Source organism: Coregonus lavaretus, assembly GCF_964263955.1.
Source record: "Coregonus lavaretus genome assembly, contig: HAP1_SCAFFOLD_607, whole genome shotgun sequence".
Taxonomy (NCBI): Eukaryota; Metazoa; Chordata; class Actinopteri; order Salmoniformes; family Salmonidae; genus Coregonus; species Coregonus lavaretus.
In genome coordinates, this window is record NW_028157821.1 from 167,261 (window position 1) to 300,652 (window position 133,392).

General features: G+C 45.2%; 4 protein-coding genes across 4 annotated transcripts; 2 read left to right on the forward strand and 2 right to left on the reverse strand.

The window, feature by feature from the left end:
- The first annotated feature begins 24,178 nt into the window (after nucleotides 1–24,178).
- LOC311124875 (endophilin-A3-like) lies at nucleotides 24,179–78,491 on the forward strand. Its single transcript, XM_084198970.1, has 11 exons — nucleotides 24,179–24,463; nucleotides 64,789–64,857; nucleotides 65,908–65,980; nucleotides 66,268–66,411; nucleotides 70,259–70,392; nucleotides 70,704–70,862; nucleotides 74,590–74,693; nucleotides 75,086–75,210; nucleotides 75,367–75,405; nucleotides 76,112–76,171; nucleotides 77,647–78,491. Exons 1-11 carry the CDS (start codon nucleotides 24,419–24,421, stop codon nucleotides 77,847–77,849), a joined length of 1,155 nt encoding a protein of 384 aa, XP_084055096.1. The 5' UTR covers nucleotides 24,179–24,418; the 3' UTR covers nucleotides 77,850–78,491.
- Nucleotides 78,492–81,836: 3,345 nt separating this feature from the next.
- LOC311124874 (gap junction delta-2 protein-like) lies at nucleotides 81,837–83,090 on the reverse strand (the record flags this gene model as incomplete). Its single annotated transcript, XM_084198969.1, has 1 exon — nucleotides 81,837–83,090. The coding sequence occupies one exon, from the start codon at nucleotides 83,088–83,090 to the stop codon at nucleotides 81,837–81,839; it is 1,254 nt and encodes a 417-aa protein (XP_084055095.1).
- A 9,552-nt stretch (nucleotides 83,091–92,642) lies between these two features.
- LOC311124876 (E3 ubiquitin-protein ligase MARCHF3) lies at nucleotides 92,643–97,888 on the forward strand (the record flags this gene model as incomplete). Its single annotated transcript, XM_084198971.1, has 4 exons — nucleotides 92,643–92,827; nucleotides 93,921–94,125; nucleotides 96,148–96,354; nucleotides 97,730–97,888. The coding sequence occupies 4 exons, from the start codon at nucleotides 92,643–92,645 to the stop codon at nucleotides 97,886–97,888; spliced, it is 756 nt and encodes a 251-aa protein (XP_084055097.1).
- A 2,798-nt stretch (nucleotides 97,889–100,686) lies between these two features.
- Nucleotides 100,687–121,269, reverse strand: lmnl3 (lamin L3; the record flags this gene model as incomplete). The annotated part of the gene is made up of 11 exons (XM_084198968.1): nucleotides 100,687–100,725; nucleotides 103,446–103,550; nucleotides 104,197–104,313; nucleotides 104,514–104,621; nucleotides 105,477–105,699; nucleotides 108,216–108,436; nucleotides 108,857–108,982; nucleotides 111,895–112,065; nucleotides 112,537–112,662; nucleotides 113,119–113,275; nucleotides 120,905–121,269. The coding sequence occupies 11 exons, from the start codon at nucleotides 121,267–121,269 to the stop codon at nucleotides 100,687–100,689; spliced, it is 1,758 nt and encodes a 585-aa protein (XP_084055094.1).
- Between the last annotated feature and the right edge of the window lie 12,123 nt (nucleotides 121,270–133,392).

Consider the following 133,392-nt stretch of genomic DNA (forward strand, 5'->3'; position numbering starts at 1 on the left):
AAGATTTCCACTTCACCTCCTTGTCTTTTAATCGACACACTGCACGTCTCAACCTTTAACCTGCGCTGGATAAATAAGCGTCGGATCTGCCCACTACAGTCAGTCACACAGTCTTGTATATGGAGAACATAGACTGGATTAATTGAATTTCCAGTGTCCTCCAGTCAGAGCCACCAGAGTATAGATAATTCCCTTATGCACATCAATGCGGGGCCCTCTGCTGGGCTCAGTCAAGGGCCCCGGACCTGCTGTTCGCTGGCAGGGATCTGCCACAATCAATTACACCAGGCCTGGTTAATGGGCCTCCCTGATTCCCTGCCCCCTCGCTCTCTCTGGACTATTAGGAGGAAACGTTCAAGATGGAAGACGGGAGACAATGACCATTCAAATGTCTGACTGTCCCTGGTCGCTTTCCAAAGTAAAAATTATATACACTACCAGTCAAAAGTTTTAGAACACCTACTCATTCAAGGGTTTTTCTTTATTTTTACTATTTTCTACATTGTACAATAACAGTGAAGACATGAAAACTATGAAATAACACATATGGAATCATGTAGTAACCAAAAAAGTGTTAAATATAATATTATAATATTTTATATTTGAGATTCTTCAAATAGTCACCCTTTGCCTTGATGACAGCTTTGCACACTCTTGGCATTCTCTCAACCAGCTTTCATGAGGTAGTCACCTGGAATGCATTTCAAATAACAGGTGTGCCTTCTTAAAAGTTACTTTGTGGAATTTCTTAACTTCTTAATGTGTTAGCACCAATTAGTTGTGTTGTGACAAGGTAGGGGGGGTATACAGAAGATAGCCCTATTTGGTAAAAGACCAAGTCCATATTATGGCAAGAATAGCTAAAATTAAGCAAAGAGAAATGACAGTCCATCATTAATTTAAGACATGAAGGTCAGTCAATACGGAAAACCTCAAGAACATTAAAAGTTTCTTCAAGTGCAGTCGCAAAAACCATCAAGCGCTATGATGAAACTGGCTCTCATGAGGAGCGCCACAGGAATGGAAGACCCAGAGTTACCTCTGCTGCAGATGATAAGTTCATTAGAGTTACCAGCCTCAGAAATTGCAGCCCAAATAAATGCTTCACAGAGTTCAAGTAACAGACACATCTCAACATCAACTGTTCAGAGGAGACTGTGTGAATCAGGCCTTCATGGTCGAATTGCTGCAAAGAAACCACTAGCAAAGGACACCAATAAGAAGAAGAGACCTGCTTGGGCCAAGAAACATGAGGAATGGACATTAGACCGGTGGAAATTTGTCCTTTGGTCTGGAGTCCAAATTTGAGATTTTTGGTGTCTTTGTGAGACGTAATGTGGGTGAACGGGTGATCTCCGCATGTGTATTTCCCACCGTAGAGCATGGAGGAGGAGGTGTTATGGTGTGGGGGTGCTTTGCTGGTGACACTGTCTGTGATTTATTTAGAATTCAAGGCACACTTAACTAGCATGGCTATCACAGCATTCTGCAGCGATACGCCATCCCATCTGGTTTGGGCTTAGTGGGACTATCATTTGTTTTTCAACAGGACAATGACCCAACACACCTCCAGGCTGTGTAAGGGCTATTTTACCAAGAAGGAGAGTGATGGAGTGCTACTTCAGATGACCTGGCCTCCGCAATCCCCCGACCTCAACCAAATTGAGATGGTTTGGGATGAGTCAGACCTCAGAGTGAAGGAAAAGCAGCCAACAAGTGCTCAGCATATGTGGGAACTCCTTCAAGACTGTTGGAAAAGCATTCCAGGTGAAGCTGGTTGAGAGAATGCCAAGAGTGTGCAAAGCTGTCATCAAGGCAAAGGGTGACTATTTGAAGAATCTCAAATATTACATATATTTTTATTTGTTTAACACTTTTTTGGTTACTACATCATTCCATATGTGTTATTTCATAGTTTTGATGTCTTCACCATTATTCTACAATGTAGAAAATAATAAAAATAAAGAAATACCCTTGGATGAGTAGGTGTTCTAAGACTTTTGACCGGTAGTGTATATATATGGATGTTTCTTCTGTTGATGTGTTGAAGTCATATGCTGTGGCTTTGTGTTGGTCAAAGTTGTTTATGTGGGTTATTTGAGCCCCTGTGTGTGTGTGTGTGTGTGTGTGTGTGTGTGTGTGTGTGTCAGGGGGGCTAGGGTTGATTCGGCTGATTAGGGGTATGTGTATAATGCCTGAGTGCGTTCCTTCACAGCAACCACATAGCTGTACAGCCGACTCAGTAGGAGGCTTCCTTTCATCCTGTCTGCTCGCTCCCTCGCTCTCTCTCTGCCCAGTGCCCAGGCAGGTCCAGCCTGACATCCTGTCTGCTCGCTCCCTCGCTCTCTCTCTGCCCAGTGCCCAGGCAGGTCCAGCCTGACATCCTGTCTGCTCGCTCCCTCGCTCTCTCTCTGCCCAGTGCCCAGGCAGGTCCAGCCTGACATCCTGTCTGCTCGCTCCCTCGCTCTCTCTCTGCCCAGTGCCCAGGCAGGTCCAGCCTGACATCCTGTCTGCTCGCTCCCTCGCTCTCTCTCTGCCCAGTGCCCAGGCAGGTCCAGCCTGACATCCTGTCTGCTCGCTCCCTCGCTCTCTCTCTGCCCAGTGCCCAGGCAGGTCCAGCCTGACATCCTGTCTGCTCGCTCCCTCGCTCTCTCTCTGCCCAGTGCCCAGGCAGGTCCAGCCTGACATCCTGTCTGCTCGCTCCCTCGCTCTCTCTCTGCCCAGTGCCCAGGCAGGTCCAGCCTGACATCCTGTCTGCTCGCTCCCTCGCTCTCTCTCTGCCCAGTGCCCAGGCAGGTCCAGCCTGACATCCTGTCTGCTCGCTCCCTCGCTCTCTCTCTGCCCAGTGCCCAGGCAGGTCCAGCCTGACATCCTGTCTGCTCGCTCCCTCGCTCTCTCTCTGCCCAGTGCCCAGGCAGGTCCAGCCTGACATCCTGTCTGCTCGCTCCCTCGCTCTCTCTCTGCCCAGTGCCCAGGCAGGTCCAGCCTGACATCCTGTCTGCTCGCTCCCTCGCTCTCTCTCTGCCCAGTGCCCAGGCAGGTCCAGCCTGACATCCTGTCTGCTCGCTCCCTCGCTCTCTCTCTGCCCAGTGCCCAGGCAGGTCCAGCCTGACATCCTGTCTGCTCGCTCCCTCGCTCTCTCTCTGCCCAGTGCCCAGGCAGGTCCAGCCTGACATCCTGTCTGCTCGCTCCCTCGCTCTCTCTCTGCCCAGTGCCCAGGCAGGTCCAGCCTGACATCCTGTCTGCTCGCTCCCTCGCTCTCTCTCTGCCCAGTGCCCAGTGCCCAGGCAGGTCCAGCCTGACATCCTGTCTGCTCGCTCCCTCGCTCTCTCTCTGCCCAGTGCCCAGGCAGGTCCAGCCTGACATCCTGTCTGCTCGCTCCCTCGCTCTCTCTCTGCCCAGTGCCCAGGCAGGTCCAGCCTGACATCCTGTCTGCTCGCTCCCTCGCTCTCTCTCTGCCCAGTGCCCAGGCAGGTCCAGCCTGACATCCTGTCTGCTCGCTGCCTCGCTCTCTCTCTGCCCAGTGCCCAGGCAGGTCCAGCCTGACATCCTGTCTGCTCGCTCCCTCGCTCTCTCTCTGCCCAGTGCCCAGGCAGGTCCAGCCTGACATCCTGTCTGCTCGCTCCCTCGCTCTCTCTCTGCCCAGTGCCCAGGCAGGTCCAGCCTGACATCCTGTCTGCTCGCTCCCTCGCTCTCTCTCTGCCCAGTGCCCAGGCAGGTCCAGCCTGACATCCTGTCTGCTCGCTCCCTCGCTCTCTCTCTGCCCAGTGCCCAGGCAGGTCCAGCCTGACATCCTGTCTGCTCGCTCCCTCGCTCTCTCTCTGCCCAGTGCCCAGGCAGGTCCAGCCTGACATCCTGTCTGCTCGCTCCCTCGCTCTCTCTCTGCCCAGTGCCCAGGCAGGTCCAGCCTGACATCCTGTCTGCTCGCTCCCTCGCTCTCTCTCTGCCCAGTGCCCAGGCAGGTCCAGCCTGACACTGTTTCACACACACAGACACACACACATTCACGCACGAACACAAACACACACACACACATTTTAAAATTTCATTTAAAATAATGTATGAATCAGTTAATTTTGTACCATAATTTAAATAGAAAACACCAGTAGTTAATGTGTTACAAATGCCACATGTGTACGTACACAATGAGTATGTCTTTCTATTAATAGGAGGATATTTATGTTGAAATTATGAAAATGAGTGAAAAGTACTTTTTCCTAATATTTCTCTCTTTGTCAATTCGGTATTATATATTTCTATTGTCTATTTCTGTTTTCTAGACTTGAAGCATGGACTGGTTTTATTATTATCCTACTGAGAAGACTCAAGGGGAAATGAAATACTAAAGTTAGATCATTGTGAAACTAATAAAATTAATTTGTATTATCAGATAAGTAGATATCAAATATGAACATGTGTATACTTAAACAGTTAACCATTGCTGATATATAGGTACATGATCAACAGAAAGTATCTGGACAAATTACATTCTCATAAATTATATGTTATTGATTACATTAACTATTCCATCAGGAAATCAAAGCTAATAAAAACATTTAATAGATTACATTTTTGATGTGATAAATAAAATGTTAAAAAAGAGCTGATTTTCTTTTTGAGACCTCAATGGAGGCTAAACAATTTAGTTATATTATTCAATTCTGTGTCACAATTGATTGAGGCAAACATGTTTTACCCTGCCAAGCTGAGTGATGTAGAAAAAATATACATCTGTAGTTTAACTGTTGTCTTCTCTTCTCAGACGACTATCATCTGAAACATATATATATATATATATATATATATATTTATGTTTTAATACTTTATTCAGACAGTAAGGAGGGAGACAGGCAAGTGGGAGAAACAGTAGGAAGGATGGACACGGGGATGAACCCTGGTCTCCAGTGGGGAGTTGTATGTGCCGGGGAGTGGTACCACTACAGCAGGGTTCTGGACTATCTGAAACACTATTACAGTAGATATCATGAGTAGTGTTTACTCTCTCCATCATCTTCTACTTTCTCCAGTCTATTTCCTTCAGTGACACTCACTTTTCTATAGAAAATTGCAGCTTTTACGCATCTTTCGATCTTTCATATTCTTTCTTAATACAAAAAACGCATTAGTCACTTTAAAGTTCTGAAGAGCGACATCTCTAGCCAACATTTTACCATCTTCTGGTATAAGATGATGCTGTCTTTTGTTGTGTGTTGTAAAAGCCAGGTTTTAAGTGCCTTTGCGGAGGCTCCAATTCAACTGGGTGTTCAACACTCTCCCATGGCCTCTCCTGCTTCTCCACCTCTCAGAAAAAAAATTGTCGCTGCAACCCCTGACCTCCAGCGGCCCACTTCCACTCTCCGCCAGGAAGCCCCATACATGCCTGAACAATTAACTCCCCCACCACCATCAATTCAGCCCAGAGGAAAATAAAAGACAGAAAGGACCAAGTCACCTGGGTTCAGGAGAAAGAGAAGAAGGAGAAAGGTTTTTGTGGAGAAAAACAGCTTTTTATCAGTCGCGCCTTGTAACTGTCACAGCGACTGACAGCGAGACACTTAGGAAGGCCTCCTTTCATTCAGTCAACCAGTCGGCCCCGTCGAATGGTTCAACAAACAATCCCAGGGTGCCTTGGGGTTGTGTTTACCTTTCAAAATCAGGGCCGCAAAAGGTTTGTTCACATAAAAGCGATGATGAACTGAAGTGACATGTCTGTTTGGTTTCCCTGACTCCCCTGCAGTAGCACAGTGTATATTGATCACCGTCACGCATCACTAAGTGGTCAGTAGGACTCTGTCGGCTGAACGAAGGACTCTCGCTCTCTGTTTGAAGTTGCCCTGCAGGTGTCCAAAGCACTGCCTCAGATCCCCATGGAGACACAATTAGCTGCTTGGCGAACCTTTATTTGTGACGCTCCTAAACTTTTCCCAAACACCAAACCGTTCCTTCAAGTGGCTCCAACTATACCTGGTATTGCCTGGGGACTGGAGTATACTGTAGTGTTGAACCTGTGGTGTAAGAAGCAATATGAAGTGACTTTTTCATAGAAAAAAGACTGTAGATCAGCAGATTCCTGTGTTCCAGGAAAAACTCCTGACGCTAGCATAGAGTAATTATGGTGGAGGGGTAAAGTATGTGCAATACTTGATGTTACGTCAGAACACTGTCAAGTATGGCATCACCGACTCACTGAGAAACACACACACACACAAACACAGACACACACACACACAGACACACACATACATCATTGAAGGCCTTATCGACAGTAGCTAGAGAGAGAGAGCGAGGGAGAGAGAGAGAGAGAGAGAGAGAGAGAGAGAGAGAGAGAGAGAGAGAGAGAGAGAGAGAGAGAGAGAGAGAGAGAGACATCATTATAACACTGTATATAGACATAATATGGCATTTGAAATTTCTTTATTCTTTTGGAACTTTTGTGAGTGTAATGTTTACTGTAAAATTTGTATGGTTTATTTCACTTTCGTTCATGATCTATTTCACTTGCTTTGGCAATGTAAACATATGTTTCCCATGCCAATAAAGCCCTTAAATTGAAATTGAATTGAGAGAGAGCGAGAGAGAGAACGAGAAGGAGAGAGAGAGACAGAGAGACAGAGAGAGAGAGCGCGAGAGAGAGAGAGAGATTGTTATTGTCCATTGTATGGTTATTTTTACTTTTGATTATTGTTGTTACTGATTGTCCCGTTGACAATCTAGATTATTATAATTTTAATTATGTTATTATTGTAAATGAATCACTTAATCTCCAAAGTACGCTTTGGCAATAAGGACATTGTTTTTTTAATTATAATTGTATTTTCTTTTAAACTATTATTATATTTTTTAATTAAAATTTTTGGGGGGTAGATCAGCTTTAATATTGCAGATAGATTGTAACTTAATAATAATAATAATAATAATATGCCATTTAGCAGACGCTTTTATCCAAAGCGACTTACAGTCGTGCGTGCATAAATTTTTGTGTATGGGTGGTCCCGGGGATCGAACCCACTACCTTGGCGTTACAAGCGCCGTGCTCTACCAGCTGAGCTACAGAGGACCACTCCATCAATGTTATTGTCTGCATCACTTCCAATCCCCCATATGGTTTTTTTCTCTCACATATACATACTGTACATACACATATAAATACATATACATACATATATATACATATCCTTAAAAAAAGATATATTTCCCTTTATTACTTTCCAACCCCACCACCCCTTCCCTAATTGGAGTAAACTAGTGAACAACAAGGCTTAGGCCTCTACTTCCAGCTTATACATACTATATACATTTTATGGACACAGTCAATTTTACAATAATTATATTTTGGTTGTTTTTACTCCTGAACTTCCTCTACCCTCAACCCCATCATTTTCATGATGTCCATCCGGTTTGCTTCTATATGCCATATCTTTCTAACTGTGCTCTTTTACAAAAGCTCTCAAAATATTACCTATATACTTATTATGGACACCGTATGCTTTACATTAGTTATCTTGTTGTTATTAGTTGTTGTTAGTTGTTATTAGTCCCATCCTTCAGCTCCATTCAACACCTCCCATCTATCTCTTAACACAATCCATATTGGATTTCTGTTTGCCATATATTTTCAACTGTACTGTGATGTTTCACAAAAGTTCTGAACCCTTCTATTCTCATTGTTTCTACAGATTGTAAATTGAATTTTTTTTTTGCTAAAAGTATTATTATATTATTGATCGATTGACTATGACTTTTCAGATCACCCAGTAGTGTTATATGCAGGGTTAGCTCCAGGTAAATATTGCAATCCTTCAGCCATTCCTGGACCTGTGACCAAAAACAAGCTACAAATGGACAGTACCAAAACAAATGATCTAATGATTCTGTCTCTTCGCAGCAAAATCTGCAGAGCTGGGAAGATTGTATCCCCCATATAAATAACATTATATTGGTAGCAAGACTTTTGTATAATAATTTAAAATGAAAAATTATATGTTTTGAATCAGGCGTCGTTTTGCGTATCAGTTCATAAACACTATGCTATGGAATCGGTAAGTCAAAAATCTCTTCCCAACTATTTTGCAATCTATATGGGACGGCTGTCAATCCTTTGGTCCTTAAATGAAACTGGTATACTTTTTTATTTATCACAATTTTCTTTAACCAATTATGTTCTTTAATGCAGGGCCGACAGACAAGCTCCTTACTTTTTCCCCCTTCCACTTTCCTCTTCCATTTTTGCGGTAATGCTGCAATTATTTGGTTGTAATAAGGACATTGTTACAATTTAGGAATTAAAGAGAGAGAGAGACGGTGTGAGAGAGATTTCTCAGTTGTTTTCCTCTCCTTTGATCTGAGGACAGTGGTACTGTAGGAAGTTCCCAAGGTCAGTTATCCCACTGGAGAGACTCACTGATAGCCAGCACCTCCTCCTCCTCCTCCTCCTCCTCCTCCTCCTCCTCTCCTCTTCTCTCTTCCTCTCATCCCTCCATTCCCCTGTCCTCCTCCTCTCGTTGAGTCTGAGGTTGAGTGGTGGGCCCTGCCTGCCAATTAGTGCCAATCAGGCCAGCGGTGTGATGAGGTGTGCAGGCAGGCAGGAAGGGTCTGGGACTGGGACCACCTGGCCACAGCCCACATCTGGCCTCTCCTTCACACACCTGTCAGGGCCAGGCCCACGGTGCTGCTGTACAGGCATGGCAAGTGTGTGGAGCCTATACTCAGCTGGCATGGGTTATTAAAGGTGTGTGTGTGAAGGGGTGTGTGTGCGCGTGCGTGTGAGTGTGAAGCTTCCGGCACTACCACAGCAGCGTCTCACCGCAGCCCCTCTCTCACACCCTGAGACTCTCTGCTGCTGAAACCAGCGTTTTAGGACTCAAAATTGCGGCTGATCTGCCTCGCTAAATAATGCATCATCGCAGGGTTTTTTGTTATGTAAAAAAAAGTTGCCTTTAGCTGCGCTTGCGGGACAGTAATGCCACCTGACAATCACTCCCCGCAGTCTTGGCAATGGCCCGGAGTGAAGCAGCCCCGGCTCCTCGTGATTGACAAGGACAAAAAAAAGAAGACAAATCCCATTCATGTTGTTGAATTGTCAACCGCAGCTGTGGGATTTGAAAAAGGAACAGGATGAAACCGTGACTTTGACTAGAAGAGGTAAAGAACTTAAACATGACAAGTGTGATTAAAATATCCCCAGAAAGTCACATAGGGCGTCGAGGTAGGAGAGAGACGATCTCCATAAGGCATTCCATTATTGATGAGGACTGGGACAGAGGAGCTGGGAGTTTTTCAAGGCCAAACGTATTTGTGTAGCAGCAGCTTGTTAAAGATATGTGTTTAGTCACAGGTACTTTGGCATGGTCGACATCACTATTCAGAAGGAAAAAAAAACTATTGTATTTGACTGGGGGGGGGGGGGGGGGGAGGAGGAGGCCATAAGCCACTGTTCTGGCCTGGTTACGCATCCACCATAGTTGCTGGAACCGTGCTGGAAAGGACAATGTGAAAAGAAAATGTCCAGGTCAGTACAGTATAGTATAGTGTGAAAAGGGTATACATTTACTCAATCCAATCTCCTATCCATTTGTCAACAGTATACAACAGTAGCATGACCCCTAAATATGAAAGTTGAAGACTTGACCCTCTACGCTTAGAAAAAAACGTCTCTACCACACTTTTAGTTTACAATGCACATTAAATGGATATATTTGATCTAGCTGTTGTGGTAGACACCAGTGGTTGCTGGAGAACTGGATATGCTAAATGAATCCTGAAGCAAGCCAGTCCCATTCTTCCGTATAACTCATTCATTTCAGCCAATCAAATCAAATCAAATCAAATCAAATTTTATTGGCCACATGCGCCGAATACAACAGGTGCAGACATTACAGTGAAATGCTTACTTACAGCCCTTAACCAACAGTGCATTTATTTTTAATAAAAAAGTAAAATAAAACAACAACAAAAGAGTGTTGAGAAAAAAAAGAGCAGAAGTAAAATAAAATAACAGTAGGGAGGCTATATATACAGGGGGGTACCGGTGCAGAGTCAATGTGCGGGGGCACCGGCTAGTTGAGGTAGTTGAAGTAATATGTACATGTGGGTAGAGTTAAAGTGACTATGCATAAATAATTAACAGAGTAGCAGCAGCGTAAAAAGATGGGGTGGAGGGTGCAGTGCAAATAGTCTGGGTAGCCATGATTAGCTGTTCAGGAGTCTTATGGCTTGGGGGTAGAAGCTGTTGAGAAGTCTTTTGAATCTAGACTTGGCACTCCGGTACCGCTTGCCGTGCGGTAGCAGAGAGAACAGTCTATGACTAGGGTGGCTGGAGTCTTTGACAATTTTGAGGGCCTTCCTCTGACACCGCCTGGTATAGAGGTCCTGGATGGCAGGAAGCTTGGCCCCAGTGATGTACTGGGCCGTACGCACTACCCTCTGTAGTGCCTTGCGGTCGGAGGCCAAGCAGTTGCCATACCAGGCGGTGATGCAACCAGTCAGGATGCTCTCGATGGTGCAGCTGTAGAACTTTTTGAGGATCTGAGGACCCATGCCTAATCTTTTCAGTCTCCTGAGGGGGAATAGGCTTTGTCGTGCCCTCTTCACGACTGTCTTGGTGTGTTTGGATCATGATAGTTCGTTGGTGATGTGGACACCAAGGAACTTGAAGCTCTCAACCTGTTCCACTACAGCCCTGTCAATGAGAATGGGGGCGTGCTCAGTCCTCTTTTTTTTCCTGTAGTCCACAATCATCTCCTTTGTCTTGGTCATGTTGAGGGAGAGGTTGTTATCCTGGCACCACACGGCCAGGTCTCTGACCTCCTCCCTATAGGCTGTCTCATCGTTGTCGGTGATCAGGCCTACCACTGTTGTGTCGTCGGCAAACTTAATGATGGTGTTGGAGTCGTGCCTGGCCATGCAGTCATGGGTGAACAGGGAGCCAATCCCTAAATCTGAAACCTGAAATGTCACTACTTTCATTTATCTGTCTCCTGTCCTCATATTTAGCCTCACATTGAACATCACCGTCAAACCCCAAACTGGTTCGGTACAGTATCTGCATGGGTGGATGGTTCCGTATTTGACCCTGTATGAGGGCAACTGTTAAGTGGAGGACGTGAGCATCAAACCCACAGATACCTGCTCCCACACACACCCTCTACCGGTGCTAGTATCTGTGTCATGTTCTGGGGCCATATCAGATCAAATAGAATTATGCAAGCTATGATTCAGGTTCATCCTGAGTAGTTGAGAAGTGACAGTGACACACTGTACATTGCAAAGCCCATGCACAGAACATTTTAATATTTACATGAGGAGCCAGAACACAAGAACATACAGCTTTTTGACCTGTAGACTTTGTCATATACTGAATGAGACATTGATTTAGCAGCGAAAAGTTTTTTTTTTCTATGGACCCGTCACAGCCTCCAACACTCCAGGCCTCCACTGAGCTCGTCACTCATCACACGAGTCAGACTCTCCAGGCCTTACTTACTCTTCCATATGGGTCCAATTGAACCCGGCTAGTCTGTTCTAGAAAGTTCCATGGCGTTCCAGAGGCCTGGGCCTTGGAGGCCTTGGGACAAGGAACCATTCAAGGCTCTTTCCGATAAGTCTGTGGAGAAATGACAGACATGCTCTCTCTGTGGGTCTGGGTCTATCTGTCTCTCTCCTTCTTTCTCTCTCTCTCTCTCTCTCTTTCTCTCTCTCTCTCCCATGGTCAGTATGAGCAGAGAAATGCTCACTCGGACGGCGCATTCTTTCCACCAATCCCCATGCTGTGTTTCTCCCAGGTTCACAAAGTAATCAGAAACACATTTTACATCTGTGCGGCTTTACAGGTTGAAGTAGCAGAGACTCCATATCCCTTCAAAGTACCTGTTACTTACTTTATCTGTCTGAGATTGCGGCTGAGGAGGCCGACATTGAAATGGGAGAAATTATTATCTTTCAGCCAATACAGTCTAATAGATGTGTAACGCCCTGGCTCTGGGGACTATGTTATGTTGAGCCAGGGTGTGTAAGTCTATGTTGGTAAATCTATGTTGGCCTGAGTGACTCCCAATCAGAGGCAACGAGTGTCAGCTGGTTGTCTCTGATTGGGAGCCATATTTAACTATCGGTCTTTTCACTTTGTGTTGTGGTTTCTTGTTCATTTCGGTTCGTGTTAAACCGTAGACGTCACGTTATCGTTTATTGTTTTTGATCGTGTGATCAGTAAAATAAAAGGATATGTTCACCCGCAACGCTGCGCCTTGGTCTCCCTCATTAGACGATCGTGACAGAAGAAACCACCAAAACTGGACCAAGCAGCGTGAAGAGGAGAGAGGAAGGACCTGGGATCAGGGGAGTAGGAGTTTCGGCTGGGCCACGCTAAGTGAAGAGGAGAGAGGCTGGTCTATGAAGCAATGGATCGAGAGTCTGGCGAGAGCTAGGGAGGCCTGGTCCACGGGGAGGAGAGAACCCCAGAAAATGTTTAGGGGGGGGCTCACGACGTGGACGACGGGGCAGCAGGAGGCCGCGATGGAGCGGTCCAGCGGGTGTGAAGAGGAGGCCGCCAGGTTAAGGGGGCCACTGGTCACAGAGGAGAGGGAAAGTGTGGAGGCACGGCGAGAGGTACTGGGGTGTATTACCAGTCCGGTCCGGCCCGTTCCTGATCCCTGCATAGGGCCAGTGGCGTGTGTCCCCAGTACGGTTCGGCCTGTTCCTGCCTCTCGCACCGAGCCTGTGGTGCGCGTCGTCAGCCCTGTCCGGCCCGTTCCTGCTCTCCGTACCAAGTCGGTGGTGCGCGTCGCCAGCCCGGTCCGGCCCATTCCTGCTCCCCGCACCAAGTCTGTGGTGCGTTTCGTCAGCCCGGATCGGCCCGTTCCTGCTCCCCGCACCAAGTCAGGGGTGCGCTTCGACAGCCCGGCTCGGCCCGCTCCTGCTTCCCACACCAAGCCAGTGGGGTGCGTCGTCAGTCCGGCACGGCCCGTTCCTGCTCTCCGCACCAAGTCAGGGGTGCGCTTCGACAGCCCGGCTCGGCCCGCTCCTGCTTCCCACACCAAGCCAGTGGTGTGCGTCGTCAGTCCGGCACGGCCCGTTCCTGCTCTCCGCACCAAGTCTGTGGTGCGCGTCGCCAGCCCAGTCCGGCCCATCCAAGCTCCCCGCACCAAGCCAGTGGTGTGCGTCGTCAGCCCTGTCCGGCCCGTTCCTGCTCTCCGCACCAAGTCTGTGGTGCGCGTCGCCAGCCCGGTCCGGCCCGTTCCTGCTCCCCGCACCAAGTCAGGGGTGCGCTTCGTCAGCCCGGTCCGGCCCGTTCCTCCTCCACGCATCAAGCCAGGGGTGTGCGTCGTCAGTCCAGCACAACCCGTGCCTGGGTCATGTCCGGAGCCGGATCCGCCGCCGAGGCGGAGTGCCCACCCGGTCCCTCCCCTGTTGTGGTTGTTTGGCGCGGCCGGAGTCCGCGCCTTTGGGGGGGGGTACTGTAACGCCCTGGCTCTGGGGACTATGTTATGTTGAGCCAGGGTGTGTAAGTCTATGTTGGTAAATCTATGTTGGCCTGAGTGACTCCCAATCAGAGGCAACGAGTGTCAGCTGGTTGTCTCTGATTGGGAGCCATATTTAACTATCGGTCTTTTCACTTTGTGTTGTGGTTTCTTGTTCATTTCGGTTCGTGTTAAACCGTAGACGTCACGTTATCGTTTATTGTTTTTGATCGTGTGATCAGTAAAATAAAAGGATATGTTCACCCACAACGCTGCGCCTTGGTCCACTCTGTTAGACGATCGTGACAAGATGACCATTACAAAAAAAGTTAAGAGAGGTCTCTGTGATTTTACACATTTGTAACTCATTCATTGGTTTTTATTTTTTGTTTTGTTTTAATTTTAATTGTTTTTTAAGGGGGTAGATCAGCTTTAATATTGCAGATAGATTGTGACTTCCATCAATGTAATTGTCTGCATCACTTCCAGTCCCCTATATGTTTATTTTCTCTCACAATATATATATATATATATATATATATATATATATATATATATATATATATATATATATATATATATACATATACATGCATACACATACATACATATAAATACATATACAGTGGGGAGAACAAGTATTTGATACACTGCCGATTTTGCAGGTTTTCCTACTTACAAAGCATGTAGAGGTCTGTAACTTTTATCATAGGTACACTTCAACTGTGAGAGACGGAATCTAAAACAAAAATCCAGAAAATCACATTGTATGATTTTTAAGTAATTCATTTGCATTTTATTGCATGACATAAGTATTTGATCACCTACCAACCAGTAAGAATTCCGGCTCTCACAGACCTGTTAGTTTTTATTTAAGAAGCCCTCCTGTTCTCCACTCATTACCTGTATTAACTGCACATGTTTGAACTCGTTACCTGTATAAAAGACACCTGTCCACATACTCAATCAAACATACTCCAACCTCTCCACAATGGCCAAGACCAGAGAGCTGTGTAAGGACATCAGGGATAAAATTGTAGACCTGCACAAGGCTGGGATGGGCTACAGGACAATAGGCAAGCAGCTTGGTGAGAAGGCAACAACTGTTGGCGCAATTATTAGAAAATGGAAGAAGTTCAAGATGACGGTCAATCACCCTCGGTCTGGGGCTCCATGCAAGATCTCACTTCGTGGGGCGTCAATGATCATGAGGAAGGTGAGGGATCAGCCCAGAACTACACAGCAGGACCTGGTCAATGACCTGAAGAGAGCTGGGACCACAGTTTCAAAGAAAACCATTAGTAACACACTACGCCGTCATGGATTAAAATCCTGCAGCGCACGCAAGGTCCCCCTGCTCAAGCCAGCGCATGTCCAGGCCCGTCTGAAGTTTGCCAATGACCATCTGGATGATCCAGAGGAGGAATGGGAGAAGGTCATGTGGTCTGATGAGACAAAAATATAGCTTTTTGGTCTAAACTCCACTCGCCGTGTTTGGAGGAAGAAGAAGGATGAGTACAACCCCAAGAACACCATCCCAACCGTGAAGCATGGAGGTGGAAACATCATTCTTTGGGGATGCTTTTCTGCAAAGGGGACAGGACGACTGCACCGTATTGAGGGGAGGATGGATGGGGCCATGTATCGCGAGATCTTGGCCAACAACCTCCTTCCCTCAGTAAGAGCATTGAAGATGGGTCATTGCTGGGTCTTCCAGCATGACAACGACCTGAAACACACAGCCAGGGCAACTAAGGAGTGGCTCCGTAAGAAGCATCTCAAGGTCCCGGAGTGGCCTAGCCAGTCTCCAGACCTGAACCCAATAGAACATCTTTGGAGGGAGCTGAAAGTCCGTATTGCCCAGCGACAGCCCCAAAACCTGAAGGATCTGGAGAAGGTCTGTATGGAGGAGTGGGCCAAAATCCCTGCTGCAGTGTGTGCAAACCTGGTCAAGACCTACAGGAAACGTATGATCTCTGTAATTGCAAACAAAGGTTTCTGTACCAAATATTAAGTTCTGCTTTTCTGATGTATCAAATACTTATGTCATGCAATAAAATGCTAATTACTTAAAAATCATACAATGTGACAGACCTCTACATGCTTTGTAAGTAGGAAAACCTGCAAAATCGGCAGTGTATCAAATACTTGTTATCCCCACTGTACAAACAGTTGAAGTCGGATGTGTACATACACCTTAGCCAAATACATTTAAATACATACTTTTTAACCACATATCATAGAAACGCACCGTTTTCACATATTTAGACACTGGTTTGGTGCTGGAGATAATGTATATGAGGTTGAAAAGTGGCGGAGTTGCCCTTTAACCATTAGTGAGGAAAATGCTAAACTGACCTAAGATCAACTTCACTCTACACCACCTGTGACTGGCCTGCGAGGAACCAGATTCTGAGTGCCATGCAATCATAAGAAATACTACAGCATGTCTGTATTACAACTATAGACCGTAATGTTATGGATAACTATGAGGCTGTTCCGTCAATGGAAGGAGTGGCTGCTACAGTTGAAGTCGTAAGTTTACATACACCTTAGCTAAATACATTTAAACTCAGTTTTTCACAATTCCTGACATTTAATCCTATAAAAAATTCCCTGTCTTAGGTCAGAAAGGATCACCACTTTATTTTAAAAATGTGAAATGTCAGAATAATAGTAGAGAGAATTATTTATTTCAGCTTTTATTTGTTTCATCACATTCCCAGTGGGTCAGAAGTTTATATACACTCAATTAGTATTTGGTAGCATTGCCTTTAAATTGTTTAACTTGGGTCAAATGTTTTGGGTAGCCTTCCACAAGCTTCCCACAATAAGTTGGGTGAATTTTGGCCCGTTCCTCCTGACAGAGCTGGTGTAACTGAGTCAGGTTTGTAGGCCTGCTTGCTCGCACACGTTTTTTCAGTTCTGCCCACAAATGTTCTATAGGATTGAGGTCAGGGCTTTGTGATGGCCACTCCAATACCTTGACTTTGTTGTCCTTAAGTCATTTTGCCACAACTTTGGAAGTATGCTTAGGGTCATTGTCCATTAGGAAGACCCATTTGTGACCAAGCTTTAACTTCCTGACTGATGTCTTGAGATGTTGCTTCAATATATCCACATAATTTTCCTTCCTCATGATGCCATCTATTTTGTGAAGTGCACCAGTCCCTCCTGCAAGCAAAGCACACCCACACCATGATGCTGCCACCCCCGTGCTTCACGGTTGGGATGGTGTTCTTCGGCTTGCAAGCTACCCCCCTTTTTCCTCCAAACATAACGATGGTCATTATGGCCAAACAGTTCTATTTTGGTTTCATCAGAACCGAGAACATTTCTCCAAAAAGTACGATCTTTGTCCCCATGTGCAGTTGCAAACCGTAGTCTGGCTTTTTTATGGCGGTTTTGGAGCAGTGGCTTATTCCTTGCTGAGCGGCCTTTCAGGTTATGTCGATATAGGACTCGTTTTACTGTGGATATAGATACTTTTGTACCTGTTTCCTCCAGCATCTTCACAAGGTCCTTTGCTGTTGTTCTGGGACTGATTTGTACTTTTCGCACCAAAGTACGTTCATCTCTAGGAGACAGAACGCGTCTCCTTCCTGAGCGGTATGACGGCTGCGTGGTCCCATGGTGTTTTACTTGCGTACTATTGTTTGTACAGATGAACGTGGTACCTTCAGGCGTTTGGAAATTGCTCCCAACGATGAACCAGACTTGTAGAGGTCTACAATTCTTTTTCTGAGGTCTTGGCTGATTTCTTTTCATTTTCCCATGATGTCAAGCAAAGAGGCACTGAGTTTGAAGGTAGGCCTTGAAATACATCCACAGGTACACCTCCAATTGTCACGTTCGTCGGGAACAGAGGACCAATGCGCTGCGTGATACGTGAACATACTATTTTTAATAAATGTCACCACACGAACAAAACAACAAACGATAACGTGACGTCCTTGGTTATACTACACAAACCTAAACAGGAACAAGATCCCACAAACACTGTGGGAAAACTGGCTGCCTAAGTATGGTTCCCAATCAGAGACAACAAGCAACAGCTGATACACGTTGCCTCTGATTGAGAACCACACTGGCCCACATAGAAATACTAAACTAGAACCACAAACAAATGAAAACTCACACCCTGGCTCAACATACTAGAGTCCCCAGAGCCAGGGCGTGACAGTACCCCCCCCCCCCAAAGGCGCGGACTCCGACCGCGCCAACCAAACACCACAGGGGAGGGACCGGGTGGGCACTCCGCCTTGGCGGCGGATCCGGCTCCGGGCATGATCCCCACTCCCTCTCTAACCCCCCAAAGTACCCCTGGTCCGGTCTGGCCCTGCTGACCGGAGCTGGACTGCACACTGGTGGAGCGGATTGCTCTAGCTCCGGCGTGAAGCAGCTGACCCGTGCCGAACCAGGCACCGGTGGAGCAGGCACGGGCTGTGCCGGACTGACGACGCACACCACTGGCTTGGTGTGGGGAGCAGGAATGGGCCGAGCCGAGCTGACGAAACGCACCACTGACTTGGTGCGGGGAGCAGGAGCGGGCCGGACCGGGCTGACGCAGCGCACCACTGACTTGGTGCGGGGAGCAGGAACGGACCGAGCCGGGCTGACGAAGCGCACCACTGACTTGGTGCGGGGAGCAGGAACGGGCCGAGCCGGGCTGACGAAACGCACCACTGACTTGGTGCGGGGAGCAGGAGTGGGCCGGACCGGGCTGACAAAGCGCACCACTGACTTGGTGCGGGGAGCAGGAGCGGGCCGAGCCGGGCTGGCGAAGCGCACCACTGGCTTGGTGCGGGGAGCAGGAATGGGCCGGACCGGGCTGACGACGCGCACCACTGACTTGGTGCGGGGAGCAGGATCGAGCCTGGCCGGGCTGGCGACGCGCACCGTAGGCTTGGTGCGAGTGGCAGGAACAGGCCGGACCGTACTGGGAACACACACCACTGGCCCTACGCGGGGATCAGGAACAGGCCAGACCGGACTGGCAACACACCCCAGTACCTCTCGCCGTGCCTCTACATCCTCCTTCCCCCTGGTGACCAGTGACTCCCGTAACCTGGCGGCCTCCTGCTGCCCCGTCGTCCACGGCGTGAGCCCCCCCCTAAAAATATTCTGGGCGTCTCTCCTACCCGTGGACCAGGTCTCCATGTCTCTCGCCAGACTTTCGCCCTTCTGCTTCCAAGTCCAGCCTCTCTCTTCCTCACACGGCTTGACCCAGTCGAGGAGGCGAAGGAGATCCGCTAGAGATCTCCCCGGCGATGGCTCCTGAACACGCTGCTTGGTCCAGTCTTGGTGGGATCTTCTGTCACGTTCGTCGGGAACAGAGGACCAATGCGCAGCGTGATACGTGAACATACTTTCTTTAATAAATGTCACCACACGAACAAAACAACAAACGATAACGTGACGTCCTTGGTTATACTACACAAACCTAAACAGGAACAAGATCCCACAAACACTGTGGGAAAACTGGCTGCCTAAGTATGGTTCCCAATCAGAGACAACAAGCAACAGCTGATACACGTTGCCTCTGATTGAGAACCACACTGGCCCACATAGAAATACTAAACTAGAACCACAAACAAATGAAAACTCACACCCTGGCTCAACATACTAGAGTCCCCAGAGCCAGGGCGTGACACAAATTGACTCAAATTATGTAAATTAGCCTATCAGAAGCTTCTAAAGTCATGACATCATTTTCTGGAATTTTCCACGCTGTTTAAGGCACAGTCAACTTAGTGTATGTAAACTTCTGACCCACTGGAATTGTGATACAGTGAATTATAAGTGAAATATCTGTCTGTAAACAATTATCGGAAAAATTACTTGTGTCATGCACAAAGTAGATGTCCTAACCGACTTGCCAAAACTATAGTTTGTTAACAAGAAATGTGTGTAGTGGTTGAAAAACTTGTTTTAATGACTCCAACCTAAGTGTATGTAAACCTCCGACTTCAACTGTACATACAGTATATATAGACATATCCTTTTTTAAAATATATTTCCCTTTATTACTTTCCAACCCCAGCACCCCTTCCCTAATTGGAGTAAACTAGTGAACAACCATGCTTAGTCCTCTACTTCCAGCTTATACATACTATATACAGTTTACAATAATTATATTTTGTTTGTTTTTACTCCTGAACTTTCTCTACCCTCAACCTCTCCGATCATTTTCATGATGTCCATCCGTTTTGCTTCTATATGCCATGTCTTTCTAACTGTGCTCTTTCACAAAAGCTCTCAACCTATAACCTATATACTTATTATGGACATAGTATGCTTTACATTAGTTATCTTGTTGTTATTAGTTGTTGTTAGTTGTTATTAGTCCCATCCTTCAGCTCCATTCAACACCACCCATCTATCTCTTAACACCATCCATATTGGATTTCTATTTGCCATATATTTTTCAACTGTACTGTGATGTTTTACAAAAGTTCTGAACCCTTCTATTCTCATTGTTTCTACAGATTGTAAATTGAAAATATTTTTTTTTGCTAAAAGTATTATTATATTATTGATCGATTGACTATGACTTTTCAGATCACCCAGTAGTGCTATCTGCAGGGTTAGCTCCAGGTAAATATTGCAATCCTTTAGCCATTCCTGGACCTGTGTCCAAAAACAAGCTTCCTTCATTGGTTTTAACGGAGGCCAGGTTTCTCTGAGGAAAAGTAGACACCAAAGACATTACATTATTCAACCGTTCTAAGAATATAGATATGACATTATTCAACCGTTATAAGAACATAGAAATTACATTATTCAACCGTTATAAGAACATAGACATTACATTATTCAACCGTTATAAACCGTTATAAGAACATAGACATTACATTATTCAACCGTTATAAGAACATAGACAGTAAAAAGCAAAAAGGTTTACCCATTAAATTGTTGGAAGCACATGCAGAGTGTGTGACTTTTAATTGTATATAAAAGATAGAGACAGAAATTAACATTTACTTATACTGTAAGTCAATTGTTGAGATTAAAGAAAGAGTTAAGAGCCAATAATTCCTATTGTGTGGCACAGTCCTTTCTTTCTAATGTAGCTTGAAGTCACAGTCTGTAAGATTTCCAGTCATTACAATTAATGAATATTATGTATTTTTGTTGGTGGCCCCACTTTTAATGGTGGGTTTAAAGGAAACAATCAGCTTTAGGACATTACTGGGATGATATCCTATGATGTCATCCTGTGTTTATTTGTATGTGACTGTCCCATGTATATTCTACTGTCTTCGTGCGGCAAAACAAATTGCCCAGTGGAACGATAAAGATCTACTCTGCCATGCGTTAGAGAACGTCTAAATCCCTGTCCACATAATGAGATGTTCCCATTCTCCCTCTGCGCTGTGAGAACAAGACACCCCCCCGTCCACACACACACACATACACAAACACAAACACACACACAAATACACACACACACAGAAACACACCATGTCCGCTGCAGCCGTGCTCAGTGGACTGCGAGCGCAGAGTGAGCGGATGTGAAACGTATCACTGGCCTAGTCACACACACTGCGGGCAGGGGCATGGAGGACAGACACCACACCAGATGCCGCGTGGTGCCCAGGGCATCAGAGGCATCCCTATGAGAGGAAAAGGCCCATCGAGCCAGCACGGGGAAATAAGCACCTGTCATGTGCCAAGTGGAGTGTTAAGTGCACAAATTGTGGAGGCGTGGGTGATGTTTCCGCGGGGGTGACAGCTCTGGGTTCTGGGTGCCATGTCAGGGCCTGGCAGATCATGTGGAGCCTTTTCCACCGTTCTTCCCCATCCACTCCCCCATCCACTCCACCATCTCTACCCCATCTCTCCCCCATCCGCTCCACCGTCTCTCCCCCAGCCCTGCCGCTGCTGAGGGGCACAATGGCAACAGTTATTAACTGGCTGTCTGCCTCATTTATCTACATTCATCCTGGCTGGTCATCATTGGGGAGGAATGGGGAGGGGGTGGGGGGTGTCATTGCTGAAGGGCGGCAGTGGCAAAACAATCTCCACTGAGCGTTTAGATCGTTTATTCCCGAGCGCCGGGTGTCAGCCACAAACCAAATTGCCAGCCGCGTTTGCGTCGCCGCCGTGGTCATCCTCTCCCCTCACCCGGACTCGCCTCAACCTCTCCCCTCAGGTTGGCGAGGGACGCGGGCCATTGTAGGTGCTCGACCCGCGTGTCACATGGCCTTTTTACAGAATAACATTAATGCCACATGAAGGGCTGACGCCGAGCGGTGTGAAACTGTGAAATGTATTATAAATTGACCGAGCCGGAGGGCGGTGGTGGTGGTGGTACAGTATGGATGTGAAGAACTGTGAACGCTGGTCGCAGGAATTGTTATGACTCTGGCTGTTTAGTATCATGGGAGTTGACAGGGCAGCACTGGTGGCTATGGAGGGCGGAGTTGTGTGTGTTTTGTGCACCAATGAACAACAGTCACAGAACTGCCAGAGAGAAAAACTGACAGACTCAGTTTGAAAGATGGTGTCTAACCGTGTCCCAATGTTATATGTTTAAATGGATATCTATTCTCTGCTCTTCCAATGTAAGGGTTTACCACTAACATGTGACACTCACTTTGTCCTTGTTTTATTTTACTCATGTGCTATTATTGTGTTGAAATGAATCTCCTATTGGAATTATGAATTGGTGTGAACTTACCGTAACCTAAGATGTTGCTTCCCAACAGTTCAACTCAGAGCAGTGAATAGCTGCTTCTAATTGTTTTCTTTCAGGGCCGGTCTTAAACAGCGCCTCTGTAACATCCCTCCCCATTGGCTGGTGCTCTCTAAGGTTCTACAGTGTTGTTATCAGCAGCAGAGGTAGCACTTGAGATGAAACATCTGTAGGATGGAGATGGGAACCAGGTGCCAGAGCGTCCCTGTAACGAGGGTGGAATCATCCCTCTAGGATTCTACTGCCACCCTCAGGATACAGGCCCACCATGCACATACTGGTACACACTGACAGTATGAACTGCTTACCCACTCGGCTTTTGCGTTGTTACTTTGCATTGAGATTTTTTAAAGTATTTGTATGGATTTTGTCCTAGTTTTACTGAAAGGAATGAACAGAAATGAGGTGGGACTGAGTGACAGATAGAGGGAACATAGTGTGCATTTTGTCATTGCTTTTGTACACAATAATCAACTGATTAGTTATTTAATCACTGAAGTTCACAGTATGTATGAGATCAGCCCTCAGCCCTTTCTGCTGGAACACCTGCTGACATCTGGTGTAGGGTGAAGTCGCCCCTTGCATTTTCCCCACTTATGGTTAGGGGAAGGGCTGGGGGAGGGGAGCTGATCCCAGATCAGTACCTAGGGCTGGGGGAGGGGAGCTGATCCCAGATCTGTACCTAGGGCTGGGGGAGGGGAGCTGATCCCAGATCAGTACCTAGGGGAAACTTCACCCCAGAGCCAGACATCTTTAAAAACTTGATAGCTGAATTATTTTGAGTCATATAGTGAATTTGTGAGAGGGAGTAGTGAACAAACTCATTCTAAATTAATTCAACCAGTAATGATTTATATTGCCTACAATAACGCATCAACAAGCACTGACATCATAAATGAAATACAAACCCCCAAAAAATCACAACAACCATTTTATAAAAAGACAAAAGCCACACACTAAAAAGTAAGCTTATTCTGCATGCTTTTTTAGACTCCATTTGACAAATAATAAAATGTGATGTGAATATATTATAAAGCTAACAATGAATGTAGATCCCATACCATAATTCTAACATCCTCATGATCATACGTAGTTAGTAACCAGCATTACCTCTATGTTTGCAGGTATACTGTAACCTTAAACATCAGGCGAGCTAGGCTTCACAGAGACAGAGAAAAGTCATCTATGGACCACCTCTGCTCTTCTGGGTATACCTACAGACCAATATCTATTCCAAATACATGATGAACAACTTCATGTATATTTTCACATCATATGAAATGAATGGGAGTGTAAAAACTGCTCTTAGTCAATCCCCCTGTGGTGAATATGAGCTGTGTCTGTGAGGTTTGAGATCTCTTGTTCTAAGGCTATGGCACCTCCTTGTGGTGCATATTGTGTACAATGAACACAGTTGATAATAACTCATAACTCAATAGAAGCAAATCAATCAATCAATCACAATTGAATTATACCAAGTATCAGGTTCATTTACCTTGAGACAACCTTTGCCCTAGAGGATCAATGTTGGAGGAAACAACATCAAACACTCCCCCCCCCCCCCCCCACACTGTAACTTGCTGCACATTCTGTTCCATTACAGCAGGGGGCAGCAAAGTATTTTAGAACATACTTTCATCATTAGGCCTAGACATTGTAACGGGGCCCAAATAAAACAACATAAACAGCAAACATAAGAATGGCCAAAAGTTTCCAATTTACAAGGATAAAGACAATGGTTTTGTTGCACCTGCAGTTTGAGTTGGTGATATAGGCCTTTCCCTTCTGTAGCCCTACCAATAGCATGGACTTCCTTGGCAGAAAGTATGTAATACATCATGAAACTATACAATGCCAGTGAAATTATTCGTCAATCAATACTTATGAAAATCAACAACATCACGACTCACAAATAGGATACTCTCGCTTTCTCTTTCCGTCGTGCGCTGTTTTTAAGCGTGGGCTTCCACTGCTCGATCAAATTTACATAAACTTAGCGCTTTCCACCAATCATCATTGAGAACGCGCGACATCTATGCGATGCAGGAAACCGCTCCTCCAACTCAAGCAGCGGCAACATTGTAGCGGAGAAACGCCAGTGGACGCGAAGCAACCCGAAGCAATCCGAAGCAACTAGGGTAGCACCACGGAATAGACCCCGTTATATTGTTGTGATTTCCCCATCTAGATCGTATTCATCTAGATCGTATTCTGTCAGGTCTGTCTCTGAAAAGTGAGTCGATAGTGAATCGATACACCATTGAGGATGTCGGTGGCGGGGCTGAAGAAGCAATTTCACAAAGCAAGCCAGGTAAGCAGGAGACGCCCCGTTATATCACAATAAACTGGCATGTTTTATCATAATGCTTTTAATTAACCTATCAAAACATGCCATTGATCTATCTGTCATACAAACAACGACAATATAATAAGCGGATAAAGCAATATTTCTGTCTTGACCTCATAGTCTATTAGTTCCAATCCACTCTCGCTTTCATAATCACGATTGCAAGTAGCGAGTCGACAATATTGTTGTGTTGTGTCTTTTTTGGCCAGTGCCTCCAGTGTTGTCAGGAATGTGCATGTGTGGTCGCGAGCGAGCGATCTACTTGAGCCTAGAGAGAGAAAAACATGTAGGCGACCTGCAACTAGTAGCAAGTGCAGCAGGTCCTTTTTCCAAACTTGGATTTTTAGCTTGCCAGCGCGAGTTTATCATTCATTTGCCAGCTGGTGCTATTCTCTGAATAGGGTTCCTGACTAATATGCATTTGCGCGCAGGCTTAACAAAGACTCCCACATACAATGGAGAACATAGCAGTTCCACAAGCTGTCCACCTCCTTTTGGTCAAGTTCTCAACGGGCTCCCAGCTAGCTTGCCAGCCACCTGCTGCTGCTGCTTTGCTGTCCTTTAGCCTAGTTTTAGCCAAGGTACTTTAATGGTTGCACCCAATGTGCATGTAGCCTCAGTTGCTTTTAGTTGATAAAGATATCTTGCTATCTTTTTCCAGAATTGTTGCCCCCTTCCTTATTTATATTATACAATATGTCTGCCTGCCTGTCTGTCCGTCTGTCTGCCTTTAAAGTCTGTCTGTCTGCCTGCCTGTAAAGTCTGTATGCCTGCCTGTCTGTCTGTCTGCCAGAATCTGATCCCACTTGTGTACAGGAAACCCCTGGTTGTGTTCGAAGTTCCATTCTGATGCCATACTGTGTAGCCTAATTTACATTTATTCACATGTGGAGATAGTCTTCATTTTACCAGACAACATTTACATTGACATTTTACATTTTAGTCATTTAGCAGACGCTCTTATCCAGAGCGACTTACAGTTAAGTGAGTGCATACATTTTTCATACTAGACAACCTAGATAATGTGCACACTGAATAGAAAGCACACATTGAAAATACAATTTTTTGTTCTAATTCTAAAACTGCTGCATTTTCCACACTTGACTTGAGCTCGGTCTCTCAGCATACAACTTATTTATTACCCAACAGTAGACCAACTTGTATAGTTTTGGTCCAAACAAGTACAAACATGTCACATTGGTTGCTTAATCAGTCTATTATACATTCTTATTAAGAATTTGATGACCTTTTCTAATGTGTACATTGTTGCCTATCTTCCAACACAATTACTCAGCATGAAAAGACAGCATGACGTTGGAATATGACATATCAGAACGATGACTCATGGATAGACTGTGTGTGTGCATGCGTGTGGATTCCCATTACCACGCTCTGAGAATGGATCGTTTTCATCCCAGCAGAACATTGTCATTCAGTTGTTGCTTGGGCCCATGAGGTTGAATATATGCACTATAAATATATATACAGTACCAGTCAAAAGTTTGGACACACCTACTCATTCAAGGGTTTTTCTTTATTTTTTACTATTTTCTACATTGTAGAATAAAAGTAAAGACATCAAAACTATGAAATAACACATATGGAATCATGCAGTAACCAAAAAAGTGTTAAACAAATCAAAATATATTTTATATTTGAGATTTCTCAAATTGCCACCCTTTGCCTTGATGACAGCTTTGCACACTCTTGGCATTCTCTCAACCAGCTTCATGAGGTAGTCACCTGGAATGCAATTCAATTAACAGGTGTGCCTTCTTAAAAGTTAATTTGTGGAATTTCTTTCCTTCTTAATGCATTTGAGCCAATCAGTTGTGTTGTGACAAGGTAGCGGGGGGTATACAGAAGACAGCCCTATTTGGTAAAAGACCAAGTCCATATTATGGCAAAAACAGCTCAAATAAGCAAAGAGAAATGACAGTCCATCATTACTTTAAGACATGAAGGTCAGTCAATACGGAACATTTCAAGAACTTTGAACGTTTCTTCAAGTGCAATCGCAAAAACCATCAAGTGCTATAATGAAACTGCCTCTCATGAGGAACGCCACAGGAATGGAAGACCCAGAGTTACCTCTGCTACAGAGGATACGTTCATTAGAGTTACCAGCCTCAGAAATTGTAGCCCAAATAAATGCTTCACAGAGTTCAAGTCACAGACACATCTCAACATCAACTTACACTTCAGGGGAGACTGTGTGAATCAGGCCTTCATGGTCGAATTGCTGCAAAGAAACCAATACTAAAGGACACCAATAAGAAGAAAATACTTGCTTGGGCCAAGAAACACGAGCAATGGACATTAGAGTGGTGGAAATTTGTCCTTTGGGTCTGGAATCCAAATTGGAGATTTTTGGTTCCAACCGCTGTGTCTTTGTGAGACGCGGTGTGGGTGAACGGATGATATCCGCATGTGTATTTCCCACCGTGAAGCATGGAGGAGGAGGTGTTATGGTGTGGGGGTGCTTTGCTGGTGACACTGTCTGTGATTTATTTAGAATTCAAGGCACACTTAACCAGCATGGCTACCACAGCATTCTGCAGCAATACGCCATCCCATCTGGTTTGGGCTTAGTGGGACTATCATTTGTTTTTCAACAGGACAATCAATCAATCAATCAATTTTATTTTATATAGCCCTTCTTACATCAGCTAATATCTCGAAGTGCTGTACAGAAACCCAGCCTAAAACCCCAAACAGCTAGTAATGCAGGTGTAGAAGCACGGTGGCTAGGAAAAACTCCCTAGAAAGGCGAAAACCTAGGAAGAAACCTAGAGAGGAACCAGGCTATGAGGGGTGGCCAGTCCTCTTCTGGCTGTGCCGGGTGGAGATTATAACAGAACCATGCCAAGATGTTCAAAAATGTTCATAAGTGACAAGCATGGTCAAATAATAATCAGGAATAAATCTCAGTTGGCTTTTCATAGCCGATCATTAAGAGTTTAAAACAGCAGGTCTGGGACAGGTAGGGGTTCCATAACCGCAGGCAGAACAGTTGAAACTGGAATAGCAGCAAGGCCAGGCGGACTGGGGACAGCAAGGAGTCACCACGGCCGGTAGTCCCGACGTATGGTCCTAGGGCTCAGGTCTCTCAGTTGGCTTTTCATAGCCGATCATTAAGAGTTGAAAACAGCAGGTCTGGGACAGGTAGGGGTTTCGTAGCCGCAGGCAGAACAGTTGAAACTGGAATAGCAGCAAGGCCAGGCGGACTGGGGACAGCAAGGTGTCATCATGCCCGGTAGTCCTGACGTATGGTCCTAGGGCTCAGGTTCTCAGAGAGAAAGAGAGAACGAGAGAATTAGAGAGAGCATACTTAAATTCACACAGGACACTGGATAAGACAGGAGAAGTACTCCAGGTATAACCAACTAACCCCAGCCCCCCGACACATAAACTACTGCAGCATAAATACTGGAGGCTGAGACAGGAGCGGTCCGGAGACACTGTGGCCCCATCCGAAGAAACCCCCGGACAGGGCCAAACAGGAAGGATATAACCCCACCCACTCCGCCAAAGCACAGCCCCCGCACCACTAGAGGGATATCCCCAACCACCAACTTACAATCCTGAGACAGGGCCGAGTATAGCCCACAGAGGTCTCCACCACAGCACAAACCAAGGGGGGGGCGCCAACCTAGACAGGAAGATCACGTCAGTAACTCAACCCACTCAAGTGACGCACCCCTCCCAGGGACGGCATGAAAGAGCACCAGCAAGCCAGTGACTCAGCCCCTGCAACAGGGTTAGAGGCAGAGAACCCCAGTGGAGAGGGGAACCGGCCTGGCAGAGACAGCAAGGGCTGTTCGTTGCTCCAGCCTTTCCGTTCACCTTCACACTCCTGGGCCAGACTACACTCAATCATATGACCTACTGAAGAGATAAGTCTTCAGTAAAGACTTAAAGGTTGAGACCGAGTCTGCGTCTCTCACATGGGTAGGCAGACTGTTCCATAAAAATGGAGATCTATAGGAGAAAGCCCTGCCTCCCGCTGTTTGCTTAGAAATTCTAGGGACAATTAGGAGGCCTGCGTCTTGTGACCGTAGCGTACGTATTGGTATGTACGGCAGGACCAACTCGGAAAGATAGGTAGGAGCAAGCCCATGTAACGCTTTATAGGTTAACAGTAAAACCTTGAAATCAGCCCTTGCCTTAACAGGAAGCCAGTGTAGGGAAGCTAGCACTGGAGTAATATGATCAAATTTCTTGGTTCTAGTCAGGATTCTAGCAGCCGTATTTAGCACTAACTGAAGTTTATTTAGTGCTTTATCCGGGTAGCCGGAAAATAGAGCATTGCAGTAGTCTAACCTAGAAGTAACAAATGCATGGATTAATTTTTCTGCATCATTTTTGGACAGAAAATTTCTGATTTTTGCAATGTTACGTAGATGGAAAAAAGCTGTCCTTGAAACAGTCTTGATATGTTCGTCAAAAGAGAGATCAGGGTCAAGAGTAACGCCAAGGTCCTTCACAGTTTTATTTGAGACGACTTTACAACCATCAAGATGAATTGTCAGATTTAACAGAAGATCTCTTTGTTTCTTGGGACCTAGAACAAGCATCTCTGTTTTGTCCGAGTTTAAAAGTAAAACGTTTTCAGCCATCCACTTCCTTATGTCTGAAACACAGGCTTCTAGCGAGGGCAATTTTGGGGCTTCACCATGTTTCATTGAAATGTACAGCTGTGTGTCATCCGCATAGCAGTGAAAGTTAACATTATGTTTTCGAATAACATCCCCAAGAGGTAAAATATATAGTGAAAACAATAGTGGTCCTAAAACGGAACCTTGAGGAACACCGAAATGTACAGTTGATTTGTCGGAGGACAGACCATTCACAGAGACAAACTGATATCTTTCCGACAGGTAGGATCTAAACCAGGCCAGAACTTGTCCGTGTAGACCAATTTGGGTTTCCAGTCTCTCCAAAAGAATGTGGTGATCGATGGTGTCAAAGGCAGCACTAAGGTCTAGTAGCACGAGGACAGATGCAGAGCCTCGGTCTGACGCCATTAAAAGGTCATTTACCACCTTCACAAGTGCAGTCTCAGTGCTATGATGGGGTCTAAAACCAGACTGAAGCATTTCGTATACATTGTTTGTCTTCAGAAAGGCAGTGAGTTGCTGCGCAACAGCTTTTTCTAAAATTTTTGAGAGGAATGGAAGATTCGATATAGGCCGATAGTTTTTTGACCCAACACACCTCCAGGCTGTGTAAGGGCTATTTTACCAAGAAGGATAGTGATGGAGTGCTGCATCAGATGACCTGGCCTCCACAATCCCCCGACCTCAACCAAATTGAGATGGTTTGGGATGAGTCGGACCGCAGAGTGAAGGAAAAACAGCCAACAAGTGCTCAGCATATGTGGGAATTCCTTCAGGACTGTTGGAAAAGCATTCCAGGTGAAGCTGGTTGAGAGAATGCCAAGAGTGTGCAAAGCTGTCATCAAGGCAAAGGGTGGCTATTTGAAGAATCTCAAATATAAAATATATTTTGATTTGTTTAACACTTTTTTGGTTACTACATGATTCCATATGTATTATTTCATAGTTTTGACGTCTTCACTATTATTCTACAATGTAGAAAATAGTAAAAATAAAGAAAAACACTTGAATTAATAGGTGTTATAAAACTTTTGACCTGTAGTGTGTATATATACACAGTGCATTCGGTAGGTATTCAGACCGCTTCCTTTTTTCCACATTTTGTTACGTTACAGCCTTATTCTAAAGCCTTATACATAAGTATTCAGACCCTTTGCTATGAGACTCGAAATTGAGCTCAGGTGCATCCTGTTTCCATTGATTTTCCTTGAGATGCGCTCAGGACCTCAGACTGAGGCGAAGATTCACCTTCCAACAGGACAACGGCCCTAAGCACACAGCCAAGACAATACAGGAGTGGCTTCGGGACAAGTCTCTGAATGTCCTTGAGTGGCCCAGCCAGAGCCTGGACTTGAACCCGATCGAACATCTCTATAGAGACCTGAAAATAGCTGTGCAGCGATGGTCCCCGTCCAACCTGAGATTAGGAGAAACTCCCCAAATGCAGTTGTCAAACTTGTAACATCATACCCAAGAAGACTCGAGGCTGTAATCGCTGCCAAAGGTGCTTCAACAAAAGTACTGAGTAAAGGGTCTGAATACTTAAGTAAATGTGATATTTCAGTTTTTTATTTGTAATAAATTAGCAAAAATGTCTAAAAACCTGTTTTTACTTTGTTATTATGGGGTAATGTTTGTAGATTGATGAGGAAAAAAACAATTTTATCCATATTTAGAAAAAGGCTGTAACGTAACAACATGTGGAAAAAGTCAAAGGGTCTGAATACTTTCTGAATGCACTGTATAAAATAACCCAGAAATGTTCCATATGCACAAAAAGCTTATTTCTCTCAAATTATGGGCACAAATTTGTTTACATCCCTGTTAGTGAGCATTTCTCCTTTGCCAAGATAATCCATCCACCTGACAGGTGTGGCATGTCAAGAGGCTGATTTATTTTAGAAGAAATAGGGAATTATTTAAGAAAAGTGCAAGGGTGTCAATATATTTGGCCGCAACTGAACTATAAAAAGAGATGTAAAGCCTCAGAGCAGTTTCCTCTAAACAAACACAATCTCCCCAGGGTCTGACACACTGGCACGTATGCAGGAGTGTGTGTGTGACTGTGTATGTCTCGGTGTCTGTGACTGTGTGTGTGATTATGGACTCTGTGTCTGATAAGAGAGGCTTGTTCTTTCCCCATGTCTCCCTATGGAGCTTCAGCGGGCAGGGTCGTGCCAAGCAGACATTTCTGCTGTGTTTCCTGACAAACACACACACACATGCACAGACACAAACACACACACACACTGCAGAGGAAGTCACTACAGGCCAAGCTGGGAACATCCTGCTGCCTGGGCCTTGTTCTTCCAGGCTGGTCTGTGCTGAGCTATGCTAGTGTAGGGGATAGGGCTGGGAGGGGGTTGGGAGCCAAGCTACAGCTTTGATTAGCAGATGTTCTTAGGCATATATTATATTATAGTTCATCAATGCCTAAATCCAACCCACTGGTGTGCTGGAGGTATGTGTGTGTACTGTGCACTGTGCTGACTCCTCTGTACAAGGCCTCACAACACAACAAGGTAAAGTGATGGAATAACTGGTCAGGGTCCACTGGAGATGGCTGGTCAAAGCTCAATGAACATCCTGCTTCTGTCTGTCTGTCTGTCTCTCTTTCAATCTGTCCTGTCTGTCTGCCTGCCTGCCTGCCTGCCTGTCTGTCTGTCTGTCTGTCTGTCTGTCTGCCTACCTGTCTGCCTTTCTGCCGGTCTATCTGCCTGTTTACCGGTCTGTCCTGTCTGTCTACCTGTCTGTCTGTCTGCCTGTCTGTCTGTCTTTCTGTGTGCCTGTCTGTCTACCTATCTGTCTACCTGTCTGCCTGTGTGCCTGTCTGTCTACCTGTCTGTCTACCTGTCTGCCACTGTGTGCCTGTTTCTCTGAAGATGACCGTGAAGAGAGAGCACAGCATAATAAGTGATAGTAGAGAGAGAGAGAGAGAGAGAGAGAGAGAGAGAGAGAGAGAGAGAGAGAGAGAGAGAGAGAGAGAGAGAGAGAGAGAGAGAGAGAGAGATAACGTTCTTGTAGGAGAGAGAGAGAGAAATAAGTATACGAATATTGAAAAATGAATATTGATGATACTACAGCAGCTGGCTGTAACCAACCTGTTAGGTAGGAGCTTTGTTTGGACATTCAGGGACATCTCCTTAGACAGCTAGATTATACAAGCACTCCTACATGTCAGTGGGGAATTGAATTCCATTCCTTAGGCCTTAATGAGATAGCGGAATCTGCTGCTTTCACTAAGCTGAACTATATCACCACTTCATTTATGTGTGTGTGTGTGAGAGAGAGAGAGAGAGAGAGAGAGAGAGAGAGAGAATTGTAGCCTTTGTATCAACATTGGACAGCAGCTTTTACAGTCTGTGTGTCGGAACTCAGAATACAACAACACATTTTTTTTTTTTTGTGTGGTCATATTTCTTCAGTCAATCTTTATTGTCCCATAGGGGAATGTCTTGTGAAGGGAGGATGACACACAATTACACTACTGTGTGTAGAATGTTGGCCTAGATAATGTTGTCAAAAACAGTGGAAATGGAACGTTGTTTGATAGAGAAGCTCAGTGGAAGAAGGAAGCAGTCTGGTTTCCAAAAGACCTTCACACACACACACACACACACACACACACACATACACATTCACACACACAAGCCAACTTCAGCTAAACAACACAGGATATGAAACACTGCAACCTTAGAGGTTAAACAATTCTTTTAAAAACCTGTCACAGCTCCACCGTTTAGGGCTTGTGGTTTGAGCTATCCACTTTCTGTGTAAGGTAGCCAAAACAGTCATAATACTTACATTTACATTTTAGCAGACACTCTTTTCCAGAGCGACTTACAGTCAGTGAATACATATCTTTTATACTGGCCCCCCGTGGGAATCAAACCCACAACCCTGGCGTTGCAAACGCCATGCTCTATTAACTGAGCTACATCCCTGCCGGCCATTCCCTCCCCTACCCTGGACGACGCTGGGCCAATTGTGCTGGGCCGCCCATGAGTCTCCCGGTCGCGGCCGGCTGCGACAGAGCCTGGATTTGAACCAGGATCTCTAGTGGCACAGTTAGCACTGCGATGCAGTGCCTTAGACCACTGCACCACTCAGGAGACTGTACTTACTATGATCCATATGTGATGTATTATTATGCCTTTAGAATTTCACCTCTCACATCATAGTGTATTACATGACTTGCTAAATTCAGCTCATGACTCCATAAACAGTTCTAACAGCCGTAATGACACTAGCATTACAAAAGGATTAGCTTAGGCCTACATTATATGCATTAGCCTGCACTCAGGTAGTCCATGAAGGCTCTGGTGAAGTAAGCTGATCCTAGATCTGTACCTAGGGGAAACTTCACCCCAGAGCCTAATTTACACAAAGAGAATGGCTGCTGGATTTCCCAATGGAACTCACAATAGACAGCTGATAAACCGCCAAAATGTTAATGATCTGAAAACCTGCCACACAGCTTGGCTGAGTCCTTTTTAACATGAATGATTAGTATGTTTTTACGGGGGTGTTAGCTGCATTCAATACTGTCATTACACAATACCTTCCTTTGGTTACTGTAATGTATTTCATGTTCACCAGCTAGCGTGCTGAAACACACCATTAAAAAACAAAAACATTTAAACCCAGTGATAACAGCACACAGACGCACACACCTTGAATACACCACGCACTCACGCACAACCGCACTCACTCACACACACACACACACTACACACACTACACACACACACACAGCAAGATGAAGCAGCATGCACCTTGACCTCCATTGATAAACACACACACGCATGTGACAGACAGGCTGAACTCTGTCCCCTGATAAAACATACTATTTCTGACTGACAGGGACTACTGTACGTACAGAGTGGAACAGGTATTGTCTTTTACCTTTGTCTTTAAAGAGAACCGCCTGGTATTGATGGTTTAATACTGCATGTACTCTGAACTTCTACCCATGCAGACCTTTGTGTCTAACTAGAGGAGGAAGGCCTCCCACTTATGACTCTGGTTCCTCTCAAGGTTTCTTCCTACGAGGTCATTTTACCTTGCCAATGAGGCTTTGGCGTCCACCATTGGGGGGTACACGCTACTGTGTTACATACTATAAATAATGGTTGGTGTGTGCTGTCAGGTGGAAGGTAGCCTAGCGGTTAAGAGGGTTGAGCCAGTAACTGAAAGGTTGCTGGTTCAAATCCCCACGCTGACTAGGTGAAAAATCTGTTGATGTGCCCTTGAGCAATGTACCTAACCCTAATTGTTTGGGGTAAGAGTTAATTTTTTAAATATTATTTTTCATGACGTGTCCCTAAGTATTGACTACCTTATTTTACAGCCTGTTAGAGCCTGACTCAGGTCGGTATGTTTACTCCACCCTGATACATTAAATAATGTACAAGATGAAGAACAGGGCCACAGATACCCATACATTTTCTCTCAGACAATGGCTTCACACTGTAAACAGAATAGTGGATGGACTTCACACTGTAAACAGAATAGTGGATGGACTTCACACTGAAAAACAGAATAGTGGATGGACTTCACACTGCAAACAGAATAGTGGATGGACTTCACACTGTAAACAGAATAGTGGATGGACTTCACACTGCAAACAGAATAGTGGATGGACTTCACACTGCAAACAGAATAGTGGATGGACTTCACACTGTGAATAGAATAGTGGATGGACTTCACACTGTAAACAGAATAGTGGATGGACTTCACACTGCAAACAGAATAGTGGATGGACTTCACACTGCAAACAGAATAGTGGATGGACTTCACACTGCAAACAGAATAGTGGATGGACTTCACACTGCAAACAGAATAGTGGATGGACTTCACACTGCAAACAGAATAGTGGATGGACTTCACACTGTAAACAGAATAGTGGATGGACTTCACACTGTAAACAGAATAGTGGATGGACTTCACACTGCAAACAGAATAGTGGATGGACTTCACACTGCAAACAGAATAGTGGATGGACTTCACACTGCAAACAGAATAGTGGATGGACTTCACACTGCAAACAGAATAGTGGATGGACTTCACAATGCAAACAGAATAGTGGATGGACTTCGCACTGCAAACAGAATAGTGGATGGACTTCACACTGCAAACAGAATAGTGGATGGACTTCGCACTGCAAACAGAATAGTGGATGGACTTCACACTGTAAACAGAATAGTGGATGGACTTCACACTGTAAACAGAATAGTGGATGGACTTCACACTGCAAACAGAATAGTGGATGGACTTCACACTGCAAACAGAATAGTGGATGGACTTCACACTGCAAACAGAATAGTGGATGGACTTCACAATGCAAACAGAATAGTGGATGGACTTCACAATGCAAACAGAATAGTGGATGGACTTCACACTGTAAACAGAGTAGTGGATGGACTTCACACTGCAAACAGAGTAGTGGATGGACTTCACACTGTAAACTGAATAGTGGATGGACTTCACACTGTGAACAGAATTGTGGATGGACTTCACACTGTAAACAGAATAGTGGATGGACTTCACACTGTGAACAGAATTGTGGATGGTTGAGAGACCGCCACCGCACATAACAGATCCAATTATCACCAATGAGATATAGGGAGGTAAGGAGAGATAAGGCTACAGTATTGTGTTTGCTGTCAGTGACAGGGTGCGTCCCAAAAGGCATCCTATTCCCTATATTCTACACTAATGTTGACCCCTATGGACCCTGGTCAAAAGTAGTGCGCTATATAGGGAATAGGATGCCATTTGGGACTCAGCCACAGTGTTGTCACAGTGTCAGAATGGATCACACTTTGACATGATCAAATAGAGGTAGGTTCATAAACACCACTGGGTGTGACTGTGAACACACACACACACACACGCCTGTTTGTTTAATTAAGGCCAATATTCCACTCCACTGCCCTTTAGGTGAATAACAGTGGAAAATCATGCCGATTGAACCGAATAACAGGAATGAGTTTAATATCTTTGGTAGTACATTATCAGACAGGAACCAGAGAAAAACATGCTCTGCTGAGGTAGTAAAACCAGACAGACAGACAGACAGACAGGAAAATACAGATTCAATGTTCAGACTATAGGAAATATGTTGACATTTACCACACAATGAATCATTTGTAATAACTTTTACCCAGCTGCATAATCAGATAATAGTGCATATATATATACAGTATCAGTCAAAAGTTTGGACACACCTACTCATTGAAGGGTTTTACTTTATTTTTACTATTTTCTACATTGTAGAATAATAGTGAAGACATCAAAACTATGAAATACCACATATGGAATCATGTAGTAACCAAAAAAGTGTTAAACAAATCAAAATATATTTTATATTTGAGATTCTTCAAATAGTCACCCTTTGCCTTGATAACAGCTTTGCACACTCTTGGCATTCTCTCAACCAGCTTCACCTGGAATGCTTTTCCAACAGTCTTGAAGGAGTTCCCACTTGTTGGCTGCTTTTCATTCACTCTGCCGTCCGACTCAACCCAAACCATCTCAATTGGGTTGAGGTCGGGGGATTGTGGAGACCAGGTCATCTGATGCAGAACTCCATCACTCTCCTTCTTGGTAAAATAGCCCTTAGACAGCCTGGAGGTGTGTTGGGTCATTGTCCTGTTGAAAAACAAATGAGAGTCCCAAACCAGATGGGATGGTGTATCGCTGCAGAATGCTGTGGTAGCCATGCTGGTTAAGTGTGCCTTGAATTCTAAATAAATCACAGACAATGTCACCAGCAAAGCACCCCCACACCATAACACCTCCTCCTCCATCCTTTACGGTGGGAACTACACATGCGTAGATCATCCGTTCACCCACACCGCGTCTCACAAAGGGTTAGGGTTAGGGTTAGGGTTAGGAACCAAACATCTCCAATTTGGACTCCAGACCAAAGGACACATTTCCACCGGTATACTGTCCATTGCTCGTGTTTCTTGGCCCAAGTAGGTCTCTTATTCTTATTGGTGTCCTTTAGTATTGGTTTCTTTGCAACAATTCGTCCATGAAGGACTGATTCACACAGTCCCCTCTGAACAGTTGATGTTGAGATGTGTCTGTGACTTGAACTCTGTGAAGCATTTATTTGGGCTACAATTTCTGAGGCTGGTAACTCTAATGAACTTATCCTCTGTAGCAGAGGTAACGCTGGGTCTTCCATTCCTGTGGCGGTCCTCATGAGAGGCAGTTTCATCATAGCGCTTGATGGTTTTTGCGACTGCACTTGAAGAAACTTTCAAAGTTCTTGAAATGTTCCGTATTGACTGACCTTCATGTCTTAAAGTAATGATGGACTGTAATTTCTCTTTGCTTATTTGAGCTGTTCTTGCCATAAGATGGACTTGGTCTTTTACCAAATAGGGTTATCTTCTGTATACCCCCCCCTACCTAGTCACAACACAACTGATTGGCTCAAACAAATTAAGAAGGAAAGAAATTCCACAAATTAACTTTTAACAAGGCACACCTGTTAATTGAAATGCATTCCAGGTGACTACCTCATAAAGCTGGTTGAGAGAATGCCAAGAGTGTGCAAAGCTGTCATCAAGGCAAAGGGTGGCTATTTGAAGAATTTGTTTAACACTTTTTTGGTTACTACATGATTCCATATGTGTTATTTCATAGTTTTGATGTCTTCACTATTATTCTACAATGTAGAAAATAGTAAAAAAAAAGAAAAACCCTTGAATGAGTAGGTGTGTCCAAACCTTTGACTGGTAGTGTATATATATATATATATAATATATATATTATGTATATTATTATATTATTTTTTTCAAACCTGCACTGTTGGAGTATTTCACTGTACACTGCAACTACATTTGTGACCCTGTGCATGTGACTAAATAAACGTCTAATCTAATCTAATCTAATCTACTGAACACCTTCATGTACCAAAGAGTGTGTAAGCTACATAATGTACTCAGACCTACTGTGTCTGCAATGTGTTTTATGATTATTGATGAGCTTGGTGTTGGTGCTCATAATCGGTCGAGAGGGGTTTTAGATTATTAACCACGTTTTCAGTAGGAGTGTGTGTGTGTCTGTGTGTGTTTGTGTGTGTATAGTCCTATGACACAGTGGTCCACCTAACAGTTGTATTGTTGCATTGATGGAAGTTACTGTCAGAACGCTGAGTGTGGATGTGGTGCAGGGAATCAAGCGCAGGAACAAGGGTGTTCGTCAACAGACTTTAGTAATCAAAAATAGAACTCCAAACAGGTGGATAGCCAACCCAACCGGGAGGCATGAACAAAATTACGCACACACACAACAGTGCGTAAAAACAAGAAAAGGCGCACGCAGTGCGGACTCTCTACACAAACAAATACGAGAGAGAAAACCCATCAACAGCAACAGCTGACATAACAATCACACATAACACCTGACCCAACACACGATAACTAAATAGGAAACAAAATCAAACACTAACAAGGGACAGGTGTACAAACAGACAAAACCAAACAAACATGAAACATCGAACGGTGGCAGCTAGTACTCCGGGGACGACGACCGCCGAAGCCTGCCCGAACAAGGAGGAGGAGCAGCCTCGGCCGAAACCGTGACAGTACCCCCCCCCCTTGACGCGCGGCTCCAGCGGCCCCGATGGAACTCGGTCAGCAGGGACTGGTCTAATATGTCCCTCCTCGGCACCCAGCACCGCTCCTCCGGGCCGTACCCCTCCCACTCCACGAGATATTGGAGACCCCCCATCCGGCGTCTCGAATCAAGGATGGACCTCACAGTGTACGCCGGAGCCCCCTCGATGTCCAACGGGGGCGGAGGAGTCTCTTCTATCTCATAGTCCTGGAGTGGACCAGCTACCACCGGCCTGAGGAGAGACACATGGAACGAGGGGTTAATATTCCTATAATCAATAGGCAGTTCTAACCTGTAACACACCTCGTTCAACCTCCTCAGGACTTTAAATGGCCCCACAAACCGCCGACCCAGCTTCCGGCAGGGCAGGCGGAGGGGCAGGTTTCTGGTCGAGAGCCAGACTCGATCTCCAGGTGCGTACACAGGCCCCTCACTGCGGTGGAGATCGGCGCTCGTCTTATGCCGACGGATGGCCCGCTGCAGATGAACGTGGGCAGCGTTGCATGTCTCCTCCGAGCGCCGCACCCACTCATCCACCGCAGGGGCCTCGATCTGGCTCTCGTGCCAAGGTGCCAGAACCGGCTGGTACCCTAACACACACTGGAAAGGGGTTAGTTGGGTGGAGGAGTGGCGGAGAGAGTTCTGTGCCATCTCGGCCCAAGGAACGTATCTCGCCCACTCCTCCGGCCGGACCTGGCAATAAGACCTCAGAAACCTACCCACATCCTGGTTAACACGTTCAACCTGCCCATTACTCTCCGGGTGGTAACCCGAGGTAAGGCTCACCGAAACCCCCAACCGTTCCATAAACCTCTCCACACTCTGGAGGTGAACTGGGGGCCTCGATCAGACACTATATCCTCGGGTACCCCGTAATGCCGGAAGACATGGGTAAACAGAGCCTCAGCGGTCTGTAGGGCAGTAGGTAGACCCGGCATGGGAAGGAGACGACAGGCCTTCGAGAACCGATCCACAACGACCAGGATGGTAGTATTCCCCTGTGAGGGGGGAAGGTCTGTAACAAAATCCACCGAGAGGTGGGACCAGGGTCGTTGTGGAACGGGCAGCGGTTGTAGCTTACCCCTGGGCAAATGTCTGGGCGCCTTACACTGGGCACACACCGAACAGGAGGAGACATAAATCCTCACATCCCTGGCTAACGTTGGCCACCAGTACTTAGTGCTAAGGCAGTGAACTGTCCGGCCGATACCTGGATGTCCAGAGGAGGGGGACGTATGAGCCCAATAAATGAGGCGATCGCGTACCTCGAGCGGAACGTACGTCCGACCCACTGGACACTGTGGAGGACTTGGGTCGGTGCGTAACGCCCGCTCGATCTCGGCATCGACCTCCCATACCACCGGTGCAACCAGACAAGACTTTGGTAGTATGGGAGTGGGCTCAACGGACCTCTCCTCCGTGTCATACCGCCGAGACAGGGCATCTGCCTTCCCATTCTGGGACCCAGGGATGTAAGTGATTTTAAACACAAACCGGGCTAGAAACATAGTCCAGCGGGCCTGGCGAGGATTCAGTCTCCTAGCTGCCCGGATGTATTCCAGGTTACGGTGGTCAGTTAGAATGAGGAAAGGGTGTTGAGCCCCCTCAAGCCAATGCCTCCACACCTTTAGGGCCTGTACCACGGCTAACAGCTCCCTGTCCCCTACGTCATAATTCCGCTCCGCCGGACTGAGCTTCTTAGAATAAAAAGCACAGGGGCGGAGTTTAGGTGGTGTGCCAGACCGTTGTGAGAGAACGGCCCCTATACCGGCCTCGGACGCGTCTACCTCTACCTGGAAAGGTAAAGCGGGATCCGGATGCGCCAACACCGGCGCCGAGGTAAACAGGTCCTTCAGTTTCCCAAAAGCCCTGTCCGCCTCAGCTGACCACCGCAAGCGCACCGGACCCCCCTTCAACAGAGACATTATGGGAGCTGCCACCTGTCCAAAACCCCGGATAAACCTCCGGTAATAATTCGCAAAACCCAAGAACTGTTGTACCTCTTTCACAGTGGTTGGGGTCTGCCAATTACGCACAGCTGACACCCGGTCAACCTCCATCTTCACCCCTGACGCAGACAACTGATAACCCAAAAAGGAGACCGACTTCTGAAAGAACAGACATTTCTCTGCCTTGACATATAGGTCATGCTCCAACAGCCTCCTCAACACTCGGCGCACCAGGGCTACATGCTCTGCTCGGGTAGAACTGTACACCAGAATATCGTCTATGTACACGACTACTCCCTGTCCCTGCATGTCCCGGAAAATCTCATCGACGAAGGATTGGAAGACTGAGGGAGCATTCATTAACCCATATGGCATGACGAGATACTCGTAATGTCCGGAGGTCGTACTAAACGCCGTCTTCCATTCATCGCCCTCTCTAATGCGTACCAAGTTATATGCGCTCCTGAGATCCAATTTTGTGAAGAACTGAGCACCGTGTAATGACGCCGTCATAGTCGCAATCAGAGGAAGTGGATAGCTGTACTTCACCGTAATCTGATTGAGACCGCGGTAATCAATACACGGGCGCAGACCTCCATCTTTTTTCTTCACAAAAAAGAAGCTCGAGGAAGCGGGTGAAGTGGAGGCCCGTATGTATCCCTGTCTCAGAGACTTGGCGATGTAAGTTTCCATTGCCTTCCTCTCCTCTTGAGACAAGGGATACACATGGCTCCGCGGGAGGGCTGCTCCTGACTGGAGATCTATCGCACAATCCCCCTGTCTATGAGGCGGCAGCTGCGCCGCCCTAGTCTTACTAAACACCAGTTTCAAATCCTCATACTCGGGGGGAATATGCAGTGCTGGCATTAGATTCGGACTTTCCACCGAGGTCACCCCTATGGAAACACCCAGACACAGCCTCTCACACTGAGCAGACCACCCTTTAAGAGCTTTCTCTCGCCACGAAATCGTAGGGTCATGGGTAATCAACCAGGGAAGCCCCAGCACCACCGGATACGCAGGAGAGTCAATCAGATAGAGCTGAATCGTCTCCTCATGACCCCCCTGTGTCACCATCTTAAGGGGCGCTGTGACCTCCCTAATCAACCCAGATCCTAACGGACGGCTATCTAGGGCATGTACAGGGAAAGGCTTATCAACGGGAAGGAGAGGAATCCCTAACTCTACACAGAACTGGCGATCTACAAAATTCCCAGCTGCGCCTGAATCTACTAGCGCCTTATGCTGGGAACGAGGTGCAACCTGTGGAAAACAAACAGGCAAGGTTAAGTGAACGACAGAAAGCTCTGGGTAAGTAGGGCGCCTACTCACCTGGGGGGACCCCCCAATGCGTGGCCTGCCTTCACCCCCACCGGGGGACCCTCCCCAACACCTAGCCGCGGTGTGCCCTCCACGGCCACAGTTAGTGCAGGGAACGGCCCCCCTCGGGTTCCTACTCCTCCGTTCTCTAGCGCCAGCACCCCCGAGCTCCATAGGGCTCGGCTCGGAGGTGCTGGAGGGTGAAATGGGCGACCCCCACCCGGGACGTCCACGGGTGGCGAGCAGGGTGTCCAGCCGAATGGCCATGTCGACCAGTTGGTCAAACGACAACGTGGTATCCCTGCACGCCAACTCTCTCTGGACGTCCTCCCGGAGGCTGCAGCGGAAGTGGTCTATGAGGACCCGCTCATTCCACCCTGCATCTGCCGCTAGAGTCCGGAATTCCAGAGCAAAATCCTGGGCGCTCCTCATCCCCTGTCGGAGGTAGAACAGACGCTCCCCCGCCGCCTTCCCTTCTGGTGGATGGTCAAACACGGCACGGAAGCGGCGGGAGAACTCCGCATAGGTAACGGTAGCGGCGTCCATTCTCCTCCATTCGGCGTTGGCCCACTCCAACGCCTTGCCGGTGAGACAGGAGATGAGGGCGGAGACGCTCTCGTGTCCCGAGGGCGCCGGGTGTACGGTGGCGAGGTAGAGCTCCACTTGCAGCAGGAACCCTTGACACCCGGCAGCGGAGCCGTCGTACGCCCTCGGGAGCGAGAGCCGAATCCCACTGGTTTCCGGAAGGTGGACAGGAGGACTGACCGATGGGGATGGTCCGGTAGGTGGGGGCGTGGGTACCCCGCTGCTTTCCCATCGGTGGAGAGTGTTCATCACCCGATCCAGGGCGTGACCGATCTGGTTGATCCTGTCCTCCTGCCCACGAAGACGGTCCTCCATGGTCTCTGTTGGCGCGGTTGCTCCTGCTGATTCCATGTCGGATGTGTGATTCTGTCAGAACGCTGAGTGTGGATGTGGTGCAGGGAATCAAGCGCAGGAACAAGGGTGTTCGTCAACAGACTTTAGTAATCAAAAATAGAACTCCAAACAGGTGGATAGCCAACCCAACCGGGAGGCATGAACAAAATTACGCACACACACAACAGTGCGTAAAAACAAGAAAAGGCGCACGCAGTGCGGACTCTCTACACAAACAAATACGAGAGAGAAAACCCATCAACAGCAACAGCTGACATAACAATCACACATAACACCTGACCCAACACACGATAACTAAATAGGAAACAAAATCAAACACTAACAAGGGACAGGTGTACAAACAGACAAAACCAAACAAACATGAAACATCGAACGGTGGCAGCTAGTACTCCGGGGACGACGACCGCCGAAGCCTGCCCGAACAAGGAGGAGGAGCAGCCTCGGCCGAAACCGTGACAGTTACAATCTATCTGCAATGTTAAGCTGATCTACCCCCAGGGCAGTGGTTGACCTTTTCATGACCTTGTGGCACAACACCAAATACATAATTCAAAAATAACTATTTTTTAAGAGAGAATAAAAGGTGGTCTCTTTAATTATTTATAATGATGGTCAATCATTCAGTTAAATAGAGCACAGGCCTGAATGAAAATGTCCTCCAAAGAAATGAGTTGGTAGTGGTGGTGGGTTTGGCCTAAATACATGTTTAAAAAACATTAACTAAATTCATAAACTTCCTAGGTTTTCCAGATATCACAGTTTTCCCTCCTGATTACCTACATGTGTTAACCCTGAACCTGATTCACTCATAGATTAAACCTGTCAGACTTCACCCTGGTCCTAGTCTACTCACTTTCAAAGCACTAACAGGTTGGTTACAGCCAGCTGCTGTAGTATCATCAATATTAATTTTTCAATATTCGTATACTTATTTCTCTCTCTCTCCTACAAGAACGTTCTCTCTCTCTCTCTCTCTCTCTCTCTCTCTCTCTCTCTCTCTCTCTCTCTCTCTCTCTCTCTCTCTCTCTCTCTCTCTCTCAATTTCAATTCAATTTCAATTCAATTTCAATTTAAGGGCTTTATTGGCATGGGAAACGTGTGTTAACATTGCCAAAGCAAGTGAAGTAGATAGTAAACAAAAGTGAAATAAACAATAAATATTAACAGTAAACATTACACTCAGAAGTTTCAAAAGAATAAAGACATTTCAAATGTCATATTATGTATATATACAGTGTTGTAACAATGTGAAAATAGTTAAAGTACAAATGGGAAAATATATAAACATAAATATGGGTTGTATTTACAATGGTGTTTGTTCTTCACTGGTTGCCCTTTTCTTGTGGCAACAGGTCACAAATATTGCAGCTGTGATGGCACACTGTGGTTTTTCACCCAGTAGATAAGGGAGTTTATCAAAATTGGGTTTGTTTTCAAATTCTTTGTGGATCGCTGTAATCTGAGGGAAATATGTGTCTCTAATATGGTCATACATTTGGCAGGAGGTTAGGAAGTGAAGCTCAGTTTCCAACTCATTTTGTGGGCAGTGTGCACATAGCCTGTCTTCTCTTGAGAGCCAGGTCTGCCTACGGCGGCCTTTCTCAATAGCAAGGCTATGCTCACTGAGTCTGTACATAGTCAAAGCTTTCCTTAAGTTTGGGTCAGTCACAGTGGTCAGGTATTCTGCCACTGTGTACTCTCTGTTTAGGGCCAAATAGCATTCTAGTTTGCTCAGTTTTTTTGTTTGTTCTTTCCAATGTGTCAAGTAATTCTCTTTTTGTTTTCTCATGATTTGGTTGGGTCTAATTGTGTTGTTGTTGTTGTTGTTGTTGTTGTCCTGGGGCTGTGTGGGGTCTGTTTGTGTTTGTGAACAGAGCCCCAGGACAAGCTTACTTAGAGGACTCTTCTCCAAGTTCATCTCTCTGTAGGTGATGGCTTTGTTATGGAAGGTTTGGGAATCGCTTCCTTTTAAGTGGTTATAGAATTTAACGGCTCTTTTCTGGATTTTGATAATTAGCGGGTATTGGCCTAATTCTGCTCTGCATGCATTATTTGGTGTTTTACGTTGTACACGGAGGATGTTTTTGCTGAATTCTGCATGCAGAGTCTCAATTTGGTGTTTGTCCCATTTTGTGAATTCTTGGTTGGTGAGCGGACCCCAGACCTTAGAACCATAAAGGGCAATGGGTTCTATAACTGATTCAAGTATTTTTAGCCAGATCCTAATTGGTATGTCAAATTTTATGTTCCTTTTGATGGCATAGAAGGCCCTTCTTGCCTTGTCTCTCAGATCATTCACAGCTTTGTGGAAGTTACCTGTGGCGCTGATGTTTAGGCCGAGGTATGTATAGTTTTTTGTGTGCTCTAGGGCAACGGTGTCTAGATGGAATTTGTATTTGTGGTCCTGGCAACTGGACCTTTTTTGGAACACCATTATTTTTGTCTTACTGAGATTTACTGTCAGGGCCCAGGTCTGACAGAATCTATGCAGAAGATCTAGGTGCTGCTGTAGGCCCTCCTTGGTTGGTGACAGAAGCACCAGATCATCAGCAAACAGAATACATTTGACTTCAGATTCTAGTAGGGTGAGGCCGGGTGCTGCAGACTGTTCTAGTGCCCTCGCCAATTCGTTGATATATATGTTGAAGAGGGTGGGGCTTAAACTGCATCCCTGTCTCACCCCACGGCCCTGTGGAAAGAAATGTGTGTGTTTTTTGCCAATTTTAACTGCACACTTGTTGTTTGTGTATATGGATTTTATAATGTTGTATGTTTTTCCCCCAACCCCACTTTCCATCAATTTGTATAGCAGACCCTCATGCCAAATTGAGTCAAAAGCTTTTTGAAATCAACAAAGCATGAGAAGACTTTGCCTTTGTTTTGGTTTGTTTGTTTGTCAATTAGGGTGTGCAGGGTGAATACGTGGTCTGTCGTACGGTAATTTGGTAAAAAGCCAATTTGACATTTACTCAGTATATTGTTTTCACTGAGGAAATGAACTAGTCTGCTGTTAATGATAATGCAGAGGATTTTCCCAAGGTTGCTGTTGACGCATATCCCACGGTAGTTATTGGGGTCAAATTTGTCTCCACTTTTGTGGATTGGGGTGATCAGTCCTTGGTTCCAAATATTGGGGAAGATGCCAGAGCTAAGGATGATGTTAAAGAGTTTAAGTATAGCTAATTGAAATTTGTGGTGTGTATATTTTATCATTTCATTGAGGATACCATCAACACCACAGGACTTTTTGGGTTGGAGGGTTTGTATTTTGTCCTGTAGTTCATTCAATGTAATTGGAGAATCCAGTGGGTTCTGGTAGTCTTTAACAGTTGATTCTAAGATTTGCATTTGATCATGTATATTTTTTTGCTGTTTGTTCTCTGTTATAGGGCCAAAAAGATTGGAGAAGTGGTTTACCCATACATCTCCGTAAGTGGTTTACCCATACATCTCCGTTTTGGATAGATAGCTCTTCGTGTTGTTGTTTGTTTAGTGCTTTCCAATTTTCCCAGAAGTGGTTAGAGTCTATGGATTCTTCAATTACATTGAGCTGATTTCTGACATGCTGTTCCTTCTTTTTCCGTAGTGTATTTCTGTATTGTTTTAGTGATTCACCATAGTGAAGGCGTAGGCTCAGGTTTTCTGGGTCTCTATGTTTTTGGTTGGATAGGTTTCTCAATTTCTTTCTTAGGTTTTTGCATTCTTCATCAAACCATTTATCACTGTTATTACTTTTCTTTGGTTTTCTGTTAGAGATTTTTAGATTTGATAGGGAAGCTGAGAGGTCAAATAAACTGTTTAGGTTTTCTACTGCCAAGTTTACACCTTCACTATTACAGTGGAACGTTTTGTCCAGGAAGTTGTCTAGAATGGATTGAATTTGTTGTTTCCTAATTGTTTTTTGGTAGGTTTCAACACTACTTTCCTTCCATCTATAGCATTTCTTAATATTATTCAGTTCCTTTGGCTTTGATGCCTCATGATTGAGTATTGCTCTGTTCAAGTAGACTGTGATTTTGCTGTGGTCTGATAGGGGTGTCAGTGGGCTGACTGTGAACGCTCTGAGAGACTCTGGGTTGAGGTCAGTGATAAAGTAGTCTACAGTACTACTGCCAAGAGATGAGCTATAGGTGTACCTACCATAGGAGTCCCCTCGAAGCCTACCATTGACTATGTACATACCCAGTGTGCGACAGAGCTGCAGGAGTCGTGACCCGTTTTTGTTGATTAAGTCTGATCTGAGGGGGCCTAAATGGGGTGTGGGCATGGTTGACTTGGGGGGGAGTTAATTGGTGGGGGTGGGGGTGTAGATGTGGTTGATGGTGCTGTGGTCTGGATGTAGGTCCTCTCTGCGGGGGTCCTCTATGTGTAGGTCCTGGGGGGGGTCCCGCAGGTCTGGGAGAGTGTCTCGCTGGTCTGGGCGGGGTGTCTGTTGATCTGTTGCTCCTGTGTGAGGTGTTGGGTCTGCGGTTGAGGGCGATATCCTTTAGGGTCCGGGCGAAGGTGGGCACTGCTGCCTTGTATAGGTGGACCTGGTCATAAAGGCTGTTCACGTCCAGGGTGGAGTGGTGGGCCAGGTAGACATTTGGTTTTGATGCACAGTCACGGGAAATACTTGCGTTTACCCGCTGTATGGTAGCAGGGTGGAAGTCTTTTCGTGGTAACAGGGTTGAGATAACCACTTGTGCGTTGGGGAAAGTAGAAGAAGCTTTTTCTATCACTCCCTTGAGTGATGTGGCCACCCTTTCCTGCTGTGTTCTCAGGTCGTTTGTGCCTGTGTGTATTATTATGTGGCTGGGTGATCCTAGTCGGTCCTCAGACAGAAGGTCTAGGGCGCGCTGGGTGTTTGGACACCAGAGTTTAGACACTGTGTGTTTTGGAAAAAGTTTATTTTCTTGTATGTATTTCCTGTTTGAGTCCATAAGGAGTACAATCTGTGGCTTGTGTATGTCCTCAGTGGGTGTGGGGGGTCGTCATGAGGGCTATCAGAGTGTCTGACTGGGGGGTTGCTCAGAGGGGTTGGGATCCCCTGGGCTTGGGATTCTTCATTTGTTTGTCTGGGTGTGATGTCGAGGCTATGGTCAGGGTCTAGGGTGTACTGTTCTGCTGCGGTGTCGAGACTTTGGCCAGGATCTGAGGTGGGCTGTTCTGCTGGCTTCTCTGCGGGGGTGGCCAGCTCTCTAATGGGTTGTTCTATGTCACCCGTCATCGTTCTCACCTTCTCCTCCAGCACTCTGATCCTCTCCTCTAGTGTTCTGTTCTTCTCCTGCTCCTGCTCTTTCTCCTGTTGATGTTGTCTCACCACAGTCCAGAGTGCAGACATGTCTCTCTCTACCTGCAGCTCTTCAGGTCTAGTTAAGGGGGTGTTGTTGTGCTGGACTGTTGTCTGGGTCTGTGCCGACTGGAGTGTGTTCACCTGCTGTTCCAGCTCCACCTGCCTTACCTCCAGCTGGGTGAATGTATCCTTCATTTCAATGAGGGAGTAGTACTCTGTGCTGGGAAGTTGACTTTCTGCTTGGGGTTGCTCTGTGGGGTTATTTAATGAAGAGGTCTGGTCTGACCCGCTCGGGGTAGGGGTATATTTCTCAAGGGAGAGCTTCTCCTGCTGAGCTATTTCTTTGATTAGGTGAAAGTCCAGCTGGAACTGTTTGGTGTTGCCTGGAACCAAAACGGTTCCAGATTTATAGAGATTAATATTAGACGACTCAGAGTCCTCGTAGTCCAGTATCCTGAGTTTCCACCCGTCGCTAACACCCCCCCTCTTAACAGAGGGGTAGTGTGCTAGTATAGCACTGTGCCATGCCAGGGGATGGTCTGTGTGGAAGATAAGGTTGCTTATGTTCCCATTTTTATACAAATCAGCAAAAAGTGTCTCCTGCTTCCCCAAAAGAAGTTTCAATTTGTACTCTTTTTGTGTCTTGTCGTTTTTTACATTCAGAGGGTACTGTATTTTAATGACCTCTGAACAGTGGGGGGGTGCTTCTAAGGCCTCTCCATTTGGTTGGGGTAGGCTGTACGACTCTCCTGCCATTCTCTCCCTCCTACAATAACATTATCTCTCTCTCTCTCTCTCTCTCTCTCTCTCTCTCTCTCTCTCTCTCTCTCACACACAATAATATTATCTCTCTCACTTTTCCTTCTCTCTCTCTCTCGCTCGCTCGCTCTCTCCCCACAATAACTCTCTCTGTTAAATAAACACCCTCTTGACAGGCCCTTAAAATATTCATGTCTGAGATGTTTAGTTTATAATGGGTTCTGACCCTTTGCTGGTGTGGAGTGTGGCTATAGTGATCTATGATGTTCACTATGTCCAGGCCTTAGTGATACAGTGCCAAATGAAAGTCTATACACCCCTTGCACAATCTTCACATTCTGCTGCCTTAAAATTAAATAAAAACATGTATTACATTTTTTATTTATTTCCTACCGATGTACACAACCTACTCCACATTTTCAAAGTGAAAGAAAAAGTAGTTTTGAAAATCAGAGACATGGTTTGAATATTGCTGTCCAGCAATGATTCCCCAAATAATACACAGAGCTTGTGTAATTTTGACAAAAACAATGGATAAGAGTCGTGCAAAGTTGATAGAATCTTATTTAAAATGATTCACAGCTGTAATGGCTGCCAAAAGTGCTTCCACCAAGTATTAACTCTGGGGTGTACCAAGTATTAACTCTGGGGTGTACCAAGTATTAACTCTGGGGTTACCAAGTATTAACTCTGGGGTGTACCAAGTATTAACTCTGGGGTGTGGAGACATACTCAATCAAGACATCTTCGTTTTATTTTATTAATTTGGTACATTTTCTATAATTTTTCTTTCACTATGAAAATGTGGAGTAGGTTGTGTAGATCGGTAGGGAGATAAATTCCCTAAAATATATTCCCCTGAATTCCTACTGTAATCTATCCTGGGCTGGGAGATTCGGGAAAGCAGGGGAAATACTGAAACCAGCTGGGTTTTCCAAAGGAAATGTAGTAGTTTATCTGTGTTCAATTGTCTCCAGTTAGTATCAGTAGCAGCATCAATGGGAAATGACAGCGCAAACTCTTGGAACTGATTGGTGTGATTGTTTTGGAAACATCACTGTATGCTTATACTGTTATTGTACTGTACTTTTGGGTATCAACTCTTCATTCTACATCTTACATTGGTATTGATGTATACTAACTAACTAATCCAATAACACCAAATGTTAGAAACTTTAGCAAGGCTAATTTAGGCCTCTATTCCTCATGCTATTTAAGATTGTTACCTAAAATAAGATAAGGCCGGAATTCGATCCAACTCAGATTAAAGGCCTGCGCACAGCGATACGCAATTAAAGGGAATTTCCCTGACGTTTGTGGAGATCACTTTCGCTGTAAACGCCACGATTGCTGACTCAAGGAGAAATCGCCTTTAAAAAGTGAACCGGGTAGCACAGGTCGTTAATGTGCGTTTGTTTGAATCCCGACCTAAATATCTCTCTTTAGTTTCTCGACTGTTGTCATGATAGCAGGGAGCAGTTTCAGTATGGTTTTCTGTCCACTTGTGTCCCTGTTGTTGACTCATTGTCGGTTAGTTGTTTGCTTACACAAATCAATGTAAAGGTGTGGTGGCTGTGTGTCATCACAGCCCAGGGAATGACCCTGTTGTATCCCAGAGTCAATGTGAAAACTCCCCCCTGGACTTTCTGAATCGTCTTTATATTGTTGCCACGGCATTATTTTCAAAGAACAGGAAACTGCAAAGTAACACTCGGTCTCCCATTGTCAGGATAGAAAATAAAAACACAGGAAAAAAACGTTATTGGCCGTACCTTCTAAAACATTTGAAAAACGTTTTTCTCAGTTTCACTTCACAAGCAATATTTGGTCCATATTCATGATTCTTCTCAGAGTAGGAGTGCTGATCTAGGATCAGGTCCCCCCGGTCCATATAAATCTTATTTATTATGATCTAAAAGGCACATCTGATCGTAGACCAGCACTCCTTCTCTGAGACACTGCATTATTACGTGCCCAGAACTTTCCCAAATGCTCAAAGTAGAGCCCAACTGTGTCTAACTGAATTCACTTTAAATGGAATAGAAAAAAATATAATTGTTTGTACCATCCAAAACATTTCAAGAACTTCGTCATCAGTTTCACTTCATGCAGTTCAGAATGTTCCCAAATGTTCCACGTAGAGCCCAACAGCATGTAACTGACTTCACTTCCGAAGTCTCCAAAGTGACTCTTCCTTGATTAGATTTGGAAGTCCAAGGCTCTTGCCCCCAGTGGTAATTTGAGTTAATTGCTAGGGGATAATTACACCTCCAATGTACATTAGGTTACGTCAATCTGGATTAAGAGCTGCAATGGTTTTTGCCATGTAATCTGGTGTGGTGACTCAGTGGTGAATTAGGAGCAGCTGTGGCCTGCTGGAGCCGGTCATTGTCACCCCACAACTGCTCTCTTTATCTCTGCTTTTTTTTTTCTAGTTCTATCTCTCTCTCTCTCTCTCTCCAAACCCAGTGTCATTGTCACCCCACAGCTGCTCTCTTTATCGCTGCATTTTTTTTCTCATTCTATCTTATAGCAGCAGGCCAATGGCCCACAACACTTTGCACAATGGGTATGCTAAGATATCTATATTTAGTTTGATTCTATGTTATTTCAAAAGGTCCATCCAATTGGGCATGGACATCAATTCAACATCCATTCCATGTTGGTTCAACGCAATTTTGTTGAAATGACGTGGGGACAGCGTTGAATCAACCAGTGTTTGCCCAGTGGGATGTCAGTATTTATGCAGGTGAAACTCTATTTTTTTTTGTCATTTAAGTGGTTGCAATTACATATTTTACATTGCTCTGTAGCCCAGTTGTGTTACATTTCTCCACAGTACGTTTCATTCACATCTCTCTGTGATTCACCCCCTCCGTTGTCCTAGAAATGTTTGGCAACCATATTGGGCTAATATCCACCGTCAGAGATTGCTAATTTTACCCGGTGACCTAGATGGTGTGTTGAGCATTCAGTGTTCAGTGGCAGACTGGTAGTAGTAGAGGCACAGTGTGGAATGGAAAGGAAAGGCCCAGATTTGAGGCAGCCAACCCAGGAGATAGAGCAGCTAATGGGGGAAGGCCATGTGGGCTCCCCCCTGGAGTGGTATGACTGGCTGGTAATAGGTAAGTAGGTAGTTAGGTGGTGTGCTGGTATAATTTAAATGGTTTGGAACCATGCTTGCATGATAAGTAACCTTGTCTGAGACCTATAGACTTGTGTTGGACTAAATGTCCAATTTTGTAGAGTGTTTCATTCCTCTGCACCTTTGATGCTTTGTCAGGTGTGTCGATGGCTATCCTACTCTGATTTCACTATCACTATTTATTTATTTATTTACATTTAACCTTTATTTAACTAGGCAAGTCAGTTAAGAACAAATTCTTATTTACAATGACGGCCTACCAAAAGGCAAAAGGCCTCCTGCGGGGACGGGGGCTGGGATTAAAAATAAAAATATAGGACAAAACACACATCACGACAAGAGAGACACCACAACACTACATAAAGAGAGACCTAAGACAACAACATAGCATGGTAGCAACACATGACAACACAGCATGGTAGCAATACCACATGACAACAACATGGTAGCAACACAACATGGCAAAAGCATAACATGGTAGCAGCACAAAACATGGTACAAACATTATTGGGCACAGACAACAGCACAAAGGCAAGAAGGTAGAGACAACAATACATCACGCGAAGCAGCCACAACTGTCAGTAAGAGTGTCCATGATTGAGTCTTTGAATGAAGAGATGGAGATAAAACTGTCCAGTTTGAGTGTTTTTTTCAGCTCGTTCCAGTCACTAGCTGCAGCGAACTGAAAGAGGAGCGACCCAGGGATGTGTGTACTTTGGGGACCTTTAACAGAATGTGACTGGCAGAACGGGTGTTGTATGTGGAGGATGAGGGCTGCAGTAGTTATCTCCGATAGGGGGAAGTGAGGCCTAAGAGGGTTTTATAAATAAGCATCAACCAGTGGGTCTTGCGACGGGTATACAGAGATGACCAGTTTACATAGGAATATAGAGTGCAGTGATGTGTCCTATAAGGAGCATTGGTGGCAAATCTGGTGGCCGAATGGTAAAGAACATCTAGCTGCTCAAGAGCACCCTTACCTGCCGATCTATAAATTACCTCTCAGTAATCCAGCATGGGTAGGATGGTCATCTGAACCAGGGTTAGTTTGGCAGCTGGGGTAAAAGAGGAGCGGTTACGATAGAGGAAACCAAGTCTAGATTTAACCTTAGCCTGCAGCTTTGATATGTGCTGAGAGAAGGACAGTGTACCGTCTAGCCATACTCCCAAGTACTTGTATGAGGTGACTACCTCAAGCTCTAAACTCTCAGAGGTAGTAATCACACCGGTGGGGAGAGTGGCATTCTTCTTACCAAACCACATAACCTTTGTTTTGGAGGTGTTCAGAACAAGGTTAAGGGCAGAGAAAGCTTGTTGGACACTAAGAAAGCTTTATTGTAGAGAGTTTAACACAAAATCCAGGGAGGGGCCAGCTGAGTATAAGACTGTATCATCTGCATATAAATGTATGAGAGAGCTTCCTACTGCCTGAGCTATGTTGTTGATGTAAATTGAGAAGAGCCTTGGGGTACTCCCTTGGTGACAGGCAGTGACTGAGACAGTAGATGTTCTGACTTTATACACTGCACTCTTTGAGAGAGGTAGTTAGCAAACCAGGCCAAAGACCCCTCAGAGACACCAATACTCCTTAGCTGGCCCACAAGAATGGAATGGTCTACCGTTATCAAAAGCTTTGGCCAAGTCAATAGAAATAGCAGCACAATATTGCTTAGAATCAAGGGCAATGGTGACATCATTTAGGACCTTTAAGGTTGCAGTGACACATCCATAACCTGAGCGGAAACCAGATTGCATACCAGAAAGAATACTTGTTACGGATACAGGTATCCTGTGTGTGTTTTTGTGTTTTTCCTCTCCTTCTGCCCTAATCACAGGTGTCCTTTATGTTCCTGATTGGTGGTCGTTGGGGTGTCCCACCTGTCCGACATCCGTTTGTCTGCTGATTGCTGAGGTGGACCAATCAGTGGACATTCCTCTGTATTGCACCACCTGTTTCTGGTTTTTCACTTACACCTCCCATTGTTTTAAAAGCCAGTCAGTTGTGTTTGTTGGGAGACTATTTTCCGAATGTGAGTATGGATACTGTGGTGTCCTGTGTTTTGTGTACTCACTCATTTGCTGGTTACTCTGTTTGTTAACTATGTTGTGTGTTTCTGGGAAAAGGGGGATTTAAGCAAGTTGCCCTTGGGCATACATTACCCGTAGGAAGAAAATGGTCTAAAAACACTAGTTAGACCTGAGCGGACCACCCACTGTAATTTCTGTATGATTAGCAGTAGCTTAGCGGTTCTTGAGGCAGGCAAGATCAGTTTAGTTTTTTTTTTACATTATTGTTTCATTCCTTGGGTCCTGCTCAGCCCTTTTTCCCAAACCTTTACCGTGTGTTCAAAATAAACATCTTGTGTTTGACGGTAGCTTATGGTTGTCGGTGTATTTTTTTTTTTCACTGTTTCCATGTCATGATTCTAATTTGCATGAATTATGTTACGGGTCTCTTTTCCATCCACCCTAGACTTTTAAAGCCACGGGGTTCGTAACAATACTATAGACATCAAGAAAGCCAGTCAGTTGATTATTTACATGTTTTTCCAACACCTTTGATAAACAGGGCAAAATAGAAATTGGCCTATAACAGTTAGGATCAGCTTGATCTCCCCCTTTAAATAAAGGACGCACCGAGGCTGCCTTCCAAGCAATGGGAACCTCCCCAGAGAGGAGAGACAGGTTAAAAAGGTCAGAGATGGGCTTGGCGATGATAGGGGCTGCAACCTTAAAGAAGAGAGGATCTGACCCAGATGTTTTTTTGGGGTCAAGTTTAGCACCTCAGACTCAGACTGCCTGCAGGGAGAAACTTTGTAGCGGGGCAGGGGAGAAAGAGGGAGGTGCATCGGGGCTATTTGCATTAGAAGGGGTAACACTAACCTGACCTTTTTCTGACACGGGCTCCAAACTAATAATGGATCACAGTTATATAGCTTTTATTTGCACATTTTACTACATCTCAAAGGACTTGAGATACTTTATGGCAGGCTAACATTCTGTACCCTGTCCACCACAAATACTGTAGAGGGCCTAACTGAAAGCATGTTGGAAAAGTAGGCTAGCTCACCCTACTGACACAGTCAGTGCCATGCAGCAAAGTCTGCACTCGAAAACTCAATGGGCCAAACATCCTTTGAGAAAGTGGGTCTGTCGTAACCTATTGGTACATTGCAGCCCCTTAGATTTCCCTCCTACTGCTACAGTGATACACTCAGTGTCTTCGACATCACTGCTGATCTGGCAGCATTGCTGACTGCAGCGCTGTGTGTTTTGTGTCCCCAATATCTACACAGTGCACTATATAGGGAATAGGGTGCCATTTGGGTTGAGCCATGGTGTCTCCACTAAGCACACAGAGTCACTTCTGTTTCCTGTCTACCCCCCCCCCCTCCCCGCCATCTCTCTCTCTCTGCTACGTTGTTGTGTTGATCTGCTGGCCTGTTGGTTGCATAAGGTTAGTGGGCGGGGCTGTGTGAATACTGGCCCATTGGTTGCATAAGGTTAGTGGGTGGTACTGTGTGAATACTGACTCAGGCACTGTCATTGACGGTGTCGTCAGAATAGTTAGTGATGGCAAATACACCCTGCCAGTGTATTATGACTAATATGTGTGGAAATGGAACAATATTCCAAATGTGAGGGTTGATGTGAGGTCCATTCATTTGATGACGCGGATCTTCCTCCTCAAATTGAATCATCGGTAGAAAACTTGAATAGCCAGTTATAGTCCGTAAATGTGAGTGTTCTGCACTACATCACTAGATGTGTACAGTGTGTAACCGAGAGATTTAAGAGGAGTGAAACCAGTGATGATTGGCCTCTGTAGGACCTGCTTTGACACATTGAGCTCAAATCTCTTCCACAGAGACCTGATCCAGGATGACTGGAACAAACCAACGAAAGCACACACAACTTGGGCCACCATGACAACCTAACATGGTGGTGATATAATTAAAGGTTATTGTTGTTACAGACTAATTGTTGAGGGATTCTCTGTCTGAAAGGAGTCTAGTATGAGACAAAGAAGGATCAGACATAGTCTAGGACTGAATCTCCAGATTCCTAAGGAAGAAGACTATCTATGGTCCTGTCTCTGGTGCTTTAGCCAACTCCTGTCTGTGTTAATTCATTACCTTCCCAAGATGCATGTAGCCTATGTCTTGACAACAAAAGAAGAGTTGGCTACAGCACAAACAGTATATAGGACCAGACAGGCTAGCTTGTATCTCAGAGTTTCCCCTAACATTGTATAGGTGAGGGTAGAGTCCTCGCCTAGCTCTGTTGACCCATGCCTAAAAGAGTTAGACTTCTATCAGTTTCAGTGGACAGGTTTTGTGCCACAGGGCTTGGATGTTGCTTTGGGGGCCTATGCTGTTCTATGCTGCTGCTGGGCCTTGGTCCTACTGTACACCAGCTTCTGCTATTCTGTGAACTTAGCAGCAGCTGGTGTGTCTATGGCCATGCTTCCTCTGTCTCCGCCTGATAGGTTTGTTCGAGCTCAATGCTGCTGACGTTACGCAGTCATCAACCCCCCAACGCTCGGCGGCGAAGTTTCCCCTAGCTAAAGATCTAGGATCAGCTTCCCCTCCCCCAATCCTAACCTTAACCAATAGTGGGGTAAATGCAAAACTGACCCAAGATCAGCGTCTAGGGGTAACTTCACCCTACAACCATCGACCCCCAGCCGACACAGCTATGATCCATCACTACTGGAACACTTTGCCTAGGGATAACACACTACCCAAGCCTGCGAGTGAACTGGGAGACAAATAGATTTTTTGCAATTGATTGCTGTGTGGGCTGATTGCACAATGTTTCGGTTGGTCTCACTTACAAGGAAACTGTGACTAAGTTTGCACTACAGCCGTGATAGGCCTACGGTGTGTCATCATCAGCCAATATGGGTGAGTTTCCTGAAAACCTTGTTTGATGGTCAATGTCTGTGTGAACGAACAACATTTGTCAAGTGAAGCACTTTGCTGTTCTACAAGTGATGTGGGTAGTCTGGGTCGTCAAAATAAATTGAGTACCAGATTAGCTACAAGGCTTTCAGGAAACCGGCAACTGAATGATAAGTACACAACTGTCTGTAGACCTTTAGGCAAGACTCCACTTTGACAACTTTGACTTAGCTTGTGAGCTGTTCTTGAAAGAAAAGCCTTTCTCCCACAGATTTCTTCTGCAGTGTGTTAGATAACTTCATTCAGATAACTCAGTCAAGGCTTGCACGTACACACACACACACACATTCGCTTTCAGGAACTGGACCAGTCAGTGGTCGGTTATTGTTCCTGTAATGAATGACAGTAGTCGTTTCAGCTGACGACCCCAGGGATTGTAGAACACAGAGTGTTTCCTGAGGGAAACCTTGTAAAGTCACAGTTCAGCCCTTTAATGCATAAAGACTACAGCCAGTGTCACAGTTCAGCCCTGTATTCTGACTCACAGCCGCCAACTCCTGCTCCCAAGAAAAGGACACAAGCTGGTGTGAATCAGATGTTGCCTTCCAAATGTCACCCTATTCCCTCTTTAGTGCTCTACATTTGACCAGGGCCCATAAGGGTAGTGCATGCTATATAGGGGATAGGTTGACATTTGGGAGGCACACAGTCACTGACGTACAGAGCCTGACAAATTCAGCTGGGAGATTGCCAAATGTTATCGATGGCAGATCGTTTTGTGAACTTTGAGGATCAGTTCACCAACACTGGCCATGAAGAGCTACGGTTGAGCAGGCTTTTGTTCCAGCCTTGCATTGACACACCTGATTCAACTAGGTCCTCTGTAGCTCAGCTGGTAGAGCACGGCGCTTGTAACGCCAAGGTAGTGGGTTCGATCCCCGGGACCACCCATACACAAAAAAAATGTATGCACGCATGTATGCACGCATGACTGTAAGTCGCTTTGGATAAAAGCGTCTGCTAAATGGCATATTATTATTATAACTAATCAAGACATTGATTTGGAGCCCAGTTCTGCCGGATGGTTAGTGTCAAATCACTGAATCAGGAGGAGCCCGTAAGTCTGTCTTATCTGTTATTAGCCAGTGCTGTGGTGTTGTGCCTGTGCCTTGTAGGACACATTAGCACCGTTATATTTAGCCACTTGGTGACAGTGTGGCATGCTGCTTTCTGTCCTCGCTAATTTGTGTGACATCACTCGTCGTTCACAGTGTTAGGGTGAAACAAGTCTACTTTTAGGAACAATATATACTAAGTTCAAGGTTTAGTTCCCTGTAGTTGTTTAAAATAATGTTAGTGCTTTGTGCTCTGAAGTGAAACTCCAAAAATGGTCTGTGAGGATTCGGATGAGGAGAGTGCACGTCTCTTGCAAAAGAGCATTTCACTGCTGGTTGATGTTTACACTTTCAGCTACAGTACAGTCCTACACTGTTGCAGTTAGCTAGTGGAGGTTCTTCTGTAGAACTTGTATAGTGAGACCTGGGTTCTAGTACTATTTGAAATCATTCCAAATACTTTAGCTGTGCTTTATTGAGCTTTCCTGGTGCAATGGAACCAATTGAAGTCAAACCTCTCCTACCTGGAAACACTAAAAGTATTACGATTTCAAATAGTATTTGAACCCAGGTCTGCAGTAGACTACTCCTTCCAGAAATAGGATGTCTGAGAAGCAAGGCTACACACCAGACAGTGCCTCTACACTCTTAGAGAAAAAGGTGCTATCTAGAATCTTAAAGGGTTGTTCGGCTGTCCCCATAGGAGAACCCTTTGAAGAACTCTTTTTGGTTCCAGGTAGAACCCATTTGGTTCCATGTAGAACCCTTTTGGTTCCATGTAGAACCCTTTCTACAGAGGGTTCTACATGGAACCCTAAAGGGTTCCACCTAGAAGCAAAAAGGGTTCTACCTGGAACCAAAAAGGGTTATCCTATGTGGACAGCCAAATAACCCTTTTTTCTAAGAGTGTAGCGATGTAGTGATTTCCTTCCCATTGTGTCGTAAGGAGTAAAGGCTATCACAATTTCCTCTCATGTAGATCTACAGAGAAAGGTATCTTGTGGCCTGTGTGGTTCAGTTAAAGCCTCTGACCCAGCTACACATACTGTATGATGCCAGAGTCGACATGGGTTAGAATCTTAATACAAAATATATTCTACACTTCTATTTCAGAGGATACCCAGCATCACCCCACGTGTTATGAAATGGTGGTCACCCATCATTGTGGTGTACATGGTATTTGTTTATATTTGACAATGTAAGGTACAGAGCAGTGGAGGCTGCTGAGTGGAGGACGGCTCAAAATAATGTCTGGAATGGAGTGAATGGATTGTGTTTGATACCATTCCATTAACTCAATTCCAGTCATTATTTTGAGCCGTCCTCCCCTCAGCAGCCTCCACTGGTACCGAGTACTTTATGTGTATGGTGTTAACTTCAGTACAGAAATGTGTAGGCGGCTTAACTTACCCTGTCCCACAGCTTAATTTACCCCATACCCGGGGTAGGTTGTGCCAAGAGACCACTTTTTTGGGACAAGCTATGTTTTCAAAACTGTAATGTTTACATGAATTCTGATAATATTTACGTCATTTAGCAGACGCTCTTATCCAGAGCGACTTACAGTTAGTGAATACATATATATATTTTTTTATACTGGCCCCCCGTGGGAATCAAACCCACAACCCTGGCGTTGCAAACGCCATGCCCTATCAACTACGCTACATCCCTGACGGCCATTCCCTCCCCTACCCTGGACGACTCTGGTCCAATTGTGCGCCGGCCATGAATCTCCCGGTCGCGGCCGGCTGCGACAGAGCCTGGATTCGAACCAGGATCTCTAGTGGCACAGTTAGCACTGCGATGCAGTGCCTTAGACCACTGCGCCACTCAGGAGTTTACACAACATCCGGAAATACAGTATGTGTAGATATCTTTGTTAGAAAGAATGCTATATTTCCCTTGACGGAGTGATGCTGAATGTAATTTTTTTATTTATTTACCCCACTCTCCCCTAACTGTCTGTGTCTTTTCCATAAAACCTCCATTACACAGTTCTTCTCCATAAAACCCATGTTACGTCAGAGTTCCATTATCAGCTGTTCTAGGTGCTGTGTTCCACCGACTCCAGAGGTCAGGGGTCAGGTATACAGTGTTCTGGGTAGAAGTTGTCCTCAGGCTACAGTACTTTCCCTCCTCATATCTATATCAGTGTCCGGTCTTCACGAAAAGGAGGGATGTAGGGAAGGTTGTGGGAAGGTTTCTCCAGCTCTGTTGCCTCTCAACCTAAAATAATTTGGCATGGTAGTACATTCACAGGCTCCAACACATATCACCTATATTGGTTAGTGGCATACGTAGAAGTATTGGTTAGTGGCAAACGTAGACTTTGTCCTTTCCTCAGCCTACTAACCCTCCCTCCCTGCATGGCTAAGTTACAATTTGACATAAGTTGAAGTTAGGATTCACCCCTTAGTGTCTTAGTGAAACAGAGTCAGGGGGATATTTCTGCAGTGATGCATACTGGTGTGTCTTGTCCTTTAGCAGTCCCTGAATATTTAGCTCTCTGACCGGTCTTCATGGAGCTCAAAGTTCTGGACTTCTCTCTGACTGGTCTTCAGGGAGCTCAAAGTTCTGGACTTCTCTCTGACTGGTCTTCAGGGAGCTCAACGTTCTGGATTTCTCTCTGACTGGTCTTCAGGGAGCTCAAAGTTCTGGACTTCTCGCTGACCGGTCTTCAGGGAACTCAAAGTTCTGGACTTCTCTCTGACCGGTCTTCAGGGAACTCAAAGTTCTGGACTTCTCTCTGACCTTCGTGGCTCAGCTGTTAGCCTACGTTTTAAGGAATTAGCCTACTGTACTATACTGAATTTTAATCTTCTTATCACTGCCAAAGGAATAGTCTCTCTGCTTCAGAACTTAACTCCTTAGATTGACACCCCAGCTAACACATTTTGTTTCCCACAACATTATTTGGTATTTTGTATTTTATTAGGATCCCCATTAGCTGTTGCAAAAGCAGCAGCTACTCTTCCTGGGGTCCACACAAAACATGAAACATGACATGATACAGAACATTAAGAGAACAGCTCAAGGACAGAACTACATTTTTTTTTAAAGGCACACATTGCCTACATATCAATACATACACACAAACTATCTAGGTCAAATAGGGGAGAGGCGTTGTGCCGTGAGGTGCCATTAAACCCCTACAACTCATCCAGAATGCCGCAGCCCGTCTGGTGTTCAACCTTCCCAAGTTCTCTCACGTCACCCCCCTCCTCCGCACACTCCACTGGCTTCCAGTTGAAGCTCGCATCCGCTACAAGACCATGGTGCTTGCCTATGGAGCAGTGAGGGGAACGGCACCTCTGTACCTTCGGGCTCTGATCAGTCCCTACACCCAAACGAGGGCATTGCGTTCATCCACCTCTGGCCTGTTGGCTCCCCTTCCTCTGCGGAAGCATAGTTCCCGCTCAGCCCAGTCAAAACTGTTCGCTGCTCTGGCACCCCAATGGTGGAACAAGCTCCCTCACGACGCCAGGACAGCGGAGTCACTCACCACCTTCCGGAGGCATTTGAAACCCCACCTCTTTAAGGAATACCTGGGATAGGATAAAGTAATCCTTCTACCCCCCCCCCCCCCCCCCCCAAAATTGTAAAGTGGTTATCCCACTGGCTATAGGGTGAACGCACCAATTGGTGAGTCGCTCTGGATAAGAGCGTCTGCTAAATGACGTAAATGTGCCCTTGAGCAAGGCACCTAACCCTAATTGCTCCTGTAAGTCGCTCTGGATAAGAGCGTCTGCTAAATGACTAAAATGTAAATGTAAATGTAATGTGTTGCTTTATCTGTTTCCTGAAACCAGGTTTGCTGTTTATTTGAGCAATATGAGATGGAACGGAGTTCCATGCAATAATGGCACTATATAATACTGTATGCTTTCTTGAATTTGTTCTGGATTTGGGGACTGTGAAAAGACCCTAGTGGCATGTCTGGTGGAGTAGGTGTGTGTCAGAGCTATGTGTAAGTTGACTATGCAAACAATTTGGAATTTTCAATACATTAATGTTTCTTATAAAAAGAAGAAGTGTTGCAGTCAGTCTCTCCTCAACTCTTAGCCAAGAGAGACTGACTGTCACGCCCTGACTCTAGGACTGGTATTTGTTGAGTCAGGGTGTGTATTTTCTGTGTCGTGTTGTGCTATGTTTATTGTCTATGGTTAGATCTAGTATGTATAGATCTATGTTGGCCAGGGTGGTTCCCAATCAGAGGCAGCTGTAGCTCGTTGTCTCTGATTGGGGACCATACTTAGGTAGCCTGTTGGCACTAGTGGGTTGTGGGATCTTGTTCCGTATAGGTTTGTTGTGTGTACCTTAAGACTTCATGTATCGTTTGTTTGTTGTTTTGTCGTGTTTGCACAGTTGTAATAAACATTTACGCTTATCACGCTGCGCCTTGGTTCGACCAGTCTTTAAACGATCGTGACACTGGCATGCATAGTATTTATATTAGCCCTCTGATTACAATGAAGAGCAAGACGTGCCACTCTGTTTTGGGCCAGCTGCAGCTTAACTAGGTATTTCCTTACAGCACTGGACCACACGACTGGACAATAACCAAGATTAGACAACTAGAGCCTAGAGAACTTGCTTTTTGGAGTGTGGTGTCAAAAAAGCAGAGCATCTCTTTACTACGGACAGACCTCTCCCCAACTTTACAACCATTGAATCTATATGTTTTGACAAACTAAGGTAACGCCAAGTAATTTAGTCTCCTCAACTTGTTCAACAGCCACACCATTCATTACCAGATTCAGCTGAGGTCTAGAACTTAGGGAATGATTTGTACCAAATACAATGCTCTTAGTTTTAGAGATGTTCAGGACCAGTTTATTAGTGGCCACCCATTCCAAAACAGACTGCAACTCTTTGTTAAGGGTTTCGGTGACTTCATTAGCTGTGGTTGCTGATGCGTATATGGTTGAATCATCAGCATACATGGACACACATGCTTTATGGGAAAGTTGTTTTTCAAATAACCAAAGGAGAACCTTTAGGGAATGTTATGGGAATGTTCAGTGTTAGCTGGGACAGTCCTTCAAAACAAATGAGCCTGCCTGGTAGTGTCCCTGTCTGTTTGTGCTTTAGTCAACAACTCCTCTCAGTGTCCGTGTGTTGTCATTCCCTGATTGATGACGTTTAATGTGGGACTTATTTAGTACGTTGTCATGCCAAAGATGCACTGTATGGCTTGACGATGATAAAAGAGTTGGCTGCATCATGTACAGTAGGAGGCCACGCTAAAACCAAATGTTGAAACAGTTTCCTATGGGGTTTGTAATCGGCTATCTTATTACAATATGATTGTGTTTGTGCTTCCATAGCATGTATCTACTACCTACCAACACATCTTTCTTTAGAGAGTGATATATGGCACCACTTGAGCATGTTTTATGTCAATGGTTTCAGTAAAACATTAAGAATTACCGTCTCCCGATCCAATTTGTGAACCATCAGGTAAGGTACATGTAGATCACAGGAGGTTGGTGGCACCTTAATTGGGGAGGACGGGCTTGTGGTAATGGCTGGAGCAGAATAAGTGGAATGGTATCAAATACATCAATCACATGGTTTCCATTCCATTTCCAGCCATTATTATGAGCTGTTCTCCCCTCAGCAGCCACCTGTGATGTAGATTCAGACTGATACACTCTGACCTGCTGCAGCTCATCAAATTAGTAGGGAGAGACCTAGGCTGTGTGTGTGTGAAAGAGAGGTTGTGATTGCCTCTGCAGATGTCATCTCTCTGAAGGGCCCACTATCACACTGTTGACATGAAGGAGGGAGGGAGTGAAGGGAATGGAGGGAGGGAATGATACAAGGGAAAGAGGGAGTGAAGAGGAGAGGTAGTGGATACAATGAATGGAGAAAGAGGCAGAGAGAGAGATGAAACCTAATAGCCTGGTGATTATTACCGCTAGTCCCCTCTGTCTCCCAGACCTCTGAGCATCACTAGAGTGCCACTGTGCTGTTCAATTCCATGAGGAGTTTACCACTGTCATCATTACACACACACACACACACACACACACACACACACACACACACACACACACACACACACACACACATACACACACATACACACACACTGCCATTACTCTCCCACTGTCCCTGATCTAATTTCTTTCTCACACACTATTCAATCTAATGAGTGTTACTGCATGATAAATGTGTGTGTCATTGTTGGTGAGAGCACATCAACAACAAGAAGAGTGATGATACTAATCACCCCCTATCTCTCTGTCTTCCCCCTGTCTCCCTCTTTTTCTCTCCCTCTCTCCCTTCTCTCCCTCCCCATCCCTCCCTGTCTCCCTCTCTCTCTCTCTCCCTCTACCTCCATCCCCTCCATCCCCCCTCCCTCCATCCCCTCTCCCTCTCTCTCTCTCCCATCCGCTCACCCTCTCCCTCTCTCCCCACCTCTCTCTCGCTCCCTCCCTCCCTCCATCTCCCTCTCTCCCCACCTCTCTCTCCCTCCATCCCCTCTCTCTCTCTCTCCCCACCTCTCTCTCTCTCCCTCCCCCCTCCATCTCTCTCTCCCCACATCTCCCCCTACATCCCCTCTCTCTCTCTCTCTCCCCACCTCTGTCTCTCTCCCTCCCCTCCATCTCTATTTCCTTTGTAGCTGCTGAGTGAGAAGATAAGTGGTACTGAAGGGACAAAGCTGGATGAAGACTTCATGGAGATGGAGAGGGTAAGGATGACAGAGAAGGTGCTATTAGCAACCCAAAACGTTCCTGTAGTATACACAATGGCTGGCTCTGGGGTGTATTGTCCCCTAGGTACAGATCTAGGATCAGCTTCCCCTCCACCAATCCTAAACTTAACCATTAGTAGGGAAAATGCTAAACTGAACTAAGATCAGTGTCTAAGAAAAAAAAAAAAACTTCACTCTACTCCCAATGGCTACGTCCCAAATAGCAACCTATTCCCTATGTAGTGCACTACTGTTGACCTGGGCCCTATGGGCCTTTTTTCATAAGTAATGCACTACATAGGAAATAGGGTGCCATTTGTGACGGAGACAATAACTACCAGACCTCAGGATGGATGCATTACTGCTCTTTTACTGTCCACAATGGTGTTCTTCTGTGGTCCCGGGAACTCACAGAGGTACAGGCTTTTGTTCAAGCCCAGTACTGGGCACAGACTTGAGTTCAACGTCTAGTGTTGATTTACATTTGGTTGAGTTGTCAACTGACGTGAATTCAACGTTAATTTTTTGTCATGTCATTGGATTTGGGTTAAAAGTTGGGTGAAGAAAAGGCGAAATGCCCTTACGTTGATGACTTTTTGCAAATCAAATCAGTTTTCCACATTGATTTAACGCCATCACATTAATTTTTTTGGTTGAAATGATGTGGAAACAACGTTGATTCAACCAGTTGATTCAACGTTGATTCAATCAGTTGATTCAACCGTTGATTCAGCACAACTGATTCAACCTATCATTGAGCGTTTAAGTGGTTGAGTCAGGTTCCTGCAGGGTGTGCAGGTTTTTGTTCCAGCTCAATACTAAAAAACTTGATTCAACTACTCAACTCACCATCAAGTGTTTGAGTTGTTGGATCGGATGTATTAGTACTGGGCTGGAACATAGACCTGCACTGGGCTGGAACATAGACCTGCACTGGGCTGGAAGGGTCTCCAGGACCAAGGTGGAAAAACAGTTGTCTTCTAGTAACCAATAAATGCTGAAATAAACACCATCTCTATTGAGCTAACATGATCATTTTGTTTCTAGAAAATCGAGGTCACCAACAAATCAGTGTTGGACCTCTTGTCCAAAACAACAGAATACCTACAACCTAACCCAGGTGAGACAACACTTTACAGAATATTGACTAATGTTCAAAGTTGGTGAAGTTGCTATCTTTGAAGTTGGTGAAATAATGCAGAAGTCATAGAACTTTGCTTTGTAGGTGAATGGTTAGGATGGATGGATGGTTGGATGGATGGTTGGATGGGTGATGGATGGATGAATGAAAGTGCAATGCAGGGTGGTAGCAGTGCGATGCAGGGTGGTATGCTGCTGGTGACAAAAAATACAATTAAAATAATAATATTGCCCTTAAAAGTGATCACTCCATGTGTTTTGCTGTAGCGTCCAGAGCCAAGTTGGGGATGTTAAACACAGTGTCGAAGATGAGAGGACAGGTGAAGACCACAGGATACCCACAGACTGAGGGCCTACTGGGGGACTGTATGATGCGCTATGGCCATGATCTGGGAGACGAGTCCTCCTTCGGTATGAATCACTCACACACACACACGTTCAGCACACATACGTGCACACACACACACACACACATTCTGTCACACACGCTGTGCTATGTGAGGGCTGTGAAGAGCACGAGAGGAAGCCTTTGAAAAGCTTTCATCCTGACCTGACTGTGCACACATCCACCCACGCTTGCACACACACACACACACACCCTGTGTGCTGCCAGCTGGTATGTGCAGTGTTTCTGCCTGTGAAAACCTGTGGCTTTGTTGAGCTGCTTCCCCTCTCAACTCTGACACCTGGTGGGTACAAAACGTATTCACTCTGAACATGGGTTTTGATAATATCATTAGTAAATGCCCAGTTTCCCAGACACAAATTAAGCGTAGTTCTAGACTAAAGCTCATGTTCCCATCTTAGTGAAAGATTAAGGCCAGGCCTCAATCAAAGGTGCGCTATAGAGCAGTACATTTGACTGCAGACAATGCACCTTTTAAAAGCAATTCCCCCATTGTTCGCGGAGATCACATTCATGATAAATGCTGCGAATGTTGGTTCAAGCATGAATAACCTTAAACAGTGTGCTGCTCTATGATTGAATCCTGGCCTAGGCTTAATCTGTGTCTAGAAAACCAGCCCCTAATGTTCATGTTATAAACTTGAATCAGGCATTACATTATCCAGTTATCAACCAGCTTACTGTGTGATCAAGAAACCAATCATTATTTCTCAGTGATCTCGATTTTAACTTTGCAATTCCATTGTTGCATGAATTATTTACTTTACTTTACTTTTACTTTACTTTAGTCATTTAGCAGACGCTCTTATCCAGAGCGACTTACAGTTAGTGAATACATACAGTGGGGAAAGTATTTAGTCAGCCACCAACTGTGCAAGTTCTCCCACTTAAAAAGATGAGAGAGGCCTGTAATTTTCATCATAGGTACACGTCAACTATGACAGACAAATTGAGGAAAAAAAATCCAGAAAATCACATTGTAGGATTTTTAATGAATTTATTTGCAAATTATGGTGGAAAATAAGTATTTGGTCACCTACAAACATGCAAGATTTCTGGCTCTCACAGACCTGTAACTTATTCATTAAGAGGCTCCTCTGTCCTCCACTCGTTACCTGTATTAATGGCACCTGTTTGAACTTGTTATCAGTATAAAAGACACCTGTCCACAACCTCAAACAGTCACACTCCAAACTCCACTATGGCCAAGACCAAAGAGCTGTCAAAGGACACCAGAAACACAATTGTAGACCTGCACCAGGCTGGGAAGACTGAATCTGCAATAGGTAAGCAGCTTGGTTTGAAGAAATCAACTGTGGGAGCAATTATTAGGAAATGGAAGACATACAAGACCACTGATAGTCTCCCTCGATCTGGGGCTCCACGCAAGATCTCACCCGTGGGGTCAAAATGATCACAAGAACGGTGAGCAAAAATCCCAGAACCACACGGGGGGACCTAGTGAATGACCTGCAGAGAGCTGGGACCAAAGTAACAAAGCCTACCATCAGTAACACACTACGCCGCCAGGGACTCAAATCCTGCAGTGGCAGACGTGTCCCCCTGCTTAAGCCAGTACATTTCCAGGCCCGTCTGAAGTTTGCTAGAGTGCATTTGGATGATCCAGAAGAGGATTGGGAGAATGTCATATGGTCAGATGAAACCAAAATAGAACTTTTTGGTAAAAACTCAACTTGTCGTGTTTGGAGGACAAAGTTGCATCCAAAGAACACCATACCTACTGTGAAGCATGGGGGTGGAAACATCATGCTTTGGGGCTGTTTTTCTGCAAAGGGACCAGGACGACTGATCCGTGTAAAGGAAAGAATGAATGGGGCCATGTATCGTGAGATTTTGAGTGAAAACCTCCTTCCATCAGCAAGGGCATTGAAGATGAAACGTGGCTGGGTCTTTCAGCATGACAATGATCCCAAACACACCACCCGGAATACGAAGGAGTGGCTTTGTAAGAAGCATTTCAAGGTCCTGGAGTGGCCTAGCCAGTCTCCAGATCTCAACCCCATAGAAAATCTTTGGAGGGAGTTGAAAGTCCGTGTTGCCCAGCGACAGCCCCAAAACATCACTGCTCTAGAGGAGATCTGCATGGAGGAATGGGCCAAAATACCAGCAACAGTGTGTGAAAACCTTGTGAAGACTTACAGAAAACGTTTGACCTGTGTCATTGCCAACAAAGGGTATATAACAAAGTATTGAGAAACTTTTGTTATTGACCAAATACTTATTTTCCACCATAATTGCAAATAAATGCATTAAAAATCCTACAATGTGATTTTCTGGATTTTCTTTTCTCATTTTGTCTGTCATAGTTGACGTGTACCTATGATGAAAATTACAGGCCTCTCTCATCTTTTTAAGTGGGAGAACTTGCACAATTGGTGACTGACTAAATACTTTTTTTCCCCACTGTATATATATATTTTTTTTATACTGGCCCCCCATGGGAATCGAACCCACAACCCTGGTGGTGCGTGTTCCTAGTCCGGTCCGGCCCGTGCCTGCTCCTCGCACCAGACCAGTGGTGCATGTTTCCAGTCCGGCACGGCCCGTGCCTGTTCCACCGGTGCCTGGTCCGGCACCGGTCAGCGGCTCCACTCCGGAGCCAGAGCAGTCCGCTCCACCGGTGCCTGATCCAGCTCCGGTCAGCTGCTCCACTCCGGAGCCAGAGCAGTTCGCTCCACCGGTGCCCAGTCCAGCTCCGGTCAGCGGCTCCAGTCCAGAGCCTGAGCAGCCCGCTCCACCGTCGTCTGGTCCAGCTCGGGTCAGCGGCTCCAGTCCAGACCCAGACGTCAGCCCCTCTCCAGGTTCGGGGTCTCCCACACCAGGGTCCAGACAGGGCCTGGAGTATCGTGGGAGGAAGGAGAGGGAAAACAGCGCGCTGAGGTCCAGACCAGACCAGGGGCGCAACATGGAGACGGAGAATAAGAGGTCGTCACGCCCGGAGCCGAATCCGCCTCCGAGGCGGAATGCCCACCCGGCCCCTACCCTGTTAGGTGAAGGTTGTGCGGTCGGAGTCCGCACCTTTGGGGGGGGGGTACTGTCACGCCCTGACTCAGGGGACTCTTATATGTTGAGTCAGGGTGTGTATATTCTATGTTGTGTATATTCTATGTGTGTTATCTAGTATGTGTATATCTATGTTGGCCGGTGTGGTTCCCAATCAGAGGCAGCTGTCGCTCGTTGTCTCTGATTGGGGATCATACTTAGGCAGCCTATTGGCACTAGGTAGTTGTGGGATCTTGTTCCGTGTAAGGTTTGTTGTGTGTCTACCTTAGGACTTCACGTTTCGTTTCGTTTGTTGTTTTGTCGGTTGTTTATTCGTTGTCAATAAACATGTATGCATATCACGCTGCGCCTTGGTCTGACCTGTCCTTGAACGAACGTGACAATCTCACTGTTCAAATAAACCTACCATTAAAATTATAGACTGATCATGTCTTTGTCAGTGGGCAAACGTACAAAATCAGCAGGGGATCAAATACTTTTTTCCCTCACTGTAAGTCGCTTTGGATAAGAGCGTCTGCTAAATGATGTAAATGTAATGAGTAGGTGTGTCCAAACTTTTGACTGGTACTGTATATATATATATATTTATAACATTTTACAATTGCTAGCAAGCTAATTAATTGATCCTGCATCATGAAATACCTTATTGGTGTAAATAAGTTAATAACTGTCCACATTGTTAGTGACACATTAATTCAGTAGAAGTGGCCCCATGCGTGAATCAAACCCTCAACCCTGGTGTTTCTAGCACTCTCTAACCCACTCATCCATCGGAACCACGTGTTTCTGTGTCATATATTTTACTCATATCTGTTTTTTTGTCTGCAGGCGGTGCATTGGTGGACATCGGTGAGGCCATGAGGCAGATGGCCGACGTGAAGGACTCTCTGGACATCAGCGTCAAACAAAACTTTATCGACCCACTCCAGAACTTACAGGACAAAGACCTCAAGGAAATCACGGTCAGTGGTATATTAGATTTCAGTTGTATTCCATTAGCTTTCAGAACTCAATGGTTGCATCACCAATGGTACCCTATTCCCTTTATAGTGCACTACTTTAGACCAGGGCCCATATGGGATGTGCATAAAAGTTGTATACTTGCAATGTTATTCACAAAGGTGATTTCACAATATGTTTAATTTGTATTAGTCATTTTAAATGTTTCATAACGGTTTTGAGTAAGACCGTCCTCAATTCTTCCTGGGAAGAGCCTCTGTACTCCCCCATAATGCCCCTTTTCAACCATCTCTCCTGATTGTTTTGTGTGCAGCATCACCTGAAGAAGCTGGAGGGGAGGCGGTTAGACTTTGACTATAAGAAGAAGCGTCATGGTAAGGTGCCTGACGAGGAGATCCGCCAGGCGGTGGAGAAGTTTGAGGAGAGCAAAGAGCTGGCCGAGAGGAGCATGTTCAACTTCCTGGAGAACGATGTGAGTGAATAGTAGAGGGATACACTACCTGTGGTAACGGTTCTCTCGCTCTTTCTCTCTGAAAAAGAGTGCCACCATGTGGTGGTCTCCGATAGAGGTGCCGGTTTCGATTATAGGTGCAACTGTCCCAGCGCCCCGGTTAGAGGACGTAAATGACCAGTAGGAGGCTTTATTTCCATACACCAAACAGACACACACACAGTAAAGAGGAATAGAATCGGTGAAGGGGGTTTTGTGTTCAGTGACGGACTAACACGCGATTGGGAAGTCCAGGGTGGAGGCTTGTCCTTGTAGGAAGGGTCCAGTGGTGAGTTGTGTTGAGGTGGTGCAGAGTTCTTCTGACCTGTTGTCTCTCTGCACCCCTGTGTCCAACTAAAGAACAGGCAGGAATAAGTCTGTTACCTCACCAGATAGGGCCTGTGATTGGCAGACCAGGTCAGCTGACTGCGTTCCCTGGCAACCTGGTCCCTAACACAGAGGTGTGAAGTGGCCTCTGCTATTGGACAAAGGAGTCAGGTTGAGGCGGGGGATGGTAGCCTCTGCTGCAGCTGAAAAGTCACAGAGTTTGTCTCTATGTCCTAGCCAGAGAGAGGGTTCAGTGAGGGTTTAAGGATTACAATTATAGGGTTTTGTACACACTTTCTGTCTCTCTCTGTCTGTGGCACTCGCTGTAGCTCTGAGGCCTAAACACCCTGGTAGCAGAATCAATCAAGCAATGTGGTGCCAGGACAACAACCTCTCCCTCAACGTCAGTAACACAAAGGAGCTGATCGTGGACTACAGGAAACAGAGGGCCGAGCACACCCCCATTCACATCGATGGGGCTTTAGTGGCGCAGGTCGAGAGCTTCAAGTTCCTCAGTGTCCTTATCACTAAGGAGCTATAATGGTCCAAACACACCACGACAACGCCTCTGCCCCCTCAGGAGGCTGAAAAGATTTGGCATCCTCAAAAAGTTATACAGCTGCACCATTGAGAGCATCTTGACTCGCTGCATCACCACTTCACCACTTGGTATGGCAACAGCTTGGCATCCAACCGCAAGGTACTACAGAGGGTAGTGTGGACGGCCCAGTACATCACTGGGGCCAAGCTCCCTGCAATCCAGGACCTCTATACTAGGCGATGTCAGAGGAAGGCCCAACATTTTTTCAAAGACTCCAACCACCCAAGTCATAGGCGATTCTCTCTGCTACCGCATGGCAAGTGGAACCGATGCACCAAGTCTGGAACCAACAGGACCCTGAACAGCTTCTACCTCCAAGCCATAAGACTGCTAAATAGTTAGTTAAATAGTTAACCAAATAGCATTGACCCTTTTTGCACTCACTTTTTTTGACTCATCACATACGCTGCTGCTACTGTTTACTATCTGTCACTTTATTCCTAGTTATATGTAAATATCTACCTCAATTACCTCGTATCCCTGCACATCGACTCGGTACTTGTATCCCTTGTATACAGCCAAGTTATTACCTCATACCCCTGCACATCAACTCAGTACCAGTGGCGGCTCCTGAAAAAATTCTCAGGAGGGGCAATTTTTCTGATGATTTAGGTGACCTACACACATTTTAAAAAAGATATGTCCAGCAACAACATGAAGACAGGGGCAGCATATAAGTCAATACCAGAAGCATTTATTGACTGATCTGGGGAGATGGATTCCAGTTTCTGTGACAGATTATAAATAATCTCTGATGCCTTTGTTATATTAGCTTTTGGTTGAATGTACTGTCGTAGTAAATATATAATGTTATAGCTTGGTCTGACTAAAATCTTGTGCATGACCCATTTTGTGTTGGGCGTTTGTTTTCAATCAATGCTGTTCCTATCCTATAACAATGGACAAAAGAGTCCTATCTTGTCAGCCTTGTCAGCAGGTGGCCAAGGACAACACCCACGCCATAGGTCTCTCAGTTCTTCCAACTCACGAGTTCTTGCTCTGAGGACACACACACACACACACACACACACACACACACACACACACACACATCATCACTGATAACACACACACACACACACATCATCACTGTTAAACACACACACACACACACACAAAAATCCCCTCTCTTTAGGCTGAACATTTGAAGACAGAGAACCCGACTCAGAGCCAATGCAACAGTGGAGGGGACCTCGCCCAACTCATCAGGACCAATCAGAAGATCAGAACTACTAGATTCAACCTACATCATTTATTGTATAAAATGTCTGCACACAATGTTTTCGGGGCTCTCTTCAGATAGCTCCCTAAGAGTTTGACGAACGGGTCCGTGCACGCGATTCCAGATATCTTTACCTCTGAATAAACTGCCTTTATTATACCATATCCACCCTGTCCAAAGTCTCTACTTGGTCTCAGTTCTCCAGTAAACTTGTGATTATCAACAGTACACAACGGTAACAAACAATTGGGGGAACTCACGGGGCAGATAGTAAGGTCGCAGTGACACAGAAAGCAGTTCAATGTCGGGGGTACAGAGTCGCTCTCTTACCAGGATCGCGGTCCGCTCTGACCAGGGTGAAGCCGGCCGGCTCCACTTCTCTGTCCGGGACTCTGTCATCCAGCCAAGTCTCCCAGCTGTATTGGATTCCGCTGCCAGCAGCGTTTTCATTATTTAGTCCGTTCGTAGCGGGTATGTACACGATCAACAAGATCAGTCCAAAACCCACCACTGGAAATCCATGGTTGGCAGAATGTTTGTAAACTAAGTCTACAAATTAAAAACATAAAATAACGCCACACTGCAGGTCGCAACAGAGACGCTGCTAGCCGCTATTTTCTTAGTTACGTTCATGGTTACGTCACGTATGACGAAAGCGCGTAAGTGCAAGCCCACAGACACCCATAGAGAATGTATTGAAAGCTTTGAAATTTGAAAAAAATAGATTTTACATGACAGGCTATGAGAGACTTCTGGGCGATTTTCAACCTGACTGAAATCGCCCCAAAAACGGGCGGGCCATTTGAAGCACGACTTTAGCCTGATTTGACATTTAGTGGCAGTCAGATCAGATTAGAACACTGATAACTACTGTTGCCGTGATATAATTGATTAGAAAAAAATCCCTTCCTTTTCCCGTTTGGCAGTGCGTCGCCCATATCGCCCTATTGAACAGGCCGTCCCTGCTCAGTACTGGTACCCCTTGTATACAGCCAAGTTATTACCTCATACCCCTGCACATCAACTCAGTACTGGCACCACTTGTATATAGCCAAGTTATTACCTCATACCCCTGCACATCAACTCAGTACTGGCACCACTTGTATATAGCCAAGTTATTACCTCATACCCCTGCACATCAACTCAGTACTGGCACCACTTGTATATAGCCAAGTTATCGTTACTCATTGTGTATCTATTAATACTTTTATTATTACGTGTTTTACCTTTTTATAATTTTTCTATGTTCTTTCTCTCTGCATTGTTAGGAAGGGCCCGTAAGTAAGCATTTCACTGTTAGTCCACACCTGTTGTTTACCAAGCATGTAACAAATACAATTTGATTTGAATCAATCAATCAGTCAGTCAATCAATCAATCAATCTCTCAACCAAATGTATTTGTATATCCCGTATTTACAACAACAGTTGTCACAAAGTACAGCACTTTACAGTACAATCGCAATGTCAATCTTACCAAGAAATAGTTTGCTAAATTTTCTTCATCCAAGATAAAAAGAGCTTGATAAGATCGATAATATTCTTGTTCTGTGTTTCGTAGGTGGAGCAGGTGAGTCAGCTGTCAGCGTTGGTTGAAGCGGCGTTAGACTACCACCGCCAGTCCTTGGAGATCCTAGAAGATCTCAACACCCAACTACAGACCAGGCAACTAACTAACTACAGCTATCACACTCCACAGTCCCTAAACAGCCTGTCCCTCATCTCCTTCTCTTCATCTGTACTGATGTGAAAGAACTGGACATGTGAAAGCTACTCCCTAGTGAGCATCCACCATTTTGCTTTCACCTTTTCAGTTTTCAATTCAGTCATTCTGGTTCAAGTTGAAATTCACTGCCTGAATTCAAAAATCGTCCTCAGTTCACATTCTAATTGCACTAAATTGAAAACCAAATTGAAGGAAAGCCAACCAATTGAATGAAAACCAACCAGTTGAAGGAAACAGGACAAGGACAGGAGGAAACCACTTTAGACTATGCAGCCAGTGATGTACACATGTTGCCGGGCCAAAGTGAATAACATCATAATGCCTCTCACAGGATATCCTCAGCCAGAAGTCGACCGAAGAGAGAGATTAAACAAAAGTCCATCATGAGCAGCATTGAGACCATAGACAACACTCAGCACAATGGACTATCATATAGCTCCTCACACAAGTCCTCAGGTACAGTGTGTGTGTGTGTGTGTGTGTGTGTGTGTGTGTACCAATTCTGCTCACATTAGTTTTGATCAACCCCATCCGTTTGTCCATGTTATCCTTTCACCCATTGTTTTTTTCCCCAAATCATGTCATGTTATATTTTTCTATGGTTCTTTCCAGACAACCAGATCAACCACACAGTAAATGGAAATGGGAAAAGTAGGTATACTTGGACTGATCACATCAAACAGGTGTCGCACCCATACACTTAATCATAGTAGTCTCATGAATGGCTTATTCTGACTCTCTAGAGATAATCTGTCAAAACTCTTGTGAAGTCTGGCTCCATCAATGTAACTTTCATAAAAGCTGTTTTTCTGCCCTCTTGTGGTTAGAGAGTACAAACCTCCATGACAATTAAACAAAACATGCTAAGAGTGCTCTGGGTTAAACCATTAGTGGGGAAAATGCCAAACTGACCCAGGATCAGCGTCTAAGGTCAACTTCACACTACACCGCTAAGAGCAGTAGAAATTGTGATTCTCAATAGCACACTGAAAGAATCACATCTGTAATAGGTTTAAAAGATGACGATAAAAGCTTTTATCCACTCAGATTAAAGTTTGTGTCAGTCAGTTTATTATTCATTAATCAGATATTGGTTGCCGTTTCAACCATGGCAGGTGTCATCATGCCATGTGTAGGGTAGGGTTGCAAAATTCACGTAAATTTCAACAACAACAAAAATCCAGAAACCCCGGTTTGGAAGATTCCTGGAATCAGGATTGAAAAAGCAGTACATCCGGGGTAGCTTCTTTGGGGATTTCTGTAAAACCTGGGAATTTTAGGAAAGTTACAGGCATTGTGTTTGTTGGTGCTTGTCTCAGCTTCCATCTCCATGTTTCTCCATCCATCTCTCACCCAGCTGATCCCTTCACCACCGTCCCCCTATCCTGGCCAGAGAGTCCCACTTTCAACGGCCACCGTGAGTAACACACACACACACACACACACACACACACACACACACACACACACACACACACACACACACACACACACACACACACACACACACACACACACACACACACACACACACACACACACACACACACTCCCTCTCATACTGTCACTATCACACCCATCTCTGTTTGTCTTAATGTGTTGGATTTGTTTTGCTCCACCAACCCACATCAGATCCTTATCAGAGGAAAATACACTCCTGGGAACATGCTAGTGTCTGACAGTTCTCTGTTATTCTCCCTCTCCTCTTACCCCCATCCCCCCTCTCCCCTTCTCCTCCCTCCTCCCTCCCCTCTCCCCCCTCTCACCCCTTCCCCTACCCTCCCTCTCCCCCTCTCCTCCCTCCCTTCCTCCCTCACCTCCCTCTCCCCCCTCCTCCTCCCTCCCTTCCCCTCCCCCTCCCTCACTCCTTCCCCCCCTCCCTCACCCCTTCTCCTTCCTCCCTCACCCCTTCTCCTCCCTCCCTGCCTCCCCCCTCCCCCCTCTCCTCCCTCCCTCCCAACATCCCTCACCCCTCCCTCCCTCCCTCACACCTTCTCCTCTCTCCCTCCCTCCCACCCTCACCCCCTCTCCTCCCTCCCTTACCCCTTCTCCTCCCTCCCTCACCCCTTCTCCTTCCCCCTCTCCCTCCCTCATCCCTTCTCCTCCCCCCTCTCCCTCCCTCACCCCTTCTCCTTCCCCCTCTCCCTCCCTCACCCCTTCTCCTCCCCCCTCTCCCTCCCTCACCCCTTCTCCTTCCCCCTCTCCCTCCCTCACCCCTTCTCCTCCCCCCTCTCCCTCCCTCACCCCTTCTCCTCCCCCCTCTCCCCTCTCACCCCTTCTCCTTCCCCCTCTCCCTCCCTCATCCCTTCTCCTCCCCCCTCTCCCTCCCTCACCCCTTCTCCTTCCCCCTCTCCCTCCCTCACCCCTTCTCCTTCCCCCTCTCCCTCCCTCATCCCTTCTCCTCCCCCCTCTCCCTCCCTCACACCTTCTCCTTCCCCCTCTCCCTCCCTCACCCCTTCTCCTCCCCCCTCTCCCTCCCTCACCCCTTCTCCTTCCCCCTCTCCCTCCCTCACCCCTTCTCCTCCCCCCTCTCCCTCCCTCACCCCTTCTCCTCCCCCCTCTCCCCTCTCACCCCTTCTCCTTCCCCCTCTCCCTCCCTCATCCCTTCTCCTCCCCCCTCTCCCTCCCTCACCCCTTCTCCTCCCCCCTCTCCCCTCTCACCCCTTCTCCTTCCCCCTCTCCCTCCCTCATCCCTTCTCCTCCCCCCTCTCCCTCCCTCACCCCTTCTCCTCCCCCCTCTCCCTCCCTCACCCCTTCTCCTCCCCCCTCTCCCTCCCTCACCCCTTCTCCTTCCCCCTCTCCCTCCCTCACCCCTTCTCCTCCCCCCTCTCCCCTCTCACCCCTTCTCCTCCCCCCTCTCCCTCCCTCACCCCTTCTCCTCCCTCCCTCCAGAGTTGGAGGTGCTGGACCAGCCGTGTGCCAGGGCCCTGTATGACTTTGAGCCGGAGAATGATGGCGAGCTGGGCTTCAAGGAGGGTGACATCATCATCCTCACCAACCAGATAGATGACAACTGGTACGAAGGCATGATAAACGGAGACTCTGGCTTCTTCCCAATCAACTATGTGGAGGTTATCGTACCCCTGCCCCAGTGAGACAGGACCGGACAGGACACCACCCAACCAGGGACCAACCTCCAGAGCACAAACCTCCTCACAGCCCCCCCTAGTCCCTAGTCCCTATGTACCTGTGGAGATTTGAGAGGATTTTGCTGTTTTGATCTGGGAGCTATTTCCATATAGATTGCACCTGTCGAATCTGCTCAGATCACAAGGTTCTAGGGGTCGATTTGGGATTAGGCCACAGTGTTCATTTCATCAGACTCCAATCCCCACCCTCAAGCCTCCAGTCATCAGCCCCCAGTCCCTACCCTTACACCCTCAGCCTTAGAAAGTCAGTACTGAATCTGAAATCGACCCTATACCCTAGACACTTTTGTAGATCTGAAAAGATTGGACAGGTATAAGCAATGAAGTGGACATTCTAACCAGTCTATCAGAAGGCAGGGTGAAGCAAATGTAATATTGTTAATACCAATCCAATAGGAGTGTATAGGGGTTAGAGGGTATAAGGGTTTATTTGGGATTTCAGCACAACTCTCAGCAACAACAACTCTTAGCACAAACCTACGTCTAATTTATTGTCAAATCTACATCTAATCGCTAGTCCCCAGACCACAACCCTCCAATACCCCAGCACCCACACAGCACTTAGCCTCCAGCCCCGCCCCCAGCCCCCCGCCCCCAGCCCCCTAACCACAAACTCGATGAAATCGTCATATGAAATTGATCACAACACAGTTCATCAACGTCCTCCTCAGATGACGACGCCTTGCTTTTCACCACGGACATTCAATAAGTGTTCCTCTTTTCTCTTTGTCTTTTAATATTTATTTTCTACAATGTTCTTTTCATGGTTTGTGAAATGTGAAAATCAGGGTTCCTCCCCCAAACAGACAAGACAACTAAAAGAATCACCTGAAAATCGCTGTGTATGGGAAACCACTTTTGGGTTGAAATATTTTGTGGTTGTAAACTGAAGAAAAGTCATGCCAGGTTATCAAAGATGATGTTTTCTCATCATCCGCCACCATGAGAAAACAAAATGGAGTCTCCTGGAAAAATCCCCATTGCTACTGTACGTCTCCGTTTGGTTTTCCTGTGTAACTCTTCTTCAAGTGTTGATGTTGAGTTAGGATTGGTCTTTTTGTTCCTTTTCTCTGCTGTTATCTGTAGGGCCAGGAGTTATGCCTGACCATGTTACCTGACCAAGACAAACTCTGGTCCCTAGTTATAGGTTATTATAGGCTATAACGTGTCCAGAGTTGTTCCTGTTGTCTGTCTCTCTGTACCTCCCTCTGCCTGCCCGCCCGCCTGCCTGTTGTGCTCTTAAGTGTTACCCCAAACACATATTTTTAAACTGTAAGGAACTGATTTTACAACTCTGAATGTCCTTCTCTCTCTGTGTTTACATGGTCTGGTCTTTCGGTGACGTAAAGACTCCTCTAAGGACTGTACCACTGTTCTGTGTCAGACAGGGGTGAATGCCTTGACCCACATTGTCTGTATTGCACTGAAGCTTTAGACTCGGAACGCGCACCTACGGACAAGCACATACTGTATGTTTTCTAGCTTTCTCCTCGAGCATTGCACTTTCTATATCCTTCACAATGAGAAGAAATACCTATATCATATCAGTACCGTCTGTAAAGTTATCGCTATGGTGAATATATAGAGTGATATGGACCACGATATGTACTGTATGTGATGAAACAGTTTGTGCGCCATGTAACGTTAGACCACCATTGTAGATTGTCTCAAAATTATAGACATTAAAGGCACACTCTGTCACCTTTCTTTCCCCGGTGGTAGCACCACAAAGTACTTACACACAAACCAAACTAAAATTGTTTGATTCACATCAATCAAGCTCTTCTTTTTCTTTGTAATTTGCACTTGCAAAGACTCTCAACCCTCCAAAACAAACAAGTGTTATCTAAGGCCGCACAGGTGACCAGAAATAGAAGCAATGAAGTGTGCCTTTAATGAGATATGCCTGGCTAGTATCATGTCTGAAGTCTGATAACCCTGGGCTTATTTAGGAAGTGCAGCATTGCTCTGACCTGACCTTCTAAGTAACACATCTCTACATCCTGATGGTTGGTTTTAAACTGACAATAGCCCCTCTCTCTCTCTCTCTCTGCTGAGAATGACATTTATCAGAGCCCTAAAAGAAGTATTATGTACTGTGTATATATAGCTCTGGAGTTTATATGTTCACCATTCAACGGAATGAATAACTCCAGAATGATTGAACAACAACGCCATATCTGAATCATCATCATGTATGGTCATTTTTATTTTATTTAAAAAGCCACATTCCCTCTACCCAAAAGTCTGGATTGGGTATTTCTACCAAAATACACTTAAACATTCTCAATCGTCTTCTTTCGCTAAGTATAACCCTTTCTGGACCAACTACACTAACTAAACAAGAAGGGGAAATATAGGACCATGTCCAAAGGTGTCTAAAGGGAATACTCTGTGTTGATATTGCTAGTGAAAATGGAAAAACCCTGTTTGCATGGTTTCTTTTAAAAAGACTGTAGCCATGGATTTGATTGTGAGAGAGAAAAAAACGCTAGATATTTTGTAGGAGGCAGCATAAGAAATGGAAAAACCTTCAATTTGGAAGAGGATTGTTCTAAAGCTCAACCCTTCTGTTCTGTAATAGCCTTCTGCTTTCTTAAGGTGTCTGTCTGATGGTCGACAGTGTGTGTGTGTGTGTGTGTGTGTGTGTCCGTCCCATTTGGGACAAAGCCACTGTGTCATGATTGAGATGACACTTTCCCAACACTATAGCTGAACTAAATGTCCATCTCCACTGTTAGCTCTCTCTCTGCTTTACTTAACCAGCTCTGAAACCACTCTGTTCAGTATCACTTCACCACAAAGTTAGTCAATGGACACTGGCTGTTCATACTTAATGACGTCCTTTTTCGTCTTTTATTTTTTGTTGTAACATAATCTATACAAAAAGGTGTTTTATGGATGTTATAAATGAATATATTAATATGTACTGTATATTGCGTAAATAAATGAAAAGTAAATACTGAGCCATCTTTGATGTAATTGCCTCTTGATATTGTTTTAGAAATTGTTTAAAAACATTTAACGTTTGCCTTTTTAGTTTTTCTTTGTTCCTACCATACACAGCATAGCTACAGTATGTATCTATACACTCACCTTAGCAGGTTGGGATCAGTTCCATTCAAACGACCAACCCAGTGAATGAAAAACTTTTTAAAAACACTCTAAAAAATCCTAGGCCGTCATTGTAAATAAGAATTTGTTCTTAACTGACTTGCCTAGTTAAATAAAGTTAAACAAACAAACAAAAAAGCATCGAAAGTGATGGACAATGAATTCCTTTCCTGAATAGACTTGAGTGGAAATGGAATTGACTCCAGCCCTTCCATAGCTTTCAATTGAAATATACAAAATATATAAATAGCCCTCATAACAGAGGGCTCAGAGCCCTGCTACGATGTTAAATGTTCCACATAAAGAACAATTGACAAGCATACAACTGACCTGGTACAGTACAACATTGGTGGAAAATGTACATTTTCATCCTTTTAGTGGATTTCAGATTTTAAGACTCACCAAGTATATCATGTCTATAGACCAGTGATTCCCAAATGGCAGGTGAGGGCTGAATTATTTTGGGTTGTGGCTGGAACGAGTTCTATTTCTTCTAGCTTTATAGTCAATCATTTTGAGTCAGTAAAAATGAGTCACTATTCCTAAAGGTTTTGGTGGGTCATAAATGCTTGAGAACCACAGTTCTAAACAGCACAGTGCTGAGGGAAGCTTGATCAAATGTTCGCTCATATCCACACCTCAGGCACTCAGGTACTCTGTTTGGTGTATTTTCTCTATTTTCTTGGGAAACAACATTACCAGTGATGAGTACCACATTATCATCTGTATGGACTTTCAAATACAGTGTAGCAAAAGTCATTCCCTAGTAGTTGTCATGGAATAATGCCAAAGCACTATACAGCATTTCCGTTCGTTCAATCATATCCAGACCTCGGTACTGCGTAACTTGGATTCCCAGCCCTCCCCCTTGCTCTTCAGAACCTGTGTCTCTGCTCTCTGGAGCTCCTGGTTGTTGGGAAGCTGCAGCCCTGTCTCTATCCCAGCCTCAGGCTCCTTATTAAATGGGGGACAGTTCCCCGCACAGGTCCAGTCAGGCCGGTGGTCGACTACCAGATCCAAGGTCGGTAGCAACGTCGTACTGGTGACGTCCCTAAGCCCGAGAGACGACGTCAGTGAGGGGCTGTCGGGAGCGAAAGTCTCAAAGGTTTCGTAACCCCCTTTCTCTACCCCATAATTACCCCATGATCCGCCCTCCTTGAGCCTCACTGAGAGTTTGATCTTCTTCCATCCTAGATGATTAAGCTCCAGAAGGTTGAGGAGGATGCAGAAAACCCCCACGCAGAACATGAAGAGGAGGAAGATGGTTTTCTCCGTGGGCCGTGACACGTAGCAGTCCACGGGCTGCGTGCAGGGTGCGGCCTTGCACAAAAAGTGGACGGGCACGCAGAAGCCGAAGAGAAACCATTGAGCCATGACAAAGCCCACCTCCAGCAGCGCCCGGAAACACACATGGAACACATAGTACTTGGAAAGGACGCCTCTGGTTCCCCCTCCACCTCCAGGACCCCCTGGCGCATCATAGTGGCTATTCCTGTAGACGCGAGCCCTGGCCTGGGTTAGAGACACGGCGGTGGTGGCTGTGGTGGCTGTAGTGGTGGCAGCTCCCTTTAGGAGGCTATGACTCTGGGCAGTGATTCCCTCCAAGACATTGGCCAAGCTGTGACCTAAGTGCCGGTGCGAACGAATGGAGCAGCTATCCGAGTCGCAGCTCCGGTTGAATGCCTCTCGACCTCCATCCTTCCCCCCGTCTCGAGGCAAGTCCCTTGGGTTAACCCCCTGGCCCAGCCCCCCGTGTCCCTGCGGCAGCTTCGACAGATTATGCCACGTATATATGATAAAACAGAGAGATGGAGTCGAGACACTGATGATGTGGAAGACCCAGAAGCGCGGCTGTGAGATGGGGGCGAAGGCGTCATAGCAGACAGTGGCACAGCCCGGCTGCAGGGTGTTGCACACAAACATCTCCTGCTCGTCGGCGTACACGTCCTCAATCGCCACGGCAATGATGAGGAGGCGAAAGATCACCATGACGGTGAGCCAGAGGCGTCCAATCATGGTGGAGTGCTGGTGGACGGCGTCCAGGAGACGTTTGAGGAGCGTCCACTCCGTCATGATGGCTGCCGATGGCTGTCTTCCTCTCTGAAAGACAAGATGGCTCCAATACTGTCTCAGTCTGGGCGGTACCAGTCCAAGACACCTCCACCCCTGGATTCAATGTGGGCAGCTTCTAGAGATCCACACTAGTCCTGGATAGCTTGCCTGGAACACAGCGGTCTAGGAACACAGCGGTCTAGGAACACAGCGGTCTAGGAACAAAGCGGTCTAGGAACAAAGCGGTCTAGGAACACAGCGGTCTAGGAACACAGCGGTCTAGGAACACAGCGGTCTAGGAACACAGCGGTCTAGGAACACAGCGGTCTCATCCACACCTCCATGCTCTTCCTTGGTTTTAGAACAGATATAGCCCTGGATCTGCTCTTCCACTGGATGCACTGACATACAGCACTCTGACTGCTGGTGTCCTGCTGCCTCGGGGAAGAAGGACGAGCTGCCTGGTGTAGCCTACAGCGGCATGTAAAGCGCCTTGAGCACTGGAAAAGCGTTATACAAATCCAATCAATTATAGTGTAGGCAGATCCAGTTCTCCTCTCTGTCAGTCCTGGATGTACAGGGAACAGGTGCTGTAGATCCACTGAAGCCCTGGATAGCTTGCCTGGAACACACAGCGGTCAAAGAAGGGCAACACCTCCCCTCATCCAGCCTCATTTGTTGTAGATGTAATATAGCCCTGGATCCTTTCTTCCCCTGGCTGTACTGGCAACTCCAACACTCCTCTGGGTCCACTCCAACCCTGGCTCTCTTAGGAGGAAATACCTGAGGACTGTCACTCTGAGCTGGGGTTAATGGTACACCAGCCGTCCTGTAGTACAAGATTCTTAGGATATCCACTGGTTGTAGATCCACTGGAGTCCTGACTCCTCTGTAGATAGACAGGCAGGCACTCTCCTGTCTCCTGGCCCTGTCTCTGAACCAGAGAAGTGGCGTCATCTCTGCAAGTGAGCCATCCCATCCCGGGACTTCTTCAAAGATAAGGAACGGTTCTAAACACACACACACACACACACACACACACAAATTCATGGACGCACACACAAAAACAGTCTCACACACACACACATTCATAGACGGACACAAAGACACACACATGCATTTGCACACACACACACACCCTAGCCAGCTGGACGAACAGCCACTTGACACGACTCCCATGGTATGCCCTCTCCCTCTCTCTCTTGTCTTCAGGGTTCCATTTTAAACCCCCTTCTAAGAGACTCTTCCTACTTTAGAGAGCTCACTGATAGTGCTGGCTGATATACATTCTTTATAGATTACTCTGCAGCCTGAAGATACAGCAATGAGCAATGAGCTTGTCCATTAATGGACATTAACTTATAAATGTTACCCTGATTCAGAATCCAAACATAGGTATTTTATAAATGTTACCCTGATTCAGAATCCAAACATAGGTATTTTATAAATGTTACCCTGATTCAGAATCCAAACAGAGGTATTTTATAAATGTTACCCTGATTCAGAATCCAAACATAGGTATTTTATAAATGTTACCCTGATTCAGAATCCAAACAGAGGTATTTTATAAATGTTACCCTGATTCAGAATCCAAACAGAGGTATTTTATAAATGTTACCCTGATTCAGAATCCAAACAGAGGTATTTTATAAATGTTACCCTGATTCAGAATCCAAACATAGGTATTTTATAAATGTTAACCTGATTCAGAATCCAAACAGAGGTATTTTATAAATGTTACCCTGATTCAGAATCCAAACATAGGTATTTTATAAATGTTACCCTGATTCAGAATCCAAACATAGGTATTTTATAAATGTTACCCTGATTCAGAATCCAAACAGAAGTATTTTATAAATGTTACCCTGATTCAGAATCCAAACAGAGGTATTTTATAAATGTTACCCTGATTCAGAATCCAAACAGAGGTATTTTATAAATGTTACCCTGATTCAGAATCCAAACAGAGGTATTTTATAAATGTTACCCTGATTCAGAATCCAAACAGAGGTATTTTATAAATGTTACCCTGATGCAGAATCCAAACAGAGGTATTTTATAAATGTTACCCTGATTCAGAATCCAAACAGAGGTATTTTATAAATGTTACCCTGATTCAGAATCCAAACAGAGGTATTTTATAAATGTTACCCTGATTCAGAATCCAAACAGAGGTATTTTATAAATGTTACCCTGATTCAGAATCCAAACAGAGGTATTTTATAAATGTTACCCTGATTCAGAATCCAAACAGAGGTATTTTATAAATGTTACCCTGATTCAGAATCCAAACAGAGGTATTTTATAAATGTTACCCTGATTCAGAATCCAAACAGAGGTATTTTATAAATGTTACCCTGATTCAGAATCCAAACAGAGGTATTTTATAAATGTTACCCTGATGCAGAATCCAAACAGAGGTATTTTATAAATGTTACCCTGATTCAGAATCCAAACAGAGGTATTTTATAAATGTTACCCTGATTCAGAATCCAAACAGAGGTATTATTCATTATCACAGACTGAAAAGTTTAAAAGCATTTTGACACTTTTGACTTGAAGAAAGCACTAACTTGATTTCTTGGAACCTTGAATACTGTTGGTTTATTTGGTTGAATATGCAAATTGTTTATTACATTTGTGTATTCATGTTTAGGATATCAACTTTATTTAAATAGATTATGAATGACTATAAAACGTTTTTCTGTCTCTTAGTAAATGTAACGGTTTTTAACCCTTAGCTTACGAGATGGAACCTTGTATAAAAACCACACTTTCAATGGGAAATTAATGCTTGCTTTAGGATTGCAAAATTCCAGTAACTTTCTCCAAATTCACTGGAGGATTCACTGGAGGATTTCCCGTTATTCTCATCCTTATTCCAAGAATGTTCCAAACAGAATTTCTGGAAAACTTGGGAATTTTGGTAAAGTTACCAGAATTGTGCAACCTTAGCTCGCTTACATTCCACCAAAATAAGGTCAGAAATAGAGAGATTCAGGGTAAAACAACAGACAGTAAAGTCAATCATGTTTTATCTTCTGTCTTCTTGTTGTGACTGCTCCTGTCTGATCACTAGCCAATCCTGGTATCAGTGCTTTAAAAAAGACCCTTGAAAGGTCTGCCACCATCAAATGACAGAGCCCCCCCAGATAAAACACTCACTGAACTGTAAGCTTACTTCAAACAGCCTTGGCTAGCCATGTCTGACTGTCTGTCTGTCTGGGTCTCAGCTCTCTCTATCTGTCTGTCTGTCTGGGTCTCAGCTCTCTCTATCTGTCTGTCTGTCTGGGTCTCAGCTCTGTCTATCTGTCTGTCTGTCCGGGTCTCAGCTCTCTCTATCTGTCTATCTGTATGGGTCTCAGCTCTCTCTATCTGTCTGTCTGTCTGGGTCTCAGCTCTCTCTATCTGTCTGTCTGTCTGTCTGTCTGTCTGGGTCTCAGCTCTCTCTATCTGTCTGTCTGTCAGGGTCTCAGCTCTCTCTATCTGTCTGTCTGTTTGGGTCTCAGCTCTGTCTATCTGTCTGTCTGGGTCTCAGCTCTCTCTATCTGTCTGGGTCTCAGCTCTGTCTATCTGTCTGTCTGTCTGGGTCTCAGCTCTGTCTATATGTCTGTCTGTCTGGGTCTCAGCTCTCTCTATCTGTCTGTCTGTCTGGGTCTCAGCTCTGTCTATCTGTCTGTCTGTCCGGGTCTCAGCTCTCTCTATCTGTCTGTCTGTCTGGGTCTCAGCTCTGTCTATCTGTCTGTCTGTCTGGGTCTCAGCTCTCTCTGTCTGTCTGTACGGTTGTCTGACTGTCTGTCTGTCTGGGTCTCAGCTCTCTCTGTCTGTCTGTACGGTTGTCTGACTGTCTGTCTGTCTGGGTCTCAGCTCTGTCTATCTGTCTGTCTGTCTGGGTCTCAGCTCTCTCTATCTGTCTGTCTGTCTGGGTCTCAGCTCTGTCTATCTGTCTGTCTGTCCGGGTCTCAGCTCTCTCTATCTGTCTGTCTGTCTGGGTCTCAGCTCTGTCTATCTGTCTGTCTGTCTGGGTCTCAGCTCTCTCTGTCTGTCTGTACGGTTGTCTGACTGTCTGTCTGTCTGGGTCTCAGCTCTCTCTGTCTGTCTGTACGGTTGTCTGACTGTCTGTCTGTCTGGGTCTCAGCTCTATCTGTCTGTCTGTACGGTTGTCTGACTGTCTGTCTGTCAATCTGTCTGTCTGCTTGTCTGCCTGTCGATCGTTGGGTCTGTCTGTCCTGGTCCCAGCACTCTGTCACACAATGTCAGCTTAACAGAGGTAAAAATGACCTGAATATAGTGGGTCGCACTCAATCAACAAAACACCCTCCCCACAGAGACCAAGAGGACAGACCAATGCATTCTATATTTACATATTTTATGGTGGTTAGGGCACTTCACGAGAGGAGGGATCCATTGGAGTTAACCCTCTGTGTGCACTCTGTGGAGTGGCCCCTCAAGTCGTCCCCTAGGGGGATTACAGGGGCCACGTCCCCTCCTAGACAAAGGCAGTGAACTCAGGAGCCAGGCAGAGAGATAGAGAGCGAGAGAGAGCAAGAGCGAGAGAGAGAGAGAGAGAGAGAGAGAGAGAGAGAGTGAGAGAGAGAGAGAGAGCGTGAGAGAGAGCGTGAGAGAGAGAGAGCGTGAGAGAGAGAGAGAGAGCGAGAGAGTGCGTGAAAAAGAGAGAGAGAGAGAGCGTGAGAGAGAGAGAGCGTGAGAGAGAGAGAGAGAGCGCGTGAGAGAGAGAGAGAGAGAGAGAGAGAGAGAGAGAGCTAGAGAGAGAGAGAGAGTGGTGATGAGACACAACAACACCACCCTCACCTTAAACCCCTGCCCCCACCCTCACCCCCTGCCCCCTGCCCCTACCCTCACCGTAAACCCCTGCCCCCTGCCCCCTCCCTCACCCTAAACCCCTGCTCCCTGCCCCCACCCTCACCCTAAACCCCTGCCCCCCACCCTCACCCCCTGCCCCCTGCCCCCTGCCCCCTCCCTCACCCTAAACCCCTGCTCCCTGCCCCCACCCTCACCCTAAACCCCTGCCCCCCACCCTCACCCCCTGCCCCCTGCCCCCTGCCCCTACCCTCACCCTAAACCCCTGCCCCCTGCCCCCACCCTCACCCCAAACCCCTGCCCCCTGCCCCCACCCTCACCCTAAACCCCTGCCCCCTGCCCCCACCCTCACCCTAAACCCCTGCCCCCACCCTCACCCCCTGCCCCCTGCCCCACCCTCACCCTAAACCCCTGCCCCCTGCCCCCACCCTCACCCCCACCCTAAACCCCTGCCCCCACCCTCACCCTAACCACGTTGCGACGGACCCCCCTTATAAAAATAGGAAGTCTTTTGTCCAATGCGGTGTGACGTTGGGGGTCATTTGTGGTGTTTATATTCCGGGAGGTAATCTGTCGCGTCTGGGGTTCTGTGTGCTACTGTTGCAGGAGTGTCAAAGGAATTATCCACCATCTCCGGTTGTTCATGACAGAATGCCCAAGGATGTCCGTAACTCTGTATACCCTCTGGGCTTTGTCAAGAGGCAGCCAGTGAATGAATGGCAGATAGGATTAGAAGGAGAGAGAGGGGGTAGGGGGGAGAGAAAGGAGGAGATAGGAGGAGAGCATGTGAGAGAGAGAGAGAGAGAGAGAGACAGAGAGAGAGAGAGAGAGAGAGAGAGAGAGAGAGAGAGAGAGAGAGAGAGAGAGAGAGAGAGAGAGAGAGAGAGAGAGAGAGAGACAGAGACAGAGACAGAGAGAGAGAGACCAGCTTTGCCAGTCCAAGAGTAAGTCTCTCTTCAGAGTGTTTTTCTCAGAGTGTTTTTCTCCAGCAATACTTTCCTCTGGGCTTAGAGTGAACATATAAAGAGACTAGAAGCCATATAGATATGAATGGAAAGGCTTCTTTTATTGGCCTTGCCCGCTGACTACTAATCTCTACTCTCGCAGACAGTGGAAGACGCTTTCTCACGTTCTCCCAGTTTATAGGCTACAAAATCTTCCTCCCTGACACTCAAGATATTGCAACAGTTTCTCTCCCCCTATTGTGAATGATTTCAACATTTTATTGATATAATTGTTTTCGACACCCTGAGTATTTATCTTTACAAGTCAAATCAATCTCAGTTTGGTGATAGAAGCAGAAAGTGTTTTCACAAGGCAGGACCAAAGAACCAACTGTCTTTACTAAATATTCTAAAAAAAATGAAATCCATGTAATCCCAGTTCAAAGAAAAGGACTGACTACAAACTAAAATGGTATGACTGTCTGGATATACATCTCCCCCCAAAATGATTTTACTTCCTAATAAACTAGAAAATCCCCAGGAAAATATCAATGTTTATCGAAGTCAGCTGGCTTACTTATAGGATCCTGCTTTGTGATGCACCCCTCTGATGTCATTCTGTAGCCTACCTAAATAGTTCTTCCATCCTGCCCTCGTTGCCTCATTGAGTAGGCTCTCAGACACAGACAACTGGAGAGTCTGAGCTGCGGGCTCTGTGGGAGATGTATTAAACACTTTACAGTCTGCTGCCTCCATTGACAGTCATGACAGAGTGTCAGACCTATTGAATTCTATAGTCAAGGCTTAGTTTATCTGCTATGAGGAATGTGTTAAAAGATCTCCATCCCACTTTGAATTTCCTCTGACTGAATAGATGGTCACAGCAAGTGTGCTCTCCCAACTGCAGAAATATAAACACTCACATGCATGCACCCAGGCACTCACACACACACGTGACTGAACACACACACACACACACACACACACACACACCGCTGACAAGTGTTACATCAGGTTTCAGGCTCAATAAGATGGTTTTTTAGCAACAAGAGACAACGTCCCTCTTCAAACCTTCCATATTTACTACACAACTTCATGTGTGCTGTCACTTAAAACATTTTTAACCATCTATCTGGAGACCAGCGATGAAAATGTACCTTTTGGCTACGTAGATCTGACAAATGAACAGAAACATGTATTAATGTGCATTGTGCTATGAAATATAAATACATCATGATAAAGTAAAAGAGGAACAAAACTATTGCATCATTATACAGGACACTGTCTCTGTCAAAATAGAATACAAAAATGAAGTATAACAAAACTCCTCTTTCCTCATCTTAAGAATGAATGTGTACTTCCCTGTCAAATTAATAATATAAACCAAAATGAAAGAGTAGACCGAAACCCTTGCCTCAGCCACCACCTTCGCTCCTCCATGGAAGGTTTATTCTAGCAGCATTACCATACGGACCGAGACGAGGGCTCAGTGAGTGAAAGGGCCTTGGTTGAGGCTGTCTGTAACAGGATTATGGGGATATTATGGTGAGGAGGAGTGGCTCCCGGTGTAACTGGCTGTGATGTGAATAGGATTTCTGTGTGTCTGGTCTAATCAGGGCCGAGGCTGGGGGAGGGCTACTCTCCTCTCCCCTCCTCTAGCCCAGATAATCCTTTACTGTTCTCTTCTCTCCACACTGGCCGACCGGTCGACCTTCAGCATACTTCATCTGCAGCCACACACACACACACTGCTGCTGCGACTGAGCTTCTCACTCTCTCTGTCTCACACACACACACAGCAAGGGATATAGAGAAGAGAGAGAGAGAGAGAGAGAGAGAGAGAGAGAGAGAGAGAGAGAGAGAGAGAGAGAGAGAGAGAGAGAGAGAGAGAGAGAGAGAGAGAGAGAGCAGCCATCAAGAATAGGGGTTCCCACTTTTTATTGAGGCCTGGTGACATGAAGAACTCTACTGGGATGGTAAGACCACTTGTTTACTTCACTCCCTGTCTCCCTGTCAATAGCAGTGTGTTTTCATTCAAGTAAATTAGTTGTTTCCTCTGAAAATTCCCATTTTGGCATGTCCAGCATTAAGATGTTAACCCACTTTATTTAACCTCTTGACATGGGAAAACATGTTTGTTATGAAGTTCAACATGTGCTCTTTATGACAGAATGTTAAAATGAGGTGAAATGAATAGTTATCTTTGACAGAATTACACTACCCTAAAGGCAGTCTATTCAAGGAATGATGACCCATGTGTGTTTGGTGTTAGCTTGGCTGTGCCGACAGTAGCAGCTTATGTATTGGTGTATAGGTGTATTGGTGTATAGGTGTATTGGTGTATAGGTGTATTGGTGTATTGGTGTATAGGTGTATTGGTGTATAGGTGTATTGGTGTATTGGTGTATTGGTGTATAGGTTTATTGGTGTATTGGTGTATTGGTGTATTGGTGTATAGGTGTATAGGTGTATTGGTGTATAGGTGTATTGGTGTATTGGTGTATAGGTGTATTGGTGTATAGGTGTATTGGTGTATAGGTTTATTGGTGTATTGGTGTATTGGTTTATTGGTGTATTGGTGTATAGGTGTATTGGTGCTAGTGTTTTGGTAATTCAGTTAAATTGTTTGTGGTACTGAACCTGTGGGCTATACTTTCTCTGCAAGAAGGCTTTGGTAGTGAAAGGAGATGTACTCAACTTTTTAAAAAAATAATAAAAAAAAGTCATTGAAATTAGCAGATATGTAGTCAATTAAATTGAACATTTGTTTTATGTTTTGTATTAATCATTGGATTATTAGGCTTTAAAGCTAGAATCTGCAGTAAAAAAAAAAAAAGAAGAAACGGACACCCCGCCTTTGTTTTGGTAAAAAACTGAGGGATGGGGCTGGAGAAATGTAACCACTATCAAATTCATAGACAGAGGTATGGATGCAGGGACTGGCCATCCATGGTATTACAATGATAGTTTTAACCATGTTTAAAGCTGTGTTTACATTTACTTTGTTTACAAACATTGGAGTAAAACAAGCTTGTATTTTGGGTTCTGATGAGGTACAACAGTTGAACTAAGCTCATGAAGCATTTATAAGTTATATTCTTCAAGAATAAATAGGTATTCTTAATTAATAAATCCACAAATGTATGTAGCAACTAAAGATTCTAGCTTTAAGTTTTAGGTATTAAGGTTTGATTGGTGTCAGCATGTTTCCCTATCATCAAGCACTAGGTGCAGTTAAGATTAAATAACTAATTCATCTTTTATATTTTACATGGTAGTAACTAGATTACATTAACAGTTGCTCTTATACAGAATGACTTCCAATCAAATAAGGGACCAGTTGCCCTTAATAGAAAGGATGTGTTATTTTGGGTTGTGATTAATCTCTCTTCTCACAGCCGCTGTAGCGTGCAGAGCAACCTCAGTCTGTCTAGAGACTCGGATTGACTATACACTCTACTGAACATAGACCTTTCACATTTCTTCCATAATAGGCTTATGTATTGGTGTAAATGGCTAGAGGTCATTGGTAGTGGCTATGTCAAAGCTATTTACTGTGTATGGAAGTGTATTCCTGCCATAATTGAATTCAAATTGGACATTTATTTTGCCATAATCAGCTTCACAGTCAAATAGTTGGATCGTCAACTGCTGGATTTAGCCACATGGCTTGCTTCATTGTTTTGAACTGATTCACCTGCCAACGAATACCATTGCAAGATATATGATTACAGTGTACACTGATATTATTTGATGCTAATATATTATTGTCCAAACGTGTAGCAGAACCCCACACCAATCTGATTGAATGGCCCCCTATGTAGCAGCCATGACCTCGGATCAGCTCCTGGGCCCGCAGATATGCAGTCCTATAGGGGAAGTGAAGGTCTTGCCTGAGGAGGGACGAGGGGAGAAGTCTGCCCCCTTCCCCCAGGAAGTGATGGACTGCTATGGCCACGCCCCCTCAATGACTCACAGCCCCAGCACCGACAGGTGGGTCAGGACACGAACAGACACACACAACACACACACATACAAAAACACCCACATAGGGATGCAAGGGAGAGAGAGTGAAACACAGGGAAAGAGAGAGGGAGAGAACACATGGAACATGGGGGGGGGGGGGGGGGGGGAAAGAAGAAGAAACCTGTAAAAATGTTTTACAGCTGTGATAAGTGGGATTCAAATTATGTACAATAACATCCATTGACTCGCTCTTATGTCCTCCTTGTCTGTGTCCCAAATGTCACCTTATTCCCTATACAGTGCACTACTTTTGACCAGAGCCCTATGGTGCAGTATAAAGGGAATAGTGTGCCATTTGGGACTAACCCCTTGACTCTCCATTTTGCAGTGGTGTAAAGTACTTAAGTAAAAATACTTTAAAGTACTACTTAAGTTGTTTTTTGGGGTATCTGTACTTTACTATTTATATTTTTGACAACATTTACTTTAACTTCACTACATTCCAAAAGAAAATAATTTACTTTTTACTCCATACATTTTCCCTGACACCCAAAAATACTAGTTACATTTTGAATACTTAGCAGGACAGGAAAACAAAAATGTATGCATGCATGACTGTAAGTCGCTTTGGATAAAAGCGTCTGCTAAATGGCATATTATTATTATTATTATAAAATGGTCCAATTCACACACTTATCAAGAGAACCTCCCTGGTCATCCCTACTGCCTCTGATCTGGCGGACTCACTAAACACACATGCTTCGTTTGTAAATTAAGTCTGAGTGTTGGAGTGTGCCCCTGGCTTTCCGTTTTTTTAAAAAGAAAAAGAAAATGGTGCCGTCTGGTTTGCTTAATATAAGGAATCTGAAATGATTTGTACTTTTACTTTTGATACTGAAGTATATTTAAGCAATTACATTTACTTTTGATACTTAAGTATATTTAAAACCAAATACTTTTAGACTTTTACTCAAGTAGTATTTTACTGGATGACTTTCACTTTTACTTGAGTCATTTTCTATTAAGGTATCTTTACATTTACTCCAGTATGACAATTGGATCCTTTTTCCACCACTGCCATTTTGCCCTGTGTTGACTTTGTCTCTCTGTTGTCCTGCAGTCTGAGCAGGGAGGAGCCATTCTGTCGTATCTGCCACGAGGGAGGCGGTGTAGGGGAGCTGCTCTCCCCCTGTGAGTGTGCAGGGTCGCTGGCCATGGTCCACCGGGGCTGCCTGGAACACTGGCTCACTGCCTCCAACAGCAGCCGCTGTGAACTCTGCCACCACCAGTACTCCCTGGAGAGACTGCCCAAGCCACTCACTGAGGTAGGGGAGAAAGTGTAGGGTGAAATTACCCCTAAATGCTGAACTTGGGTCAGTTTAGCATTTTACCCACTATTGGTTAAGGTGAGGATTAAGGGAGGGGAAGCTGATCCTAGATCTGTACTTCAGGGAAATTTTACTCTGGCGTTAGGGGAGGCGGAGACATATGCAAGCAAACACACAAGCTCAAGCACACATACACTTGCAAACAGACACTCATAAGCAAACACACAAGAGAAAGGGTGCACACACGAGAGGCTGGTGGGAGGAGCTATAGTAGGATGGGCTCATTGTAATTAATGGCTTTATGATTAGTCTTTATAATGAGCCCGTCCTCCTATAGCGCTTCCACCAGCCTCCTCTGGCACACACACAGTGCAAGCAAATGCAGGCACACACTCACACACACAAACACTCACACACACACACAAACACTCACACGAACGCACATAAATGTGGACTCATACTGCATCCTCAAAAACAAAATGATTATTATTTGTGACTACAGTAAACTACAGTGAAATAGACTACATAAAACATTGACTACCTAAAAAACTACAAAATAGACTTCATAAAAACTAAAACTACAGTAAAATAGTTCTCATATGCATCAACTATACTATGCAGTCTTAATTTATCAGGGTTGAGGTCACTTTCAATTTACTTCCTGAATTGACTCAATTGAAATGGAATTAACCCCAACACCCATGTCACTTAATTTCAAACCCATTAAGGAATATACAAACTGCTGTCTCAAAGATGGAATCTTCATAGAAGAGAAGAAAACAAACATTATTCAGGTTGCAGATAGAGATAGTGTATAGAACTGCAATTACTCCCTATTCTACAGTCCACATAACCCTATCTATTCTACTCAACACATTTCTATCTGACCATTGTGTAACAATTCACCCTCCTGAATAGAGCCCCTAGCCGGATTCACATTGGAGTGTATGATGTCACTGACTGCTTTTACTCATAAAGCCACTTAGCCTGAGAAGCAGATTAGATGGTGTTTCCTGTCAGTAGCTGTAGCTGCTCCATAGAGTTGGATAGAGGGTGCACGTGGCCCAAACATTGTTTTAGCATGGGCACAGCGATATCAAGAGCTTTCTTCATTTTGAACTAGTCAACTGGGTGGGACTTGCAATGGCTTAAGGAAGGATCCCAGAATTATATCCAGGTTGGCAGAAGGGGTCAGCCAATGAATTATATTCCTGAGCAAACATCCCATAATGGCAGGTGGCAGTACATCACCAACCATGGCTTTATACCTCCAGACTATACACACTCCAGCACATTAGGTGGTGCTTTGCACCTTTTCAGTTTATTTAGAAACGGACAATTCACTCTTAGATGTAGAGGAAGAGGCGATTGTCTACTTTAAAATGGAGACAGCATAGCCCTCAATGGCACTGCCCATGCTGACACAGAAGCAGCCATTGCAAAGATATTAGCTTTGTAATGCATCTCTATGAGATTCCTCAGGACATTACGTCGTCTTGTATTAATGGTCTCCTCCCAGCCTATCGCATGTGTGGTGGCCACTGGCACCGGGTAATCAGCTGATTAACAACCATGTGTTGTATGCAGGGAGCTAAAGTACGAGGGACAACACACACACACACACACACACACAGGGAGTAGGAGAGAAAACAACAGATCAGCTGACAGATGAATGGAGATATGGCCTGGATCATCACCAAAGGGTTCAATATTCAGTGGTCAACAATTTAAAGTCTCAGATTCTGAAGAAAACTGTTGTGATTTTTGATACTCATCCAAAAGCCCAAATCTGACGCCATCTAATGTAGATACTGTACTTTTACATAACAGTGATTTAGATTGTTCTGTTGTCTGGTCTACCCACTCTAACTTTACGTTCCCTGGCCAGTGAATGGCACATATGAAACCATGCAATGCTTAATGTCAATTTGAATTGAACTGATGTTACCATCATTCTATCCATTCTAATTACAGTACATCCCCCACCTCCCCCGTCTCCTCTCTCCCTCCCTTTCTCAGTGGCTGGGCTCGCCAGCCATGCAGCACCAGAGACGGACGCTGTGTGGTGACGTCATCTGCTTCCTGTTCATCACGCCGTTGGCCAGCCTATCAGGATGGCTGTGTGTGCAGGGCGCCATGGACTTGTATTACAGTAACAGTATGGAGGCTGTTGGACTCATGGTGCTCACCCTGGCTCTCTTCACCATCTACTGCTTCTGGACTGTGGTGAGTTGTTGGGGCTATTGTGGGTTGGGGTTACATTGGGATTGTGTATAGCAGTGGAGGCTGGTGGGAGGAGCTATAGGAGGACAGGCTGGAATGGAATGAATGGAACGGTATCAAACACATCAAACATCTGGAAACCACATGCTTGACTCCGTTCCATTAATTCCATTCCAGCCATTACAATGAGCCCGTCCTCCTATAGCTGCTCCCACCAGCCTCCACTGGTGTATAGTGTAGTGGTGGAACCATATAAATAGAATAATAATTATAGTATTATTAGTCAAAGGGATAGTGCAAAAAAATTTCTACTTCCCCAGAGTCAGATGAACTCATGGATACCATTTTTAAGTCTCTGTGGCCAGTATAAAGAAAGTTAGAGGTAGTTTCACCAATGCTAACTAGCGTTAGCGCAATGACTGAAAGTCTATGGGATCAGGTAGCTGATTGCCCTAACGCTAGCTGATCCCATAGACTTCCCGTCATTACTATCCATCAGAGATGATAGAGAAAGTGAAACATCCAACAGGCTCATTTTATTCTGGGTGGGCGAGGTAAATAAGTAGACTAGAGCCGGCTGTTGTTGGGCAGTTTCCCATAAAAAACATTTTTCAAGGTTCCTGTATGTGTAAGTGAACGTTCCCTTACCTGTGTACGCTCACGCGGAAAGCATGCTCAAGCGAGAGGGGAAACGGCCACTTACACAGACAGGAACCAATGATTAACGGCCTTTTTGCGACATCTTCACTATCCACCATCTTTGCTGTCCATTTTCTTCAGTTTGGTGCCTAATCAGCATGGCCCTGGTTGGGGAAGTAAACAAACACAGCTTGTATAAGTGAAGTCACCTGTGTTATAATTAAAGGGGAAGTTACGTATTTTACAACTTAATGTTAGCTGGTTCCTCACCCTGAAGGTAGTCTATGCACCAGGAGAGATTGTAATCCATGGTTCTGTTTTCTGTAAACAGCCACTACAAACTTCAGCTGACTTAAAGGGAAATTTCCCCATTTTCCATCGTCATATTCATCATCTCCAGCACCACCCCTACATCAACACATGTGAAAATGGTGTGTTTCTATGTTTTGTAGTAAAAAAGATAGAGGAAGATAAGCATTTCCAAAGACATCATCGGTGTGCGTCCTGTGATTTTAACCAATTATGAGTAGGCATTGCCTACTAATTGTCTACCAATTGGTTGATGTCATTGGAAACTCTTATCTTCCTCAATCTTTTTTAATGCAAAACATAGAAATGCGCCATTTTCACATATGTTGATGTTTGGGGTGGTGCTGGAGTGAATATGAAGTTGAACATTTTAGAAATGTCCCTTTAAGCCACTGTCTGGTAAAAATCAACTCCTCTCTTCCACCACCAGGTGTCACTGCGCTATCACATCCACCTGTTCAGTACGTGGAAACAGACAGACCAGAGAGTAAGGCTACAAATCCCCCGACCGGCACGGACCATGCACACACACCACACACTGAACCTCAGCTTCCTTAGCAAGGACACCAGAAAGGAGACTGTGGTGTAGCTGGAGTGGAACTGGGGGTAGTGTCCACGATTCCTTGGCAAGAAAACTGTGATGTAGCCGGAATGGGACTGGGCCTAGTGTCACATTTCCTCCAGGCCCCCAGTGTCCGGTCCGGAGCGTGAAGTCACAAACTCTGCTGGTCGGCTACTAAGTAGCAACTTAGTGGTGCCAAAAGCTCTGGTATGCCCTAAAAATCCTATGTCAATTACGATCGACCAGAACGGCCAAACATATATATTTTTTACGCCCGTTTTGGACTCCAAAATGTGTTTACTATGATCAAGTTCGATCCCAATGGTGAATTATTTTAAAGTTCGCTACAAATCGAGAAATGTAATTAAATAGTGATCCATTCTGAATACTACATTTGTCGTCACACAGGATCACGTGCTGACACAGACCAATTAGGAGCTGGCAGGCTACGAGCAGGCTCTCTCAGGCAGGATGAAAACGACTACATCGACCATGATCCTTTGCTAGTTACAGCCACTTTCACCATGATCCTTAGTGATTCTTTGGTGCCATTCAGCAATATGGCGCGCTTCAAATTCAAATACTTCCGGCTTCATGCGCCATTGGAGGTTTTTCATAGGAATACGTGGATGACGTCAGCGCTATCACTATCTATTGGTTTTAATGTCTATGGTTTCCTGGGCAAGGACACTGTGGTGTAGTTGGAGTGGGACTCGTCCCAGTATCCACTGTATGCTTCTTCAGCAAGGAGACAATGACATGAGCAAGGAGCTTGTGGTGTAGCTGGATTGAAACCAGGCCAGATCTCCCTAAGGATACAGTGTTATTGCTATAATGGGACTGGGCCCAGTCCTCATGCTGCTTCAGAAAGGATACAATGTTAATTTCTCTTAGAAACAGGCCCCGTCTCTACAGTTTTTTTAACAAAGACTTGGATGAAGAAGACCAAGGAACCTTCAGAGGACCTAACCTTTCTCTGTGAAGAACACTTTTTATATATTTATAGACCTTTTGGAGTCTTACTCAGTGAACTTAACTATTTTTCTTTTACTGTATTGTAAAAGAGTGATGAGATTAATGACAATTAAATGGATGTCCACTCCCAACTTATGTAGGGCCCAGAGTTTTTCCCCAACCTTATTCCCTATGGAAAAAAAACTCTTGGATCCTTGTTATGCGAGTCTAGAATGACTAGTTAGCGTTCACTATACCAGCTTTGCTACACCTGCAAAGAACAACCTTAGTTAGACTTGCAATATTTAATGATCTTAAAAGGACATTTCACTCAAACAAACGTTTGTTAGACATTTTCAGTTATATTCCTCATTCCCAAATGAAATGGAAAAGATTAACACTGTATAATTTTGTGGTTTTCGTCTGTGCTTCTAAACAACCAATGTTGTGGGACGTGGCTTCATTTTTTACATTAGACTACTTTGAGGTTTGAAAACATCTGACAAACTTTGATTTGAAAGTGTAATGTCTCTTTAACAGTGACAATCTTGAAAACAATCTTTCATGAGGACCACAAAGTCAGAAATGTTGCTTTGACGATCGGTGGTGTTGCTATGTCGTTATTTGTACAAATCTTTAGTACCACTTTACACAAAGTTGCTGTCACTAGAAACACTGTGGCTAATTACTGTTGTACTATCACTACTAGAGTAACTTCAGCGTTATTAGATAGGTATAAGAGAACAATTTTATGTAAAGAGTTATCCATTGTTTTTCCAGGCACAGGCTATACCAAACTACACCAACAATAAACCAAACACTTACATTAGTTAAGGAAAAATCTTTATTGAAATCATAACTAAGTATTTTGGTGCAAAAGGAATCCATATATATGGAAGACACTGACAAGCCAACATCTGAGTTTCTTCACAAGACAATCAGACGTTTAGAGGATGTTAAAGTTAGTTGTTTTCTAAATAGAAAGAACAAGTTTCAGAAAATAAAAAGAGAAACAATATTGCAAAGCCACCAAAGTACCTGTCAAACATGGGAAAACAATACTGCCCATATCCTTCAGAATTAACATGAAATATTTCCACATTGTACTATGGATATATTCAGTTTATAATTCCTCTTGGCTCAATGGCAAAAAGTGCTGCAGGTTAAAGGGTAAAAATACCAGAAAACATTCATCTTACAGTTAGTTATTGCACTAACATACTATATTACCATACAAGATTGACATGTCATTTTCCCAACCGGGATTTTAAACGTAGTCAGGACACAAGGCATATTCATACTGTATGACAAATGAAACATATTTTCTTTAAAACTTTTTGACAATGACAAATTGAATGTCGCATTTAAAGACCGTAAGGGGCATATGAATGTCGCTCACAGCAAGCGAGAGGAGACGCATTATGAACGCCAGAATAGCAGGACAAATGCCATGTCGCTGCTTAAAGAATACAAGCCTGGTCCCAGATCGGTTTGTGCTGTTTAGAGTTGACTAGACAGCACAAACAGATCTGCAATTTTAAAGGGCTATCCATTATTTTTTCCAGGTACAGGCAACTATTCAATCAACCAAACACTTGCATTAGTTTAGGAAAAACCTGCATTGAAATCACACACGTTTATGTAGCAGTGCTCCCAAATCACCATCAAGCTCACACAAGATCCCTAAATAATACCAACTGTGACACGGCCAGTCTGTCACGACACCCACTTCCCTGTGCAGTGCCCTACCTGTAACACACTATATAGGGAATAGGTTGTCATTGTAGCCTTTCCAGTGGTATTCCCGGGAATTCCCGGGTCGGATGCAGCATTCCCAGGTCAGAATTGTGAAAGGAGGAGGGGTTGAGGAGCTACATAACGGAGCAACTCTCGTTTGTTCCCACCGGAACCTGGAAAACATAGAACATCACTTAGCCTCACAATGTCAGCGAAGAAATACACGCGCGCACAAGCTCAGCCTCGACACGTCTCGTGCACACACACAAACAATTAGTACAGCAATGATCACTCTCACACACCTCACACAGGCAATTAGACTCCTAACGTGTGCACGTGAGAGTTGGCCAGCACACAGCCAGAATGGTTCATGCACGGGTGAGGAACACACGGCAAGCTGAGCAAGCTATGGCATCACAAGGGAGGAACAGCAGCCATTTGCAGTGAGGGAAGTGTTGCAGGCCACTTCATTTTGAATGCACCCTAGGTCGCACTTAAGCCCACAGGCTATGTTCAAAAGTAGTGCTTTAAGAGCCATTTTGATATTATTTTACCCCCTTTTTCGTGAAATCCAATTACGATCGTCTCATCACTGCAACTCCCCAACGGGCTCGGGAGAGGCGAAGGTCAAGTCATGCGTCCACCGAAACCGCGCTTCTTAACACCCGCCCGCTTAACCCGGAAGCCAGCTGCACCAATGTGTTGGAGGAAACACTGTTCAACTGACGACCGGAGTCAGCCTGCAGGCGCCCGGCCCGCCACAAGGAGTCGCTAGAGCGAGATGAGCCAAGTAAAGACCCCCGGCCAAACCCTCCCCTAACCCGGACGACGCTGGACCAATTGTGCGCCGCCCTATGGGACTCCCGGTCATGGCCGGTTTTGACACAGCCTGGGATCGAACGTGGGTCTGTAGTGACGCCTCAAGCACTGCGATGCAGTGCCTTAGACCGCTGCGCCACTCGGGAGGCCTACACCATTTTGATATTAAAAGAACATATTTAAATTATTATGGATTATGTATTAGAAACGTGTATGAAATGCATAGACAATATTATTTTGAGAAGGAAACCCCTTGTTATTTTGTTTATTGTGGCACCTTATTTACAGTTTCACCACTTAAAATCAGCATGGCAATATGGCGCCAATCAGTAATTGGAACAGGGTGATCAACGCCAAGCAGAGAAAGTTTTCATCCATGTCGTTTTGGATCTTATCATTTCATTTACCATTTTTATCAGATCATTTTAGCGCAATTTTTGTATCAGTTTGCCATCAGCAGCAGCTTTGGAATCTGTTCAAAATACCTGGAATACAATGAATGCCTTCATTACCCAATCCTGGAACTGTGTGACAAAGAGCCAGCCCTTGTGTGTAATACATTTGTGAATATCATTGCAATCAAGAACTCTCAAATTAATTTATTGGATTTCTGGATAAATGGGAAACGAGTTGGAACCTACAGTACCTGCATTTTGGTGTCTAACAGAAATGGCTATTTAGAATGTTGGACCCCACAAAAGCCATTACAAGTGCACTATATAGGGAATAGGGTGCCATTTGGGACTTACACATGTTAGGTTATGGAGCGTTAACAAGAGCTGTAGTAGGGATTAGACAAGCAGGGGCTTCGACCCAAATGGCACCCTTTTCTTTATAGTGCTATATAGGGAATAGGGTGCGATTTGGGACACATCCAGGGAGTCAACAGCCATGCTGTAGGCAGTCACCTCCTCACCTCCAGCGGTATGTCTGTCATGAGACAGGCTGTTCACAACACCAGACAGCACTTCCTTTTCTTTCTCTTGGGCTTTTCCATCAGGGGGAATGGAGATCAAAAGCACAGTAATGATCAGTTTCCCCTGGGTACAGACCTGGGTACAGACCTACAGTGCCTTCGGAAAGTATTCAGACCCTTTGACTTTTCCACATTTTGTTTTGTTACAGCCTTATTCTAAAATGGATTAAATAAAACAAATCCTCAGCATTTCTGCAGCATTGAAGGTCCCCAAGAACACAGTGGCCTCCATCATTCATAAATGGAAGACGTTTGGAACCACCATGACTCTTCCTAGAGCTGGCCACCCGGCCAAACTGAGCAATCGGGGGAGAAGGGCCTTGGTCAGGGAGGTGACCAAGAACCCGATGGTCACTCAGACTGGGGCGAAGGTTCACCTTCCAACAGAACACTGACCCTAAGCACACAGCCAAGACAACGCAGGAGTGGCTTCGGGACAAGTCTCTGAATGTCCTTGAGTGGCCCAGCCAGTGCCCGGACTTGAACCCGATCTAACATCTCTGGAGAGACCTGAAAATAGTTGTGCAGCAACGCTCCCTGTCCAACCTGACAGAGCTTGAGAGGATCTGCAGAGAAGAATGGGAGAAACTTCCCAAATACAGGTGTGCCAAGCTTGTAGCGTCATACCCAAGAAGACTTGATGCTGTAATTGCTGCCAAAGGTGCTTTAACAAAGTATTGAGTAAAGGGTCTGAATACTTACGTAAAGGTGATTTTTCAGTTTTATATTTGTAATTAATTAGCAAAAATGTATTTAAAACCTGTTTTTGCTTTATCATTATGGGGTATTGTGTGTAGAGTGATGAGGGGAAAAAACTATTTAATCCATTTTAGAATAAGGATGTAACGTAACAAAATCTGGGAAAAGTCAAGGGGTATGAGAATACCTTCCGAAGGCACTGTAGGTACAGACCTGGGTTCAGCATTTACCTGTCTGCTGAGGAGACTGTGCTCGTCTTTGAGAGCAGGGTTTTTGTATGTGTGTTTAGCGGTTTTCTGAGGCGTGTGTCTATGTATGTGTGTGTGTGTGTGTGTGTGTGTGTGGGGATAGATCAGTGTGCATTTACACGTCTCCTGGGGTGAGTGTGTGTGTGTTTACCTGTCTCCTGAGGTAGTGAACATCACTCCCTTCCATAAACTCTTCATCAACCTCCACATCAGAGTCTTCCTCTCCTCTCTCCTGCACACGCAGCTCTGCGGTCTCCTAGTGATGATGACAGCACACGACAGCCAATCAACATCAAAACACATCCGCTCACAGCTAAGCAGCTTGGAGTAGGGTGAAGTTTCCCCCTAGATGTTGATTTTGGGTCAGTTCTACATTTCCCCTACTAATGGTTAAGGTTTGAACTGGTGGAGGGGAAGCTGATCCTAGATCTGAACCTAGAAGAAACTTCAGCCTGATGAAAATTCCTTATACCAATGGTTGCATTCCAGATCATCTTATTTGCAGGATGCTTAATCATATTAGTGGTTCGTGAGACACAAAATACTTCTCCAGGTCTTGTGAGATCAGGGGCTGTACATATCAAGTGTCTCAGTGTAGGAGTTCTGATCTAGGATCAGGTCCCCCCTGTCCATGTAATCTTATTCATAGTGATGTAAAAGGCTGAGAGGCTTGATACATATGGCCCCAGATCCATCTACGCAGCACAGCTGCAATGAAGACAACCTGAAATGCAACAGACATCTCGGCGAGCTTAGGAGCTTCAAGATCTTTGCAAGATGGCCATTAGAGAAGTGCACAAGGATAGAAATCAAATGAACTAGATTTCCCCTGGTGCACAAAGATATCGAAATTAAGTAGATTGGGTGATGGTGGCCAGTCAGTAGAGGTCAGTAGTGGTCACCTCTTCATCTGGGTTCAGTAGGGTGACGATCACGTTATTGACCGGACCCCAGTTCCTCTGGTTCTTCATGACCAGGTCACCTGGAGAGGCCTCTGCGCCTGCCTCCGAACCCCAGATCTGACACACACAATCACAGTCACACACTGTCAGCAATGCATGTTTTTAAATGTTATTTTACTTTTACTAATAATTTTTGGAGACGAGGACCATTGGGTATGGAGGCCTGATTAGAGTAAACACATGTCCGTTTTCCCCAATACGTGCATGTGTGTGTGTGTGTGTGTGTGTGTGTGTGTTAGGTGCATGTGTCTACTCACAGTAAGCGTGTTGCCCCCAGCCAGTATGTATGAAAGTGGGATCTGGAAGAAGAGTTCAGGAGAGTCGAGGTGACTCCTTCTCACCACCCAGCCCCCTAGTGGCTGCTCCTGGAACAGCAGAGAAAAACAGCAGGGTCGTATTCACTAGGCACCAAACGGACTACCTGAACATGTCCAATAAGGACTGCTCGTTCTGGTTTTCTGTTGCAAAACGTTTTACAACGGCGAGCCCTAATTAATACGACCCATGTAGAATTCAGATTGGGGACAGCGGCATGTTCAGTAGGGCATACTGGAGCAAAATGTTTTGCAACGGAAAACAATGGTCTGTTTTAATTGGACAAGTTCAAGTAGCACCTCCCTGTTTAAAAACGTGTCGCACTACTGAACACAACCTAGATCATTCACACAGTTTCAGAGACGGGGATCGTTGTCAGGATACATTTGCATTGCAATGAAACAAACGGCAGGTTTGTAAACACCAAACACAGGACTTAAAGAGACTAAGGCTCTCAATGACACCCTATCCCTTATCTAGTACACTACTTGTTAACCAGTGCCCTGGGTGACTGACTAAAAGTAGTGCACTAAGTAGAGACGTAGGGCATCAGATTTGCTCAAACACTGTCTGATTCGTCAAAGCGAGGCGGTAGGTACTTAAAGATTGAATCCTTAAACGGTCAAACTGCCACGTCTGTTTGTGATATTACAACAACAAAGTTACAAATAACCAACAATGCATTTTCCATCTCAGACATCATTGCACACGCGATAGAAGAGCACAAGATGTACTGCCATTTTGTTTTATCATGCTGCGTGACGCTCCTCAGCTCAGCAACAAACAATAACAATGGTGGTGGGGCGCTGTTTCCCCCTACTGCGGATTCCATCTTTAATTGGTCAGAGCGGGCGGTAGGTACTCGGACTCTCCTAATTGGTCAGAGCGAGGTGGTAGGTAGGTACCTTCTCAGAGTTGTTCTTCAGCGTGACGTAGTTCCCCTTCAGGTCTATCTCCGACACCATCACGTGACTGTGTGCCTTGGCGTGCTGCGTGACCTTGTAGGCCGGCGAGGACCCCGTGCCACCTTCGTTCTTGCGTTTCTTCCCGCGGACAACACGGCGGGCACCGTGTGCATGCGTGCGTGCCACAGCCCCATGCTGGGAGGGGCTCGGGGAGAGGTGGAGTCTGGAAACACAGAACCACGTCAGAAAGATGTTTGGGAAACCCGAGTTTAGTTGACGTATTGCCCTTCTCTATGTTTTATCTACTGTGGTCCATCTTTGCTGACATCTAGTGGATTGTTTTATGTTAAACTCCTTGTTCTCACTAAATGCACCCGCTCCTATTCAAGACCAGGACTACTTTGTCTTCTCTAATACTTGTAACATTAATATACATTTTGATAATATATCTATTTCACAATTTTGAATGTATATTGCCTACTGCCATTTACTGTTTACTATGTGGTGTCCACCAATGACTATTCAGTAACCACTCTTCAATCAGGGTTCACTGGAAGTTGGTTTGTTCAAAATAAACTGGTTATCATTGTTACTCTGTGATAAAGGCCAGAGTTTAAGTTTTTGTTCTAGTGAACATTCTATAACAATAAAGGCATTTTAACTAATTATATGAGTTTTGTATGTTTGGGGAAAGGACCTTGTAACCTTGTGTGTGTGTGTGTGTACGTGCTTGCATACTGAATCCTCACTAATATGTATTTATTTCCCCTCACCTCACCTCCTCTCCCTCCAGTCTCTCCATTTCCCCTCACCTCTCCCTCCAGTCTTTCCATTTCCCCCTCACCTCCAGTCTCTCCATTTCCCCCTCACCTCCTCTCCCTCCAGTCTCTCTATTTCCCCTCACCTCCTCTCCCTCCAGTCTCTCTATTTCTCCTCACCTCCTCTCCCTCCAGTCTCTCCATTTCCCCTCACCTCTCCCTCCAGTCTTTTCATTTCCCCCTCACCTCCAGTCTCTCCATTTCCCCTTCACCTCCTTTCCCTCCAGTCTCTCTATTTTCCCTCACCTCCTCTCCTCTCCCTCCAGTCTCTCCATTTCCCCCTCACCTCCTCTCCCTCCAGTCTCTATATTTTCCCTCACCTCCTCTCCTCTCCCTCCAGTCTCTCTATTTTCCCTCACCTCCTCTCCCTCCAGTCTCTCTATTTTCCCTCACCTCCTCTCCCTCCAGTCTCTCCATTTCCCCCTCACCTCCTCTCCCTCCAGTCTCTCTATTTTCCCTTCACCTCACCTCCTCTCCCTCCAGTCTCTCTATTTTCCCTCACCTCCTCTCCCCCCAGTCTCTCTATTTTCCCCTCACCTCACCTCCTCTCCCTCCAGTCTCTCTATTTTCCCTCACCTCCTCTCCCTCCAGTCTCTCCATTTCCCCCTCACCTCCTCTCCCTCCAGTCTCTCTATTTTCCCTCACCTCCTCTCCCTCCAGTCTCTCTATTTTCCCCTCACCTCCTCTCCCTCCAGTCTCTCCATTTCCCCTCACCTCTCCCTCCAGTCTTTCCATTTCCCCCTCACCTCCAGTCTCTCCATTTTCCCTCACCTCCTCTCCCTCCAGTCTCTCTATTTCCCCTCACCTCCTTTCCCTCCATTTTCCCTCACCTCCTCTCCCTCCAGTCTCTATTTTCCCTCACCTCCTCTCCCTCCAGTCTCTCTATTTTCCCCTCACCTCCTCTCCCTCCAGTCTCTCCATTTCCCCCTCACCTCCTCTCCCTCCAGTCTCTCTATTTTCCCCTCACCTCCTCTCCCTCCAGTCTCTCTATTTTCCCCTCACCTCCTCTCCCTCCAGTCTCTCCATTTCCCCCTCACCTCTCCCTCCAGTTTTTCATTTCCCCCTCACCTCCAGTCTCTCCATTTTCCCTCACCTCCTCTCCCTCCAGTCTCTCTATTTTCCCTCACCTCCTCTCCCTCCAGTCTCTCTATTTTCCCCTCACCTCCTCTCCCTCCAGTCTCTCCATTTTCCCCTCACCTCCTCTCCCTCCAGTCTCTATTTCCCCTCACCTCCTCTCCCTCCAGTCTCTCTATTTCCCCTCACCTCCTCTCCCTCCAGTCTCTCTATTTCCCCTCACCTCCTCTCCCTCCAGTCTCTCTATTTTCCCCTCACCTCCTCTCCCTCCAGTCTCTCCATTTTCCCCTCACCTCCTCTCCCTCCAGTCTCTATTTCCCCTCACCTCCTCTCCCTCCAGTCTCTCTATTTCCCCTCACCTCCTCTCCCTCCAGTCTCTCTATTTCCCCTCACCTCCTCCAGTCTCTCTATTTCCCCTCACCTCCTCCAGTCTCTCTATTTCCCCTCACCTCCTCTCCCTCCAGTCTCTCTATTTCCCCTCACCTCCTCTCCCTCCAGTCTCTCTATTTCCCCTCACCTCCTCTCCCTCCAGTCTCTCTATTTTCCCCTCACCTCCTCTCCCTCCAGTCTCTCTATTTTCCCCTCACCTCCTCTCCCTCCAGTCTCTCTATTTTCCCTCACCTCTCCCTCCAGTCTCTCCATTTCCCCCTCACCTCCTCTCCCTCCAGTCTCTCTATTTCCCCTCACCTCCTCTCCCTCCAGTCTCTCTATTTTCCCTCACCTCCTCTCCCTCCAGTCTCTCTATTTTCCCCTCACCTCCTCTCCCTCCAGTCTCTCCATTTCCCCTCACCTCTCCCTCCAGTCTTTCCATTTCCCCCTCACCTCCAGTCTCTCCATTTCCCCTCACCTCTGCTCCTCTCCCTCCAGCATCTTGCGGTAGGCGTTGATCTCCATGTCCAGGGCCAGCTTGACATCCAGCAGCTGCTCGTAGTCCTCCAGCTGGCTCTGCATTTGGGTCCGCATGGCCGACATCTCCTCATCCTTGTGGCTCAGCCGCTGCTGCCACACCTCGCGCTCCCGGTCCAGGGTCCGCTCCAGCTCCCGCACACGCCCCTCCAAGGCCCCGTTCTGAGGGGGAGATGGGAGAGTGAGAGGGAGACAGAGAGAGAACAAACTGTGAAATAGGGGTTGTGAGAAACACACAGTCATCCACACAGACAACTTTGACTCCCTGACTCCAATCAACATACATAGTGATCTCCAACATCAAAAGTCTTATTATATCTCTTGTTTTTCAGTCTGTAAACCAGTCAAAAGTTCCTGTCCTATAGTAAAGGCCTAGCAGCAGCCTGGGCATGTCAGGTAGGTAGGTACCCGTTTATGGAACTTCACTCAGTCACACCTCCTAGCTACAGATCTAGGATCAGCTTCCCTTCCCTTTCTCTTCCCCAATCCTAACCTTAACCAATAGTGGGGAAATGCAAAACTGACCCAAGATCACCATCTACAGGCAACCTTACCTTACTCCTACACACATACACCAGGTACCTGTTTTTGGAAGTGATTGAGCTGGGAGGAGAGAGTCTCGATGCGGAGCTTGGTGCCAGACAGCTCCTCTCTGGTGGACGATGCAAAGTCACTGCTCTTCAGCGCCGTCTGATGGGCGTTCTCTAGCTGTCACCCACACACCAAAGGAAAAGCAATGTGTTAATGTCATATGCTTTGACATGAGATTGAGCTACATTTTCTGTTTATCATAAGCCACAAATTTGAATAAGACACACATTCAGATTTACAGCAATGTTTCTAAATAAATTCCTCATATGAGTGGAGCTACCCAACAGACCAGAGTCAACTGCATACATGTTGAATACTTGAGGTGAACTTGATTTGGCTTGACCAGTACACATGATGGACTGGGTTTGCACTTTTGGAACTATTCGGTTGGTTCCATTTTACAGAGCAAGCCAAATAAGGTGTACCTCAAGTGTTTGCTATTGGCTACAGTATGACGACACTTGTACCTAACACAGGGGGAGGACCGGTGAGAATACCTTCATCAGTTGGACAAAGCCCTCCCTAATCTGCACTGCCATCTTTCTCACTGCTCTTTTCTCTTCAGTCATCATGCACTCCTGCTCTAACAGTATGCAGGACACACACAGAGACTCCCTGGCACACAGCTCTGTCTGAGAAACACACACAGTTATACACCAGCGACAAACATAAATACACACACACACACCTCAACATACTCTTGAATGTCACTTTGAAACTGGGCGCATATTCAAGATCGCAATGTTTCAAAATGTTTAGCTGCTGCTGTATGCTTTCTAAAATGTTCCCACATTTATCCATGCCTGCAAATGTTGATTTTGGCAAGAAAGAGGCAGAGGAAATCAAAGCTGGATGGTGTTCAGAGATAGATGGGAGGGGTTGAGAGGAGCTGAAGGATGGGACTAATAACAAACAAAAGGTAACTATTGTCAAATATACTGTGTCTGTAAAATGTATAAGCTGGAAGAAGATGCCTAAGTGTTGTTGTCCATTAGTTTACTCCAATTAGGGGAGGGGTGGTAGGGTTAGGGGAAAATAATAAGGGAGTGAGAGAGGCAGAGAGAGAGAGAGGCAGAGAGAGCAGCAGGGAGAGAGAGCAGCAGGGAGAGAGAGAGAGAGGAAGAGAGAGAGAGGCAGAGAGAGCAGCAGGGAGAGAGAGCGAGAGGAAGAGAGAGAGACAGAGAGAGAGGCAGAGTGAGAGAGCAGCAGAGAGAGAGACAGAGAGAGGGTCTGCTATACAAATTGATGGAAAGTGGGGTTGGGGGAAAAACATACGACATTATAAAATCCATGTACACAAACAACAAGTGTGCGGTTAAAATTGGCAAAAAACACACACATTTCTTTCCACAGGGCCGTGGGGTGAGACAGGGATGCAGTTTAAGCCCCACCCTCTTCAACATATATATCAATGAATTGGCGAGGGCACTAGAACAGTCTGCAGCACCCGGCCTCACCCTACTAGAATCTGAAGTCAAATGTCTTCTGTTTGCTGATGATCTGGTGCTTCTGTCACCAACCAAGGAGGGCCTACAGCAGCACCTAGATCTTCTGCACAGATTCTGTCAGACCTGGGCCCTGACAGTAAATCTCAGTAAGACAAAAATGATGGTGTTCCAAAAAAGGTCCAGTTGCCAGGACCACAAATACAAATTCCATCTAGACACCGTTGCCCTAGAGCACACAAAAAACTATACATACCTCGGCCTAAACATCAGCGCCACAGGTAACTTCCACAAAGCTGTGAACGATCTGAGAGACAAGGCAAGAAGGGCCTTCTATGCCATCAAAAGGAACATAAAATTTGACATACCAATTAGGATCTGGCTAAAAATACTTGAATCAGTTATAGAACCCATTGCCCTTTATGGTTCTGAGGTCTGGGGTCCGCTCACCAACCAAGAATTCACAAAATGGGACAAACACCAAATTGAGACTCTGCATGCAGAATTCTGCAAAAACATCCTCCGTGTACAACGTAAAACACCAAATAATGCATGCAGAGCAGAATTAGGCCAATACCCGCTAATTATCAAAATCCAGAAAAGAGCCGTTAAATTCTATAACCACTTAAAAGGAAGCGATTCCCAAACCTTCCATAACAAAGCCATCACCTACAGAGAGATGAACTTGGAGAAGAGTCCCCTAAGTAAGCTTGTCCTGGGGCTCTGTTCACAAACACAAACAGACCCCACACAGCCCCAGGACAACAACAACAACAACAACACAATTAGACCCAACCAAATCATGAGAAAACAAAAAGAGAATTACTTGACACATTGGAAAGAACAAACAAATAAACAGAGCAAACTAGAATGCTATTTGGCCCTAAACAGAGAGTACACAGTGGCAGAATACCTGACCACTGTGACTGACCCAAACTTAAGGAAAGCTTTGACTATGTACAGACTCAGTGAGCATAGCCTTGCTATTGAGAAAGGCCGCCGTAGGCAGACCAGGCTCTCAAGAGAAGACAGGCTATGTGCACACTGCCCACAAAATGAGGTGGAAACTGAGCTGCACTTCCTAACCTCCTGCCAAATGTATGACCATATTAGAGACACATATTTCCCTCAGATTACAGCGATCCACAAAGAATTCGAAAACAAACCCAATTTTGATCAACTCCCTTATCTACTGGGTGAAAAACCACAGTGTGCCATCACAGCTGCAAGATTTGTGACCTGTTGCCACAAGAAAAGGGCAACCAGTGAAGAACAAACACCATTGTAAATACAACCCATATTTATGTTTATTTATTTTCCCATTTGTACTTTAACTATTTGCACATTGTTACAACACTGTAAATATACATAATATGACATTTGAAATGTCTTTATTCTTTTGAAACTTCTGAGTGTAATGTTTACTGTTAATATTTATTGTTTATTTCACTTTTGTTTACTATCTACTTCACTTGCTTTGGCAATGTTAACACACGTTTCCCATGCCAATAAAGCCCTTAAATTGAAATTGAGAGGCAGAGAGCAGCAGGGAGAGAGACAGAGAGAGAGGCAGAGTGAGAGTACCTTGGCATTGAAATTCTTCTCCAGGTCCTCTTTATACTGCTGGATTTGTCCATCGTGCTCCTGCCGTAGCTGCTGCATGGCCTCGGCCAACTTACTCTCGAATTCTTTCTGTCTCCCAGAATCCACCTCCACCAGGCGACTCTCGTGTCTGCTCCGGATCTCCCTGACCTCCTACACACACACACAACGACATGAACAGAGGCAAACGCCTACCGCAGGAAGAAGAGATTGGTCACATTCCATTCTAACTCCTAGTCCCTTCTCCCAGACCCTATCCTCACCCCCTCCCTACCACGACCCCTTCTACCCAACATGGAGGAAACGACATGGGCCACATTCCATTTTAATCCCCAGATCTTAACCATTTCTCCTCACCCTCCTACCCCTATCCACTTCCCTTAACCCCTTCCCTCCTGCATGCTCTGGATACCCCACACCTCCTAGACAGACAGGCAGAGACAACATAGAGTTTGATATATTACTATTTATTTGTCAAAGGTGTTACCCACTTCTACAACCAACCAATCTTCCTTCTGTGTCACTCCTGTGGTAATAGTGGGCCACGTGATGCCTTGCCTGTACAGCAGTGTGTGCCCGTCCATGTCTATGTGTCCGTGGCCGTGTGTCAAGTGTGCGTGTTACCTGTTCATCGATGTGCCTCTGGAACTCGAGCTGTTCCCGTAGCGTCTGCACCTGGTTCTCCAGGTCCACCCTCCTCAACATCTCAGAGTTCAGCTGGGTCTTAGTCTCCGCCAGCGCACACTCCAACTGAGACAAGGAGTCAAAGAGATCACTTTTTCCATTCAAGGGGTTAACATCTAGCAGAAATGAAGCAACCCCCCCCATAAATTACCTAGCTACATCTCCTAAAAGCCCATAAGCATCTTCTCTCTAGCTAATGTTCGCCACCCTACTCTAGTACCAGCTTAAACCTATGGCTAGCCAAGTTAGTTAGCTTCAGACTATCATTAAAAAACATAAACAGGAGAATCAAAAAGGTCAAATCAGCACATCGCTGTTCCATGCCTTTTGCGTTGTCACCCACTCCTTCTCAGAGCTGCTTCCATAGCTGTGTTCACACCCGACACAGAACCTGATGCATAACACTCAAAATTCTACAAAAACATCTGTATGTGGTGTTGGGTTTAATTGTATTTAACTATTGCAAACAAAACATTAAATGAACCCCACTTGAAGGCCTATAGACTGCAGTCTAGTCCTTACATTGGCCACCTGGGTCTTTAGGTCAGTGATGTCATCAGCCTGTCTTCTGTTATCTGCCAGTTGATTGGCCAGCTCTGCATCTTTAGAGTTGAGGACCGCCTCCAAGTTCCTCCACTGACCCATGGCCATGTTACACTCTGCTTCCTTCTTCTGGTTCCTGGTAGGATGGAAAATAGATGAGAAGACAGGCGGTTACTATGGTTCCTGGAAGGAGGCGAGATGAGAGAAAACAGGTGGTTACTATGGTTCCTGGAAGGAGATGAGAAGACCGGCGGTTACTATGGTTCCTGGAAGGAGGCGAGATGAGAGAAAACAGGTGGTTACTATGGTTCCTGGAAGGAGATGAGAAGGCAGGTGGTTACTATGGTCCCTGGAAAGAGGTGAGAAGACAGGTGGTTACTATGGTTCCTGGAAAGAGGTGAGAAGACATGTGGTTACTATGGTTCCTGGAAAGAGGTGAGAAGACAGGTGGTTACTATGGTTCCTGGAAAGAGGTGAGAAGACAGGTGGTTACTATGGTTCCTGGAAAGAGGTGAGAAGACAGGTGGTTACTATGGTTCCTGGAAAGAGGTGAGAAGACAGGTGGTTACTATGGTTCCTGGAAAGAGGTGAGAAGACAGTTGGTTACTATGGTTCCTGGAAGGAGGTAAAGTGATAGAAAGAAGTGAGACGTCAGGGAGGTTAGTATGATTCCTGGTAGGAGTGAAAAGATATCAAAAGAGAAATGTATCACTGAAGTTAAAGGGCAACTGAATACAAGAACCAACTTCTCTGGATAAAACGACCTATGTGGCATTGATATTAGGCAGAAACATTTATTCCAGTGCCAAAATTGTCTAAAAAGTGTAAGTAGGATAATTATGGTCGGTTATTAGGGATGTAGCTCAGTTGATAGAGCATGGCGTTTGCAACGCCAGGGTTGTGGGTTCGATTCCCACGGGGGGCCAGTATAAAAAAATAAATATATGTATTCACTAACTGTAAGTCGCTCTGGATAAGAGCGTCTGCTAAATGACGTAAATGTAAATGTAATGGTCATAAAGTCAGTATATTCCAAAACAGAGTTGTGTGAGATTTGTATTAACTGAGTTTGTCACGACTTACTTGGGGTTAGGTTTTGATTTGGATCATTCCCACTATCATGGGATTGTAGCGCCTAGGGCGAATCGTCATGCACAAGAAATAGCTGTGCTGATTGCGCTCTATCCAATCGTAAGGAAGAACACAGACAGTAAGACAGACCTTCCCACATTACGCAGCACCTCGGACTCGGAGTCAGTTTTGCATGGCCCCAGGCGTCGATGCCCCGGGTGGGTGGAGATTTCACATTAAGGAACAATGCAATGGTCTAAAAGAATCAAACTCTGCCTATCCGGGGGCCCTGGCCATACAAAACGAACTCAACCATTGTTATGTTGAAAGAACACTTAGCCCCTAAGCCCTTTATGGAGTGGCCACTTGCTGATGTGTCTGATAGTGATCACTATAGTCTGCCTAGTACTTGACTTGGACTGAAATAGGTGCCGGTAGCTTACTCCTTTCGGGTGCCGGTACTGTTTATATTTAGGTGCAGGAACTCCATAATACTTGAGCTAATATTCTATTTGAGGTGCATGAACTCAAGCAGTAGAAAATGTGATGTGCCGGACTGCCGGTACTCAGCTCTATGACCTCCTGCCCAAGTCAAGCACTGTCTGCCACTGTTTTGTGCAAAATGAGAATTGACTCGAGACGATGCGCGCACTTGTATCCCAACTGCCACTTGTCAATATTCCAAAATTCTAAACCCATTAGCGAGCATCTTGTATCCTGCCATGACTTTTTTTGTAACATGATTCACTATCTAACATGGAAAACATAACGGCACCGAAGCACACACGTCACACTCGCCAGTGATTTGATAAGCTCATTTATCTAACGTGGCTTTCCTGCTCAATGTGCCTGCTAGCTACTACTAGCTAGCATCATTGACAAATACAGATGGAACTAAGCCTGCTAGTGATTTTGGGCTCTGATAAACAGTGTGTAGCTTATGCTTTATTTACAGTAGTTTGACTGCTTGCTGATTAAGGTTAGAATCAAAATCAGTCCTGCGCAGTTCACATATAGCTCTGTGCCTACAGCAGCAGACTGGATGGTCTTCTGCAGTGCACTGCTAGTTTTCATGCACATTTTTGAACTTGAGAAATACTGCACCAAACACCTAGCTAGGATGGAAAATTTCACGACAAAAACCTCCTCGGCAAAAAGGTCAACATTTATTACACATTTCTTTATTTATCTTAGATTAATTGTGACTATTTTGAGGAAGTGGTAAACTATTGGCTCTGTTGTTGCTACGGTGTCTCAAGAGCGACAAACAGTAGTAACTGCCAATAAGATAACACACCCACATCAAACCACACCCCCAAGACTGAAATCTCATTTTTCTTAGAAAAGGTCCAATGCTCAATTTTAATCTCAATATCAAATCATTTCTGGATAACAATTAAGTACCTTACTGTGATCATTTTATTTGAAAACATTTTTTAAAAAACATTTAAAAAATAGCTTTTACGTATGGGTGGTCCTCTGTAGCTCAGCTGGTAGAGCACGGCGCTTGTAACGCCAGGGTAGTGGGTTCGATCCCCGGGACCACCCATACACAAAAATGTATGCACGCATGACTAAGTCGTTTGGATAAAAGCGTCTGCTAAATGGCATATTATTATTATAAAATAGTAATTTCTCAAGCAAGATTTTTGCTAGGACTTTCAGAGTGGTCTGAATGGGGAGGGTAAAACAGAAAATCATATGTTATTGGCAGAGATGCTTGGAACTCTTTTTTTTTTGGGGGGGGGGGGGGGGTAGATCAGCTTAATATTGCAGATAGATTGTAACTTCCATCAATGTAATTGTCTGCATCACTTCCAATCCCCCATGTTATATATACACACATACATACATACATACATACACACACATACAGTGGGGAGAACAAGTATTTGATACACTGCTGATTTTGCAGGTTTTCCTACTTACAAAGCATGTAGAGGTCTGTAATTGTTATCATATGTACACTTCAACTGTGAGAGATGGAATCTAAAACAAAAATCCAGAAAATCACATTGTATGATTTTTAAGTAATTAATTTGCATTTTATTGCATGACATAAGTATTTGATACAGAAAAGCAGAACTTAATATTTGGTACAGAAACCTTTGTTTGCAATTACAGAGATCATACGTTTCCTGTAGGTCTTGACCAGGTTTGCACACACTGCAGCAGGGATTTTGGCTCACTCCTCCATACAGACCTTCTCCAGATCCTTCAGGTTTCGGGGCTGTCGCTGGGCAATACGGACTTTCTGCTCCCTCCAAAGATTTTCTATTGGGTTCAGGTCTGGAGACTGGCTAGGCCACTCCAGGACCTTAAGATGCTTCTTACGGAGCCACTCCTTAGTTGCCCTGGCTGTGTGTTTCGGGTCGTTGTCATGCTGGAAGACCCAGCCACAACCCATCTTCAATGCTCTTACTGAGGGAAGGAGGTTGTTGGCCAAGATCTCGCGATACATGGCCCCATCCATCCTCCCCTCAATACGGTGCAGTCGTCCTGTCCCCTTTGCAGAAAAGCATCCCCAAAGAATGATGTTTCCACCTCCATGCTTCACGGTTGGGATGGTGTTCTTGGGGTTGTACTCATCCTTTTTCTTCCTCCAAACACAGCGAGTGGAGTTTAGACCAAAAAGCTATATTTTTGTCTCATCAGACCACATGACCTTCTCCCATTCCTGCTCTGGATCATCCAGATGGTCATTGGCAAACTTCAGACGGGCCTGGACATGCACTGGCTTGAGCAGGGGGACCTTGCGTGCGCTGCAGGATTTTAATCCATGACGGCGTAGTGTGTTACTAATTACATTTTACATTTTAGTCATTTAGCAGACGCTCTTATCCAGAGCGACTTACAAATTGGTGCATTCACCCTATAGCCAGTGGGATAACCACTTTACAAATTTTTTTTTGGGGGGGGGTAGAATGATTACTTTATCCTATCCCATGTATTCCTTAAAGAGGTGGGGTTTCAAATGTCTCCGGAAGGTGGTGAGTGACTCCGCTGTCCTGGCGTCGTGAGGGAGCTTGTTCCACCATTGGGGTGCCAGAGCAGCGAACAGTTTTGACTGGGCTGAGCAGGAACTATGCTTCCGCAGAGGAAGGGGAGCCAGCAGGCCAGAGGTGGATGAACGCAATGCCCTCGTTTGGGTGTAGGGACTGATCAGAGCCCGAAGGTACAGAGGTGCCGTTCCCCTCACTGCTCCATAGGCAAGCACCATGGTCTTGTAACGGATGCGAGCTTCAACTGGAAGCCAGTGGAGTGTGCGGAGGAGGGGGGTGACGTGAGAGAACTTGGGAAGGTGGAACACCAGACGGGCTGCGGCGTTCTGGATGAGTTGTAGGGGTTTAATGGCACAGGCAGGTAGGCCAGCCAACAGCGAGTTGCAGTAATCCAGACGGGAGATGACAAGTGCCTGGATTAGGACCTGTGCCGCTTCCTGTGTAAGGCAGGGTCGTACTCTCCGAATGTTGTAGAGCATGAACCTGCAGGAGCGGGTCACCGCCTTGATGTTAGCGGAGAACGACAGGGTGTTGTCCAGGGTCACGCCAAGGCTCTTCGCACTCTGGGAGGAGGACACAACGGAGTTGTCAACCGTGATGGCGAGATCATGGAACGGGCAGTCCTTCCCCGGGAGGAAGAGCAGCTCCGTCTTGCCAGGGTTCAGCTTGTTGGTTCTCTTTGAGACTGTGGTCCCAGCTCTCTTCAGGTCATTGACCAGGTCCTGCCGTGTAGTTCTGGGCTGATCCCTCACCTTCCTCATGATCATTGATGCCCCACGAGGTGAGATCTTGCATGGAGCCCCAGACCGAGGGTGATTGAACGTCATCTTGAACTTCTTCCATTTTCTAATAATTGCGCCAACAGTTGTTGCCTTCTCACCAAACTGCTTGCCTATTGTCCTGTAGCCCATCCCAGCCTTGTGCAGGTCTACAATTTTATCCCTGATGTCCTTACACAGCTCTCTGGTCTTGGCCATTGTGGAGAGGTTGGAGTCTGCTTGATTGAGTGTGTGGACAGGTGTATTTTATACAGGTAACGAGTTCAAACAGGTGCAGTTAATACAGGTAATGAGTGGAGAACAGGAGGGCTTCTTAAAGAAAAACTAACAGGTCCGTGAGAGACGGAATTCTTACTGGTTGGTTGGTGATCAAATACTTATGTCATGCAATAAAATGCAAATGAATTACTTAAAAATCATACAATGTGATTTTCTGGATTTTTGTTTTAGATTCCGTCTCTCACAGTTGAAGTGTACTACCTATGATAAAAATTACAGACCTCTACATGCTTTGTAAGTAGGAAAATCTGCAAAATCGGCAGTGTATCAAATACTTGTTCTCCCCACTGTACATACATATCCTTTAAAAAATATATATATATATTCCCCTTTATTACTTTCCAACCCCGCCACCCTTTCCCCACTTGGAGTAAACTAGTGAACAACAACACCTAGGCCTCTACTTCCAGCCCATACCCACTATCTACATTTTATGGACACAGTCAATTTTACAGTAATTACATTTTGTTTGTTCTTTCTCCTGAACTTCTTCTACTCTCAACCTCTCCGATCATTTTCATGATGTCCATCCGGTTTGCTTCTATATGCCATATATTTCTAACTATGCTCCTTCACAAAAGCTCCCAACTTACAACCCATACACTTATTATGGATACAGCGTGCCTACATTATTAGTTATCTTGTTATTATTTGTTGTTAGTTGTTATTAGTCCCATCCTTCAATTCCATTCAACACCTCCCATCTATCTTTTAACACCATCCATATAGGATTTCTATTTGCTATATATATTTCAACTGTACTGCGATGTCTTACAAAAGTTCTGAACCTTTCTATTCTCATTGTTTCTACAGATTGTGAATTGAAAATAAACATTTTTGCTAATAGTATTATGCTATTGATCGATTGACTATGACTTTTCAGATCACCCAGTAGTGCTTTCAGATCACCCAGTAGTGCTATCTGCAGGGTTAGCTCCAGGTAAATATTGCAATCCTTTAGCCATTCCTGGACCTGTGTCCAAAAACAAGCTACAAATGGACAGTACCAAAACAAATGATCTAATGATTCTGTCTCTTCGCAGCAAAATCTGCAGAGCTGGGAAGATTGTATCCCCCATATAAATAACATTATATTGGTAGCAAGAATTTTATATAATAATTTAAATTGAAAGATTCTAACGCCAGGTTAGTGAGTTCGATCCCCGGGACCACCCATACACAAAAATGTATGCACGCATGACTGTAAGTCGCTTTGGATAAAAGCGTCTGCTAAATGGCATATTATTATTTTTATTATTATAAGTTAGTAATTTCTCAAGCAAGAATTTTGCTAGGACTTTCAGAGTGGTCTGAATGGGGATGGGAAAACTGAAAATCATCTGTTATTGGCAGAGATGCTTGGAACTCTTTCTGATTGGTCTATTAACTCATTCACCACATTGTGATGTAATCATGGAAGGCCAAAACTCCATCCCACCAAAACAGGCTGAAATTACAGGCAGTCTTTTCAAACAGGTTTTACACTAAAAGTGCATTATCATCATTTTTACAGTATTATTCCAACCTTATAGTGTGGAAATATATATAAAACACAGGAAAATCACTGGGCCTTTAAATGTGCAACAGAAAAACAAGGGGAATCACTGAGTTGTCACCCTTTAACTCTTCGCTCTGACTCCTTGCCATTATTACTACACAACATTTACATTTTTGTCATTTAGCAGACGCTCTTATCCAGAGCGACTTACAGGAGCAATTAGGGTTAAGTGCCTTGCTTAAGGGCACATCGACAGATTTTTCACCTAGTCGGCTTGGGGATTAGAACCAGCGACCTTTCGGTTACTGGCACAACGCTCTTACCCTCTAAGCTACCTGCCGCCCACAAACACCTGGTGGGAGGAAAAGAGGACTTAGAAGACAGGTGGTTGCTATGGTTCCTGGTAGGATAGAATAGAGATTAAAAGAGGTTATATGTTTCACTTCCTGAAGGGCAGGATATTAGAGATCAGGTTTTATTCTGGGTATAATTCAATTGTTACTTTTATTGTGGATGTTAATACACATCATGCATGGCATATGATTCTTTGTTATTAGGCTATATTGTCGTTATTAAAACAAGAGACAGAAGGATATTATCATGCTTCATATTAGGAAAGAGAGATAATGAACCAAATCTCTCTGAGGTCTCTTCCTCAAAAGTAATCATGGATATGCCTTACTATCTGTAGATCATATCCTGCACAGAAAAATACATTATATTATCATAAATGTGGAACCCACTCTCCAAGGGTGTCTGTTGGGATATACAAAAAACACATTAGCAATTCACGTGTATAATACACAGTTGTACATGGGTGAAATAGGACAAATATAAGCACCCACCTAATTATTATTATTTAAAAAAATGGAGAATGTGCGATTGTTTAAATTAAATGATACAGGCTACCCATTGATTTTTGAAGAATCTAACTTAAAAATGCCTCATGAGTTTAGTTCAACTGTCGTACCCTACCCCAAAATATAAACTTTTCACTCCAAAATGTAGGCCTGATTGTAAACTAACACTTTATGCTATTTTATCAAAAACGATGGATCTCAACAATCAATGACAACAGCGCGAATGCACAGGACAAACATAGATACATAGATTTGTTTGCAGGTTATCATATCTACCTGGCTTGTAGTTTACTATGCTCTTCAGAAAGATGACCCATCTCGATCTGCAGCCGGGCCCTTTCGTTCGCCAGCACGTCCAAGCTCTTCCTCGCGTCGGCCAACTCCGCCTCGTACAGCCGCCGAACGTTGGCCGTCTCCCGGGTAGTGGACTCCTCTTTCTCCTCCAGGAGAAGCAGCATGGAGGACTTGTCATTCTCCAGCTGGCGGACACGCTCTATGTAGGCGGCCAGGCGGTCGTTCAGATGGCTAAGCTCCTCTTTCTCCTGGCTGCGTGAGAGCCGGGTTGGGCTGGTGCTGGACGGGCCGGCGCCACTTCGTCGGGAGGAGCGCGTTGAGCGACTGGTTGAGGTAACTGAAGCCATGGCGCGTTCTCATGTGACTGCATGCGCTGGGTTTGGGCTGAGTTTGCGGCAATGATTTATATATACACTAGATGACAATAGGGGGCGCTGTGTTGAAGCCACCCTGCCTCCATCTTGGCTCTCCCCCGACGTCGTAAAAAATATTTTGGAAGCTATAGAAATGCATTTATTAACGTCATTAGTTTTTGCCACATTTATTCTATTACAGACACCATAATGCATATTTTGAAATGATTTTTTGAGATAGCTAATGTTACGTAGATACATGTAAGTTTGTCCTTGAAACATTTAATGAAATACTGTAGAATTCCATTAATTCCTATGGAGGACTGTGCCTACTGAGTGCCAATATGGCCGACCTGTGGCCTCAAAGCACTCAATGGCCAATAGATAATATTGCAATCCAGGGTTTATATAAATCATTGGTTTGCACTGAGTTCTTCTTCTTCTTCTTCTTCTTCTTCTTCTTCTTCTTCTTCTTCTTCTTCTTCTTCTTCTTCTCTGGTATAATGGTAGTCCGCAAACAAACGTTTTAGGTGAATGCTACCACATACTGTGCTGGAGATGGTGGCGCTGATGAATAGAGAATAAATGAGTAATCAGTGTATGTTATAAATAAATGGAGGGCATCCATAGAAGAACCTGGAATAAGCAGGTAAGTGTAGAGCCTATCAATGACAAAATAAACGTGCATTACACTTATTAGAGATTTCACATGACATTCCTACACAATTAAATCATGTTGTAAGAGGGTGGAGGTGCAATTACTAGAAAAAAAATATTGCAGTCATGTGATTGTGAATTGTAAGGTCATTGGCCATTTGAATTAATTGGTTGTTTGCTCTGATTGGTTGCAGGAGTGGCTCTGGAAAACGCACACAGGGGTGCGTTCAGTTCGATTAAATGTTTGCTACTTTCGGTAACGGCTTGTACTGAACGTTCATGAACAGACTTTGAGGTACGTTTGCTCCGTTTGGTGGGTGTGGTGGGGTGTGGCTTGATGCAATGAGTGACGTATTTAAAGGGCATCAGTGCATTTCGAACCCACAACCCAACCCCTCCTTGTTTTTCAACTGGTCATTCAGGACAGCACCATTTCTGTTTAATTGAACGTCGCAGTATGTTTTTTTCGTACTGAACGCAGCCCTGACCTACTGTAGCAGCAAACCTATGTTCATTGAGGGGATTCGATAAACCTGGCCACGCCGCCCGGGTTGTCGTGTTGCGCATCGAGTGAAAGTTGATTGCATTAGTTTTGGAACTGGGCTGCCTCCCGGGCGAGAGCCAGGTGCCCCGTTCAAAACCCACGGCGAAGTCGTCTCAGAACAAAAGTGACTTAATTATGAGTAGGATTCTGTGTTTTCACATGCAAAAGTGATTGGTTTTGATAAAAACACCTTATGTGCCTTCCCAATGAAAACTAGTTTGAAAATTCAAACATATATTTTATGGAAAAATATGTTGTATGTTTCTGGACGATGCACAGTGCTGCCTTGTTGACAACATGGCCGAGCAGCGCAGATTACTGTTCCATTTGAGAAGGGCGCTCCTCCCTCACCGCTTTTGCCCATTCAAGTCACGGGCCATAGACCGGTGACCAGAGGCTCAGAATAATCGAATCCACCCAATCACAGCTGACAAGGCTTCTGTCCAGTCTCTGTGTTGTATTAATATGTTAATTGTAAATAGGCCTATCCTGAGTACAACCTGTGTTTGGTAACTGTGCGGATATGGAGACAGCCAGCAAAGATATTTATTGTGTTTTATTGTGTAATTGTACAAAAGCTTGATTATTTAGAATGATGCCACCTGTCGGATGGTTGTAACCAAATATGATCTATTATATTGACAAGATAGTCGAGTGACTGCTCTAACGCATGTCCTCAAAGATGGAAGGCAGGCAGGAGGAGGCGAGATCAGGTGGGACCATTCTAGCCAATGAGTGGGCAGATATGTGTGTGAACAACAGGCACAACTCCGATATAAAATAGTTTTTTCCAAAGTTGCCGAAATGACACATGCGTCCACTTATATCAGTGCATTCGTAACAACCTAACCATTACGAAACTTCATCCCTGTGAGGATGTAGCCCTGTAGGGGTGTAGCCCTGTAGGGATGTAGCCATGTAGGGATGTAGCCCTGTAGGGATGTAGCCCTGTTGGGATGTAGCCCTGTAGGGATGTGGCCCTGTAGGGATGTGGCCCTGTTGTGATGTGGCCCTTTTGTGATGTGGCCCTGTTGGGATGTAGCCCTGTAGGGATGGAGCCCTGTTGGGATGTGGCCCTGTTGGGATGTGGCCCTGTTGGGATGTGGCCCTGTTGGGATGTAGCCCTGTAGGGATGTAGCCCTGTTGGGATGTAGCCCTGTAGGGATGTAGCCCTGTAGGGATGTAGCCCTGTAGGGATGTAGCCATTTGGGATGTAGCCCTGTAGGGATGTAGCCCTGTAGGGATGTAGCCCTGTTGGGATGTAGCCCTGTAGGGATGTAGCCCTGTAGGGATGTAGCCCTGTAGGGATGTAGCCATTTGGGATGTAGCCCTGTAGGGATGTAGCCATGTAGGGATGTAGTCCTGTAGGGATGTGGCCCTGTTGGGATGTGGCCCTGTCCAGGATCAATGGAGACCACAACTGGATGCTGGTAATGGAATCACACAACACAGGATTATCACAAAATATATATTTTATTAAAAAGAGTTAAGGTTTGAAATAGTACACAAGCTGTAGGGGTTGACGGACTTAGAATGGCAGTTTCAGTGTTTTCAATACAAAAGGCTGATATAATAATTTCAGTGTAACACGCAATATTCAATTCCCAGTAATGTAGCTCGGGCACAGCAAATGCCAAGATATCAAGTTCAGCACCGCAAACTTCACACAAGGGTCGTAATTTCGTAAATACTGAAAGTACTTAATGCGATAAATAATCAAGTACAATATAAATACATGAAATATGTCCCATCTGATTACTGTCATTTGTCACTGATTAGGTAAGAATGCTGGACAAGCTGCCTCTGTGTCCCAAACTCTCCTGACTCCTGGCTCTCGTGGGTCCCTCCATCTCTCAAACTCGCCTGACTCAACATGCTGGCTCTCAGGGTCCCGCCAAATGCCTTCAACAAGAAGATGGTTACCCTGAGAAGAACTGAGAAGGTCAGATGTAAATTGGGGAACATGCTAAGAACCTACAAACGGGCCAAAGAACGCTGCCGGGAGACGGGCCAGGGGAGAACCACTTGGCAGTGCTTTGAGGTTAATGACTCTGGTGCATAGGGTTATGATTAACACAATATGACCTTCGGTATTTCTTATTCCACTCAGGTAATGAATGACATACAGCTTATAAATAATTCACAATTTCTTCTAAAAATACGTTTTGGTGTTCACACATGTATTTGTTTGATTTACAAAGTCTGCACAGGACCAAGAAAAATATATAAACTGAAATTGAGAATTTTAACCTCAAAGTACAAATACAATGTTCTTATGCATGTGACAATAAAACTTGAACTCAGAGGAGAAGGCGGTTCGAGACCTCAATGCTGGAGGCAGTGGCTGCCATGCAGCACATTCTTCAGCAGATGCTTATAAATCAGAAAGGATTACACTGTTGAAAAAGGAATACAACTTATGCTTTACATTCATTCTTGTCTGTCTTTACTATCCCAGGTGTGGTCCCATTAGGTCTATATGGAGTGTTTATCTCCCTTATGGTGTAACCATTGAACACCTCTAACCGCAGACATGCAGGTGGTAAACGTATTTATAAATTATGGCATGAAACAAGGCCTGTCGGACAGATCAGTTTCGTCATCTTCAAAATATGCAGCCAGCTTCAATTGTCTGTGGTATGAATTAACCTCTGTGCGTAGTTGTGTCTTGCAGCCCCATGTAATGCCCAGCGTTGGAATAAATAACAAACCTGGTCGTAGTCTGAGCCAATGTCGGGCAGAGTGTCTGGATAGGTTTACAACGTCATTACTCTCCCCAGGTACTGGGCTAGAGAGCCCGCCTAGTTGAAAAACCTCTTCCAGAGCTTCCAGATCATCTTGCCAGTGGCAGGCACCCAATGGACAAGGTCCTCATCCACGACGAACTCCCATCGTGGCAACAGGGGGATGTACTGCAGACCGAAGATGCAACCGTTGAGAGCCTTAAGCCGATCCCTCTGCGTCTCCCTCAGCTTGCTGGAGATGTTCACTTTCGGCACCCAGATTGATGCACTGGGGAACACTCGAGCCGCTGTGTTGAACAGGAGGAGAACACTCTCGTTGTGGGACTGAGTCGTGCCCTTGTCCTTGTTGTTAAGGCCAAAGGACAGGATCACCTTCCTCACCTAGGGAAAACATATACAGTGGGGGAAAAAAGTATTTAGTCAGCCACCAATTGTGCAAGTTCTCCCACTTAAAAAGATGAGAGAGGCCTGTCATTTTTATCATAGGTACACGTCAACTATGACAGACAAATTGAGATTTTTTTTCTCCAGAAAATCACATTGTAGGATTTTTTATGAATTTATTTGCAAATTATGGTGGAAAATAAGTATTTGGTCACCTACAAACAAGCAAGATTTCTGGCTCTCACAGACCTGTAACTTCTTCTTTAAGAGGCTCCTCTGTCCTCCACTCGTTACCTGTATTAATGGCACCTGTTTGAACTTGTTATCAGTATAAAAGACACCTGTCCACAACCTCAAACAGTCACACTCCAAACTCCACTATGGCCAAGACCAAAGAGCTGTCAAAGGACACCAGAAACAAAATTGTAGACCTGCACCAGGCTGGGAAGAATGAATCTGCAATAGGTAAGCAGCTTGGTTTGAAGAAATCAACTGTGGGAGCAATTATTAGGAAATGGAAGACATACAAGACCACTGATAATCTCCCTCGATCTGGGGCTCCATGCAAGATCTCACCCCGTGGGGTCAAAATGATCACAAGAACGGTGAGCAAAAATCCCAGAACCACACGGGGGGACCTAGTGAATGACCTGCAGAGCTGGGACCAAAGTAACAAAGCCTACCATCAGTAACACACTACGCCGCCAGGGACTCAAATCCTGCAGTGCCAGACGTGTCCCCCTGCTTAAGCCAGTACATGTCCAGGCCCGTCTGAAGTTTGCTAGAGTGCATTTGGATGATCCAGAAGAGGATTGGGAGAATGTCATATGGTCAGATGAAACCAAAATATAACTTTTTGGTAAAAACTCAACTCGTCGTGTTTGGAGGACAAAGAATGCTGAGTTGCATCCAAAGAACACCATACCTACTGTGAAGCATGGGGGTGGAAACATCATGCTTTGGGGCTGTTTTTCTGCAAAGGGACCAGGACGACTGATCCGTGTAAAGGAAAGAATGAATTGGGCCATGTATCATGAGATTTTGAGTGCAAAGGCATTGAAGATTAAACGTGGCTGGGTCTTTCAGCATGACAATGATCCCAAACACACCGCCCGGGCAACAAAGGAGTGGCTTCGTAAGAAGCATTTCAAGGTCCTGGAGTGGTCTAGCCAGTCTCCAGATCTCAACCCCATAGAAAATCTTTGGAGGGAGTTGAAAGTCTGTGTTGCCCAGCGACAGCCCCAAAACATCACTGCTCTAGAGGAGATCTGCATGGAGGAATGGGCCAAAATACCAGCAACAGTGTGTGAAAACCTTGTGAAGACTTACAGAAAACGTTTGACCTGTGTCATTGCCAACAAAGGGTATATAACAAAGTATTGAGAAACTTTTGTTATTGACCAAAAACTTATTTTCCACCATCATTTGCAAATAAATTCATTAAAAATCCTACAATGTGATTTTCTGGAAAAATATTTCTCATTTTGTCTGTCATAGTTGACGTGTACCTATGATGAAAATTACAGGCCTCACTCATCTTTTTAAGTGGGAGAACTTGCACAATTGGTGGCTGACTAAATACTTTTTTCCCCACTGTAGGTGTGCCTTTCCTTCCTTGTGGTCCCTTGCACACCTCCCAACTTCCTGCCAGCAGGAAAGGAGGTCACTGGAAGCCCCCAAATGCACCACCCGTCTGATGTTGTCCACCTGGATGCCCATGCCGAACGCCACTATGGCCACCACATACCTGATGTGGCCATTGTCAGAGGTAAAGTCCGACAGAATGTCTCTGTGTCTGTCTGGTTGTGAAACATCTCCACCATTCTCGTATCTATGCACTGAGTTTCTCCAGGCATAAGGTCCCAGTGCTTCCTGAAGGCGGAGGTAAACTTCCGTGACCCGTTTGATGGTCCTGCAGACATCAAAGACAAGTAATACTGGTACCGAATTGTTAATGATTCATTCCTACAGACATTCCTACATGTATTTTTTTACATGAAGGAATTGCCAAATGCATCATTTATTGTCACGACAGTGGATGCACTGTAATGCATGCCGCATAACACAATATGTCAGTGCCTCTTAAAGGGTGTATGTTCCCTTGGACTCAACAAACCTGCAGTACACTATGACCTTGCTTGCTTCTCTGCCACCTTCTCTCAATTGATCCACCAGCCATGGCACCTCAACTACGATGTTGATGTTATGGAGGGACAGTTAGATGTTGGGTCTGTCTTGGATCTGATGATACACAAGCCCAGTCGTATAGTTACTGTAGCATCTGCATCATGGAACATGTGACAATGAAACATGCAATAATTTCACAATCATGGGTTGGAAAATAACACTGTATAAGCTATAACTAATAAAGGAGGAAGTAGCCACAATCACAGACTAGGAAGAACAGTCATCATCTCAACGGAGCTCATGGAGAGGTGCATGACTTGTGCTGAAATTATACTCCTTACAGAAGGGATTTTAAGGTACTCCTCTTGAAAGGATGTGAGCCTCTGTTAAACAGACAGACCACTGGAAGAGGATTTAGGTGAACAACTTTCCGATGAAAGTATGCTTCAGAGAATACATTCTGAGACATGCTATAATACAATTTAAAATAGTCGGCTGCAGTGGTCAAAGGAAAAATTATCCAAGATTAGACCAGAAATAGATCCCACTTGTGACTGATGTATTAAAGCAGGCTCCTGCTACCTTATTTCACATGTTTTGGACATGCCCAAAATGTATTGATTTCTGGAAGTCCATTTTTAAGACGTTTTCCAAGGTACTGGAGAGACCTATATAACCTTCTGCCTTTGTTGCAGTGGAGACTCCTCAGAGGAGGAAGGGGAGGACCATCCTACTCAGTGAATTTCATAAAAATAAAAATAGTGAAACATTTAAAAAGTTATTATTTTTAGATAAGACTATACTATATATATATTCATGTCACCAAATAATTCATTAAAACACACTGTTTTGCAATGAAGGTCTACAGAATCCTCAGCAGCACTCTGTAGGATAGCACCATGGTGTAGCCGGCAGACAGCTAGCTTCTGTCCACCTCTGGGTACATTGTCTTCAATACAAAACCTAGGAGGCTCATGGTTCTCACCCCCTCCATAGACTTACACAGTAATTATGACAACTTCCGGAGGAGGTCCTCCAACCTGTCAGAGCTCTTGCAGCATGAACTGACATGTTGTCCACCCAATCAAGGGTTCAGAGAGAGAGAGAGAGAGAGAGAGAGAGAGAGAGAGAGAGAGAGAGAGAGAGAGAGAGAGAGAGAGAGAGAGAGAGAGAGAGAGAGAGAGAGAGAGAGAGAGAGAGAGAGAGAGAGAGAGAGAGAGAGAGAGATAGCTATATTTCATTTTCACTTTCACTTACTTAGCTAGCTCAATTAGCCTACTCAAACACCTGGCTCAAACAAAGAGGGATGCTATGTTAGCTAGCTGGCTATGGCTATGGCTATCCAACACTGGAACTCTTCCAAGTCAACATAAGCTTTTGGTTTTATTAATGTATTACCTGTGGATGTATTTCAAGGCGTACCTTCAAACTCAGTGCCTCTTTGCTTGACATCATGGGAAAATCAAAAAAAATCAGCCAAGACCTCAGAAAAAAAATTGTAGGCCTCCACAAGTCTGGTTCATCCTTGGGAGCAATTTCCAAACGCCTGCAAGTATAAACACCATGGGACCACGCAGCCGTCATACCGCTCAGGAAGGAGACGTGTTCGGTGTCCTAGAGATGAACGTACTTTGGTGCGAAAAGTACAAATCAATCCCAGAACAACAGCAAAGAACCTTGTGAAGATGCTGGAGGAAACAGGTACAAAAGTATCTATATCCACAGTAAAACAAGTCCTATATCGTCATAACCTGAAAGGCCGCTCAGTAAGGAAGAAGCCACTGCTCCAAAACCGCCATAAAAAAGCCAGACTACGGTTTGCAACTGCACATTTGGACAAAGATCGTACTTTTTGGAAAATATCCTCTGGTCTGATGAAACAAAAATTGAACTGTTTGGCCATAATGACCATCGTTATGTTTGGAGGAAAAAGGGGGTTGCTTGCAAGCCGAAGAACACCATCCCAACCGTGAAGCACGGGGGTGGCAGCATCATCCTGTGGGGGTGCTTTGCTGCAGGAGGGACTGGTGCACTTCACAAAATAGATGGCATCATGAGGAAGGAAAATTATGTGGATATATTGAAGCAACATCTCAAGACATCAGTCAGGAAGTTAAATCTTGGTCGCAAATGGGTCTTCCAAATGAACAAAGACCCCAAGCATACTTCCAAAGTTGTGGCAAAATGGCTGAAGGACAACAAAGTCAAGGTATTGGAGTGGCCATCACAAAGCCCTGACCTCAATCCTATAGAAAATGTGTGGGCAGAACTGAAAAAGCATGTGCGAGCAAGGAGGCCTACAAACCTGACTCAGTTACACCAGCTCTGTCAGGAGGAATGGGCCAAAATTCACCCAACTTATTGTAGGAAGCTTGTGGAAGGCTACCCGAAACGTTTGACCCAAGTTAAACAATTTAAAGGCAATGCTACCAAAACCTAATTGAGTGTATGTAAACTTCTGACCCACTAGGACTGTGATGAAATAAATAAAAGCTTAAATAAATCATTCTCTCTACTATTATTCTGACATTCTTAAAATAAAGTGGTGATCCTTTCTGACCTAAGACAGGGAATTTTTACTAGGATTAAATGTCAGGAATTGTGAAAAACTGAGTTTAAATGTATTTGGCTAAGGTGTATGTAAACTTCCGACTTCAACTGTATGTGGCTGCTATGAAAATGAACTGTGTTTGCGTGTGATGAGGGGTGTATTCATTGCGCCGATTATTTTGAAAAACGTTTCTTAAACGGAAGCAAATGGAACAAAACGGGATAAACATACCTGAATTTGTCCAATAGAATCTCTCGTTTGCAACTGTTGGACTAATGATTACACCCTTGATCAGCTAGATGCAGGCAAGAGCGTGAAAGTCTGTACTGAATGTGTCACTGTCTGTCACCTAGATTACTCAAAATTCTCTCGACCTGTGCACCTACTTAGTAAACTTTCATTCAGGCAAGGTTGTAGCAGCCTCATGATGGGTACAGGGAAAATAAGAGTATCATTTAGTAGCCTAAACATATCGATGTTACATTGAGCTGGGTGAATGGAATATGAATAACAGTCATCCAATGTGCTGTAATAGAAATAAGGCCATGTTCATTAAAAAAAAGTATAATCTCCCTCATTTTAAACGGCACCACTGCTTTGTTGCATTATTCGGAGTGGCAACACAGGATGCCCCTCTGGACAGTTAAATGGGCAATATGGTAGCATTTACTAGGCTACTCTAATAGTTAGACGTCTTATATTGTTAACGTGGAAAGATCGGTTTCCTCCTTCCTTGGATAAAGGAAGTCATGCAACATCTCAAGCTAGAGGAAATGCACTATTCCCTAAGATGATCTGCAATTCAATTTTATGATATCTGGCAGCTTTTCCTATCTTTTGTAGAAAACATGGACCTAGCTAATTTCACAACTCCATAAACTAACCCAAATAAGGGTTACTTTTCTTTCCTTTTTGTTTGATTATATCTTTGTTTTTCATAATTTGATTAGTATGAAGAAAAAAAAATTATGCACTCACTAACGTCGCTCTGGATAAGAGCGTCTGCTAAATTACTAAAATGTAAATGTATATCACTTCAATTCTGTCATGCCTGTTTAATTAAAGTCTGGTATTGGGGTGGTGTTCTGTTGGAGCATGAGGGCGTTGGAGTGGGTTTGATGTGGTAACTTTATGGCGCAGCTAATCATAAACAGAGCACAACATAACGATTCTTAACAATATTAGATGATCGTTCTAATAATGGACAAGATATCGGTAAAATGTGTTTGTTCTTCTGTTAGATACTGTGTGCCCGCTGTGTGTCTGGCCCCGAGCTCCACACACTGCTGCACATCTTACACCACGGTGCTCAATAAAAAATGAAATAGTACCTTTGCATTCATGATCATTTCTATGAGATTGTGACTGGATGAGAACCGTCACAGTCCCACTTGACAATAATTTGACAGAGGTAAGGGAAACGACGGGAAAATTCTGGGTCATTTGGTTAATCAAACAGCAGAGGGAGACAAATCTCCACAAAACAGAGCCCTGCAGCAATCGAGTGTAAAGGAGAAAGTGTGTTTCAGATCGTCCCCCTGCACCGGCTGTGATCTTAGTAGAACGACTCGCAAAAAACTAGAAAAACATACTACAAAAACTGTAGGAAGACCTATACAGTATAGGAACAGAGGGTTTGTAATGTCCTAGTTCAGTCAAAAGCCCCCGATTCTCTCTCAGCCTTTATTCCTGAATCCTCAATTACTGGCAAGCTGACTACCTCCTGACTATTATGTCTAGGGTCAAGACTAAAGGGGCACCTGTACTGTAATGTACTCAGGCATTCAATTGGGTTGCGCAGGGGGTGGAACCATCCATTCATTCATCCATCCACCCACCCATCCATCCATCCACCTACCCATCCATTGGTTCATCCGTCCGTCCATCTCTCCAGCCATCCACCTACCCATCCATCGATCCATTCATATGTCCGTCCGTCCATCCGTCCGTCCGTCCGTCCATCTCCCTATCTATCCTAGCTGACTGTGAGTTTACCCGTAAGCACGCCAGAGTTACGAAGACAATAGGATCATTGCCTGAAAGTCCAGTGAGTAATATTGTAATATTCCAGTTCATCCAGGTCAAAAGCCCCCCCCCCTCTCTCTCTCTCTCTCTCTCTCTCTCTATCTCTCTCTCTTTCTCTTTCTCTTTCTCTCTCTCTCTCTCTCTCTCTCTCTCTCTCTCTCTCTCTCTCTCTCTCTCTCTCTCTCTCTCTCTCTCTCTCTCTCTCTCTCTCTCTCTCTCTCTCTCTCTCTCACTGCCCGTCCTCCCCCTGTATCTCCCCTATGCTTTGCCAACATCTATTCCTCACCTCATAATAAAGGAGAACTCCCCCCAGGCATGTTGTAATAGCCACTTTGATCTGCCACTCCAAAGGGCATGGTGAGTGATAGCTGTTATACACCACTTCTCTACAGTGCCTGTATTAGGGCCAGGCCAGTGAGCAGCAGTGACAGCAACAGCATTATATGAGTCCAAAATGTCACCTTATTCCTTACTACTTTTAACCAAGGCCCATAGGGCTCTGGTCAAAAGTGGTGTACTATATAGGAGTTAGGGTGCCATTTTGGACACAGACATAAACTGTACTGGACATAGCCTATCTGGTCTGATTTAAGGGCCCAACATCACAGTGTGACAGTGACACACAAGTTTATTAGGGAGGTCTTGAAACTTTATATCAGTTTCGGAATGAAAATGTGGCTGGGGAGGTATGCAAAAAAATAAAGAAAAGCTAGCCGCTAGGCTATACTGCATGTAACCTATGGAACTAGCCACAGTACACACTGTTAGAAACCGGTGTAGTGATAATACTGCCTTTTTCTTTATTCTTTACGTTTGCCCCTTGTAAAAAAAATTATGCTAATGACAACATGATGATTGTTTATGATGATGATGGTGAAAATCATGATCATGATGATTATGAGGATAATGATCTGAATGATGATGATGGTGAGGATGATGATTGTTATTATTTTTGTTATTCTGAATGTGACGAAGATGAAGATTATGATTATCATGATGATGATAACGATCATGATGATGTTGAAATCTACTAAATAAACGTGAAGCTCGAACAAATTTGGCCTAATTACGTACTCCTATTCTCC

Excerpts from the sequence above, each read along its gene's own strand:
- LOC311124875 (XM_084198970.1), top strand. The coding sequence starts at position 24,419 with ATGTCGGTGGCGGGGCTGAAGAAGCAATTTCACAAAGCAAGCCAG. Across the intron at positions 70,863-74,589 it reads TCAACTTCCTGGAGAACGAT|GTGGAGCAGGTGAGTCAGCT; the intron begins GTGAGTGAATAG and ends TGTGTTTCGTAG. Across the intron at positions 74,694-75,085 it reads AACACCCAACTACAGACCAG|GATATCCTCAGCCAGAAGTC; the intron begins GCAACTAACTAA and ends TGCCTCTCACAG.